The 140,466-nt window shown below is 52.3% G+C and overlaps 4 protein-coding genes across 9 annotated transcripts in view; 2 read left to right on the top strand and 2 right to left on the bottom strand.

Annotated features, from left to right (window-relative positions):
* Positions 1-19,315, top strand: part of WNT9A (Wnt family member 9A) — a 21,215-nt gene extending 1,900 nt beyond the window's left edge. The window contains exons 2-4 of one of the 2 annotated variants that reach the window (XM_036927852.2): positions 13,270-13,526; positions 14,120-14,370; positions 16,417-19,315. In XM_036927852.2, the coding sequence (XP_036783747.1) occupies positions 13,270-13,526; positions 14,120-14,370; positions 16,417-16,896 (988 nt within the window). In that variant the 3' untranslated portion in view covers positions 16,897-19,315. Of the gene's footprint in view, positions 1-13,269; positions 13,527-14,119; positions 14,383-16,416 lie in introns of both variants that reach the window. The other variant, XM_036927851.2, reaches the window with a different exon arrangement.
* Positions 19,316-41,749: 22,434 nt separating this feature from the next.
* PRSS38 (serine protease 38) lies at positions 41,750-58,292 on the bottom strand. Its single transcript, XM_057490592.1, has 4 exons — positions 58,065-58,292; positions 51,217-51,396; positions 42,707-42,846; positions 41,750-42,243 (listed from the first exon to the last, which is right to left on the bottom strand). Exons 2-4 carry the CDS (start codon positions 51,347-51,349, stop codon positions 42,040-42,042), a joined length of 477 nt encoding a protein of 158 aa, XP_057346575.1. The 5' UTR covers positions 51,350-51,396; positions 58,065-58,292; the 3' UTR covers positions 41,750-42,039.
* Positions 58,293-71,239: 12,947 nt separating this feature from the next.
* Positions 71,240-114,043, bottom strand: SNAP47 (synaptosome associated protein 47). 3 transcript variants are annotated; one of them, XM_036927759.2, is made up of 5 exons: positions 113,789-114,041; positions 108,068-108,599; positions 87,731-88,218; positions 83,622-83,746; positions 71,240-72,705 (listed from the first exon to the last, which is right to left on the bottom strand). In XM_036927759.2, the coding sequence occupies exons 2-5, from the start codon at positions 108,559-108,561 to the stop codon at positions 72,559-72,561; spliced, it is 1,254 nt and encodes a 417-aa protein (XP_036783654.1). In that variant the 5' UTR covers positions 108,562-108,599; positions 113,789-114,041; the 3' UTR covers positions 71,240-72,558. The 3 variants fall into 3 exon arrangements, with proteins under 3 accessions (XP_036783654.1, XP_036783655.1, XP_036783658.1); XM_036927760.2 differs by having other exon boundaries at positions 108,068-108,594; XM_036927763.2 differs by lacking the exon at positions 83,622-83,746 and having other exon boundaries at positions 113,789-114,043.
* Positions 114,044-114,159: 116 nt separating this feature from the next.
* On the top strand, positions 114,160-129,191 carry JMJD4 (jumonji domain containing 4). Of its 3 annotated transcripts, XR_008993388.1 has the most exons (8): positions 114,358-114,747; positions 114,921-115,086; positions 116,474-116,599; positions 116,790-117,039; positions 117,489-117,635; positions 117,938-118,500; positions 127,245-127,407; positions 127,802-129,191. XR_008993388.1 is itself a non-coding variant. In XM_057490799.1 (6 exons), the coding sequence occupies exons 1-6, from the start codon at positions 114,483-114,485 to the stop codon at positions 118,235-118,237; spliced, it is 1,254 nt and encodes a 417-aa protein (XP_057346782.1). In that variant the 5' UTR covers positions 114,160-114,482; the 3' UTR covers positions 118,238-123,217. The 3 variants fall into 3 exon arrangements, 2 of the variants coding, with proteins under 2 accessions (XP_057346782.1, XP_036783660.2); XM_057490799.1 differs by lacking the exons at positions 127,245-127,407; positions 127,802-129,191 and having other exon boundaries at positions 114,160-114,747; positions 117,938-123,217; XM_036927765.2 differs by lacking the exons at positions 127,245-127,407; positions 127,802-129,191 and having other exon boundaries at positions 114,357-114,747; positions 117,561-117,635; positions 117,938-123,217.
* Positions 129,192-140,466: the final 11,275 nt, after the last annotated feature.

Below are 140,466 nucleotides of genomic sequence, written 5' to 3'. Positions count from 1 at the left end.
AGATGTCCTGCCCAGGGTACAGCTGGCTATGCCAGGGGTCAGGCGTGAGAGCCAGAGCTCTGCTTGACGGACTGGGGTCCCGGAGGGTTTAGGCCTGGTGCCAGCCGGACAGGCAGGAGGAAGGGGGCAGTGCTGGAAGGGTCCGTGCCCAGCAACGTGCCTCAGGACAGCTTCAGGCACTGAGGTCGGCTGGGCCTGGGAGGAGAGGAAGAGTCGAGGAGGGGGCTGATCTGTGTGGAAGTCTGGCATCTCTGGCCAGCAGGGACTGGCTGGGCCTGGGTCTGGTTCTCTTTCTCCTGGCCCAGGAAGCAGCAGGAGCAGAGCGTGAAGGGGAAGATGGCCCAAGGCAGGCATGGAGTGTCCTGTCTGGCATCCAGAGCTGTAGAGAGGGTTGGGTTGCAGCCGTGGGAGGAGGCAGAGAGGGCTCCTGCTGCCCACGTGACCCCCCAGGCCAGCCTCTCTAGGTTTCTGGGCTGTAACTGGAGCTGCCTCCGTGCCAGGCAGAACTTTCAAGAGGGGGAAGGGAGAGGTGGGCCTGGATCCCGGCTCCCTCCTCCTACTCCTCTGGCTTTACTCTGGTGGGTTGGGAAGCCCCAGTGCACTTTGGCCTGCCCTGGGTCGGGTGGGCTCACCACCTAGCTGCTCTCCTGTCTGTGTGGTCAGGTGAGAAGATGGACCTGAACCTGCCCAGGAAGGGATGCCCCAGACCCGGAGGCCAGGCACCCTCGTGCTGCCCTTCACAAGGAGCCAAGGGCTGCTTCTGGGGCTTATTGGGATCCGTGCCTGGCAGAGCAGGGCCTGGGCTCCCTGGTACCCTGATATCCTTTGCTTAGAGATCCTGTGTGTGTGCCTTGCCTGCCCCAGCAGAACCCCGGAGGGAGCCACTAGACTTGCATGCTGGGGCTGCCTGGGCAGGCAAAAGCCTAAGACCCTTGGTGGTGTCCTCAGCCATCCACATTCCGTAGGAGGCATTTGCAGGCTGGCTTGACATTTGCAGGCTGGCTTGGGGGAGCGGACCCTGCCTCCTGGTCCCTGGAGGCCTGCACGGAGGAGGCACCACCAGGCATGGCACCTAAAGGCTCTCCACACCAGGCATGTGAGGGGTGCCTGGAGTGCGAATGAAAGGCAGTCAGGGTCACATGAATGAGGCCAAGTGGGCGAGAGGCCATTTGCCATAGTTCTGTTACTGAAACAACTCATATCCTATATACTGCTAAGAGCATATAGCTCGGTGGTTTTTTAGCACACCCACAAGGCTGTGCAGTCAGCACTGCTATCTAATTCCAGAACATTTTCATCACTCCCCAAACCTCATATCTCGCCCCCTTCCCCAGCCCCCCAGCACTAATCCACGTTGTGTCTCTCCTGGTTTGCCTGTTCTGGATGTTTCGTACAAGTGGAATCACACAACATGTGGCCTTTCATATCTGGCTTCTCATGAGCATAATGTCCCCAGGGCTTACCCACGCCATGGTGTAGATCAGGGCTTCCTTCCTTTTTGTGGCTGGATGGTATCTGGTTGGATGGACATGCACACAGTGTTGTTGGGATCCGTCCGTCCACTGGTTGTCTCTGCCTTTGGCTGCTGTGAACGTGGGTGTGCAAGCTTTTCACTTTCTCTGGATACATACCCCAAAGGGGAACTGCTGGGTCACGTGGTGCTACATCTGACTTTTTGAGGAACGACCACACTGTTTTCACAGCAGCTGTACCATTTTCCACCCCAAGCTGTGCCCAGTGCTTGTTACTTCCGCTCTTCCATTTTGCCTTTATTCTAGACATCCTGGTGGGCATGAGCTGGTATCTCACTGTGGTTTAATTTGTGTTTCCTTGGTGATGGGTGCTGCCGAGCATCTTTTCATGTGTGTCGGCCACTGGGGACACCTCTGGAGAGACGTCTATTGAGTCCCTTTGCAGAACTTCGGCTGGATTGTGTGCTGTTGAATTGTAAGTGCTCCTGGTGTGTTCTGGCTTTGTGAGCAGAGGAGAGCCTGGTGCTGTCTCTTACCTGCTGCTCCCAAGGGCTGGCTGGCTGTGTGGGGGAACCAGGATCAGGTGGCTGTCTGGGGGCAGGAAGCTGCCCTCTGGAGGTGGCTGTGTGTGGAGCTGGCGAGGGGCTGGCAGAGAGGGAGGTGTCCTGGTAACTCCTGGCTGGAGGCCAGGCTGGAGGGGCAGTGGACTGAGCAGGCAGGGCCTAGGGAGTCAGTCAGGCAACCATGCCCAGACCAGTCCCACAAAACCTTAGGTCCACCATTTGAGGGAGATGCCACAGGGAGCAGAAAGTACTCCAGAGGGTCAGGAGGGGTCAGGCCTGCGCGAGAGTGAGGACCCGGGTAAGGGACCTTGTCCACAGGGTTCGGGCAGCCTCTTGAGGTCCCTTGGAGTAGCCCTGTGGATGAGACTTAATAGCAGTAGGTCCGGGAGGCCACCAGGCAGTGGGCCAACGGGGAGGTCCTGGGGGGGTACGGGTGGTCAGGCCAGGGAGGGAGCTCCAGGGACCAAGAGGGTGGAGAGGTGGCAGGAGGAGGGTCTGGGCTTCCTGCCTGCGAAGGAATGGGGATTCTCCCAGGACCCCTGGCCAAGAGCCTGGGGCGGAGGTTGGCATGAGGAGGCAGGTGGATGGAGCAGAAGGGCCAGCACTGGGCCCCTGGGCTGGTGGTGCCCAGGCCTCACGGTGGGCCTGAGACACCTGGCTCCCTTCAGCTGTGCAAGCACATGTCCCCACACAGCTGGCAGCCGTCTGGACAGAGAACAGCTGCCTAATCTTGCTCCCGTCTATGGCCGTGGGCACCAGAGGGAGCCTCCGAGGGTGGCCCCAGTGCAGGGCACCATGGCAGTGTCAGGACAATGGTGGAGTGTGTGGGCAGCTTTTCTCCTGCTCTCACACAACTCCTGGGGCTGTGTGCCTGGGACAGCAATGAGCTGATATGGGCCTGGCTTAGCTTTCCTGGCTGCTGAAAGTTACAGCTGTCAGCAGGGCTGGCCCAGCCCCCTTAATCCTGGCCCACAGGAGCACTGGCTCCCAGTGTGCATTGTTGGGGGGCAGCAGGGGTGCCCTGTGGTGCCCACCTCTCTCAGCGGGCTGCAGGAGGGTCAGCTGTCTAGAAAACCTAGCTCTGGTCAAGGAGTAGGGCCCCCCATTCCAGGGCTCACCTCTGCTGTGCCTCTTCCAGGAGGAGGCCACAGCCCAGCAGTGTGGCTCTGCACCTGTAGCTGACCTTTGGGGAGGCCAGGAGGGTCCCTGCCTGGCGCACCTGGAGGCCAGCATGGAGTCTGCAGTGTGGCCTCAGCAGGCTGGCCAGCCCCCACCTAGCCCCTGACTTGGCCCTGGCTGCACCACACCTGCTGGCCAGGTGGCATGGAGGCTGACCTGGGACTCTGGACCTGGATGTTGTGTGGCTGCCAGTGGTGTACGCAGCGTGCTGAGGGGCAGCAGGTTGGATGGGTTTGCCAGGCTAAGAAGCCTCCTAGTCTCTAGGGGCTCCTTGTTAGGGCACATCTGTGGGCCGGGCTGGGCAGCAGGTGGCTATGCAGCGGCATCCTTGGGAGGATAGCGCCAACCTGGGTGGCACACTGGCTGCCCGGCTCCATGACCCTCAGGCCAGCCTGCTGTACCCCCTGCCCCTCCCAGAGTGGTTCCCAACTGGCCTGGTTCCTCTGGCCGCAGGAGGAAACCCGGCCGCCCAGCTGGCAGGCCCTACACCTCGAGACCGGCAGCCGGACAAGGGAATGGAAAAAGGCAAGCCTCAAGCTGTGTTTGTTTTTCTTAGCGATACCTGAGGTAGACGCGGCCAGGGAAGTGGTCTGGCCCGAGAGGAGAGGCTGCCAGGGGCTCCCAGCCAGAGCACGTCAGAGCCAGCTCCCCCCTGGGCAGATGGAGCCACAGCAGCCTCCCAGGCCACCCTGGGGTGGGGTGTCCTCAGTGTCCCCAGGTCCCCCATCTGTGGCAGAAAGCTGGCCATGGACGTGGCACTGGTGGCTGAGGGGACGGTCCTGTGGCTCCCTGCGTGCATCCTGCCCTTCCCCCCATGAGCCTGTAGCGTCTGTGAGGCTTGGCTTGCAGTGACCAGGGCACAGAGGCTTGGCTGCTGCCCCACAAAACCACCACTCCCCTCTCTTCCCGTGGCAGACGGCGAATCGGGTCTGTGCAGCTCGGCTGCCCCACGGGGCTCCACATCCTGCTCTGGAAAGGGGCCAAGCAGACCCCAACCCCCAGGGTTGGGGGGCCTGGGGCTCTGCTTGCCCTGGGGACTGCAGGGGTGGATGGGGACATTTTTATTAGGCTCTCAGGCACCAGGCCTGGCAGGCAGCACTGTGGGCCTGGTGCAGGAGTGTACCAGGCATGGCCCAGTCCCAAGTCTGTCAGCTGGCCCCAGGGTGGCTGAGCCTTGGCCAGGGGCTCCCTGGAGCTGTCACTCTGCTCACTGGCCTTGCATGGACACAGCCGGTCGGGGCAGAGTGGGGACCAAACAGAACTTTTCTCACCCCTGAATACTGGGGCAGGAAACTTGGGAGAGGGGACAGCCGTCGTAGACCCAAGGGTTCAGGGAGCCACTGTTGGTATGGGCCTGCCCTCCTGTCCCGCCTGCCCATGGCCTGTGTCCCCTGCCACCTCCTTGGTGTGTCTGGGAGCCCATGGCCCCAGCACCATCTGTGCCCACTGCCCTCTGCCCACCGCCCTCGGCCCTGGAGCCTTGTGTGCTCACCTCCCGTGCCTCACCACCCTTGGGCCCAGAACCATCTGTGCCCACTGCCCTCAGCCCACCACACTTGGTCCCGGTGCCATCTGTGCCCACTGCCCTCAGCCCACTGTCTTTGGCTCTGGTGCCATCTGTGCCCACCACCTTGAGCTTGGTGGGAGACAGGCTGGACTGGGCCAGGCTTCAGGCCGCGGGAGGATGCAAGGCTGATCTCAGAACTGGCTTCTCAGCTGGAATTTGTTTTGAGTTTGATTCACACAGAAATTAAACTCTGTCTGGTGGGGCTGAGGTTTCCTTGGCAGAGCACTGTGGCTTCTGGAACCCCAGCCATCTCCCCCTCCACACAGTCCCGGGCCTCAATTCCCCATTCCCGGAGCTGGGAGTGCTGGCAGGGTGGCCCTTGGGGTGGCGCGGCCTGCCGGCCGGAGGGAGAACCATCAGAATGCTCCCTACTCTGCGTGGGAAGAAGCAAGTGCTTTGGGGCCAGGCCTGGAGGCTAGGCCATCCGGGGAGGGGACCTCCTGGCTCCCAGGCTCCTTACTGAGGGCAAGGACATCTCTGGCCCCAGCCTGGACCACCCCTTCACCCCTTTGTCCAGATGTGCCCATCTGCCCCCTGGCTATCCTCTGGCCGGTGTCCAGCGGGGTGCTCGGGGCAGCCCTGTCCTCAAGCAGCCAGCACAGCAGCCTCAGGTCTGGCCCATGGCCGGGGCTGGGCAACCCCAGTCTTTCTGTTCCAGGTTTTCCACCTGGGCCAGGGTCTGTGCAGACCGGCTGCAGCTGGTCAGGGAATGGGCTTTCAACAGCACAGAGCTAATCCCGGATACCATCTCTGGATGCTTACCTCAGCTACACTGCCAAGATCCTTATTCTTAATAAAGTATGTTCTGAAGTTCTCAGAGGACATGAATTTTGGGGACCTTCATCCTCTGCTTCAAATAATTGCTGCAAATAGTTTCCCAAGTGCAGCAACCAGCATGTGGCTAGATAACTAAGCATGCATGGAAGTGCAGCCAGGGGCCTGCCAAAACTGCTGGCAGCAGCCCAGTGAACGGAACGTCACACGCTGAATAAAACAGCCTTCGTGTGCTTTCAGGGGCCAGATGAGCTTGGGGTATCTGCAGAGAATGAGAAACCAAAACACTGACCCAGCAAGTTCGGGAAAACCAAATGGAACAGGGAAAAATGTAAGTCATAGACTGATTTGGAAGCAGCTTAGAAACAGCTGAAGAGAATTAGAGTGGAAGGGCAGGTCAGGAGGACTCACCCGGGCATGGTGTGGGTCAGCAGAGCCTTGTACATGACCAGAGTGTCAGGGGCTCCAACAGGAAACGCATCTGAGCCAGAACACAATGAAGGGACCACAAGATGCCCAAGACACAGTTGTAAAAGCAGCCTGAGAAAAAATGTGGGTTAGCTCCTTGGGGCATGGGCCAACAGCGGCCCATGGATGGAGGGGTGACATACTCCAGGGGCAGCAGTCGCTGCTGGCCAGCACCAAGCACCCAGCAAAGCTACCTGAGATGAGGCAAGGTCTAGAGGCTTCCGGAAGCAGAGCCCCCGAGGCCAGAGGCATGGACAGTCCTGCTGTCTTTCAGACATGGGAGGAGTGCAGGCCCCACCTGGACCGAGAACATGCCACACCCAGCTCGCGGGGCCATGGCGTGTTCCCGGGACTTGAACCCCGACCCTGGATGTGGATAAGTCAGACTCATGTCGCCTGGATGTGGGCCATGAAAATAAGGGCAAGTGGACATCAGAAGGCAGGGGAACAAATGGAATCATAGGAAGCCACCCAAAAGGAGGCCAGAAAGGACAAGGGGAATGCAGGCCAGGGCAGGGGTGACTAGATAAGACCCAGGGAGGACCTGGCCCAGGGAGAGGGCATATAGGACAGAGGACACACTGGCTCGCAGGCCTATAGGGCAAGGAAGAATGGGGAACAGAGGGATGACCTCAGGGTGACCCAGCTCCGTATGGTGTCCCGGGCTGTGAACTGGCCTGCAACAGTCGCACAGTGGCCTTATCTGTGGCTCTGCTGCCACGATGGCCCTGTCTGTGACCTGGCCCTGATGGTGACCCTATCTGTGACCTGGTCCCATGGTAACCCTATCTGTGGTCCACTCTCACAGTGGCCCTATCTGTGGCCCACCCCCCAGAGCAGCCCTAAGTGTGACCCAGCCTTCATGGTGACCTGAGCCGTGACTGGGGCAATGGCAGTGGCAGCTGTCTGCACATTGTTCAAGTGGAGAGAAGCTCAGAAGCCTCAGCAAGCATCTGTCACAGAAGTGAGGGGCAGAACAGAGCCAAGCCAGAAAGGAGAAAGGGGAAGTAGTACAGAAAATATAAACACGTGCACAGAGATGAGCAGACCCTGTGAAGAAGGACCAGAAGATCTCGGGGGACATGGGGACATCACTGCAGGCCCTGCAGGCAGAGCCAGGGAAGCAGCAAGTAATCCACGCTGAGGGATCTCAAACTCCAGAGGAAATGGGAGAAGCAGCGCTGAGATGCAGAAGCCCTGGCCGGGACTACAGTGAGTAAAGAAGCCGGGCCTCGGGGCACAGACGCTACGGAGAACAGCAGACAGTCTCTCCCCCATGACCCAGCGTTCCCCCGCAGCCCGGACCCAAGGGACGTGGGGACATGTGCGCACACAAACGTGTGCATGACTGTTCGTGGGGCCCGGTGGACAGCTACCAAGGGTCCCTCAGCTGTGGAGTAGTGAGCAGACACTGGCCACATGGGGTACCACTCGGCTGTGAAAAGGCTCAAAACTCTGACACGGCAGTGTGGATGGGCCCTGAACACATGGTGCTTGGTGAGAGGTGCCAGATCCAAGGCCGCAAAGTGTCCAATCCCATTTCTGGGCCATGCCTGGGACGGGCAGGTGTAGGCGGGACATGGGTTCATGGATTCCAGGGGCCTGGGGAGGGGCCAGGGGTGCGTAGCTCGGTGGTATGGGGTTTCTCTTTGAGACGATGAGCACATCCTAAATTGACTGTAGTGGTGTTTGCAAATATCTATAAATTTACTGTAAAACACTGAATCATATACTCTCAGTGGGTGGCCTTTATGGTATGTGAATTATATCCCAGTAAGGACTGTTTGGAAAGAAGGAATAAAAGGAAATGGGGTCTCTTTCCACCGAGAGCAGGTTCATGGCTTCGTGGCAGGCTCTGCGGAGCAGGTAAGGAGACATGACTCTGATCTGACAAGCTCTTCCAGGGAATTTTAAAATGGAGCCCTTGTGCGGCACTGACACCCAACAGCAGAGCATCGGAGAAGAAATCAGACCAAACATCACTGAGTTACAGCGACGCTGCTGGGAAAGGATAGCCCACCACGACCAAGGGGGCTCATTCCGGGGACCCTTGGTGCTAATGCCAGAAAACCGATTGGTAGAACTCCTCACTCTAGTGGATTAGAGCAGAAAAATCATAGTGTTTGATAACATTCAGATACATTTAGGAGCTCCTAGCAAACTGAAGGCAGAGGGCCATCTCTAGCCTGATACAGGGTGTCTGAGGGCGCATGCAGCCAGCCTCATGCTGCATAGCCAAGGGGTGAGGCCTCCCCTTTTGGACTAAGAGGCAGACGGGGTGCTTGCTGTCACCCTGGTCTGATTCAGGGGATACCAGTTGTCAAGCCCTCAAGTGAGAGGGGAGGCATGTCCCATGTTGCAATCCTGCCCTGGTTCTGCAGCATGCCGGTTTGTGGTGTCTGGCCATGTGGCACTCTGCCAGCCTTTAGGGCATCCTCGTCTCCTGCAGGCTGGGTCTGGGTGGCAGATGAGTGGCTTTGGGCTGGGGAGGGGAGATGAGTTGGGGAGAGATTCTCACCACATGGCCTTACCCGCCCGCACGGGTACAGGTCCGCCACTGTGGAACCAGGGGCCACAGTGTGGGGCTGGGTGCTGGAGGGCAGTTGGTTGGCTCTACACGTGATCCTCATTGTGCAGCGAGGCAAGAACCACATAGGATCAGAAAGAAGGAAAGCAGACCTCACTCCCTGCGGACTGCACACACATACACGGAGCATCTGAGAACCATCAGAGGGGAATGGCCCCAGTGAGGTCACCCAGTCCTAGGTCACTGAGGGGTCAGCTGTGCTTTTTGGGTCAGCAGTAGGTGGGAGGCGCACTTTATGAGGGTGTTTTTATTTCTGCACATTATCACTCCTGGAATCCAGACCAGCCCCAACACAGGCCAGACCTTGGGTGGGGGAACCCAAGGCATGAACCCCAAGTAAACAGAGAGACGAGACAGTTCAGGCGCAGCAGCCGCCTGCACACCAGCGCAGCCATTACATGCATGTGCCTGATGAAGAGGTGCTGAAACCGGCCGTGCAAATGCACAGCAACGTGTGCTCATGGCACCCGCTGGTGGGCCGTCCTGATGCAGTCCCCGGAGGGCACGAGGCCTGGATCACTGTGCAGGTCTGGGCCCCAAGTGAGCCCCACGTGAGGCCACAGTGACATCGTGAAGTGAGGAGAGGAGACCCTCAGGGTCCTGGCCCCACTAAACCTGGTACAGAGATGTTGGCACCTGTGGAGAGATGGCGGGATGTCAACATTTAGGAGATTGTCATGACACTAGAGTAGGGGTGGCTTCCCAAAATGAACTAGGAGAGTGGCTGACACAGAAGGTTTTATAATATGAAAAGAACAAAAAGGTAAGCATTCCCAGGGAGCTCCCACTCTGCCCGGCATGGCCCATGCCCAGCATGGTCTGTGCCCTGTGTGTCCCGTACCCAATGTGGTCAGTGCCTGGCATGGCCGCTGTCCAGGGTCATCCATGCCCGACATGGCCACTGCAGGTCCAATAGTGGCCCCACTGACCTTACTAGGCAGGGGACTTGGGAGCTCCATGCCTGGGGCTGTCTCAAGTGAGAGCTGTGTCCCATAGGCTGGCTGCTGCTTCCCTGGGCATCCTCTGTCTTTTGAAAGTATCTGAATGTTGTCAAGTGTCACTTGGGCCTTGTGAGTTCTTTCCGGGAGAGGCCGTCTAGGTGGGATGGGGTGGGGTGGGTCCTGCTGCCTTTCCTGGGCCTCCTGCCTGCCTGCCAAGGGGCTGCCGCCCATGGGCAGCCTGCCCGGCTCTCATTCTCGTGGCCCCCTGGGCAAGCCTGTCCACCTTTCCACCTGCCTGTCCCAGGCCAGACATCTGCAGCAGGAGCTTGCGGGCGCCGTAGCTCTGCTGACCAGTGGCAGGTTCTGTGGCATGGAGTAGGCAGCTGGGTGGGTGGGCCAGGGGCTGTGCTGTGCCGAACAGCCCGGGGCACATTCTGGACCTGAAGGCACAGCCCCTGGAGAGGGGCCACGTGGCTGAGGCTCAGCACCTCAGGTTGGCTTGCAGGGCCAAGGTGGGCCCTGCTGTATGTTGGGTGTGGTTGTTTGGAATAGGTCACCCGTGACGCGCAAGCATCTCCCAGGCCACAGGGAGAGGAAGGTGTTTCTCCCGCCCCAGGCCGTGCCTGTTCTGTTGCCCCGTGCATGCAGGCCCTGTGCAGAGCGTGGGCAGCCTCCGGCGTCAGGCGGGAGCTCTTCGGGTGCCTGCCCATCGTCTCTGGATGACGATCCCATTTATTTGGCATTCTTGTACAGCAGCATTTCACTGGGCAACCTGGAAGTGCTTGTACATTTTAAGATAGTATTTCTGCACACATTATTTCTGGAAAGAGAATCAGTGGTGACCTGTATGGACATGTCCACCCAGGATTCCAGCCGGGCAGGTACATCTCTCCACATGTCCTTGGCAACAGGCTTATCAGACACAGATTGGTGCTCCTCAGATGTGTGGAAGATAGCGTCGGCATGTTTTTATTTTGCGTTTCCGGAGTAGGGAGGGGCCTCTCATGAACCCTAACAGCTGGATGTTTCCTTGCCTTGAACCGTAGGTTCACATCCTGTGTCCACCTGCGGCCAATTCCTTCTGCTATTGAGCTGTAGGAAAAGATGTATGTATACATGTGCACACACACATGCACACATGTGCAGAGGTCTGCCTTGGTCTGGGATGTGAGCAGCAATGCTGCCCCTATGCTCGTCTTCGGTCTCCTGGTTCTTGCTGCCTTCTGCCACACAGAAACCCCTGTATGTCTAGAGAGCCAGGGCATGTGCAGGGGTGCCTCTCTCCCACCTGCCTGCATGCTTACCTCTGCACCCCTGGCTTCCTGGTCTTGGGGAGCTGACCCCACAGGGTGAGGCAGGTGCTGCTCCCTCAAGGACTGGGTCTGGGGCTTGGGCCCACCTGCCAGCCCTCAGAAGAATAGTTGCCCCCCATTCCCAGGCAGAGCCCAGGAGAGACTCCTGGATTCCGAGTCACACTGAGAAAAGCCCTCCCCATCCTGAGTGTTTATCAAGCCTCTCGCTTTTCCTCCAGCTCCTGTGCAGGTTCCTCTCTGTTTGGGTTTCTGCCCTGGGAACCCTGGGCTCTGTCCCTGGGCCTCTTCCACTGAGCTGGGGCCTGCCCAATGCCCACCTCACTCCCTGTACCCCATGTATTATCTGCCCACTCACTCTCACCGCCTGGCACCTCCATGAGGGCTTAGCCTCTGTCAGTGCAGCCCCCAGGCCAGCCTCGCTCTGAGCACACCCCACTGATGAAGGGAGCCTAGGAGCTGCTGCTCAGCTGTTTGCACAATCCAGGGCTGAAAGCCAGCTGCCTGCCAATAGGCTGCTGTTCATGTGTAGGGTGGAGCACCCAGGCTGCTGAGAGATGTGCAGAGCGGATGCAGGCTGGCCTGGGTGTGGGGGCCCCACCCTCAGCCCCGTGGGCAGTATGGATGCAGACCACCCCAGGTGTGGGAACCCTTTCCAAGCCATATGGGGTCCTCCTGACACGAGTGTTTTTTCACCAGCTTGGAGTTCAGTTAATCTTGGAGAATCTGACCTGGGGAACATGCAGGTCGGCGCCTGCTGCCCTCCACTGTGGGGCACACTGTTCTGGACACAGCTGTTGACATTCCTGTATGGGGACAAGTTTGTACCATGTGAGCTGCCTTTGTGTGGGGAGTGTGGCTCTTTCAGCCTCCAGCATGGGGTCCTAAGGCCCCTGCCTGCCCTGGCCTGGCTGGGCAGCTGTCCCTGGGCTCAGAGCTGTCTGAGCTCAGGCAGGAGGCTTGGAGGTCCATAGAGCCACTGATCCTGGGCCCTTAGGCAGGACACTGTAACCTGTTAGCATCATGTACGGGGGGCCCAGTGTGCCTGCTCCCTCACTCCGCTGCCTCTGTAGCAGGTCCTTCCAGGGACCTTTGGGGCTTCTCTTCCAGCCTGCGCCCACTCTGGCCTCCCACCTGTGGCCCTCCTGGCTCAGAGCATCTTGGGCTGTGTGCCCCCAGCCGAGGGAATTGGCCCTGCAGAGACTCTGCTCAGACTCCAGCTGAGGGCGCTGCCATGGGCTCTGCTCACCTGCACCCTCGGTCCCAGGCAGTTGCAAGGGGTTTCCTGGTGCTGTGCCGTCTCTGAACACCATGGGGAGCAGGGCCGAGGCCTGGGGTGGGTCTTATCAGATGCCTGTTGCTGCCTTGTGCACACTGCACCTGCATGTGGAGGGGGTGTACGGGGTTGCCCTTTCCTCTATGTGCCCATCACTGGCCTTGGGCTTGCCTGTGTGCCCTCACCCCAGGGCATGTGCAGGGGTGCCTCTCTCCCACCTGCCTGCATGCTTCCCTCTGCACCCCTGGCCTCCTGGTCTTGGGGAGCTGACCCCACAGGGTGAGGCAGGTGCTGCTCCCTCAAGGGCTGGGTCTGGGGCTTGGGCCCACCTGCCAGCCCTCAGTAGGATAGTTGCCCCCCATTCCCAGGCAGAGCCCAGGAGGGGCCATGTGTGGGGCAGGGGTGGCTTCGAAAGCTGGTACCCTAGGTCATCCCAGAGGAGCCTGGAATTACAGCCTGGCTGCTGGGGTCTGCTGAGGCTGGGACTTTAGGACCCACCTACATCCCTTCCCTTACAGAACACTGCTGCTGTGGAGTCAGCCTAGTGGCTGCTGTGCCCTGAGGGGGCTCTCAAGGGACAGCAGGAGGGAGTGGGGCACGGTGGCACCCCAGGATCCTATGGGTGCGCTGGGTGGGGTCTCATTTCCAGAGATGCTCTTGGCCCCGCTTATGTCCAGGCGGTGCCTCTTCCTCCCAAGGGTTGAGGATCTGGGTGTAGCTGGGCATGGACATGCCTTGGGGACACAGGCCCACGGGTGTGAGTGCAGAGTGAGCAGACGGCTGGATCAAGCAATAAGTGGGGAGCCTGGGAACAGGCAGCTGGCCCTGCAAGGCTGGGCCTTGGCTTCACTCCAGGAGGAGAGCTGCAGGGGGGACCCAAGAGCAGAGCCCCTGGGCTCCAGCTGGGAGGCCCTCTCAGGAGTCGGCCAGAGGGGCCATCTGCACAAGCTGCCGGAGGGCAAGACCCTCTCCAAGTCCTCCCCACCCCCAGCAGGATAAGCAGGCGCAGGAGCGGAAGGCCGGGCAGATGCACCTGGGGGCGTCCTGGGCTCCTGCAGGTCCCGGCAGTGTGCGCCCTTGGCCAGCACCCTGGTCTCTGCCAGTGCACTCACCCTGGCCTCCCTGTGCCCAGGCTGACGGGCAGTGAGCCCCTGACCATCCTCCCGCTGACCCTGGAGCTGGAGGCGGCTGCCCAGGCACACTACAAGGCCTGTGACCGGCTGAAGCTGGAGCGCAAGCAGCGGCGCATGTGCCGCAGGGACCCAGGTGTGGCGGAGACGCTGGTGGAGGCGGTCAGCATGAGTGCGCTCGAGTGCCAGTACCAGTTCCGCTTTGAGCGCTGGAACTGCTCGCTGGAGGGCCGCTACCGGGCCAGCCTGCTCAAGCGAGGTTGGTGCGGGGCGCAGGGCGGGGCAGCGGGAGGGGCCCAGATGGCTGCGCGCCAGGTCAGGCCTCCCTGGGGCTGGAACTCTTGGTGCTCCCCTCCTCCTGGCTGTTGCCCACCTTGTCCTCCTGACCCTCTCCTGTCCCCCCACCTCCTGCCCCGCCTCACCTCACACAGATGCACTCATGGCAGGAGGCATATTTGGATAATTTTGAAGGGCTCCTGCCACATGCAGGGCATAAGGGCAGGGCTCCAGTTGGTGCCCTGGTGCCCAGCACAGAGCCTTCTCTCTCACGTGTCCTTGGAACTCTGATCTGAGCCTCTCAACAGCCTTGTTTAAAACTGGGGACAGCCACACCCCCAGCCCTTGGGGGCTGGGCAAAGCACACTCTGGGCCCCAATGGGGTCTCCAGTAGCCCTGGAAGCTCTGGCCCAACAGGTCCTGTGCTGGACATGCACTAGTGCCTCTACCCTGGGTGCAGGACAGCCCAGGCAGGGGTGCCCCTGACATCAGGAAGGGTGGTCCCCCATGCCTCCTGCTCATGGGCAGGTTCAAACCTTCTGGGCTGCCCTCTCTCATGATGCCATGCCCACCCAGGCTTCAAGGAGACCGCCTTCCTCTACGCCATCTCCTCAGCTGGCCTGACGCATGCACTGGCCAAGGCCTGCAGCGCGGGCCGCATGGAGCGCTGTACTTGCGATGAAGCCCCTGACCTGGAGAACCGTGAGGCTTGGCAGTGGGGCGGCTGCGGGGACAACCTCAAGTACAGCGGCAAGTTCGTCAAGGAGTTCCTGGGCCGGCGGGCGAGCAAGGACCTGAGAGCGCGCGTGGACTTCCACAACAACCTCGTGGGTGTGAAGGCAAGCTGGGTGTGGGGGCAGGGCCTGAGTGCAGGGGTGGGGCCTGGGCGCGGGGTGGCAGGGGACCTGGAGAAGGTGGAGCTGCTGCCTTGGACTCTCTGCTCCAGTCCTGGGGAGCCAGCCAGGGCCCCCCAGACATCCTGCCTCTAAGGCTCTTCCTTCCAGGTGCCCTGGGGTCTCATGGAAGGGTGCCCTGTGGAGGGGTGGCAGGGAATGCCTATTTGCTGCTGGTTATGGAGGAGCCAGGTGGTCCTGGGCTGGTCTGCTATCTGGTCCTGGGTGGTCAAAGCCACCAAGAGGGTCTCCCTGCTGGGCACCATCTAACCAGGAGGACAGCAGGCAGGGCCAAGGGGCAGATGGTCTGTCCCTGGGGACTTAGGTGGACTGCAGTCAGGTCCCAGGGAAGGGCTGGGGGTGTGGCTGGCCCAACTCAGGGACACTGCATCTGCCTTGGGGGAAGGTCTGCGGCTGTAATTCTGTTCTGAGGGAACTGGGCCCCAAGAATTCAAGGTGGAGGCTCTCCAGCCAGGCCTTCTGGGGGCTGCAGGCACGGCTGGGCCTGGTAGGCCTGCCGCCTGGCCATCCTCCATCCTCCCTGCAGCCCCTGGGCTCCTGGCCCACACCACCAGAGGAGGCATCGGTGACATCTCACTGTGAACAGAGCAGCCTGCCTCCTTCGTCCCCACACAACCCGGACCACCAGAAGCCCCCCAGGGCTCAGCTCAGCCGTGGGACAGTCTGGGCTCTGCATGCTTGTCTGGCAGCTCCCAGGATGTGGCGCCCCCTCACTGGGGGAAGGGGAGTGTAATTAGAGCCAGCACTCTGAGCCCCTTTATTGGGGAGCTGAGTTCTGAGTCCTGCACTTATTAAAGAACTAATTTCCCCCTCACCCAGCTCTTGTCCCTTCTTCCGTCCCCAGGGAGGGGGCAGGATGCCTAAATCCCCTAGGCGAGGCTCTTTCTTTCCTGCTGGCCCCCTCCCGGCCCCCTCTGTTACTGGTCCTTTTGTAAACTATTAATGAAAAGTCAGAATATGGAAAGGGCTCCATTAGCTCTGCTGGGCCTGGGTAAGCAGCGTTTTAATTAAATTTGTCCAGGTTTCTCAGCAGAGTGTCATTAAATGTGACTCTTCTGTTGCCTGCCTGGAGGGCAGCTATATTTCTTAATCCCCCTTGAGCCTGCTATCCCTGGGGGTAGCGTGGGAGCTCAAGCCTGGGTCAGACAGGCCCCTGGGGAGCCGCCTTTCCCCCAGCCAGGGACCCTGATGTGGGTAGTCAGGCAAGAGGCCCCCAGGGGCAGCTGGCCTGACTCCACAGCTTTGCAGATGGGACCCAAGTCCTGGGAGGGAGCCAGCCTGGAACACAGGCCATCTTCTCAGATCTGTAGGGGAGCATTGGTGCTGGGCACACCTGCTTCTTCCTGTGTACATGCACACATGCATGTGCGTGCGTACGTGTGCATGTGTGCACATTCACATGTGCAAAGTGTGTACACACGTGTGTGTGCAGTAGTCTCATCCCCTCTTGAGCCAACGTGGAGGTGCTCTTCCTCCCTCCAACTTATCCTGGCTGCTGAGTGCCGGGCTGCAGCTCCTGTTCTGATGCTCAGGCAGGAATGCAGTCAGCTCCCATGTTGATGCCAGTGGTCGGCCTTGCCCGTTTTGTCCTCACCTGTCCTGGCAGAGACTGAACTGCAAGTCCTAGTGGGGTGCTAGTGACTCCAGGGAGTGTACTTATAGCCCTTGCAGAGGGCAGCCCCAAAGGCAGGGACGGCCAGTGGGAGGGGAAGGGAATGTCTGCACTGGGCCATGGGTGGCATTGTGGTGGTTCTGGGGACTATGTGCTGGATGGTCCCTGACTTCGAGGCAGAGGGACAGGCATGAGAGCCCGGAAGCCTGGGTGGTGGGTAGTGGTGATCCTGGGTAAGGCCTGGGTCTGGGGCAGCGGTGGGGTCCCACTCTTTGGGGGTCATCCCCTGGGACTGGTCTCTGGCCTCGCAGCATGGCCCTCACACCCACCTCTGTCCCACCCACCAGGTGATCAAGGCCGGGGTGGAGACCACATGCAAGTGCCACGGTGTGTCGGGCTCCTGCACTGTGCGGACATGCTGGCGGCAGCTGGCGCCCTTCCATGAGGTGGGCAAGCGCCTGAAGCACAAGTACGAGACAGCGCTCAAGGTGGGCAGTACCACCAACGAGGCCACCGGCGAGGCTGGCGCCATTTCGCCACCACGCGGCCGGGCTGTGGGACCAGGCAGTGACCCACTGCCCCGCACGCCAGAGCTTGTGCACCTGGATGACTCGCCCAGCTTCTGCCTGGCCAGCCGCTTCTCCCCGGGCACCGCTGGCCGTAGGTGCCATCGCGAGAAGAACTGTGAGAGCATCTGCTGTGGGCGTGGCCACAACACGCAGAGCCGGGTGGTGACACGGCCCTGCCAGTGCCAGGTGCGCTGGTGCTGCTATGTGGAATGTCGGCAGTGCACCCAGCGGGAGGAGGTTTACACCTGCAAGGGCTGAGCCCCCACACCTGGCCTGGCTGCGGCTGGGTTCAGGCTGTGTGTGCAGGGGGATGTCTACTCAGCTAGGGCTGAGCCCCCAGGCCCGGTGCCCCCAGCACATTTGGGCATAAGGCCAGGCAGGAGCCTGGGGGTCACTGGGTTGGACATCTCTGCCCCTTTGTCTTCCCCTCTCAAGGCCTGGCAGTGGGAGGCGGCCTCTGGCCTCTGCATCCCTCTGCTCATCCCTCCCAACTGGAAAGCGTTGCTTTCCAGGCTCTGTTCCGAAGATACCAGTTCCCGTGGGGGCGCCCCCCAGAACTGGGCACACTTCCTGACCACACAGGGCCGTGCAGGCCGCCTGTGGGCTGCCCTACACCAGCACCAGCACTGGCTTAGCGAGTCAAACCACTAGGAGAGATGGCCGGTCACTCCACTGTGGGTGACATGGCTGTCCCCCTGACACCAAGCACTTCTCTTTGGAGTGATTTATCAGTGCCTTTTAAGTTATTGTTATTTAACTAATATATAATTATTATCTTCTCCGTCCTCACCGTGCCTCAGGCTGTGGCTCCCCCCTCGCTTGACAGAGCTAGGGTAGAGGGGTCCCTTCCTCCCTCCCCTCTATACCCCGTACGCCCCTTGGCCTGACCTGCTTTGTTGTTTGAAACCACTAAATCCAGAGACTTTGCTGTTGCTGTTTTTAAGGAAGAAAAGCAGGCTGTGTGTCGGGAACCGTTCCTGTGGCTCAGGCCTGGATGGTCAGCAGGCCCCGCTCCACCTCGTCCCTGTGGTCCCGGCCTCCCCATGGGCCATCCCAGGAAGTCGCCTGGCCTTACTCTGCCCTGAGCAACATGGCCCAGATTTTGTGGTCGTGGTGGCAGAGGGTGGCCTGCTTTCCCTGCAGGGGTGGACATGGGCAGAAGGGCAAGGCCAGACTCTTGAGGGCTCATTTCAGCTGAAAGACACAGCTTGCTCTGTGTCACTGTGGGGGAGACAGGGTGTGGACGGATGTGGGTGGAGAGTGAGAGACTAGGACCTGGCAAACAGAAGGCTGCTCTCCTTGGCCATGCTGTTGTCTTTGCAGGGTAGGGAAGAGATGGGCTACTCGGACCTGGCTTGTTCTCAGTGTGTGTGCACACATGTGTGTGTATACATGCATGTGTGGGTGGAATGTGCATAAGCATGTTTGACTTGCAGTTGTGTATGAGTATGCACATATGCATGAGTACATGCATGTGTGTGAGGTGTGTGCATGTGCATGCATGCATGAGTGCATGGGTTGGATGTATGGTGTGTGTGCATGAGTATGCATGTGTGTACATGGGTGCTTGCATGTGCATGAACAGGTGTGTGTGGTACGTGAGCATGTGCCTGTGCTCATGTGTGACGTGTGCCTGTGGGTGTAGTCAGTCTCAGCTGGGGCACGTCTCCCTCTGTGCTCTGCCTCACCAGGGTTCTCCTTCCCATGTCTGCATGAACAACAGCCTGTAGCCCTGGGGTGTCCTGCTGGGCTCTGTGGCTGTGCTCTGAGGGTGAGGTGGGGTCTGGGTAGGTGCAGCGCTGGGTGGCAGTGCAGCCACGGGAACTACTGAGTGAGGGGGTTTCTTGGAGCCCCGGGGGCTCCAGGAATCCTGTGGGACTATGCTTAAGAGGAAAGCTATTTTTATCGACCTGGGTCTCTTTGTCCTGTTGTACAGTGTAAATAGTAGAGTTTATTCTCCTGTGGTTCAGAGAACAGCCCCGTGAATAACCGTTTGCACAGGGTGAGCAGCTGGGCCTGACCTTGTCTCCTGCAGGCCCGGCTGGAGAGGGTGCAGGCAGTGCCAGCCACAGGCCCAGGACAAGACCGTAGCTCGGTCACTACTGGTCTGAAGAGGCAGCAAGTCAGAGGAAGAGAGGAAGAATATTTTTTTAATCAAATACCACATTTAGCTCTATGTCATAAATATTAAGAAAAAGTATTTTTTTTAAACAAGGCAGACTGAAAACGTCTGCTGGCTGGTCTGTTGCTATATATACGTATATCAGACTATCTTGCCAGGCGAGGAGGCGCTCCTGCTGTCGGAGTGTCTTATGCATGTGCAGTGCTTCCGTGCAGAAGGGGCCTCTAGGAGAAAGCAACCCGGAGACACAGAGCCCTGGCCAGGCTCTCTGGCAGGTGGGGAGCCACACTGGGGGCCCAGCGGGTCCCAGCCACCTGCTCCTGCCGGGCGGGCACTGTGGCCCCTGGGGCCAGGTTCAGCAGGCCCGATGGTGGGAGGAGAGGGGCCTTCCCACGTGAGGACGCCCACCGTGTGCAGAGCCTTGTGGAGCCGACCGATTTCTCTACCTCATCTGTACAGCCAGTAGGTGTGTACTGGAGTGACTTGGAGAATGTATTTATTTAACGGCTTTGCGTAACAAACAGATGACACTAAATAAATGTATTTTAAATTATAGTCCCTTTTAGTCTGCTGCCTTCAGAGGGGTTTGGGTAGTGGAGGGTCTGAGGGAGGCTTGGGAGAGGGGTCTGAGGTGGGGCTTGGCGGGTGACAAGTCTGGCCAGGCAGGTGTCTGCTGCCCTGTCCCACCGTTTGCCCTGAGATGGGAGTGGGTGCCGTCCCTTTGCCAACACATGGAAGGTCACAGCTTCCTGCGCAGCTGTTGAGGTCCATGGATCCCTCAGGAAGCCAGTGTCTGTGTGCCTGTGCCATCCCCCCCAAGATGTCCCCTAACCCTGCCCTTTGGTAGGTCGTGTGAGCCTGTCTACCTGTCCCTGTTGAGGCCCATGTCTCTGTCCCCAGGGGGTGCGTGGGGCCTGCTGGGGGGTTGTGCCCTGTGTTAGGGGCATTCCTAACAAACCACAGGGGGCCCTTACAGGAGTTTGTTCCTTGCCAGGCCTGGAGGCCAGGTATCCAGTGTGTTGCAGGGCTGGCTTCCTCCGTGGCTTCACGGCACCTCTCCCATCCCTTATGGGGATGCCTGTTGTGGGATGGAGGGCCACCTGGATTTCCAGGACGCTCCCATCTCAAGATCATGAACCACATCTGCAAAGACTCTGTTTCCAAATAAGGTCACATCTTGAGGTTCAGGTGGGTGTGGCCTTTGGGGACACAGCTCTACCCACTGCAGGGTGCCAGGCCAAGGGCCGCCCAGGTGGGAAGCAGTGTGCCCTCTGCTAGGGCAGGGGCAGATGGCAGGGAGGAGCAACCCTCACCAATCAGAAGGGGAGAAGGCAACCTGGCCTGGCGGCCTACGTCCTTTCGGGCAGTGGGAGAGGCCTCCGTGCACTGGCTATCTGCTCAGCTGCCCTCTCCCTGCCCCCAGCATGTGCTCAGAGCCAGCATGGCACTACTCTCACTGGGGGAAGGCAGGCCAGGGTGCACAGATGGCCTGAGGCAAGTCCAGCTAGCACCCAGTAGGGGCTGGCATGGGAGGCAACAGATAGCTGGGGGATTAGGTAAGAAGGTGAGTTAGGTAATGTCTCAGTCTAGGAAGGTACTGAGCTGGATCCCGCGGGCCTTTCAGGCTGACTACAGAGGCTGAGGATGAGGGGGAGAAGCATATGGAAGAATGGGAGGAGGGGGAGGGGGCAGAGGGGAAGGGAGGGAGGGGCAGGGGGAGTGGGGCTGTGGGCTCAGCCCTGGACATCCAGGCTGGTCCCCCTGCTTCTCAGCTCCTCCACCTGCCCGTCCCAGCCCCACAGCCACTACCTTGTGCCGGGCCTGGGCCCACCAGCTCCTTCCCGACCCAGGCTGCCCTGCCTGGCGTCCTGCTCCATCCTCTGAGCCCCAGCCTGCGAACCGCCCTGGGACTCCTCTTCTGTCCCCTCTCAGCCACTGTGCAGCAGGCAGGACCACACGCTGAGCAGAGCAGTCAGCCCATCCCGGCTGCCAGGCAGAGGGACCCCAGTCTGGGGACCTGTGCAGGTCTCATGTGGCCTTGCCTCTGGGCACCTGGGCCTCAGTTTCCCCAGGCACACCTTGAAGGTGGGTCAGCACCCCACCCCGCCCCAACAGTGGGGTTCTGGGCTGGGTCAGACCAGGGGTCAGGTGGGAAGTGTAGCTGGGGCTCAGGGGCTACTTAGTGTCTGCATCCATCCTTGCACAGAGAGGAGGAGGGGTCTAGCAGGTTGCCAGGGAAACAAGGTCCAACAAATAGTCCCCCCCACAGGCCTGCGGGCCTCTGTGGCAATGACCTCATCTGCCCACCAACCTTGTGCTGTGGGGGGTCCTGGGTGTGCAGGGGGGCTGCAGCCCCCGTGTTTGTGCTGGGCCCTCGTCCATGGAAACGGCTGGAGCTGGGTGGAGGGGCAGAGCCTGAGCCTGTGGTTATTAGCTGGGCAGCCCGAGATCCCCTCCCAGAGCAGGGAGAGGAGGGGAGGGGAGAGGTAGTGTTAGGGGAAATTCAGAGGGGCTGGGAGAGGGGAGGGAAGGGGTGAGGGGGAGGGAGGAGGGTCGGTAGTGGAGAGCCTGGGTGGGATGAGGATCCCAGTGGGGAATCCCTGACCCCCTCTGAGAGGCTGGGACTGGGGGTTCCTGGTCACCATCAGGTAACAGACATGATGTGTTGGGGGACAGGAGGCTCAGGGCTGGGGGGCCAGCTGCAGGCCTGAGGACTCATCAGGACGTGGTGTGACGTCCCCTGGGATCGTCCCTGAGACCCATGCACCGGCAGGGGCCGTCATGTCCCTGCACACAGGCTGCTTCCAGACAGGCCACCCGACAGGTCCGGACACCCTGCAGGCTGGTGGCATGCGCAGTTGCCCGTGGCGACCTCAGGCCACCGAATTCCGTTGTGTGGCTGGGTGTGCGTGATCAAGGTGCCCCTGTGCGCCCCTCGGGAGGCGCCGACTGGCGCTGCCCTTCCTCTGCTCTGCGCGCCTGCAGGCCCAGGAACATGCAGCCTCCACAGGGGATTCACACGACACTCAGGGCATCTCGTCTGTGAGGAACGTCCGCGCAGCCTACAGTCTGCTTTCTAACATCGCCAAGGACACCAGGTTCTTTTTCCAACCGGAGGTGCACGATGCCGCGCACTCATTTCTCCCAAATGTGCTGGGCGCACCCTCTGAGCCGCCCTCTGTCCTGGCCTCCTGGATTTCTGGGGTTTCAGACGACGTGGAAGTGTCCACAGAGTCACTCGGGGGGCTCTCGGGAGATTCGCCGAAAAATGACACTGAAAATCGAAACATCATTCCCAGCACAGAAGGAAGTCTAAGGGTCTCGGTACCCTAGGAAAGATGGGGAAAGGGTTATGGGAAGCAGGAAAAGAATCGGTGGAAAGGGAACTATGGAAATAAAAGCGAACCACTGGAAATGAAAATTGGAGGGTGAAAAGAAAAACTTTTTTAATGAAAATTTGAAAGATTAAGCCCAAGAAATCTAGTGAGAAAAAGGAAGGCCAGCCTCTTCCGGCTGGGGTGGTCACGTGACAGCACTAGCCATCCCCGTAAGGAGGGTCCCTTCCCCAGAAAAAGGCAAAGCTGGTGAAGAGAATGACCATCACCTCTACCCATCACCGAACCTGTCCTAATTGGCATACAGGCCTTGATGGAGGATGGCGGTAGACGTCCTGGGGTCCCAAGCACCTGGGCCATGCAGGAAACACAAAGGAGGAAACAGGAAAGGCCAGGCCCCCGGTGTCGCTGGGGAGCTATTGCCCGAACCCCACCCCGTCTTCTGTTCCTGTCCTGAGTGGGTGCTCGCTTGGGCTCCGTTGGCTGCGTTTATTATCTGCTGCCCAGGTCGGTGACCACCTGCACGCGGAACGCCGAGGATCCGTCATGGGCTGGGCCCAATGGAGCCAGGCTGTCCAGGCTTGAGGGCTGGTCTCCTCCTTCCTAGAGTCCAGGCCTGGCCAGGCCTACGAGAACCTCGGAATGAGCCTCTCGGGCAGGTGAGCCCGGAGGTCACGTCTGTCACATGCCCTGCTAGGTACGTTATCTGAGGTGCAAACAGGGAGCAAGGCTCTCGGGTGGGCTGGGTAGGGTCAGGGCTGAGGAGTGCCTCCTCGTCGCTCCCCTCCCTCCCTTCTCCCTCCTCCCTTCACACAATTCAAAGACTTCATCTCACAGGAACACTGTTGATTAAAGCAGTACTGTGATCAGAGGAGAGGTGGTCCTGCCCACATCCCTGGGAAATGCCTGGGTTGACTCACTCCCTGTTAACAGGGTTTACTTCTGAGTGGAGGCCCCCTGGGGGAATGTTTTATTCTCACTGTAGCTTAATTTTGCTTGATTTAAATACATTTGGTGTCTAAAAAGTGGAGGGGGTCTGAGTGTCTCACCCTGGCTCCAGGCTGAGGGGGCGGGGAGGCCTGGCCTGCCCACCCCCCCACTGCACACACCCTTACTGGGCACCTTGTATATGCAGATGCTGAGCTGAGGATGTCAACAGAACTAAGACTCTCCGCTTAAGGCAGGAGGGATGTTTTCAAGACACTGCACCCCACAAGGAACGGCCGACTGCTGGCTTTGATTACAGCTGCGGCCACCACCGCAGGAAGGGGAGAAGACGGCTCCAGTGTCTGCCCACAACTAGCCCCTGCCAGAGGGGAGGATACCCCGCCCACAGGAAGTGGCTAACCACGTGGGGCCTGCAGATGCCAGGCTGTGCCAGGACGCCCTCGTTGTGCTGGCTGCAGGCAGGACTCACACCTGAGAACCGGCCATGGCCCCAGGGCACCTGCCCTGTCTGGGTGCTGGTCCACGTACCCGAAGCAGGTGTGCTCCTGAGACCACGTGAGGGGGTGCACGACAAGTGGCCTGGTCCAAGAGCAGGGCTGCAGGACCCGGACTGTACCTGGGCCAGGGACACCTGGGCTGCAGGACTGCTCAGGTAAACTGAGAACACACGATTGGGCACAGGATGAGCACACCCCCAGAAGCGGCACCCAGAAGCAGACTCGAGGGCAAGGGCAGAATCCTGGGAGCCTGGGCACAGGGCTAGCATGCCTGCAGGGGCAAGGGGGCCAGGGGACCTTAGGCCTTCAGTTGAGGGAGGGCTGGCCCTGGCATCAGGGTGCCCAGGAGGAGAGATTGAAATGGAAGAAGCTGTGAGGGCAGGGTTGGCAGGCGGTGAGAAAGGGGTGGGTGCCTCGGGGCGTGGCCAGGGGCAGGTGTCAGGTGGAGTGGCCAGCAGGGGTGGTGTCTGGGGAGGAGTTCCTCCCAGGGAGGGTGGGTCTGAGAGCCCCATTCTCACCCCCTGGCAGGGTCCTTCTCTGGAGCAAACTCCCCCAGGGCACCCCATTGCCCCCGGCATTTGGAGTGGAGCTGAGTGGGGGCAGTGGGTGCCAGCCCTCCAGCTGAGGGGTGAGGCGAGCGGGGACTCCTCCCAGCCACACTGAGGGTAGGGGTGCTGGTCTAGGAGCCAAGGGTAGTCTGGAAGCGGCGGGTGGAAGGGCGAGCAGGGCAGGGGGACTAATAAGCAGTGCATGTAAGTGTGTGTGCATGGGTGTGTACATGTGGCAGTATGCTTGTGAATGTGCATGTGAGAGCATGTGAATGTGCACGTGTGCACATGTCACATGTGTGCATGAGAGAGGGTGTGAGTGCATGTGAGTGTGTGAGCCGAGATTTCTGGGAGGGCGCTGGGTCCCAGAGGAGCTGGGGGTGCGGTTAAGCCAATTCCCCCTTGTGGGTCACTGAGGTTGTGGGATGCGTGTGTCCTGGGCAGCCGGAGCAGGGCCTGGAAGCTTCTGGTATGTGGAGTTGCTGGCCGTGCTCTGGGTGTCCTAGGGCCGGGCGGTGTGGACTGTTATGGAGACCCAGCCCCGCCAGTTTAGGCCCAGGCATCGGTCCTCATGCAGGCTGGGGTGTCCTTTGGGGCACGTCCCCTTGGTGTTCCCTGTGCGGCTTGATTCTGCATTTGGACTCATGGTCCCAGCTCTGCCCTGTGGGGTGTGGGACTTCCATGGAGCTCATCTCTCAGGAGGCACCCAGAGACGGCAAGAGCTCTCTGGAGGCCACCCTGGAAAGGATGTTGCTCACCATCACCGACGGTGGCCAGTGATGGTGACGTTGCTGGGGGCAGGGGGCAGTTTCCACGCCAAATAGCTCACCAGGGCCACATGATGAGCACATGAAGCTGAGGATGACATGGGGGCTGTAAAGGTTTTATTACCAGCATCTGGGCCTCTGGGCCTCCCCTGGCTGCTGCCTGGGTCTGATTTCTGCCAAGTATGTGACTTGTCATGCTGGGGAATGTCTCCGCGGTGAGGCTGGGCCTGATTCCCATGCCCCACAGGCAAGGGGGGCTTGGGGCACGCCTCCACTCCCCCACCTGCCCGGCAGCTGACATCTTGGGGTACATAGTGGTGCTCAGTGTGAAATAGGCTTGGAGAACACAGGCGGGCCTCACAGAAACCAGCTCTTCTTGAGACGGGGTCCCCTTGGCACTCATGCCAGGGGTCAGCTGTCCGAGTCCCACAGCCCTCTCCCTGTCCTGGAGGGCTGATTGCCACTGGACAGCACCTGGTCCAGGGTCTTGGGGGGGCTTGCGAGGGTCCCCAAGGTACCCAGCTGCTCTGCACGCTTAACGTGGTGAAGTCTGTGGCCGCATCTGTTGGCAGTGACATACCTCCCAGGCTGGTTCTGTGCGGGGCTGGCAGGGACTGTCCCCAAACCCGCCCCTGGGTGACCAGGGTAGCTGCAGGCCTGGTGAGGGCCCCCTGTGCAGGCTTCAGGGTCCCTGTCTCAGCCTCAGGCAGAAGGTTCTTGAACAGCTGGGCTTGGCCTCGACTGGGGACACACTACAGCAGACTTGGGGAATGCAGGGCCTCTCCCTGCCCTGAGGGTGGAAGCCGCCCAGTAGCCACACCAAGGTCACAGCCTGGGAAGGGCAGGGCTCCTGGCTCGGCTGGGTATCTGGACCGCTGGGCCTTCTGATCACACCCAGGGCTGTAGACAGGACCCAGGGCAGGGCTGTGTCCCCAGACCAGACCCAGGGCAGGGCATTGTCCCCTAACGACAGGTTCCAGACTCCCGGGAGCTTTTCTGGTGTCTGCATCTCCCCCAGCTGGGGTCTGAGACCCGGAGGCCTTGGGGAGGTGGAGAGTGGGCTGGGTAAGACAGACCTCCTCTCACCCAATGCCTGGGGCCTCCCCTGGACTGGTGCGGGATGGGGGCCGCCCCTCCTTATTCACGGGGCAGCCCAGGCCCCTCTGGGAAGTCTCAGCCCAGGCAGCGGCAGCGAGGTGGGGTCCAGGACAGCCCGGCTGCCTGATGCCTCTCTACCCCTGGGCCCAGCCTGGTGCCGAGTGCCTGAGAGCCCGGGTGGGGGGGCGCCCTCTGCTCTCTGCACTCCCTCCTGCCCCCGCCCAGTGGCCACGGCTGCCCCGGGCCCTGAGGGCACTCTGGCCTCCCCAGGTGGGGCGGGTCAGCCCACAGCCCCTGTCCCAGCCAGTCCGATGGCCTCCAGGAGGGACAGAGCCCTTTGTCCACCTACCTGGCCTTGGACCTGCAGGAGTGGGGAAACCGAGCCTGAGCCACCTCCCCGCTCAGAGCTCAAGGGCACAGGTCGGCTGCAGACCCTGGGTGAGGGGGTGTCAGCGGAGGCAGCCATGGAGCCGCTTGTCCTCCCTTTCCTGGGGTCAGCCATCTCAGCAGAGGCAGCTGGGCGGCCTCCTCCCCATCCCCGAGGGGCCTGTCCCTGCAGCACCCGCTCCCTGAGCCTCTGCTCACGGTCAGGCTGGTCCCCACAATCTCTCTGCGGTCTGTCTCCTTGCTAAGGCCCCAAGCGCAGAAAGCCCGGGGCTGCCGCATGTCCCTGTGGGTCAGCTCCAGCTGCCCACAGCCTTTGGCCGGCGTCCCCTCCTTTCCTGTGGCCTGCGCCCTTTCAGGCCTTTGAACTGGCTGCCCTGACCCTCTCATCCTATCATGCAAGACCCAGGCTGCTGCCTCCTCCTGCAGGCAGCCCTTCCAGAGTGACTGCGCCAGCCAAAGTGCACCTGTGAGGGAAAACATTTCTGTTCTCAGTGAGAGCGTCTGTCCTGTTCTCAAAGACAGCCAGCCCTGAGGAGAGGGGGCCTTTCTGGGGTCAGGGAGGGCTGGCTGTGGAGAGCCAGTAGCTGGGTCCTTGGCATGATATGTATTGGGGCTTGCACACAGAGGGAGGCCTAACTGGTCCCGTCTGCAGCCTGAGAACCCGCTCCGGAGAGGGCCAGTGGTCTGGGCTGGCTGCCTGGTACCCGGGGGTGGGGGCTGAGCAGCCCGGAGACTACCTCCGCCTTCCTGCACTGCAGGTCCAGGGTCAGAGGAGTATTATGTAAATACTGCTTGAGCTGGGCCTGGGTTCTGGGGGATTAGGTCACCCTCCTCTCTCCGGGGGAGCAGAGCTGGCGTGGAGGGCTGGGGAGGGGCCGGGACTGGACCAGGCCTCCCAGAGGGGTGTTCAGCAGGGCAGCAGAGGCAGACCACAGTGCACTCTGGGTGGAGAGGGAACCCAGGGGGCCGGGCCTCTGCCTGCCCTTTCCCAGCCCCAGCCCCTCCCGCAGGGCCTGGATGCCCAGCCTGCTCCGTTCTTTTCCAAGAGGCTGTGAGCCCTGCAGGGGGGCCTCAGTGCGGTCGCTGCTCCAGAAGTGCACAGAATGAAGAACAAGAGCACCCAGCCTGACTCCCAGAGGGTGGGGGCTGGCGGCTGGTGAGATGTCTGAACACCTAGCCCAGCGAGAGCCTGAAGGAGCTGACAGGCCACGAGCCCTTCAGGAGAGAACGTTCCAGAAGGAGAGACAGTGACCCAAACCCAGTAGCAGAGGAACAAGTGACTCAAGAGAAAGCTGAGAATGGAAAAGCCAGGTGACCTACGGGCACTGTGGGCACTCTGGGAGTATGTCATGGGCACTGTGGGCACCTGTGCATGTCCTGGGGGCACTTGGCACTCCACAGGCACAGGGGTGCCCACGCACAGCACGTGGAGCCCGTATTCGGGCAGGCAGCCTCCCTGCGGGAGCGTCCAAGGGGTGTTGCTGTCCCCACATCCATGGGTCCCCACATCCGCCTCCCCTTGTGGAATTCTGGCCCCCTGGGCTTAGGCTGTGAGGGATGCAGGCTTGCTGCCCCCTGCATCTCCTGGGGATCTGGGCCCTGGAGGTCAGAGCTTCACTGGGGAGCTGCCGGCCTCTACCTCCTGCCCCCAGCCCACAGTTCCTGGCTGGGAGGAGGGTTTGGGGAGGCGGCAGACACAGAGCGAGAGGTCAGATGCCCCTGCCCTGGAGCTGTAACCAGGGGTGGCAGGTGATGGACCTGGTTCTGTCCTGGTGTGGGGAGGGCACACTCTGGGACCATGTGTAGGGCAGGGCGGGGGCGCCCTGTGCGAGAATGGCCTGCTCTCCTGCCCACCTGCAGGGCTGGGCCTGGTGTCCCTGCCAGCAGCCCAGGTGGGGCTAGGCTACTCACCCTGTCATCCATCTGCCCCGGGAGTGGGAGCTGAAGGTGGCGCTTCCCCTGTCCAAACCTCCCTGGTGGGGCTCAGACCCTCGTGTCTGCCACTGCACAGGGTCCTGGTGTCTGGTTGGAGCACCGGAAGCACCATTCAAATCAGCTTGCTAGGCAGCCCTAAGCAGGCTGCAAGCATGCCCATCTGTGCACCTGCAGGCACACGTGTGTGCAGGGGCACCTGCGTGCAAGGCAGACACACCAACCTAGGACCAAAAGCTCTGAGGGGGACCGGTGGGGCACGGAACTGGAACGCAGGCATGTCAGTGCCCCTCGGGCACAAGGAGGAGCCTGTGCCCCACTCATCTGCCCAGCTGCCAAGGAGGCTTGGATGGCTCCCAGGTCCCAGGGCACAGGGACCTCCAGTGCTCCACCTGCCAGTGTCCCTTCTGTCACCCCCAGCTGCCTGTCCTCCAGCCCCTCCAGTCCCCTCTAGGCCCCCCAACCCCTCCGGCCCCCGATCTCACCTCCCACTTAACCTGCCCAGTTGCACAGAAGCTGCGCCTCATCACACAAGTCCATTGCACAGTCCACCTGCCCACCTGCCCGGTGCCCTGGGCCTGGTTCACTGGGCCCCCAGCTGTGGTCAGTGGACTCAGCCACCACAGACAGTGGGTAGTTGTCCTGGGGTCCGAGCTGGCTGGCTCTCCATGGGGGTCAGGAAGTGGCATGGGGGCTGCTCCCAGCCTCCTTGGGCCCACCTCCTCCTACCGAAGGACACCTTCCTCCCTGGGTGGCAGCCCCAGGGTGTCTCCCGCCAGCCTAGGGTCTCCCTCCCTCAGAAGAGAGTCTCCCAGAAGAGGTCCCCCAGAGGCCACCTGTCCTGCAGCAGCAGACATGGGGAACTCTGAACCAGCTCCATCCACTGACCCTGGGGCTGGGGAGCCTGTGGCATGGGTGCCTGCTGTCTCCGCCTCTGGGTGGGTCCCCAGTCTCTACTGTCTGTGGGGGCTGTGGACAGGCTCACACCTTGGGAAGCCCTGTCTTCCAGGCTGTGGGCATAGAGGTTGTGGGGGCTTTATGGGGGCTTGGATTCCAAGATTTAAGGGGCTGGGTCATGAGACCACGGGTCCCAGGCTGCCCCAGAGAGCATGGGGCACACGCTTCTTGGGGCAGCGTCCCAGCCCCACCTTGTATGAGGCCATGGGGCAGCTCTGCCCACGGGGGCAGGACCCCTGGGGTGATCCCATGGGGCTGTGGATGCCCAGGAACCTCGGCAAGTGTGCCCAGAATATAGAAGCTCAGATAGCTGTGTTTACTGCCCTGCTCCCCTACTAGTCACTGTCACCATCTACAGGCCCAGGTCCCACTTTCTACAGGGCAACCAGAGAGTTCTTCCTGGAGGAGGGACCACAGAAATAGCTTACTGCCCAGTAGAGGGCAAGCCCCAGGGAAGGAGTGGCAGAGGGGGTGGGTTGGGTGGGGCTGGAACTGAGGACACCACAAAATCCTGCCCACACCCTGTGGGACTGTGTTAGGTCTGGGCCCTGGGAGCAGCAGAGGACCCCGAGGCCTCTGATGTGTGTGCATGTGAGTGTGCATGCACACGCCTGAGAAAGGATGTGTTCACGGGTGGCTTTGTGATTCCATGTATGGTTTTGTAGTGCTGTGTGTTTGGCTTCATTGGTTCTGTATATAGTTTTTTGTGTATGGTTTCAGGTTCCACGTGTAGCTTTGTGGTATCATGTGTGGCTTTGTGGCTCTCTGTGTAGTTTACTGTGTATGGTTTCACGGTTCTGTGCGAGGCTGCATGGCATGTGTGCACGCATGCTGTGTGTGTGCACCACCCCACTTAGGCCCCACAGTGACCCCAGAGACTATTACTTGGACTCACTTCACAGATTGGGAAACTGAGGTAAGGGGGGGTTTAGGACTCATGAGTTCTCAGGGGTAGGGTTGGTCGGCTGTAGCTTCCTGCCTCCCCCTTCAGAGTTAACAGGCACCCAGGAGCTCCACTCCCTGCTGAGCGGTGTCGTCCTGTCAGTGTCGCCATCCCGACATCTGTGGCACCATGAGCCTGAGGGGGCAGCCAGGCCAGGGCTGCACAGCCTGGAGCTCCCCATGGCTGTTTCTGCCTGAGGCCAAGCCCCCCAACAATGTGCGTAGCAGGCGAAGCCCATGTGGGGCATGGTTCCCCAAGCTCACGGCTGCTCTGGGAGGTTGGAAGCTCACAGTGGGGAGACTGCAGGGGTCTCCATGCGGAGTCAGCTAGACACAGGGTGTTGGGCTAAGCCACACACTGCACCCCACCCATGCATGCCCAGCTGAGGGCCACCCTTCTCCCTTTGCCCTAGCCCCTCACTCCTGAGCCCAGGAAGTGTGGACTTTCCCGCCACACGCACGCGGTTTGGAACCTGTCTAGCTAGCTGGTCCTGACTGGCAGCCTGGGAACATGGCAGGCCTGCTTCTGGGCCGGGCTGGGGAGGCCTGCAGAGGGCTTCCTCCTTGAACCCCAGTGGGGTTGGGGGCCGCAGAGAGCTGTGTTCTGTGCTCTGTGGTGTCCCAGCCTGCAGAGAATGGGTGATCTGTTGGAGACTCCCCAGGGGCTGAGCTCACCCTCCAGGAACCCCTGGTCCCCTATCACTAGGCCTGTTTCCTTCTAGTCCCACCATGAGAAGGAGATTCCTAAAATCAAGCTCTAGTACCTTTTAAAAACAGTTAATGTGGTTCATTTACACTTGAGAGGTGGGGGTTCTGTTCCAGGTGGTAAAATAAACCCAAAGGGAGTAAACGGAGTGAGCCCAAGGCTGGCCCTGCTTGTCCTGGCTTTGAGCAGCATGGGCCCTGGGAGGCTCAGGACCTGAGTGGAAGGGTGTGGATGCCACGCTTTGGGTGGCACTCACCCTGGTCTCGTGAGGTGACTTTCATCCACCCATTTCCCCGGTGAGGACGCTGAGGCTCTGGGTGGTGAGGGAGGCCCTGGCCGGGCTGTGCAGGTGGACTTAGGATTCCCTCTCAAGGGGTGGGGCTCTCTGAGTGGCTGAGAACCCTGAGGCTGCCCCAAAGGCCTAGGGGGAGCACCTGGACCTCTGGTGGTCCAGAGAAAGTCTGCTCCCAAGCAGGGGGCCCCCTCCTCTAGAAGGGGTGATGGGCTGGGACCCCATGTGGGACAGGACCAAGACATTGGGCAGTGTCCCTGTCACCCTTTGGCTGCGATGAGTCCTGGCCCATGTGGGTGGGTGGGGACCACAGCTTTGGAGGAGGAGGGGTTATTTCTAACAGGCTTCAAGGGCAGACCCACCCCTCTCCCCACCCTCAGGGGCTGCCAGGCCCCTCTGACCTTCACCCTGCTCTGCTGATCTCTCTTGGGCTCAGGCTTCTGCCCCGGGACCCCAGCAGCAGCATCTTTCAAGTTTCCACACCACCCAGAGCATCCCTCCTGCTTTGTGAACTCCTATTCCCACTGCAAAGCCCATCTCAAATGCCCCCTCTCCTGGGCTACCTGTCCTGAGTATACTCCCTGGAGGGAGGGCTGGACACTGGTCCCTGGACTCTGTCCTGACCTTCCCCCAGCCCGTGTGGGGTCTGAGCTCCTTTGGTCTGGCCTGGGGTAGAGCGAATAAACCATTCAGTGAATGAACCAACCACAGAGCAGATGGAAGGCAGGACACCCAGATGAGGGAAACTGAGGCTTGGAGAAGCAAGGGAGCCAGTGGAGGCTGCGCAGGGGCCTCCCTGGGCCAACTGCCAGCACACATGATTGTTTCTCTCCCTTGTGCAGCTGCCGGCCTGACTCGGGGGACACAGCTTCGGGGTGGCTTTTCAGTGACACTCCCACCTGGGCGGTGTCCCAGCCCTCTCAACAGGAAGAATACTGCCTTTTGGGCCTGGCCCTTGCATGGAACTTGAGAAATGAGGCCTTTGGGGACCCAGCTGGACCGTGCCTTCCTGACCGGCCACTGCAGAGCTGAGACTGCCCAGCGGCCAGAGGCCAGGTGTCCTGGTAGGCTCTCCCCACAGGGCCTGAGGATGACAGGTGAGGGAGAGGCAGCCGACTGGGGTGCCATGCAGATGCATGCACACCAGTCACCAGCTGGACTCTGGGCCGTGGGGGCTCCAGCGTGGGCAGACATGCCATCCTGGAGAAACCTGGCCACAGCCTCTGCCCTTGCACCCCACTCCTGCAGGGCCTCCTCCCTCCCTGGGGCTCTGCTGTGCACCCTCTCCACCCCCAGCCCCCAAGGTCTTCCTGCCTTCCAGACTGCTGGTGTGGACTCCTGGATGGGTGCACACATCACTTGCACCTCTCTGCATGTGTGTCCAAGAGTGTTCCCCTCCCAGTTTGTGAGCAGAGAGCAGAACCCTATGTGGGCACGAAGGCGCTGACTTGACTCTCTGCAGGAGCAGGTGCATGTGGTGTGTGGGTGCTGTGCATCCTGGGTGGGTTGTGGGCGCCGTGCATCATGGGTGCTCCCTGGGCGCTGGCATGCTCCTAGCCTATGGACACTCCACCCCACTTGTGGGAAAATTCCATTCCCCAAGCCACATTTCAAAGGCGCAGGTTTATTTTTCTAAGGTTCCAGAGAAATATGTCTAAGATGCTCCAGAAGATAAGTCAGTTGCTTCTAGCTTTTGTGTTTTGTGTTTCCACAGTCAGATTGACAACTGGGGGTGGGTGGGTGGAGAGGATGGGGTTCCAGCAGCCCTGAGCTGGAGGACCCCTGGACCATGTCTGGAGGGGCAGGCCAGCCCCTACACAGCCTCTGGTTCCCAGGCTGGCTCAAGCCCCAGGACCCTGCACTGCAGGCTCTCCCTATACCCCCAGTGGCCTCCCCAGCCTGGTGGCCACTTGGGGTTTCCTGCAGGAGGAGATGCTGGCTGGGTCAGCACAATGCCCAAAGGGTTTGAGGAGGTCAGCCCAGGAGAGGGAGCCCCTGGGAGCCCCAAATGCCAGAGAGGTTGCTCAGGGCTCTGTCCCCTGTCCACGCTGCCTTCTTGGGCTGTCCCTGGCTCCCTGGCCAGGTGCCTGCTGCTCCTTGTGGGGATTCCCAGGGCTGAGGTGATGCTTGCTCTGGCCCCACAGATGGGCTTTCATACCAAGCCTGCAGGTGCTCAGAGGCTTTCTGTGGGGACGGTGGTCCAGACCATGGGCCTCTTCACTTCTCCCAGAGCCCTTTGCCCCCGAACTGCTGCCCACTAGCCTGAGGACTGGAGCCCTGGGAGGCAGCCCCTGGCCTGAGGGGTAGGGGGCTGGGGACCCCTCTTCCTTCTGCTCACCCACCTTCCTGCTGTGGCATCCAGCCCAGAGGGGCCGGGGCTCACCTGTGATGGCCATGTGCTGAGTGAGGCCTTGGCCCTGCAGCCACATAGGACTGGCCTGGAGGGGGACCCCCAGCCACCAGCGCTTGGGTCTCAAGGGTCTGGGGATGCACAGCTGCCCAGAAACCACCTCAGAAGCTAGGACCTCAGAGCCAGGCTTGCGGCCCCGAGACCCTGACCTCTGCGGGCCCACCTGTTTTCCTAGGCTTGCCACCCTCCCTGGGCCCAACCACTGGCAGCCCCTGGCCCTGGCTATGAGTCCTGCCAAGGCCTGGCCACAGCTGGCCTCAACCCCCTGGCCCCATGGACTTGCCCCTAGACTGACATCCTCTCTCAGCTTTGCACCTGGATGCTGGCCACCTGACTGATGTCTGAGCCCCTCTCTGCCCTCCCCCAGGCCTGTGCCCCTATGCTCCCTCTCTCCCAGTGGGCCTGGGGGTGCACTTCCCAGAGGACTGGGAAGGGGGTCATGGGCAGGGAACTCCTGCAGGGACAGAACTGTAGTCCTGGGTGGAGCCCTGGGGTGGCAGTGGCCACAGTGGTCAGCAGGACATGGGACACAGGCTTTTGGGGCTAGAGTGGGTGTGGCCATAGCTTGAGGGTGGGCAGCCTTAAGGGGTTAAAGTGGTTTTTCTAGTCATGAACTGACTTCAGAAAAGCTGAAAGAAGTAAGGCCGAGTCCCAGAGAACCCTGCAGGCCCAGCCTGAGCATTCCCGTGGCTTCCCAGCATCCCCGAATTCCTGGAATTCCTTGCCAGTCTCCTTTCTGGCTGGGTGTGATTCCAGCGCTAGCACTTCTTGGTCTGCCCGGTGGCCGCCAGGCTCAGGCCCACTGCCTGGGGGGCAGGGTGGGGACTCAGTGGGGGCAGGAGTTGGTGGGTGGCACCCCTGCCCCATGAGGCTGTGAGGACTGCAGGGCCAGGCTGGGACCTGCAGGCCATCTTACTCCTGGGGTCCTGGGGCAGGGGAGTGAGAGCACAGGAGGTTGGCCTGACTTGGGGGGTCATCCTGAGCCACCTCCACATGTCTAAGAGTCACAAAGCCCTGGCTCTGACAGGAAACCCCGACCCTGGCACCCCTGGATCACGCAGGCCTCCCCATGTACAATGTGGACAAGGCACCTGCTATGTCCCCTAGGCCCCTTTCCCGGTAGGGCCCCAAGATCCTCTGTCCTCTGGGTCACTGGGCACCCTGCTTGGTCACCACCCACCGCCTGCCCACCGCAGCCATGCACTGTGTGGCCACACGTGTCCCTGGTGCGTGTGGCACTCTGTCCTCCAGATGTGGGCCCACCTGGCCCACGGGGGCCCTGGCTGCCAATCCAACCTTTGTCCCAGGCCCCTCACCTTGCAGAGGACCTCGCGGGGCATGGGGCCCCAATGTGGGTAGCAACCCCAGTTCAGGTTCTGCATCTGTCTGGCCAGTGTGGGAGGAGGGGCCGCAGGCCCAGAAGGATGAGGTGTGCATGCAAGCAGGGGGTGTGGGGCCCACCCAGGCATGGAGGGAGAGAGCGGCTCCTGCTGACCCAGGCCCCAGGCCCACCCAGACTCACGGGGACACCCCTTCCTGCCCGTGGGGCGGCCCCGGGTGTGAGCACCCCGGTGTGGCAGGGACAGTTGTCTTAGCTACAGCTCCTGATTACACGCGCACGCTGTCACCGATACCGCCAGACCTCCCTGCTGCAGCCCGAGGCCATCCCAGCACAAGGGCCCTGCCTCTCTGAGGTGAGGCCCCCGGTCCAGCCTGCTTCAGGCTGCCCCTAGAGGCATGGCATGTTCTGAGGGGTGAAGGAGACCCTGGGCAGCCCCTCTGGCAGCTTGCCCTGCCCCCCACTGCCAGGCCACAGGTCCTGTGGGGCTGGGGGCATTCCCAACACCGACCTGGTCCTGCTTCCCAGGGTGGCCTCAGGCCCGGACACAGAGTCCCATGTGCCTGGCTCCCTGAGCTTGGCACAGGCAGCTGCCATGTTATTTCACCTGCTGGATCCTGGCATTTCCAGGGCAGGGCCAGGGAAGGCCATAAAAACGTTGTGGTAACCTATATATTACTTGTATGCTGGTGCTTAACACGTGTGCAGGAGCCCCACCATAAATCAGGCCCCAGGTCCCCTGCACGCACGGGCAGCCCCAGTCTCTCACAGGGGCGTGCTGGCCCAGCCGCTGCCTCCGGGAGCCCAGGCCTCAGGGCTGGCACTGGAGATCCTGCAGCCTGGGTCTGGGGTCCAGCTGCACGTGGCTCCCCTTGCCCCCCACGGAGCTTCCTGGGGTGCCGGAAAGGGGCTAGCGGGGACAGCCTCCCACAGCCTGGGGCCCAGATCTGAGGGAACGCCCTGCTGTGCTGGGCAGCCTTGCCCCCGAGCATGTGTTCCTGCAGCTGAGGTGGGGCCTGACTCCTCAGCCCTACCAGCCTCTCCTCTGTCTGGAATGGGGCCCCAGGGTCGAGGTCATGGACAGCACCCTGAACAGATGGCCCCTCCTAAAGCTCCGGGGCATCTCCTGGCCCCAGGGCCTGAACCAAACCACAAGCCTCATCAGCCCTCTGGGCCTCAGTTTCCCTGTGTTCTCACAGGGCTGGCTGCAGCATTCTGGAGATGCCACAGCCTTGTCAGGGGAGAGCCCCAAGGAGGAGCAGGCTTTCCCCACCATCTGCACATGGAGGGCTGGGGTCCCAGGCCTTCCTCGCCTGACCCCAGCTGTTGACTTTGCAGGCCATCCCCTCACCCCGACCCCTGGCCATCCCCAGAGCAGGCAGCCAGCCTCCAGCACCTGCTCTGGGCTCCCGGGGGATGCGAGTGCATCTTTGGGGGCCTCTGTGCCAGCACTAGTCCTGAGCCTCTGCCTAGGGACAGGACCCCGCCTGCCTTCCTCCCTGCTGGGGAGGCAGCTCTGATCCCCACACCTGCCCTGCACCCCAAGGACCCTCGCCTCACGCCCTGGCATCCACGTACAGGTGGACAGACATCCCTCTGGTCACTCTGGGACCCAGCAGCCAGGCCCAAGGGCCACCCGCCTGCAAGTGAGCTGTGTGGCTTGTGCCAGGCACAGCTCACGGCCTCAGACACCTGGAGTGGCACCTGGAAGGGCTTTAGGGGCGGTGTTCTAGCAGCGTAAGGCACAGCCCACACTGAGTGACTGGCACAGGAAGGAGCTCTCCTTTACTGCCTGCTGCGGGGTCTGGCCTGCCGTTCTGCTGGGTCTACCTCCATCCTCGGCGGCTCACCCATAACTGCCCTGGTGGGTGGGTGGCCAGGGCCTCAGAGTCCAGTGGGTTTGTGCATGGTGTCAGTTGAGTGACACAGCAGTGGGTGTCCCCAGAGCAGGAGGTCCAGGGGCCTTGTGTGTCCAACTCACTTAGGTCCACTTCTTGCATGTCCCCCACCCCAGCTTGTGGAGGAAGAACCCCCGAGTGTGAAGGCCACAGGGAGATGGCTACCTCCCCACAGGGCAGGCAACTGACCATGGGGATGCTGGGCAGGGTCGACAGCTGGGGCCAGGTCAGCTGCTGTCTCCCAGGAAGTCTCCTGTCTTCCCAGTCCTGACCTTGACCTCCGTCTGAGGCCTGACTCCAGGTGGGACAGCTGGGTGGGGGCCTCCTGCCCAGAGTGTGGAAGCCCCAGGCCCCATATTGTGAATAGCCAGCCAGCCCTGGGGGGCCAGCCTTGGGGAGGGGATGTGAATGCTCTGTGTTCCCCCGCCCCAGGGGCCCCACTCCCTGCAGGACCTTCCTCTCCCTCTCCTGAGCGCCGGCCTCCATTCAAACCCAAGGGAGCACAGAGGGGCCTCTGGCTTAGGACGTCCTTGGGGGATTCCTGCCACGAGGCCCTGGCCAGCACCTCTGAGAGAGGCTGAGGGGCTTGGGGGCCTAGGGACCTTGGACCCGCCACCGCCGCAGGATCAGGGTGGGGTCAGAGGTCAGGCAGGGAAATGGACAGAGGAAGGGGGGCAGATGGGAACTGGTCCCCAGTGGGAGGTGCTGAGTGCGGCCCCCACCTTCGCAGGCGGGCAGGGGCCCCCGGGACAGATAAGCTGTCTGTGCCTATCGCCTCGGAGGAGGCCCTTTCAGGGCTGCGGGAAGGATGTGTTGAGGAGATGGGGCAGGCGGCCCCACATGGGCTAACACAGCCCGGGACCCTGGGGTGGAGAGGGGGAGCTGGCCAGCCTGCCACCTGCTGGGCCCTTCTGATCCCTGCCATGTGGCATCCAGGACAGGGCACTGGGTCACTGGGACATGGGCACCCTGGACGTGGGCACTGGGAAGTGGGCCCTGGGCCGTGGACACCTGCCCTGGTCCACCTCATGAGCACCAGCTGGTCCAGGCACCAGCCAGGCTTTGTGGGTGGCGGGTCTCCAGGGCTGAGGCTGATCACATGAGGCTGGCCCAGGATGTCTGTGGGAGGGGTGGCAGGGCAGTGGGGGTCAGCTCTCTAGGAAAAGCATGAAACATCATGGGATACATCAGCGGTAATTCAGAGCAAATGCTCAGTGCTGAGGAAGAGGTGGGGGGCCACCATGATCTGAGGGTGTCACACCAACCCCACCCCATGCCACCCCACCATGGCAGGGAACCCTCACACCCCACACTGTCAGCCCAACAGTGAGGACAGACAGCTGGCCCCTCTCCACCCAGCCATCCCAACAGGACACTGGACTGATCCCTGAGCCCCATGCCAGGGTGTGGCTCTGTGCCCCCAGGCCTCGGGCACCTCATCCAGGTCCCGGGATGTGGGTCTGCCCTGCTCCTGGGTCCCTGGGGCTGCCCTTCAGCTCTGTCTGAGTTGGGCTGCCTCTCCCATCTGGTGGGCTCAGCCCCGTATGTGCAATGTCTGGGGGTGTTCAACGCCAGTGGTGGTCCATCAGGATGCAGAGGTGGGGGAAGCATGCTGGGCCAGGGGCTGGTGCATCTTATAAGAACATGGGAGGTAGTGTCTGCTTCTGCCCCATGCATTTTACAGAAAAGGTAGAGGAAGAGAGACAAACAGTGGCTTCCATCAGGACCGTACATGTGGCATGGCCCCACATCAACAGGGCTCCTGGGAAAGAACAGGGATTACAGCTGCATGCCAGGCTAAGGAATCTAGAAAATCCAAGACAACAGGAAGACAAGAGAAAGGACACTCAGGGGAAGTTCAGATTTTGACATGACAGTTACAGTTGAGCACAGTCCAACTGGTTTCAGATAACCCTAAAGGGGCCCACTTATCTCAGCTTCTCTTAATCCAGACATCATGCTCACCTTCCCAAAAAAAAAATTACGAGACATATTAAGAGGCTAAACACAGTCTTAAAAGACAAAGCAAACATTAGAACAAGACTCAGATATGGTAGAGATTCTGGAATGATAAGACCAGGAATTTAAAGTAATTATAACTGACATACAAAAAACTAATGGAATAGACAGCCATCATGCAAGAACAGATGGGCAATGCAAGCAGAAAGATGGAAACTTTAAGAAAGAATCAGGAGGGCTAGAAGTCAAGCACTGTGACAGAAGACTGCTCTCATGGACATGAAGAGTGAAGTGAGATATTTAAAGTGCTGAAAGAAAAATAACCCCACCAACCTGGAATTCTTTCCAGCAAATTATCCTTTGAAAATGAAGGATAAATAAGGACTTTCTCATTTAAACAATAATGAAGGGAATTTTTTGCCATCACACCTGCCTTCCAAGAAATTTAAAGAAGTTCTTCAGAGAGGGAAAATAATATAGGTCAGAAACTCAGTTCTAGATTTTCAAAAGAAGGAAGAGCCTTAGAGAAGAATTAAATAAAGGCAAAGTATTTTATTTCTCTTGCTCTTAATTGATCTAACAGATAAAGTTTGTTGAAAATAATAACAGTAATAGCAATAATGTATTAGGTGATTATAGCTATGGGTAAGTTAAGGGAAGGACAGAAACCTAATGAGGGATGGGAGGGAGGAACTGAGAAATCCTCTTTTATAAGACCCTGTACTACCTGTGAAGAGGACTGTGTTATCTGAAAGTGGACTTAGGTTGTAGACGTGTATTGCAAACTCTACGGCAACTACTTAAAACTTTGTAAAAGAACTGTATTGATATGGTAAGTGAGGAGAATATATGGAATCACATAAAATGCTCATTTAAAACCAGAGACAAAGAAGAGCAGAGGACAAATATAAAACAAACAAAATGCAAAGAACAGAGCAAAGCATAGAAAACAGCTGCCAATATGGCAGATATTAATCAAACTATATCAGTAATCACTTTAAATGTGAATGGTTCAAGCACACCAACTAAAAGACAGACTGTCAGACTGGATAAGAAAACAAGACCCAACTATAGGCCGTCTACAAGAAGCCCACTTTAAATATAAAGGCACAGGTTGATTAAAAGAAAAAGGGATGGAACAGACCAACTATTAGTAAGGAGATAGAATCAGTGATCAACAATTCCTGACACAGATCCCAGGTCCACACAGCTTCACTGAGGAATTCTACAAACATTTGAAGAAGAATCAATACCAATCCTCAAACTCTTTGAAAATTGACGAGGAAGGAACACTCCCAATTCATTCTATGAGGCCAGTGTCACCCTCATACCAAATCCAAAGATGTTATAAAATAGGAAAATGACAGACCAACATCCCTAATGAACATAGAAGCTAAAATCCTGAACAAAATATCAGCAAATCAAGTTCGACCACATATTAGAAGGATCATAAACCATAATGAAGTTCCAGGGAAGCAAGGATGGTTCAACATCTGCAAATCAATCAACATTATACACCAGAAAAATTTTAAAGATTTCCTCACACTGATTTTCACATTTCTTACTTTTTTCGTTGCTGCTGTAATCAGTGTCTTCTCTTCCATTATATATCTTCTAACTCAACTATGGACTGATTTTGTCCAGTTTCATCTAGTGACTTTACTCAGCATTCTATTTGTGATAGCTTCCTAGTTTTCTCTTGAGTGTGCTGGATATGCTCTAAGTCTCTTTATACAACAGGAAATAGTTTAAACAGCTCATTTCCATTGCCCTGGGTGGTTCTCTTGTGTGGCCGTGGTGGCTAATTTTCCAATATTGATATTAAGGACCAGGAGATAAAAGAGCAACGTTCCATAACCCTAACTTTAGCAGAACCACACTCAGTGTGTCCCCACTAAGGAAAGACTAGCTTTTAGGCTGAGGTACATAATTGTTTACCCATTGATTCCTATCTTTTGTTTCTAAAATGGATTTTGAATTGGTTAAAAGCCTTTTCATGAATATTATTCTCCTCAGCAAAGCAATTAATATGATGAATTATACCTATGGGTTTTCTAATACTTAAACACCCTTGCAGCACTGGGTAAATCCTACTTGATTACAAAGTACTATTTTAAAAAATTAAGTTGGGTTTTCTAAATCATCTCCTGTGTGGTCAGATTTATGTCCTCACATATACATGCTGCCAGGGGGAGTCTAGAAGCCCTTCTCCCTGTCCATGTCCTGCACGGTGTGGGCAGCATGAAGGTGATCCTGCAGCACATACTGTGATTCCCAAGGAAACCATCTCAGCCCAGGGATTTTACTGGGGGAAGTCCCTACTTAATTTTTTTCTATTTCATCTATGGAATTTGGTCTGTTTAAACCTTTTATGTCTACTAAGGCTAGTTTTGATAAATTCATTTTTTTCCCCTAAAAAGTGATACATTTCAGTTTACATAGAATTGTACAATATCTCTTACAATTTCATAAACTTTCTGTGTTTAATGGGGATCCCCCCCACCCCATCACTTCTTGTTTTGTGCACTTTTGGTCTCATATCTTGAATTAGGCTTGTGATTTCTTTTCCTACTTTTTAATTTTTTCAAAAACCAGATTTAAAAAAGACTAGTTTGGGTGTTTTTCTGCTGTCTGGCTTATTAATTTCTGCTTTTATCTTTTTAGTTGCTTCATGTTTTCCAGTTTTCAAATTGGAGTTTTAAATATTTAAAGACTCTGACATTTTTAGGGCTAAGTATGGACAATGGTGATCTTCCTGTGAGCCCAGCCTGGTGCCACCCTGAGTGCTTGATGCGGGCACCAGGGCTGATGCAGCCATCCTTGCCAGAGAAGCTGCAGTTTGCTTCTCCATCTCCTGCCCTGATGCTTCTCATCCCAGCAAGGCTACTGGGTGCCAGGCGATGGACATACTCTGTCCACATGATGGAAAGATATATTCTTTCCCCCAAGGGGAAAAACAGACTTGTGGGACACTTGCTTTGTAAATATTTAATGTCTTACCAAATATCAGGTACCCCAAGTATCCAGCCAAGGCACTGTGCTCTCTGTGGGCACCCCAGCCCTGCCTCCCAGGGCGTGGCCCAGGCTCAGCACCTTCCCAGCCCCACACTTGGGCCTGGATGGTGGCCATCACCTTCCCAGGTGCATGGAGACCCAGAGGTTGAGCTGCTCAGGGGCAGAGGCCTGCAGTAGGAGGGAGCCAGGGTGGCCTTCATAACACTGACAAGACAGGCAGTGTGGTCACCAGGAGGCTGACAGCGGCCCCTAGACTGGAGGAAAGGGCAGGGAGGGGCTGAGGAGGTCGGTGGGGGTGTGTTCCATGTGGTAACTGATCCATTTTGAGAAATAGGAGACTTGGGCATAAACGGCAGGATACGTAGGGTATGCACGACCACGGCCCCAGCTCACTACTCCAATCTGCAACCAGATGTGCTCGAATTCACAGACGAGTGGGCCCCCAGAGTCACCCTGGAAAAAAGGAGGCATTTCCTGTGATTGGGGAGTACAGGGCCTGCCACCTCCCTCATAAGAGCGTCCCAGTGCCAATCCTGCTATGACAGGGCTTGGGCCCTGCCACGCACAGCCCCACCTTGCCAGTGCCAAGGCTCTGCTGCAGGCAAGCTGCATTCACTGCACCATCTTGCAGGCAGAGAGGGGGTGCACAGGGCAATGGCCAGCAGGCATGGCCCCCAGGCAGATGCAGAGCCCAGGGGTCTGACCAGCAGCACTGGGGTCGACTGGGTACTGACCAGGGCCTGTTTCCTGTCAGCACATAAGCCACCCTGGGGTCTCCCACCCAGCTGATGGCCACAGGGTGACATCCCCTGAGCCCCACAGGGCACAGGCCATCTGGGACACCCAAGTGTCCCACTCAAAGCAGGTGAACATCTGAAAGTCCAGGCTCGGGTCCCTGCCCCAGGGTGGGACATACCTCGCACATAGTCTCCACATTCCTGAGATTCCCAGCACACAGCATGTCTGGCTGGATGTATGTGTGTCCATAGAGCAGCTGGCACAGGGCTCCCGGGAGGAGAGACAGCTGTACCTCCTGGAGCCTGTCTGAGGAGCGGCCTGTCGGGAAGGAGTGCAGGCCAGTGAGCGGTCCCGCCACGGGGTCCCCCAGGGCTCAACCCAGCCCAAAGGCCCGGGGGGCTCGCCCCACAGCTCCTTCTCTTGCTCCTGCTGCCCTCTCTGCCCTGAGGGTCAGGCCTGGGCCAATGAGTGGAATATAGATGCCGCATGATGCCGCCTAAAGGGGCCGTAAGAGCCACGACAGTTTCAGCCCACTGCTTCCCACCTACTACAGCTCAGGAGCAAACAGGCCTCCGTCAGCCTGAAACCCCGGGTGAGTGTGAGGGGCCGACGCACAGTGTGTGCAGGAGACCGGTTCCATCAGCTGAGTCCCTGGGTGATGCTGGGGCTGACACAGTGTGTGTAAGAAGACCACACCAAGCACAACACAGCAACGGCCTGCGTGAAGGGACCTGAAGCCTCCGGTGCGCTGGAGGCAGCCAGAGCGACAGGACCTACAGCCCATCTCAAACTCCCGTCAGGCTGACTCAGCCCTACCCTGTCCCACTAATGGCTTGACAGAAGAGGAAGGTCTTGTTTTGGTTATGAAGACTTCATTCTTATTTTCCTATGGTGTCTAGCATTCAACCAAAAGCTATACACACACACGTGGTGGAAATGAAACAACGGACCCACTGTCAGGATAAAACATTGCAGATATAAGCATATATAAGCATATTCCATAAGCAGATATATGGAAACTATAAAAAGAAAGAATCAGTTAGAAATCCTACAAATACAAACAGTATCAGAGGTGAAAAATTCCCTCAGAAGGTTCATCAGCAGGCCAGACACAGCTGAGTAAAGAATCAGTGAGCCTGAAGATCGGTTAATAGAAACTAGTCAAACTGAAATACAAAAGGAAAAAGAATGAGGAATAAAGTAGAGCTGAGCGTTGAACATTTGTGGGACAATAGCAGGCAATGTAATGTATATGGAATTAGTCTCAGAAGAAGTACAGGGTAGAAGAAATATGTGAAGGTATAATGGCCAAGAAATTTCCAAAATTAAAGACAGCAGCCACATATGCACGAAGTTCAGAGGACCCCAAACCACAAGAAAACAAATACACTTAGAAACACAATAGTCAAATGGCTGCAAAACAAAGTTGAGAAACATTTGAAGCAGCCAGGGAGGGATATGTTACCTGCAGAAGACCAAAGATAAGAGTTACAAGAGGTTTCTCATCAAAACCTGTGCCAGCCAGAAGAAAATGAAGCATCCTCTTGAAAACAAAAACAAAGCAATAAAACTGCCCAGAATTCTCTGTCTCACAAAACCATCTCTCAAAATCAAGGTGAAATAAAGACTACTTCAAACACACCTGTAACTCTTACTCATTGCTGGCTGAAGTGTAAAATAGGAGAGCTACTTTGGAAAATCCTTTGCAGTTTCTCAGAACCACATGACCAAGTAAGTTCACTGCTATGTGTATGCCAAGAGGAGTGAAAATGCATGTGTAGGGAGTCAGCAAAGAATGTTCTTAAGATTTTTATTCACAGTAGCTCCAAACTGCAAAAACCCAAATGCAGGTCAACAAAAGAATGGGTAAATGAATGTTGGCATAGTCAAGCAATGAAATAAACTTCAACAATAAATAAAAAGGAACCAATGATGCATGCAAAACACGAATAAAACTTGAAACTATATTGAGCAAGAAATACAAAACACAAACAAGTACACTATTATTGCACTTATATGGAGTCCAAAAATATAAATTAATTGATCAGAATAATAGTTGCCTTAGAAGAAAGAGTTTGGCTGCAAAGCAGTATGGGGCAACTTTTTGGGATGACAAAATGTTCTGTCTTGATGAATGTTTCATGAATATTTGCATAGAAAAAGAAACTGGACAAGTAACATTTGTGGATTTCACAATATGTAAATTATATCTCAAATAAATGCAGAATATAGGCAGCAGACAAAATTAAGGCATTTTCATATGAAGGATGAGAGTTCACTATAAATATTCTGCTAGTGAAACATTTTTAAAACAAGGTGAAATTCACATAAAATTAAGCATATTAAGTTGTACAAAATTCAGTGGCATTTAGTACATTCACTGTGTTGTTCAACAGTCACCACTATCTAGTTCCAAAACATTTTCATCACCCCAAAAGGAAGTCCTGGGCTCTGTCACAAATCTGCTTTCTCTCTCTATGGATTTACCTATTATACATATTTCATAAGTGTACTCACATAATGTAAGGACTTCTGCATGTAGTTGTTTTTGCTGAGCATAGTATTGTCAAGACTCATGAAACTTGTTTTATTCCACCAAGTAATATCCCAATGTATGTATATGCCACAGTTGTGTATCAGTTCTTCTCTGATGGACACTGGGTTGTTTCCACATTTTGGTGACATCCCACCTTGTGAATAATGCTGCTATGAACATGCATGTACATGTACTTGTTTGAATGTCCGTTTTCATTTTTTTCCCCCAAGTCTTGAGGTAAAATTGACAATTAAAAAACTGTATATATTTAAGGTGCACAACTTGATGATTTGATACATTGTGAAATAATCACCACAACAGGCTAATATATCCATCACCTCATATAGTCACCATTTTCTTTTTCTTTTGTGGTGGGAACACTTGGAATATACATTCTCAGTAATGTAAAATATATAATTGAGTATTGTTAACTGGGGTCACATTATGATGTATCAGGTCTATTCTGTTCCATTTGTTTATTTGTCTGTCTTTATGCCAACCCATACTGTTTTGTTTACTGTAGCTTTGTAATACATTTTGAAATCATCTTTGCTCATCTTACTCAAGATAATTTTGGCCATTCAGGGTCTTCTGTGGTCCCACATGAGTTTTAGAATATTTTCTCTGTTTCTGTAAATAATGTCATTGGGATTTTGATAGGGATTGCACTCAGTCTGTAGATCACTTCTGGTAGTATGGACATTTTAATAATATTATTTCTTCTAATTTATGAGCATGCACTGTCTTTCCACTTACCTGTATCTTCTTTAATTTTCTCCATCAATGTTCTATAATTTTGTGTACAAGCCTTTCACCTCTTTGGTTAAGTTTATTCCTAAGTATTTTATTCATTTTGTTGATATTATGAATGGGATTGTTTCCTTAATCCCCTTTTTGAATAGCTCATTGTGTATAGAAACATAACTGATTTTTGTATGTTGATTTTATATGCTGTAACTTTACTGAATTAATTAGTTCTAACACAGTTTTGTTGTTGAATCTTTAAGGTTTTCTATGTACATGATCATGTCATATGCAAACAGAGAAAATTTTACTTCTTTCTTTTCAATCTGGTTGCCTCTTATTTCCCTTTTTTGTCCAATTGTCTGGGTTAGGACTTCTACTACTATGTTGGAAAGATGTGGCAGGAATGGTTATCCTTACCTTGTACTAGATCTTAAAGGGGCAGCTTTCAGTTTTCCCCCATTGACAATGATGTTGTGAGCTTTTCTTATTTGGCTCTTACAATGTTGAGGTAACTTCCTTCTACACGGACTTTATTGAGAGTTTTGATCATGTATCTATGTTGAACTGTGTCAGATGCTTTTCTACATCTATTGAGATGGTTTTTGGGGTTTTTTTTTCTTTTATTTGGTTAATGTGGTATATCCCATTGATTGGTTTGCATATGTTGAACCATGCTTGTATCCTAAAGATAAATCCCACTTAGCCATGGTATATGATGCTTTTAATGTGTGGTTTGCTAGTATTTTATTGAGGATCATTGCATCTATATTCAGTAGGGATACTGGCCTTTAGTTTTCTTTTCTTGTAGTTTTTGTGTGGTTTTGGTATTAGGGTCATGCTGGACTCATGAAATGATTTTGAAAGTGTTTTCCCTTCTGTTTTTTGGAAGAGTTTTAAAAGGATTGATATTACTTTTTCTTTGAATGTTTGATAGAATTGACAAAGAGATTTTTGATCACTGATTCAATCTCCTTATATTGTTGGTCTGTTTGGACTTTCTAATTCATCTTTTTTTATAGGTTGGTAGGTTGTTTCTTGGAATTTATCAGTCTCTTGTAGTTCACCCAATTTGTTGGTGTATAATTGTTCACAATAGACCCTCAAAATCCTTTTGTCTCTGTGAGATGTTTTAATGTCTCCTCTTTCATTTCTGATTTGGGTATTTCTGATATTCTGTATTTGAGTCTTTCTTAATGCATCTAAAAGTTTGTTGATTTTGCTTTTCTTTTAAAAAAAAGCAACTCTCAGTTTTGCTGATTTTTTCTATGTTTATCCTCTATTTAGTTTGTTTCTGCTCTAATCTTTATTTCCTTGATTCTGTGAACTTTAGGCTTAGTCTTTTCTTCTCCTAGTTCCTCAAGCTGTAAAGTTAGGTTGTTTATTATAATCTTTTGTATTTTTAAATGTAGGTATTTATTTCCTCTGCTATAAACTTTCCTCTTAATACTGCTTTTAGTGTGTCTCTTAAGTTTTGATCTGTCATGTTTTCATTTTCATTTGTCTCAAGATACTGTTTAAATTCCATTTTTTTCTCTTTGACCCAATTGCTATTCACGAGTGTGTTCTTCAGTGTCTTCATCCTTCGCAGCTGCTATAACAAAATAGCACAAACTGGGTGGCTTATAAATAATAGAAATGTATTTCTCACAGTTCCGGAGGCAGGAAGCCCAAGATCAACATGCCAGCGTGGTGGCGGTGATGGGGCATTTCTACTGAGAAGTTCGTGACACTGTTGTAAGGCACAGGGCTGGGGGGAGGCGGCAGCCGCTCTGGCCACAAGGCTGTGCTCTTCTCTAGTAAAGTGCAGAGGCGCCACCTTCTTGGGGAGGGGGCACAGCAGCATGGACTCTGGGGCAGCTACGTCAGCCTCAGCAAAGGCTTTAAGGCTCCCCAGTGGTGAATCACGCGGGTGTCCATGGTGGTGGCATAGGTTGCTCGGGTTCCCCTGCTTTCCTTTTCCCCACGGAGTGAGATCACAGCTGACGGGATCCCTCCGGGCAGCAAGATGTGCCAGACTGGGGGATGGGGTGATGCAGGTAAAATGCCACCTACGCCCCCCCCTGCGGCCAGTCTGGTGTCTGCTCCGGTGGGCTGCTGCAGCTCCTTCCCTGCCCTTCTGTCCTCTCCCACAGCTACTGCATTGCTAGGTAGGTGTTGATTTTTTGCCGGGGAGACAGGGATGAGCTTCGACACTGCCTCGTCTGTCTTCTTGCTGATGTCACTCTTGTTTTCAATTTTTTTGACTTTATACCTAGGAGTGGAGTTGTTATACATGATAATTGGGCCATGGGGTAATTCCATGTTTAACTTTTTAAGGAAGTGACCAACTGTTTCCATAGGGACGATACCATTTTACACTCCCACCAGCAATGCATCTGGGTCCTAGCTTCTCCATGCTCTTGCCAACACTTAGCTTTTCCTTTTAAAATTATAACCGTTCTAGTTGGGGTGAAGCGGTCTCTCACTGATTTCCATTTCCCTAATGACTAATGATGTTGAGCATCTTTTCATGTTCTTGTGGGCCATTTGTATGTTATCTTTGGGGAAATATCAATTCAAGTCTTGATTTTTTTAAAATTGGGTCATTTTTCTTTTTGTTGTTGAGTTATATGGATACCTGACCTTATCAGGTAAAGGATTTGCAAATACTTTCTCCCATTCTTTCCACTTTTTTGATACATAAACATTTTTAATTTTTATGAAGTCTATTTCACCAATTTTTACTTTGTTGCATATAGTTTTGTTGTCATTTCTAAGAATCCATTGCTAAATTCCAAGGTCATGATTTCTTGAACTATGTTTTTATATTAGTTTCCTAGGGTTGCCGTTACAAAGTACCACAACTGGGTGGCTTCAAATAACAGAAATCTATTCTTTCATAGTTTTGGAGGCTTGAAGGCTGAAATCAAGGTGTCAGCAGGGTCCTGCTCCCTCCTAATCCCTCTTTGCCTCTTCGTAGCTTCTTGTGGTTGCCAGCATCCCTGGATTTCCTTGGCTTCAGATGCATCAATCCAGTCTCTGCTTCTCCCGTCGCATGGAATTCTCTATGTCTGTCTGTCTCTTCTCTTACAGGGACACCATATTGGAACAGCCCCCCTAAGGTCCTCCTCTTAACTTGATTACATTTGCAAAGACCTTATTTCCAAAAAGGAAATGCTTGCATGCTGGTGGTAACAACTTCAACAACTTCAACATATGTTTTTGGGAGATATAATTTAACCCACAATTGCTTATTTCTAAGAGTTTTATACTTTGAAGTGATATATTTAGGTCTTCAATATATTTGTGGCACTCTTTGTATATGGTATGAAATAGGGGTCCAATTCATTTTTTTGCATGTGAACATTCAGGTGTCCTACCACCATCTGTTTAACAAACTATTCTTTCCCCATTGAGTGGACTTGATGTCCTTGTCAAACTCAGTTGGCCATAGATGTATGGGTTTATTTCTGGGCTTGTGATTCTATTCCATTGGTTTGCCTTTAAGGCAGTACCACACTGTTTTGATTACTGTAGCTTTGTAGTAAGTTTCAAAATCAGGAAGTGTGAGTGCATCCAACTTTGGTCTTTCTTTTTCAAGATCATTTTGGCTATTCCACATTCCTTCCAATTCCACATGAGTGTGAAAATCAGCTTCCATTTTGACAAAAAAGGCACTGGAATTTTGAGAGATTGCATTGAATATGTAGATCACTAGTGTTGACATCTTAATAATATTAAGTATTTCAACCCATGAACATGAGCTGTCTTTACATTTATTTAGGTCTTTTAAAATTTCTTTCAGCAAAGTTTTGTAGTTTTCAGTATATATCTTTTACTATAAATTTATGCATACATAGTATTTATTTTAAATGATGTGGAATTTTAATTCTTTTTCAATTGTTCACTGAAGATAGAAACACAGTGAGTTTCAGTACTTTGTATCTTCCGAGGAAACTTTACATTTCACTTGAGCTATTTTATGGCCATAAAATTATTAGTAAATATCCCTTATTAGCCTTTCAGCACTCACACTGGTGACCCTCTTTATTCCTGATATTGGTAGCTTCTAACAGGCTGTTGTCATGAAGACCACCGCTTCTTTGTATTCTACTTTGCTACATGTTCTCTCAATTTGTGATAATTTCACATTGATCCTTTTTTTGTTACTGGGTTGTAAAGCAGAATATTCTCACTCATATATGGAGGGTAATCTTTACTTAAAGTCCACCAGTTGTAAATGTTAATCACACCTACAAAATGTCTTCACCACGACATTGAGACATCTGCACAGTTGGACCCCGTAGCCTAGACAACCAAGTCGGCATGTCAAATTAACCATGACAGTCCATCCTGGGTCAACTTGCTGCCATACACATCTCCCTAATACATACCTAATCTCAAAATAAAGACAGTAATGAAGTCATACTTGTACCTAACATAATAGTACCATCCTGAATACAACTGAAAATGCCCTAATTCTTTAGGGTTGGCTTGTGTATTTAAATTATCAACAAGTGAACATTTTAAACCACTCTTTCCCAGTTCCTCAAGTTATTTCTCCTATCTGACTGCTGGGCCTATTCATTTCAATACTGGGTTATACAGCAGCTTAGTGGCTTCATGGGGAATGCATCTGGGGTTGTCCCCCCAAAAATGGGGTGATTTGAGGGTGGAGTGTGTGTGTATATGTTCGTTGTGAACTTTATGCATTTATAAACTACTATTTTTAACTGTTTTAGTAAGACATGCATTGTGTGTATAATGTATTTCTGTGGGATGCAGTTTTGGGGGGCATTTCTGCTTTCATCCTCTCCCTGACTCACCCTTTCCAGTTGGGAGGGAGGCCCATGCTGTAGATATAGGACATTTGTGGTGTCATGTAAAGGCTGGTCACACAGAGCCCCTCTTCTCATTTCAAGCTGCATTGCTCGGCTCTCGCGTGGTATCTGGGGTAGGAGCAGAGCCCCGTTCCCGTGTGCCAAGGACTCATGGAGTTCTGGTGCTACAGGTCAAATGCAGGAACCCTCATTTGTAAATTACTAAGGAATCTATCAATATCTCAAATAGTCACCACTCAGTAAAGACTGTTCCCTTTTGCATCCACTTCCTGGGAATCTTGCATCACATCAGTGTGCTTCACGGCCACCTCCCTTCAAGGCTGTCCATGCCCTGCCCTCAGGGGTTCTGACACCCTGAACTCTCTCACTCAATCTGCTCCAGACCCCGGCTGGAGTGTTCATGCTTGTGGATGGCCCTCACCCTTCAGAAAGTCCATGTGGTTGGCAGAAGGCAAAGAGCATTTGGAGAAGCCAGCCCAGCACTTCTGAAAAGGTGGGAAGTGGCCTGGGAAAGAAGGTCTTGGGGAAGGTGGGTGGGCCTCTCACATCACTGTGAAGATGAGTTAGCCACCCGTGTGGACTTACCCACAGTGCCAAGGCCTGCGTGCCCACTGCTCTGGGTGCAAGAGGTGGGTAGTGACAGCTCTTGCAGCGCCATGATGGCCCATCTATGTAGCTGGTGATGCTGATGAAGCATGAAGATAGAGCATGTTTCCATTCACCCCAGAGCACGGGCCAGGTCATCACTCCAGTTTGTACCATTTTCTGGGAAGAAAGAAGGAATTTGCTGTGAGCTGGGGAAGGGGCCGGTATGCCTGTCTCCTGCAGCCACACCTCAGCCCCTGGATTCACAGCCATGTGCCCAGCATGGCTACCTGGGAGGTGACCAGGGTCTGATCTTGCCTGCCTGCATACATATGGCAAGCAGCTCCACTCGCTTCCCTCTAGACGTTCCTGCCCTGGAGATGTGTCTTACCCCTTTCCACCCCCCACTGGGACAGAGTCAAGGGGAGATGGTTCCCTGATACAGAGCTTGCTGGCACTGTCCTGCAGAGCTGGAAGCCCCATAGGACATAGGATTTCTGGTGTGGAGAAAGCCTGGTGCCTTTCTGCAATACCCTCTTCCTTTAGCTGGTAGCCCTGGGCTACTCTCACTGGGGCTGGGGCCTCAGGACTCTGGCACCCCTGCTGGGATAGGGGTCTGCCTTTTCTGCCTGCTCTTCCTTGCTTTAGGTGAGTCCCTACAGGTGCTTTCCTGGCATCCAGACCAGAGTGTGGAGTGCTGTTCCTGGACCTGTGCTTGGCATTCCATGTTTATCAAATGCAAGTGCCTGTTTGGTGAAAGAAACCCCTTAAAAGCTAAAGTACTAGAAGCATGAGCTCACACCTCTCACCTTTGCACTGCTACCGCCCTCCGTGGTGGACCTCATCCACAGGAAATCTTTGTTCTGCCACTGGGCACAGTGTGTGTCATCTTGGACTCTGAAGGTATACAGTCTGCTAAAGTGAGCCCCAGGATACAGGCGAATTCTATCTCCTGCGGAGATGGAATGAATGCCTGCTGGCAGAGGGGCTCAGGGCAAGCAGAAACTTGAGGTGCAACCAGCAGACCCAGAAAGCTCACCATGACAGAGTGGATGTGAGGCATGCTAGGGCAAGTGCTTTCATGTGCCAAGCCTTCCGTGTGCACCTGCTCTTCATGGTGGATACAGCGTGTCTCCATTCTCACTTCTCAAACAGGAGCACAGCAGTTCAGACCCAGCATGGCTGGAGTAGATGGGTCAGTGCCTGGCAGAGCCAGACAAGCTCCCAAACAGTGCCCAGTAGAAGCTGATGGCCAGCATCTTCTCCTAGTCCCGGTTTCAGATGCACGCCCTGAGCTTCTCCCGTCTGTGCTGTCTGCTGCCTGCTGTGTTGTTTTTGGGTATTCTCCATCCACTTAGGTAATTTCCCTTATATTTCCCCTTTACTAATATACACCAACAATGTATCTATGACAACCATTATTAAATACCTTCCTACCCCATTGAAATGAGCTTGTCTCTCTCATATTGTACTGATGTGAATTGTATATATATATATGTAGCAATGTTATCCCATCATTTGCCAAACTTCATCAAAAGTAAAAACTGTGCATCATATGATAGCACAAATAAGTGAAACAATAACACACAAAATGGGAGAAAATGTGTAAATCTCATAGCTGATTATGGATTAATCAGAATACACTAAGAGCTTCTAAAACTCAACAACAAAATACAGATAACCCAGTTCAAAAATGGGCATGTAACTTGAATAGACACTTTTCCAAAGGAGACAAAGGAATGACAACATGCACACAGAAAGGTGCTCAACATCATTAATAATCAGGGAATCACAAATCAAACCCACATGAGATACCTCCTTACCCATTAGGATGGCCAGATAAAAAAGTAGAAGTGACCATAAGTAGTAGTGAGGATTCGAGAACCTAGAGCCCCGTGCATGGCAAGTGGGCGTGGAAAGTGGCGAACAGCTGGGCGGCTCCTCGGGATTGTATCTTGCTGCCAGCACCAACTGCACTAAACCCTGCAGACTCCACTGAGGGGACGTGGCCTTGGACCTTTCTGAACACCAGGCAATGAATGACTGTGATCCCTGAGACAGGAAATAAGTGGATCAGCCCCAGGACCGTCTCATCTTCCAGGCCACAGCACAGGGAGAAGGAACTCCGGTGGGAGCTGGAGCACCTGAGTTGGGGGGCACCCAGGCATTCAAGTTCTCAGGAAAGAGAAGAAGAGTGGTGGTGTGGAAGGAGAACTCTGGAGAGTTTCTGGGGGCCCCCTCAGGGTTCTGCTGAGTACTGATCCACACAGCATGATCTAAAACTGCTCAAGAGTGGGGAAAGCCCCAGTGGCACGAGAAGGAGTGGCATTCCCAGCTCATACAGGGCCGGGGGTGGTGCCTGGTCCCGCCAGCCAGCGGTGCAGAGCTCACGCCTCACAGAGCACAGTGTCAGCGCCCATGCAGGGCTGGTCTCAGCAGTGGGGAACAGCTAGCACTGCGCCGAGCTCGGCACACGCCCACACAACAAGCCCGAAAGGCAAGACCTGAAAGATCTCAATATCCTTATTCCAGTAACTTGAAATCATCCCAGAATGAAGCTTGGGAAGTTGTGTGGGAAGACTAACAAGGTAAAATTCACACTGTCTGGCACACACTCAAAGAAAAGAGTGGCAGGACACAACCCATAGTGAGAATTTTTTAAAAAATGAAAATAACGTGTCTTGGTGAGGATGTAGAGAAACTGGAACCCTTGTGCACTGATGGTAGGAATGTGAAAAGGATGCAGCCACTGTGGAAAGAAGCGTGGCGGTTCCTCAAAACACTACGTGTAGGACTACCACATGAATCGCCCTGTGATCCACCCATTCCGCTTCCACGGTAACAGGCACAGATACACCCGAGTTCATGGCAGGGTCCTTCCCAGCAGCCAGGACGCGGCCTGTGCGTTACAGCATCTTATCTAGCCTTAAAGAGGAAGGTGCTCCCGACAGCGCTGCAGTAGGTATACGCCTTGGAAACACACTAGATGACATGGCACAGATACCATACCATCCCACTTTAAATATTTTGGAAATTAAAAAAATATCCTGTATGGCCAGAAGGTAGGAGCATCTTACCAGGGAGTTTTGCTTTATCATTATGGCCAGTGCATGCACCTCCAGTTAGCACTATATATAGACCCTTCAGTAACCCCCACCAGGAGAGGAGTAAAAGTATGCTATACTAGACATGGACGGGACCCCCTTCCTGTGGATGCATCCCCGGGGTTCCCTGACAAACAGAAGAACCCCCTTCCTGCTGCAGTCCTGTCACAGGACACTCTCTTGCATGCATCCTACCTGATGGACAAGATTTGCCTATGTTGGTGTCATTAAAACATGTGTCTTATCGCCCCTAAGGTCTTTGTGGATTGGGAACCTCCTCTGGCTTGAGAATTACTATAATCTTTGTTCAAAATCTTGTTGTATCCTAATTTTTGCTATTATCTCTAAGTTGTTGTTACCCTCCGTTGCTGTTGTGGAATCTGGTTACAGTGCTCCAGCTTTCTCGGACAGGGACCATTGCGGAAGATTGAGAGCATGTAGATTGTTTACTTTTTTTACTTTGTCTTCTGATAACATAGGCATTTTAAAAGTGCTTTATGTTTTGAAAGACATTCGTTTCTTTTAATCTTGGAGGGGTGGAGTGTGGGGAAGTTGGGCTTCCTGTGGCCAGGATCCTCACTGGACTTAAGCCACGTGATGATGTAACTGGCCTGTTGCTGGGCTGCCGCTTCCACACCTTTAGGCAATAAGCTATTATTGTGCTATATAGAGAGCTCAGCCCAGTGCTCCAGGCGGAGGCAGAGACGCTAGTGTTCAACCTACTGCTGGAGAACAAACCCTTTCACCCCAAGAACATCCTACTGTCATTCCTTTGGTCACACTGAATCCATAGCAAACTTGCCCAGGGCTGAAACCCATTGGCAAGACAGGCCCAGAGGCAGAGACCAGCTTTCTGCACGGAGACTCGCTCTGAGTGGACGGGATTTTAGTGATTGACCTGCCACCATGAGAAAAAAATTGGGTATAACCCTCCACCCCAAGAATGTTCTACTGCCATTTCTTTGGTCACACTGAATCCATGGTGAACTTGCCCGGGGTTGAAACCTATTGGCAAGACACTTGATAAAGGTCCTGTAGTGGGGGGTGGATGGTGGTTGGGCAGGACTGGGGAAGCCTGAACCCTGAACCCTAGGTTAGCACACAAGTTGTGGAAGATCCACTGAAGCTCGGAGGATGGTAGGCCCGGACTGGAGGCTGGAGAGAGCTGGCACCTGGTGTCCCAGGGGTCCATCTGATCTAATGCCCAGCACCTGGACCCAGGGCACTGTGAGGCCCCAGAAAGCAGAGTCTGCAGAGGTTCTAGGGGGCAGGGCTCCTGCAGCCTTGGGTTGGGGCTTAGGAGCACGGGCAGCTGAGTGAGGGCCCAGGGCTGGGGCCTGGGGTCACGGAGGCACAGCTTCAGGCTGCTCACCCCCAGCGCGCCTGCCCCCAGCACCCAGCTGGGCCTCCATCACCCTGCTGGCCCCAGCTGGCAGGGTAACAAGGCCCCTGGTAAAGGAGGGCCCTGAGAGGCCATCCCGCTTGCCCCGACTGTGGGCTGCTCCACAGCGAGTGATCGCTGTCCCGGGGGCACACCGCCACATGGGTGTGCGGGAGGTGGCAAGCAGTGCTGGGCAGCCAGGTGCATGCATGTGAACTGGTCACCTTCCTGGGTTGCAGGGTGGCCAGAGGTCTGGAGAGGCTGTGCCCCACCTCGGAGAAGGCCTGGCCCTGGGAAAGGTCCTGCCTGGCTCTGCGGGCCCACTGCCTGGGGCTGTGAATAAGGCCCACTTAACAGCGGAGTGCCATCCATCCTTTCCCAGGTGCTGACCTCTCCATAGCTCTGAACAGAATCACCAGTTCTGTATACCCAACACTATTTCTGTAGATGGATTATATTTAATGCAGCTGTGGTCAGAAGGCCAGCAGTGAGAGGATGGTGATACTGTCAAATTCTCCTTAAAAAACTGTTTTAGCTTAGACTCTCACAAACACACTGCCAGAGTTTTCTAGAAGAATCTGAGCTGCTTACAGCAATAGCCAGACATGCACAAATTTGCCTGTCTCAAGACAGCATGCTGAGTATTATGTATTATTGTTTTTTACATATTATTATTTCGAAAAGCTTTGCCATTTTATCTCAAAAGTCTGCAAACTGGCTTGCACCTGTTTTTGGATGTCCATCCAGATAAGCATGGTTTTCACCTTAAAATGGTAGGAAAGGAGAGTATTTTCTGACACACAAAAATTGTATTAAACTCAAATATTAGTGTGCATGATGGAAGGCCTGTCCCCTTACCCCAGTGTCCCCTCCTGCAGTATCCCAACTGTCCCCACAGCCTGCCCCTTCACCCCATGTTTCCCATGCACCCCAACTGTCCCCACAGCCTGCCCCTTCACCCCATATCCCCCATGCACCCCAACTGTCCCCACAGCCTGCCCCTTCACCCCATGTCCCCCATGTACCCCAACTGTACCCACAGCCTTCCCCTCACCCTCATGTCCCCTTCTGTACCCTAGTTGTACTCACAACCTACCCTTTCACTTCCTGTCCCTTCCCCAACTGTCCCCATAGCCTGCCTCTTCACCCCATGTCTCATCAGCACCCCAGCTGTCCCCACAGCCTGCCCCTTTACCCTGTGTCCCCTCCTGTACCCCAGCTGTCTCCACCACCTGTCCTTCATGCCCATGTCCCCTCCTGAACCCCAACTGATCCCGTAGCATGCCCCCATACCCCCATGTCCCTCTGTACTCCAACTGTCCTCAAAGCCTGACCCTTTACCCCACATTCCCTCCTGTACCCCAACTGTTCCCACAGCCTGCTCCTCATCTCCATGTCCCTTCCTGAACCCCACTGACCCCACAACCTGCCGTTCACCCCCAAGTGCACTCCTGTACCCCACCTGACCCCAGAGACCTGACCCCTGACCCCCATGGCTCCCCTGCACCCCATCTGTCCCTCATGGGTGTGCCCCTTCACCCCACATCCCCCTTGTACCCCAACTGTCTCCACAGCCTGCCCCTCACCTCATGTCTCACCTGTACCTCCATCTGCCCCCTGCCCTGGGGCCCACCCACACCTTGGGCCCTGCCCTTGGGCACACTACCCAACCTTTATGACTGAGATCACACCTGAGAGCTGCCTGCGGGTCAGTCGTAGGCCACACCTCTGAGGCCCCGAAGGATGGGTATGTCCCTGAGACAGTCCCAGGGCACAACAAGAGTCCAAGCGGTCCTGGGTACTGGGGTCAGCCCCCGGTGTGCTGACTGCTACCCCTCAGTGCCGAATGGGTCTGCAGTGTGTCCCTCCCCGAACCTCATCTGCAGCCCCCTGCCAGGCCCAGTCCAGTCCTCAGCCCTCTCCAGGAGGGCTCAGCCACACTAGAGTCCCCCCAGCCTGTAACCCCATCCCTACCCAGCCTCCCCTCCTCTGCCCCGGCTGGCCACTGTGGCCCTCCAGACACCACGTGGAAACACCACAACGTCCTGCTCCAGCCTGGCCACCGGGGAGGCCAGCAGGATCCTGAGGAATGAGACCAGTATGTTGTGGCGAGTCCCCAAGTTTGGGGAGGGCTTGTCATGCAGCAAGAGCCAGTGGGCACACAGGAAGGGGCAGTACGTGATGCCCACGAGGGCGCCTGGGCCCAGTCTTCCGCTGCCCACACCACAGCTGTGTTCTCCCCAAGAACTGGCCCTCAGCTCCCGCCTGGAGGATTGTTCCCCAAGTGTTCTGTGCCCTGGGAGACTGGCTGGGGAGAAAGGCTCCCTCCCAAGAACCCTCGTCTGAGGGCATGCTGGGGTTACCTTAGCAGGAGGAAGCCAGCCCGGGACTCACATAGGCCTTGTCCTGGGCTCCTGGGCGAGGAAGGCTGGGCCGGAGGCGCTGGGGCCCCAGCTGCAGTCTGCCCGGAGAAGTACTGGGTGCAGGCTGCTTGGGGCCTCAGTTTCCCCACTGGAAAGGGAGGGGCTCACCAGGTTTTCCTGGGAGATGACGTGAGCTGAGTACGTGGCCTGTTCTTCCAGACAACCTCCCCTCCCACAGCTGGTTCCTATTACAGCGCAGCGCCCCTGGTTAAGTGAACTTGTCAGGCAAACGGAAACCCGATCACCCCACATTCCAGCCCCAAGCGGGCAGTAGGCTGGCGGCAGCCTCCTCAGCCAGCCTCTCTGGAGGGCGGGGCTCCGGGGAAGAAAAGCCTGGATGCAGCCCATTCTTTCAGCAGAAACTATGTGGAGAGCCCCTCACGAGGCCAGGCTCTGGGGCCACTGGGCTTTGGTTGGGGCCCTGAGTGGGGCCTGGCAGCAGCCTGTCCTCTCACACAGCAGGGTGATGAGGCTCCGATGGATTCAGGGGGTGGATACCAGCCCATCCCTTTGAAGGCCACCTGACTTGTATCCTCAGGACCTAACCCATGAGGATGCAGCCCCACCCTTCCACCTGCCCTGTTGTCTTCCTCACCCCTTGGCCAGCCTGACCTGGGTAGTTGCCAGCCTGGCTAAGCCCTGGGCAAGGGCTCTTGCCCAGGAGGCCTGAGTTGGACCAGAAACCCTGTCACCTGCCTGCTTCAGGCTGCCTGCCCCTTGACAGGGGTTGCCGCCTCCTGCCCATGCCACCTGGGGGTCCTGGGCTTGTACAGATGAAGGCTACAGGGACAGGTGCCTGGTCCTCAGGGAGGCTGACACAGGCATGTCTCCTGAGCATGTGCCCCTGAGTCTTCAGTCTCCACAATGGGATGTGAGGCTTGCACCTGACCCAGCGCCAGGCCCTGGCCCCCTCGGTGAGGCCTGCTGGGGAGGGGTGGCAAGGGCCAGGGCCCATGTCTCATTCACCTGCTGCCTGGGGGCACATTCCCGGGGGCTTCCTGATATGGGGGCCCTGCTGGGGTGGCTCTGGGCCTGGCTGACAAAGAAGCTGGTGACCACTCCTGGGCCTGGGGACCCTCTGCTACCAGGTTCTGGGGCTCAGGGTTGGTGGGGAGGCCCTGAGGCAGCATAGGTGGGGTGGCTGGTGGCCTGGGGCACCTCAGTCATGGGCCAAGGACGGGTGCCAGAAGAGCTGTGTGGCAGGGCAGCCAGAACCAACAGGGACTTAGAAGGTGTTGTTGGCCTCCACCCACTCTGCCGCTTGCTCAGGGAGCAGGTGGGACCCCCCTGCAATGGGACTTCTCTCCCCAGGTCCAGCTCGGGCCTGGGGCTCTTGGTTCCAGAACACCTGGAACCTGGGGAAGTGTGTCTTGCTCCCAAGGTGAATGTCCTGGGCCTCTCCCCGCTCAGTCGGGCGTCCCTACGCTCAGGGGCTCTGCCCGGAGGTCCACCTCTCTTCGCGGGCCTCCTCTCCATCTGCCCCATCCGCTCTCTGGGCCGGCCCCTCATGGCCTGGGTTGCAGCTCGGCAGCCTCCACCTGATCCTGGCCCACCACCTGACTCCCAGGGGCCTGTCTGCAGTGCAGTTCTGTTCCATCCTCGGAGTCCTGCTGTGGCTGCAGGACACCCACCTCAAGGGTGTTGCGGGAGCTGCTGCCCTTCGTCAGCCATCTGGCTTGTAGATTCACAGACACATAGGCAGGCAGGCAGGAGCCATCCCATACTTGGAAACATGCACACACAGAGGAGCATACATGTGCATTCACATTTGCACTCACACAGTGCAACCACACACATGAACACATATGCATTCAGTGTACTAACAATACACACATGCAGTCACACACATGTGCTCTGGCCACATCAGCTGTGGTCACCTGCACTCACTCAGGCCGTCCTCCCCTTCTCTGGACTTGGAGCTCCTACTGCCTCCTCTATATGGTCAGTTTATGGTCGGCCCCAGGTCCAGCTCACACATGCTCCCTCTGTGCAACACCTGCCCCTTCAGAATCCCATGGCCTGGCAGTGGTCATCTGTCCCCATGTGCTCCCTGGGGCCAGGACTATTCAAAACATCAACCCCCCCAGCAAACCCCAGCAAGCTTCATTGGCCATGATTGCCCTGGGTGCAGCCTTCTGGGACCTCTAGGGTCCTGGGCCCAGGTGGGAGCAGGAAAGATGGTTCAGCCCCACGTGGCACCAGGTCACTCTCCCGGGTGGGTGGCTAGCCAGGTCACACTATAGAAGTGGCTGAGCTGGGATCAGAGCCCAGTGGTGTGAGTGTCAATGCTGGGCCTTCACATGTGCGCACACAGGCTGGCCATCATGTGCTGCATCCCTAGAGCTAGGGCTGCCCCACAGCTCCAGGGCTCTGATGGGGCCACACTCCTGACCAGACTGCCCACGGATGAGGGTGCTGGACCTGTGCTCTGGGTCAGGATCATGCAGCAGGGGCCAAGAGCCAGGGCCCATCAGGAAAGAGCTGGCTGCATGCAAATGGGGGAGGGGAAGTGGGGGAGAACAGCCCCATCTTGCCTTAGGGTTTCAGCCCCAGGAAAGTTCATGATGGGATTCGATGACACCGAGAAATGACAACAGAATGTTCTTGAAGTAAAAGGGTTTATACCGGGCTTTATCCTCCCAGCAGTAGGGCAGCACTAGAATCACCTCTGCATCCAGCAGTCTGCAGGTCAGCAATCCATTTCTGTCTCTGCCTCTGCTCAGAGCACTGGGTGGAGCTCTTTATATAGTGACCCAGTCAATAATAGCTCATTGCCAACGGGTGTGGAAGCAGTAGCCTAGCAGTAGGCCAATTATGTCATCAAGTAGTTTAGGTTCAGGTGAGGATCCTGGCCATAGGCGCTTCCATTTTACCCCATCGGCCCCAAGCTCCACCCATCAGCAGGACACTGCCCAGAATGGACACAGGTAACACAGTGTGGAGATGGGCCAGTGTGGACACTGCAGGGTGGAGGCTTGCAGCTGAGTGGCCTAAGAGTGAATATCTAAGGCCCCGTCCTGCAGAGAGGACAGTGAATCAGAGGTAAACGTGGCTCAGAACCCTGGGAAAGACAGAAGTCCTGGCGAGGCTGAGGCAACAGTGGTGGTTCAAATCTGGGGCAGGCCCTCATGTCCATGGCCAATGGACTTCACTAGGAGTGCCAAGACAAGACGCACCTGAGTGGCCTTTTGAGGGTATGTGAGAACCCCACTATTCAAGGCTTTCAGAAGTCTTTCCTTTTGGGGAAAGCATAGTCTCAACAAACAGTACTGGAACAACTAGATAGCCACATGCAAAAGATGAAGTTGGACCTCAACCCTCAAATTAACCAAAATGGGTCATAGGCTTAAAACTACAAAATCTTAGAAGAGAATATAAGAGGTAAATCTTCATGACCTAGGATTAGGCAATGGATTCTTAGATAGGACATAAAATGCACAAGCAATAAAAGATAAGTAGACAAGTTGGACTTCAACAAAATTAAAACTTTATGCACCTGAGGACATTATTAAGAAGGTAAATAGACAATGTACAGAATGGAAGAACATATTTGCAAATCATATGTCTGAAAAGAGTCTAATATGCAGAATATGTAATTACAACTCAACAGCAAAAAGACAAATAATCCAGTTAAAAATGGGCAAAGGACTTACACAGACATTTCAAAGAAGACATACCAATGGCCAGCAAGCACAAGAACATGCTCACTGTGGCCAGTCATTAGGGACGTGCAAATCAAAAACAACAAAGTACCACTTCACACCTGCTGAGATGGCTAGAATAAAAACTGAACAAAACCAAAACCATGCAAACAAGTGTCAGTGAGGATGTGCAGAGATTGGGGTCCATGTGCACTGCCCGTGGGAATGTAAATTGGGGCATCTGCTGTGGAAAGCAGAATGATGGCTTCTCAAAAGTTAAGCATATATTTGCCATGTGACCAAGTCGCACTCCTAGGGAGGGGCTCACAGCCTACCTTGTGTGGACCTATGAGTCCCAGAGGGACATGAACTAGACCCCCTGCCCTCCCCAACAGCCACCTCTCACCTCCCCCACACCTCTGCATCCCGGGCCCCCACATTACCCCAGAGATGGATAAGGAGCTGGGCCCAGGACCCCTGCTACCAAAGGCAGGTGGCTGTGGGGGTTGGAAAAGCCTGCCTAGGGTGTTGGCTTCCCCCAGCAGACACCAGGCTGCTGCCTGAAGGTGGAGCCTGGGCCCTGACAGCCCCTGTGGGCTGGGTGGGTGGGCCCAGCATCATAGCCCACCCCAGGTCCACCACTGCTTGTGTCGGCCTCAGCCCAGCCCAATGCCATTTCACATCCTGGGCCTGGATGCCTAACCTCCAAGGAGCTTTGTAAGTGGGCTGGAAACATTCAGATTTAGAAATACATGCCTGCACATGTGGATCCAAGTACATATGCACATGTAGGTCCATTCACCCACAGAGACACACAGGTCCATGTACACACACATTAGGTCCATGCACACACACATACACAAATGTAGGTCCACAAACACATAGAGGCATGCACACATGTATAGGTCCATGCACACAATGTAGGTCCATGAACACAGAGACACATAGGTCCATATTCACACACATGTAGGTCCATGCACACACATGTGGGTCCATGCACACTTGTGCAGGTCCATACAGAGACACATGCACACCTATGCTTAGATATCTGCATTTTTCTAGAGGGTCACTCTCCTCCTGAGCTGGAGAAGCCCCAGTGGGGGCACTAAGCAGGCTTACCCTGGAGGAGGAGGGGAGCAGAGGTCCTGACAGTTCGTGCTCATGGAGCCGTTTGAGGGTATGTGAGAACCCCACTATTCAAGACTTTCAGAAACTTTCAGAATAATGCAGAACCAGAGCAGCAGCACCGAGTGAGCCCCTGGACACCGGCCTGCCTCTTTACAGCCCTTCTGAGGGCCTGGGCCCAGGCATCCAGGTGGCTGGGAGGCTCTGTGGGAGGAGTGTCCTGGGGGCTGGGAGTACATGGTGGCCCAGCTGGGGCTGCAGAGCCACCTGAGCGGAAGAGCCAGATGCAGGGTGCCTGGGAGGCTCCAGCACCAGCTGCCCCGGCAAGTTCAGGCCTACCTCCTGCCTGTGTAGCCATAGCACCCATACATTCTATTTAGGAGACTGACCCCTGCCCAGAGGGAGTGCAGCCAGCCTGGGGTGGGGAACAGCACCCTTCTGAGAGCAAGAGGGACCAAACTAAGAATGTAACAGGGGTGTCAGGCCCAGCCAACTCAGGGGTTACCTAAGAACAAGGAAAACTCCAGCTGTAGGGCTGAGGCCTGACTGCTCTGGACAGAGTATATCCCTGGGGTCCAGGACACCCAGCGGCCTGAGGCCAGGGCTGGCTGCAGACCCCCGGCTCTCCTGTGAATGGCCTCTTGTGGCCCAGTAGTCCTGGCCTGCCCTAGGGGACAGGAAAGTGGCTCCATCCTTCCTAGGAGCAGCAGGGCAGCCAAGTTCCACTGACATCATGAAGTCTCTAAATGAGCTTTCAAGGTCCCTCACCTGGGGCAGAGAAGGCCATGAGGGAGAGGCCAGGAGCAGACCCATGCCCTCCTCCTGCCTGAAGCCCAGACGCAGAAGTCCACTCATCCTGGGATACCACACTTGGCCCTGTGGGACCCACCGGAACCCCTCCAGCATCTCAGGTCCTGAGTCTGGACTCTGCCAAGAGGAACCGGGGTTCAGGGCAGCCTCCTGGACCCTAAGCCCTCTTGCTCAGCGAAGCCCTGGCTTGTCCTCCTCCCAAGCCCCTCTGCCACCTGCTAAGTGAGCAGCTCATCATGCCCTGTGGGCATCTGGGGCTCTGTGACACATGAACCACAGCATCTCATGGTCAGCACCAGAGGCCCTCCCTGGTCAGGGGACCCCAGGCCACTTGTCTCACCAGAAGGGCTTTAGAAAGAACTCAGTGTGAGTGTGTGCAGAGCTCCCATTTGCCATAGGCCTCTGTGTAGGGGTGAGCCTCACCCTGCATCCCATTGATCAGGCTGTGGGCCTCAATGTATGGCATGGGATGTGTGTGCATTTGTTCATGAATGTGTGTACATGTGTGCACATGTATGAATGTGTGCACAAGAACGAGTGTGAATATATACACATGTATGTGGTTGTGTACACATTGTGTGAGTGAATGTGATCATGCACAAGTGTGTTCATGAATGTATGTGCATGTGTGCACGAATGTGAGAATGTTCACACATATACAAGCATGCGTGCATGAACAAGTGTGCATGAGTGCACATTACATGTTTAATGCATGTGTGCACATGAATGTGTGCAATGAGTATGTGTGTGCATAAATATGCCCATATATATATGAGTATGTGCACATTAATGTGTGTGTGACTCATGCATTTGTGTACACATGCACAAATGTGCCTGTGTTTGTATGTGTACGCATATGTACATGAGTGGGTGTGTGTATGAATGCATGTGTATACATATGCATCACACATTACACACATACACAGGTATGCATGAATGTGTGAGCATGCATGTGCATGCTTGTGCATGAATATGTATGCATCTGTATGAATGCATGTAAGCATGCACTGTGTGCATGTGTACGTGCATGTACATGCATGCCTGTGATTTGCACGTGTGCACACAGGCATGTGTACATGTGTTGTGTGCATGTGATGAATGTGATTGCGTGTGAGTGCATGTAATTGTATGTTGTACATGCATGCAAGAATGCATGGGTGTGCATCCATGTGTGTAGGCACCCATGTGTGTGTGGCAGGTGTGAGTGAATCCTCCCTGACATCACAGGTAGAATTGTACACAGGACCCTCCAAGCGCATCATGGGTAAATCCCAGGTGTGAGTGAGTGGTGGGGACAGGAGCATGTCTGGTAGGGGAGGTGGCTGAGTGGTGGGTGGGCCATGAGCACAGGGAAGTAGTGGGGGAGCAGTGGGGGAGTGGGCTGTGAGCACCTGAGAGCACTCAAAACGACTGACAAGACCACCAGGATGGGAAGCTCAGATGCAGCCACCTTTGTGATACATGAGCTTCCTGGGGGCAGCGTGTCTGTGTGTCTGCCTGCTCCCACTCTCGGCGGCAGAGCTGAGTGGTTGACAGACCCACGTCAGCAGGATTAGAGGTACCAGGGGCCCATGGAAGGGACAGGAAAGGTTTACACCATCTGCTCCTGTCTTCATTAGAGGACACTGCACGGTTGGACAGAAACAGCTACGTGTACAGCCGAGCATCCACCACTGTCTCCTGGAGGCTGAGGCTTCTGGACTCCAGCATGTGTTGCTCGGAAGTGCCTGCACCCCTCTGGGGATGAGGTCACAGAGCACACGGCAGGCTGTGCACCCTTCTCTCGAAGGTCTCAGTTTTACCCCTGCTCCTACCTACCCAGCTGCTCCCCCTCACCTGGATGCTCCCCTCACCTGGCTGCTCCCCCCTCACCTGGCTGCTCCCCCATCACGGGGCTGCTCCCCCCTCGCCTGGCTGCTCCCCCTCACCTGGCTGCTCCCCCATCACGGAGCTGCTAACCCCTCACCTGGGCTGCTCCCCCTCACCTGGCTGCTCCCCCTCACCTGGCTGCTCCCCCCTCACCTGGCTGCTCCCCCATCACAGGGCTGCTCCCCCTCACCTGGCTGCTCCCCTCACCTGGGCTGCTCCCCCTCACCTGGCTGCTCCCCCTCACCTGGCTGCTCCCCCCTCACCTGGCTGCTCCCCCATCACAGGGCTGCTCCCCCTCACCTGGCTGCTCCCCTCACCTGGGCTGCTCCCCCTCACCTGGCTGCTCCCCCTCACCTGGGCTGCCTCCTTCTTACCCAGGCTTCCAGAGTCCCTTACATGCACCTAAATGGAGCCTCCAACTCATTCACTAAATAATTTTGGATAAAATCCCAGAACTTATGGGTTTTATAGTGCACTTTTGGGTGGTGACAGGCAAGGGTTTACAGAGGACACCTGGGAGGTGCGGGCCCTTAAGGCTGTGCATGGGTCCTCACCAGGCGCCTGCCCCGGGAGGGTCCGGGTCACTGGCTGGGCTCACGTGAGTTTTACTTGTCCCCCGCTGCAGCTTTTCCAGGGTGCAGGTGGCCTCCATTTGAGTCTGAGGTCCCAGCTCTGGTTTCCTTCTTGTGTGAATGCAAATACTGGCCTGGCCAGGAGCACCACACACCCACTTACGAGGGCCCAGGAAGAGCAGGCCCCCTACCTGACCAGAGGCCCAGTCTGGAAAGGCCTGGAGCTGGAGGGAAAATGTGACCACATGGCTCCTCAGCTGGGACCGGCTTTTGACTGCCCCCCTTCCTCCATCCCAGTGAAGGGCAGAGACGGTAACACAAGGTGGTCCAATATGAGTCCCCCTTAAAATTCCTTTACTTATCCCCAAACTGTGCTTGGTCCCGAGAGGACAGCCCCAGTGGCCCAGAGATGGCCCTGGTCCTTGCCAAAGCCAGGAGTTCTCCCAGGGCACGAGGGATGCCTGGCAGGCAGTGGCTGCCCACATCTGAGGCAATGGGTGGCAAGAAGGGACCCTGCTGGGGGCTCTGTGTGCCACACATGACCCCACCGAAGGTGCTGAACAGGAATCGTGCTCACAGGCCCTCCTCTGTGCAATGTGGCAGCCACACCCTGCAGAGCTGTCCCCACTCCCCATGCATCCTTTCCAGGTGTGTTCCGAGCCCCGTGTGATGTTACTTCTCTTCCCGATGTAGCTTATGTATTTTCAGAGGCATTCTACTTATCCTTAGGGTCTGTTCTGAAGACTTCTGGAGCAAGGCACGGTGAGCGCATGCCATGTCCATGGGCTCCGCATGTCCGTGTCCGTGTGCCTCTGTGCATACACACAGTGAGCATAATGAGACTAAGCTGGTGGGAGTGAGAAGCCCCAGGGGACTCCCACACTGCCTCAAGGGAGTGGTGCTCGCCCCAGGAACATGTGCACTGGAAGGCATATGTCCACAGCGTGGCCACTGAGGGTGATGGGAGGTGACCTCCCCCCAGGCCCAGCCCCTTGGGAAGAAGTTTATGCGTCAAGATGTTGAATGTAAAAGAACATCATACGATGTTACAAACACTCCACCATCACAGGAAACCACAGAACTGACCAGTAGTCCCCATGGGCACGGCTGCCAGGGCAAGTGTGGCCGGTAAATTCTCCAGCGGCTCCTGGAACGTGGGCTTCTAGACTCAGTCTCCCCACATCTGCAAGTCAGTTTTGCCTGAAGGTAACTTCCCTCTACTTGTGGAGATGAAGACAGCCGCCTTCCATATGGAGCGCCCTTTCTTCCCCTTGCAGAACATGGCCTGGGGGGCCACCTTTGAGACAGAAAGCAGGTGTCAGCTCTGGAGGGGATGGACCCCCACCCTCCAGGCCCAGGCATTGCAGAAATCAGCATTTCAGTGCTACCCCAGCAGAAAGACAGTGGACCGAGCCATCCAGGGAAGAGAGCTGGATTTCAGATCTGAGTTCAGATCCACGTCTCACAACACATTTACACCCGTGTGTTTAGACTGCCTTCTGAAGGCCGCTTCATGGCGTCAATGTGCTCAATCCAGCTTTGGGTTTCAAGGCTGCCTTGCAATAATAATTAAACTCATGCAGGGCCTTTGGAGAGGAGGCTCATGCGAAGCTCAACAGCTCTCTACTTCCAGTGATAAACAACAAGTCAGCAGGAAGTTTCCAGGTCTCTGCACACATTGGGTTCCTATGTCTGTGGTCGTGGAAGCGCCAGGTGGTTCCAGGCTGCACGGCACAGTGGCATCAGCCCTCCTCCCCGCCTGAGGACCGCACAGCCCTGAGAGGAGAGGGACCCAGGAAGCCCGCCCCTCCCCTTGCCCTGGCTGCAGGGAAAGGCAGTTGTTGACTTCCACGCTTCAATCCCTGGTCTGGCCCTCCTCCTGCAGACGCCCCCCTGGGCCCTGACCAACCAGACTGATGTATGTTCACTACCGCGGTGGGCTCTCTGGACCTGCCGATTCTGTATTTGTGAACTTCTTGGCTTGTTAATTTTTACTTCCTTAGATGTTTTGAAGCTGGTTTTGATCTTCTGGTAGACCTGGAGCCCGAGCAGCGGACTCCTGCCGGATGTGCAGGACCCCGGGGTCGCTCTCCCTCCAGCCTCAGCCTCCCTCCCACCTGTCAGGGTTTGGGGTTTAAGCCAGGGGCCTCTCTTCCCTAAGCAGCATCACTCAAGAAGGAAGAGCTGATGGCCTGGATGGGCTGGGTGGTGGGGAGCGCGAGGTGGACATGAGCTCAGGGTCCTGCTGCCCTGGTAGACCTGGGGGCCACCTGCGGGAGGCTCCTTCCCGGGGTGGATGTTGGGCCTGGGCCTGGCCGGCTTGAGGGCCCTTGTGGGTTTGCAGAGAGGAAGCCTGGGGGCAGGAGGTGAAGCAAGATGGGGAGGAAGCTCCTGTCCTTCCAGAGAAATTTTTTGGAGGGTTTGGTAGGGGTCTGTGTCCCAGGAAGTGTTAGAGGGCAGTGTCCCATGTCCCACCTGACATACCGGCCCTGTGTCCCTGGGTGGTGTCACATGGGGCTACAGGCCCCTCATGCCAGCAGAAGAGGGGGTGTTGTGGGTACTCCACCCTGCATCCTGTTAGCATGGCGGGCACAGGAAGCTGGCGGGGAAGCCCCGGAAGGACACGGGCCCCTGGTCATTTGTAAACAGGAGGAAGTTTTGAGCCACTTTGGCTGATGGACTGCCACGTGGGGCCCTCATTCACAGGAGTCCCTGGGTCCCCGGACTAGGTCAGGCCACCCTGGTGTTTGTGCTGAAGGCATACAACCTGGGCAGCTCCTTGCTGGGAATGACAGGACATGGAAGCCTGGGGGCAGTGGGAGGTCTGTGCAGGCCCCCAGACGGGGGGAGCAGTGCAGTGTTTGGGATGGTGTTCAGAGGGCACCTGGCTTCATGTCCCTGGTGCGGGGCCTGGGGCTCACGCTGCAGCCACCCAGATGGGGGACGCAGCCCACGGATTTGCCACTGGGCTCTGCTGAGAAGGCACTAGCTGGCTTGTGTGTGAGGAGCGACAGCCAGTGTGACTGGGCAGCACCAAAGGGGAGGGCATGGAGCCACTCGGGGGGCCACAGCTGCACCCCTCTTCTTGTGGGGTGAGCAGGGCTGGGTGCACGTCCGCCGAGTCCTGTGTCACCTGCCAAGTGTGGCCCAGAGCAGTGGTGTAGGGGCGGGCACACCGCCTCACCAGCACCCTCGCTCTGGCAGGCCGGCTGCCCCAGGCAGGCTTCCAGGTGGTCTCTTGGGTGAATCCTGGAGCTGAGGCTGAGGACCAGGGAGGGCTGGTGCAGGTCTGGTCAGGAGGCGGGGCTCTCAGTTAGGGCTGGGGGCTCTAGCATTGGCTGCGCCTAGCTGCAGTGGCCTGCATGCAACCACACTGGTCTGGAGGGCCCTGTGGTGAGGGCAGGTACTACAGTCACCGAGGCACGGTGTGCAGATCATCTGTCCAGGCTCCACCCCGATCCCTGCCCTGTTCCCACCACCTGACGTTCGCCAGTCTCCCTCACAGACACTCAGCACCCAACCCTCCAACCTCCCATACATGCTAGGTTCCCCCTGCTAGGATGCCACTGGCCCTGGTGCACCAGAGCCTCCCCTCCCCCAGCTCTGTACTCCCACCCCTCCCCACCTCATCACCCAGCTCTGTACCCCCACCCCTCCCCACCTCATCACCCAGCTCTGCACCTCCCATCCCTCCCTGTCCCCTTCCCCAGCTTGCCCCTCCTCCCCTCCTCGCCCCCTCCTCCAGCTCTGCACCCATCCCTGCTCCCCACATCGCAGCTGCCCACAGCCCCACCCAGGCTGTCTGCCCTGTGCAGGTAGCTCACTCTGCCAAAACCCACTGGCAAATCCGTGGGCAGTGCAAGGCCCAGGCCCAACGGCCAGTCATATGCAAGGCCAGTGGTCTAGACATCTAGACAGCAAGCCAGATACTAACCAGGCTGCTTTTGCCCAGTCTGGGGGCCTCCATGGACCTCTCACTGCTCCCAGGCCACCTGTCCCAGGGCTCACACTGTCCCCCAGGGTGAGAAGGGACAGAGGTGGAGACAGGAGCCGGGGAGTACAGGGGTTCCCTCGGATCTGGCTGGTGTTCGGGACAGCAGCTGGTACAATGGGCAGCCCCACTGCAGCCCCGGGATACCCTCATCCATGCCCACAGAGCACCGCTGGACCCTAGGCCTGCCTGCAGCCCTGCCTCCCCACCGGCATCCGGGCGCTGCACATGGCCCCTACGTGGCCCTCTCAGGGTCTGCGGTGGATGCCTTTCCGCTCCGCCCCCGCAGCTGCTTGTCGGGGAGGGGGCTGTGGGACGAGGCTGGCCAGCCTCCGGGACGCAGCACCAACCTCGCCTTCAGCCCCATGGCTTTTCACTTTCAAGGTGAATCAGGGAAAATGACCTCCTCCACTAGCTCCCTGCTGTTCCCAGTTTGCAGGTGGGAGCCAAACACTGGAAATAGTGGGGTGTAGAAACCCTTTGCAAAAGTGAGCACTGACTGCAACTTGCACGTCTTTCAAGTTTTACTGAAACCAATAGCTAATAATTCAACTAGCAACAGTTGGGGGGGTTCCTCAGGTGAGGCCAGGGTTGATGCTCTGACCAATGTACCTCCAAGAAGGCATTTCACCAGGCCCCACACCAAACCAAAGCCACTGGCTCTGCACCGGACCCCTCCACACCCCAAATGTGGTATTTAAGTATGTCTTGAGATTTTTGTATTTTCTTCTCTCTCACAATTTCTGTGTGTGCTGACCTGGCGTCTCCAGAGATGACTTGTGGACACCCCTACCAGCCATTTGCCATCTTGCTCTGCTCCTCAATTCCAAGCTCTGCCTTCAGAGGAAGGATGTTGAAGCTCCGCAGGGCCTGCAGGCAAAGTGCCTGGCAGCCTGCCCTGCGGGGGGCTCAGCCCACGAGTCTGGGGCTGAGGAGTGCAGGGAACTGCCCTCTGGGACAGATAGCGTGGACCCGGAGGAACACCCCTGGATGGCGGCCGCAGCGCCCTGTCACCTGCTCTCCACGTGCACACTAAGAACCTGTTTGAATTTTCAAATGACCGGAAGAAAATAAAAACATGAATAACATTTTTTGACATGAACTGTGTGACATTCCAATTGCACAGGTAGTTTTATTGGAAATGGCAAGCCCATCGTGCATAAACCTGGACGGCCTTCATGTAAACAGTGGACTTGAGATGTGTGATAGATGCTCACTGGATCAAGGATGGTGTAGGTCTACCTGGTCTTTCAGAAGTATGCCAACCATGCCCTAAACCAACAAAACAATCAGCCATTTTTGGTGAAATGTCAAACAGTTCATTTTAGCTTATTGCTCGTATCACAACTGCCCTATACATGGGTCTTGAGTTTTCCACTTTGAGTGTGAAACAGGCCCAAACCATGCATTTCAGGAAGTACAAACACCTTTCAAGGTGACAAGCTAACATAACCCACCTGCATCAGTCAAAGGCCAAAGGAAACATATTCAGGGGCAGGAATAAAGCCCAAGGGGAGCTTGACCGCACATGGACCAAACACCAATCAGAGGGCAAGCTCCTCGTCACGAAGGTAAACACAGGAGGACGTCCTTAGACCCTGATCTAAACCCGGGGCTGATGATGATGACAATGGCCTTAGATGGCCCCACTGCTCACCAAGGGTTCCACTGACCTGACGGGATCTGCCAAGTTCCAGCAATCACCACTCTCAGGACTGGCACAGCAGGGATGGCACAAGGCTCCCAGCCTGCCTGCCCATCTCCTCCCTTTGGTCCACTCCCTGACATCATTGCCTCCAGCCAGCAAGTCTCGCCTCTGATGTGGATGCAGAGGGGCTGCACTAGCGTGGGGGCCCAGGAAGATGGTCGGTGCCCTGCAGTGGGGCGGTGGGGAGAGTCAGTGTCTGGAGGTGGATGTAGGAGTGAGATTCCCCTTGTGTTTGTGTAGAAAGCACACAATAAAGCACATTGACTCAGCTTATTCAGGGAAGTAAGGTCTATTTCATGTGCAGGTATGTGGGCTGTTAGGAATATATTGGGTGTTTCTGGATATCAGATTGCTGGACTCTTGAGTGATGTTATAAAGTAAGGACACAAGCAGGGGACCCCACATGTCCCCCAGGGGAAATGGGCACGTGAGGCAGTGGGTGTGCTAAGCTACAGAGAACAGGCAGGCTGTGAGTGGGGAGGGTGTGCTGGTCCGCTGGGGTCTGTGCCAGGTGGGCAGTGGAGCAGAGGCCCCCAGAGAGGCAGTGAGAACAGAGAGGGGATGGGGCCTCCCTGGCAGGGACAGGCTGGCCCACACTGGGAGGGTCTGCAGGCAGGGCTCCCGAGGGCAGTAGGCACCACCCTGGGCGTGTGGCCTGGCCCTCGAGCAGCCCTGGGCCCAGCTGGCCTCCTGCCTGGCCGTTGCCGGTGCTGGCGTCCTAGGCCAGCTTCTTCATCCTCCGGTCATGCTTGTGGAGGGTGAGGGTTGTCTGGTCCACGGCCGTGGTGATGCTGTCCAGGGCCTCATTCTGCTTCCCCAGCTCCGCCTCAGTGTCTAAGGCAAGGCCCCTCAGCTTCCTCAGGATCTGCAAGATGCACAAGGGACAGGAGAGGCTGTCTGTCCTCAAACTCTCCAGACCGTAGTTCTTCCCTAATCTTTTCAACCAGGAGGAAGCTGAGTTGGGAGGAGGGAACGTCAGGCTGTGCTGTGCTGGGCTGGGCTGCAGGGTGGGCTGGCCCCTCTCTAGAGGAGTGGCCGCCCCGGGGCACATGCAGCATGGGATGCAGGATGTGCTGGCTGCTTCCTGAGGTCTACAGGCCTGCCAGGACCTCAGTTTCACCTGCCTGAAGCCCATGGCGAGGCCAGACATTGTTTCATGATCTGCCTGCACCAAAGTGCTGAGCGCAGCCTGGAGCTGAAATGAGGCTTATGTATGTTTGAAATACTTCACACAAATGAAGTGCAGAACCAGGTGATGGGGCAGCTGTATGGCACAAGTGGGCCTTCCCAGAACACCGGCTGCCCTAGGCTCTGGCTCTGGACACATGGACGGTGCATGGCAAGAAATGCCATGGGAAGGAGGCAAGCCTGGGGCCTGCAGGCTGGGCGCAGCCCCCACCCTGTTTCTGTGACTCACATGAGGGCCGCAGCTTTGTTACGAGTCTACCAGACTAAGCCTATTGTGAGATGTGCTTTAGGCCTGAGTTCAGACTTCAATTCTTCAGGTTGACAACAAACGGGGGACCTAAGGGAGACCAAGTGTGTGTGCTACGTGCTCCTGCCTCTTTCAGCGACAGCTCAGAGCCCTGGTGAGGTCAGACCGGCATGGGAGCCTCGCCTGCCCACAGGCCAGTCAGAGGCCTCTCTGAATGGGGGTTGAGGGCCAGTGGGGGACAGCCAGGTGATGGGCTCAGGGTCTCACCCACTAGCTGACAGACTGGGAGTGGGTGGCTTCTGCCCCACGCTGGCCCCTGAGGAGGCTGTCAGGGGACTCTGGGTCCCAGTGCCCTGAGCAGTGCTGCTGCCCAGAAAGGTGAGCAAACCAGGCCACGAGTGAAGTTTAGGAGGCAGGGTGATACCGTGCAGCCAGAGGAGCTGCTCCGCCTGCAGAGGGGCCCACGCCTGGCTGGGAGAGCTGTGCCTCTGGTTAGACACAGGGGGTCAGGAGGGCAGTGAGGCCCGCGCGAGCTCACAAACGTGAATAAGCCCTGAAAACTGTAAAGTGTTGTGTGAGATGTGCCAAGTCTCAGAGCCCTGTGATGCGGGGGAAGGGGTGCAGAGCAGGGCAGTGACAGATGCAGCCTGGGCACCGGCAGCCTGGGTCCCAGAGCCTAGGCACTGGGAGGCTGGGCACTGGGAGCTGGGGCAGGAGCAGTGGCTCAGATGCTGAGCTGCAGTCTGTGGAGCCAGTGGAAACTGCAGCTGAGTCACTTGCAAACCTGGATGCAGCTCTGGAAACTATATTGTGGGGTCAGTCAGCTTGGAGGGGGCGGGCGGATGACCTCACTGGAGGCCTTTTCCATCCAGTCCTATGACTTCATGTGGCTGAGGCCCAGAGAGCAGAATGGCCCCCACGCCCTGGAGGCAGGCCATCCCCTGGCCACTCTTCCCTTCTGTCCCCCGAATTGGTGCAACATGGCCGCCTGCCAGGATTGTGCACAGAGCGCCCCCTGGAAGGTAGCCCCACCAGCTGTGTACCTGGCTGCACAGACCCCTGTGTAGCAGCACCCTCATGACCTCATTGGTCAGTCACCTCCAAAAGACCTGTCCTCACGACCACCAGCTCTGGGTGTGGACAGGCACCACATGTGTGCTAGCAGCGGGGAGGCGGCTTTCAGCAAGGTGGTGCTCCTCTCCGGTGACAGGCACATGGACAGGCAGGGGAAAGCCAGGGCCTGCACACAGGCTTCTTGCTTCGGCCACTCTAGGAAGTGGCCTGTCCTGTGCGCTTGTCCCCTGGCCGCTGACAAGAGGATCCTCAGGTCCCAGCTGCTCTCGGCTCAAATGGGGCTGCTGCAAATGGGGCTGAGACGCAGGTGATGTGAGTGAAACCCCAAGCTCCAGGCGCCTCAGGGCAGCCCTGGTGGGGCTGTTGCTTGGAAAGCAGGTGCCACGGCAATGACCTAAGGTCACATCACTGACCCTGAGAGAAACTGAGCATGTCCCCTAGAAAACACTGAAGGCCCGGCAGAGACCAGCAGGGACAGGCACACCCAAAGGAAGCTGGCCCAGGACCTGTGGCACGTGGAACCGAGTGACTTGAAGACATCCAGTGTCAGAGGGCCATGCTTAAGAATTATGTTTTCCAGTACTCACGGTTTTAAGAGTGAATAATGACTGGAGCAATTAATTTTAATAATGTATTTTACGTCGCTCAATCAACCCATGTATCACCTGTCGGTATGCGTCCCATCCTGTGCCAGGCATCTTATTTGGATGGTAAATTAGCTGCCTCTTCCCTAGGCCATGGTGCACACCTGGGTCCCCGAGTCTCTGCTTGAAAAGTGATGACACACGATTGTTTGTGAGCAAGAGCAGTGTTGGGCCTGCCAAAGCCGAGCATTCCCCCAGCACAAAGTCTGAACAGGTCAGTTCCTTGAACCTCCTGGTCTGGGCAGCCTCACAGAGACACTGGCCTTGGAAACGCCCAGTCTGTCAGCTGAGATGGTCCCCTGAGCACTGGGTCTGCAGAGGCACTGAGCTTCCTGGCCTCTGAAGTGCGGGTGGAGTGTCTCTTCCCTTTAAGAGAAAGGGAAGCTGAGCTAACTGGAGGGCATCACCGGCGTCCCTCACACCGCGGGATGGAAAGGACAGGGAATGTGAAGTCTGGCCAAACCTTAAGGCAGCTGCTCCTTCTGTGGCCGGATGACAAGCTGTCTAGTCATCCAAGCACAGCACTGTTCAGAGGCGCCTTCCCTGGGCTCCGAGTCAATGGCAGGCTCAAGTGGAATCTCCCCAAGTCCTGCAAACTGATAAATAAACCCCGTGGCCAGCCGACTCCCAGCCACATCTGCACCTATGTGGGCCTTGCCTCACGGGAGCACCACCTTCGGAGGACTCCATGGAAAACACAGTGTGCACCCACACAGAGAGGATGGATCACCTGGCACCCTGCAGGGCCAGCGCAGGAGGCTCCAGGGAGCGCTGGGCCCACTCACCAGCCTCAGTGGCTGGGCAGGGGTCAGCGAGAGACAGGCAGGCCCAGAGGCTGGTCCCCTCTGGGAGAGGAGGGCCTCCGGCTCTGGCCACACGCTAAGGCAGCCACCATCCTGTGCCACAGGCTTCAGGGCGGTGGCTCTGATGCTGGTCAACATGAGAGCAGATGGGAGATGCTCGCTTTCTGACCATCATTGTATTGGTGAAGTCAGAACATTATGTGCAAAATAGCTCATTCAGTGGAGGAGGCCCACATCTCCAAGCAGATGTACTTCTATGTTGTGTGCCTCACATCAGCCACAGGTGGGACTGGAGATCATGGCCCAGCTCCACCGCAAGCCCAGGGGGCCAGGCGCCTGGCCTGGGCACACGCAGCAGCACAGCACACGGAAACGTGGGCTTGCTGTGTCGGCAGCTGCTGCCACTTGCAGTCTGAGGAAAGGAGGCGTCTGCCACATGACGGACATCGGGACCTAGGGCACTGCTGTGCAGTAGGCATCTGAGGGAGCTTCGTGTTTGCCAGACTGTGTGCCCCGATTCCATTGCCAAGCTGACTCAATGAAAAATCAAATGCAGCAAGAAATCAGTAGCCATTTAAGAACAGAGATGGGTTAAATCAAGCTGTCTGCAATGCCAAATCGTCGGCGCCAGATGGGCTGCGAGTATGCTGCAGAGAGGTAAGCACAGCAGAAGCCCTGTGGCGCCGAGGGCTTTCTAGGCTGATCTGGCTCAGGCTGTCCCCTCTGCTGCATTCCCTGAATGCTGGGCACCATCCACCATCTCCTCTAAGGAGGCCCTGGCACCCCTCTAGTGGAGCAGAAGGTGGAGGGCCTCGCCCAACAGCCAGCACAGCGGCTTCCCCTACACCCGAGGTCCCATGGGAAGGCATCGTGAGCACCCCCAGAACAGATCACGAGCAGCTTCTGGAGATAAGCACGAGGTCTAAAGAATGGCGAATCCCAAATGAGAGAGAGGTGCAAGGCCTTGCGGGCCCCACAGAATGCTCCAAGCTGGTGACTCTGCACGGTGACAGTGTTACGGCTGGTCGGAGATCCGTGGACATTCTGTGGGGCTCCAACTGGCCACAACTTCCCTGACATGGCACAGGCTGCATCCTCGTGACGTTCATCTTGGGCACAGTCCTGTCCTGAAAGTGCAGCCAGAGCATGTCAGGGTGCCATGGGGTATGCAGAGGCCACAAGCTTCAGCAGCCAAGCCAGGCCTACATCACAGATGGGGCCAGAGGATGGGGCCAGCATAAGGAGCCGGAGGATGGAGCCAGTGGATGGGGCTGGTGGACGGGCACTGTCCCAGCCATGATCAGTCCACAGTTAAAGCCACGGAACAATGAGGTCCCAGCAGAACCAGACCATCTGGTATTTGCTGATGATTCATAAAGTTAACAAAAAAGTGTTGGTGGTGAACAAAATACCTAGGAGATCAGTAAGGACATGGAAGATGTGGGCAGCGTCACACGCCAATGCATCAGCACGGCACAAGGGACATTCTCCAGGACAGACCATGGAAGGAAGGCCGCAAAAAAATTCTCAAAGTTGAAAAGATTTAAAGTTACAGCTACCTTCTCTGACCACAGAGGAATAAAGCTAGCAATCTGGAAATCCAGAAAATTCACTAATGTATAGAAACCCAACACTCTTGACAAGCCACTGGGTCAGAGGAAGGAGTTAGTAAATTCTTTGAGACAAATGAAAACAAGAATACAATATACTAAAATAGTAGCTAGTAAATCCAAGTAGAATTTATCCCAGAGGACAGGTATGTATAGTCCATCCTCAGAAAATCAACTGATGCAATACACCCCATTACTGGAACACAGGATCATCTCAATGGATGCAGAAAAGGTGCTGATAAAATCCAATATCCCTTCATGATAAAAGCATCACGATACTTCCCAAGGTGACACACATAGTCAATGTGTCCTTATCAATTGCCAGAACCTTTGTTTCCCTCCAGAAATGGAAAAGCTGATGCTCAGTTTCATTTGCAACTGGAAGGGATCCTGAAAAGCCAAAATGATCTTGAACAAGAAGCATGCAGCTGGAGACATCGCACTTCCCAACTTCAAACCTAACCACAAAGCCATAGTCATCGAATAGTGTGGCCTGGGGTGAGGACTGGTCCATATAAACAGGGACCAGTGGGACAGAGGCAGTGTAGAAAAATGTGTCGATGGCCAGTGGGTTTTGACAAGGGCACCAAGACCCTTCAGTGGGGTGGGGAGAACAGTCTGCTCCACAAATGGTACCGGACAAGCAGACAGTCGCATGCAGAACGCAGCGGGACCACACCTCATGCGGTGCATAAAAATCAACTCAAAATCATGGTCTTGGAAGAAAACACTTCACCCATTTTTAAAAAATGATTTGTTCTAATAAATCCTCAAACCTCAGGGGGCTGCAGAAGTCCTAGAGGTCTAGGGACCTGGCAGGGCTGGTGTCTCAGGAAGGGGCAGTCCTGTTGGGGGACCAGGCCCTTCCGCTTGTGGTGTCTGTGTTGACAGTCACTGCCCGAACTGCACTGGAGTTCCCTAGCTGGGCTAGTGTCAGGACTGCATCAAAGCACCGAGAAGGTCGAAAGGCAGCCTAAGGAATGAGACAAACATTTGCAAACCAGGAACTGACAAGGGAGTGAGATCTAGAATACATAAGAACTCCTACAACTTGACAAGCAAAAGGACTAACACCCAGTTAATGGATGGGAAGAGAACTCTGCTAGACATATCTCCAAAGATGACTGCAAATGGTTAGTATGCTCATGGAAAGATGCTCCTCATCCTTAGCCATCAGGGAAATGCAGGTCAAGCCACCAGAGACACGACGCCACACTACCGGGGGGCCAAGACAATTAAAAACTTCAGAAAGGCAGGTAAGTGCTGGCATGCTATGGAAGAATTGTGACCCTGTGTGTTGCTGGTGGGGACATGAAATGGAGCAGCCACTCTGGAAAAGTCTGGCAGCCCATCAAAACAACACAGAATTATCCCACGACGGAGCAATTCCACTCCCTGGCACATGCCCCAGAGTTAAAAGCAGGACTCAAACAGAAACTATATGAGTGCTGCCAGCTGCCAGGGGGTGGAAGCCCGAGTCTACCCATACAAGGGAGAACACAATGCAGGCTGTGCACACAGAAGGCATATACAGCCTGGAGGGGGTCGTGACTCATGCCACCAGACACAGCCTGGATGTGCCCGGAAAGAAGAGTGGGACGCAAGGACAAACCTGGCCGCACTTGTACAGGCAGGAGGCTGAAAGGGTCCAGTGGGTGGGCGGGGCCTTGCCTTGTAGGGACCCCTCTGCTTTGGGTTGAGTAGCCCCAGGATCAGGTGCATTCTGAGCCACAACCTAAGATGGCAGAAGTGACCAGTTTGTGTCCAGTGATCTGCCACCATACACAGAATGGTGATGTCCGTGGGACACTCCACAAAGCCACCAAGTACTCGACTTTGAGACTCAGGGTTCACGCAAATCCTGACCCACAGGAAAACATCTGGAAAGGAGCCATGCCCAGGCATCCCCTGCTCCCCTGCACAGCCAAGCAGCTGCCCTGGGAGGCGCTCTGGACCCTTGCACCCCATGCACAGTCCCTGTGGGCAGTGGGGAGATGGCACTGGCAGGCATCTGGGCTGCAAGCTTCCAACATGATGTGCCGCATCAGGTCTGTCAGCTGCAGGGGACACGTAGCTGCACACCTGGCAGGCCCTCCCATGTAGAACTACTGTACAGACCAGAACTGTAGCTGGGGTGGCAGCCATGTTGTGAGGTGGGCCAGTGTGCTGAGGGCAGTGCAGGAGGCACAGGAGCCCACAGCAGCCTAGGCCAGGCTGTAAGCTTCCCTCCTGCCTGTCCAAGCAAGGCTCCAGGTTAACCGTCAGAGTGGACAGGAAAATCTCAGTGCACGTCTACCAGGAAGATGTGATGTTTCTCCCTCGGGGTGGCCCCCACAGCAGGCTACTGCTACAAGTCAGTGCCCTCACACTTCAAGGTGGAGGCTGAGGCTAGGGAGGGGCGGCCAGCTGGGCGGGCTGGGACCCCGGTCCGGGCTTGTTCTGAGATGCCATATGTGCACTCATAAGTCCCTCAGCGAAGTCTCTCGGCACCCTTACCACGGAGACGATTTAGAGTGAGGCATCATGAGTGTATATTAGCAACTCACAAGGTGACAGATGCCAAGATGAATAGCCTGGTTCGCTGCTGACATCAGCTGGTATTGGAGCCACCGAAAGCAGCATTCCAAAGCCCCCCAAAGCCAGCACTTTCCTGCCCCCGAGACGAGCAGCCGGGGAAGGGCCCAGAGGGTGGAGCAGATGGCAGGGGCCTGCCAGGTCAGTAGACACATGCGGCTCTCCATGTGTCACCCTGGTGCCCACTCCAGCTGAGGCCTGCACGCTCACCTGGCACCAGCCATGCTCTCCAGGCCTCCCAGCTGAGCTGCCTCACTACCCTCTCACTACCCAAGAAGGGCTTCCTGGGCACAGCGTCTTGGGTTACAGATTCCTGGAGCACACCTTCCCAGACCATGCTTTCTCAGGGCACAGATTGCTGGGGTGCAGTTTCCCAGAGCGTGCCTTCCTGGGTTGTGCCTTCCTCAAGTGCAGATTCCTGGGAGGCGGATCCCTGAGGCATGGATTCCTGAGGCACATATTACTGTTCTGAGCCTTCCCACGGCGTGGATTCCTGGGCTGTGGATTCTCAGGGCACGGATTCCCGGGGTGCACCTTTCCAGGGCATGGTCTGGATACTGCAGCTATTCCCTATTGCATAGCTGTCTGGTGGCTGCCTATGGGAACCCCGACCTGCTGTGCCTGCAGGTGGAGTTGACACAAGGGAAACCAGGCTAACCATCCTGATGGCGGGCTTCTCTGGGACTGAAGAACATCTGTAACAGGACTCACGCACATGGATCAGGGATGTGGGAGATGCCTGAGTTTTTTCCTGACTAGAGGGGGGATAAACGAGCAAGGACAAATTAAAAATGAGGGTATGGAGGACAGGGGAAAGGCCAGGATGGTGAGTTAGCCTGGTTTAGAAGATGAACTGTGTTCTGTTTCTAAAAAAAAAAAGAAAAAAGGACATAGTTTCTATGGTAGTTTCACAGCAAGTAGATTGTTTCGGGAAGGTTTCGGTGAATCTGCCAGCACAGATACATGGGGGGCTTGGCAGAGAGGGTGGGGAGGAGGTGTGGGGGGATATGGGGATGGGGGAATGGGGGACACAGGGACAGGAGGAAGGGGGACATGGGGATGGGATGGGGGACATGGGGACAGAGGACACAGGGAAGGGGACATGGGGATGAGGGATGTGGGGATGCAGAGACAGGGGATGGGCCCTCGCTCCTGTCCCCACCAGTTACTCTCTGGTCGCAGTGGCACCAGCTCTTTGCCAACAGATGGATGGATGTTCAAATGAGCTGAACACCTGAGTCCACACGTGTAGCCCTCAGGATGGGGACAAGGACTGCTCTGGCCATGCCTCATGTGAGGCCACACCAGCTCCTCTCTGTCCCTCCTCAGTGAGGGGGTGGGTGCAGAGATCCCAATATGGGACAAGACTGCCCAGTGGGAGGAGGAGGATGACAGGGTGGTGTGGGGCTCGGACAGAGGTGCAGCAGTGAGGTTGAGGTGGCATGTGGACTCGCCCCAGCATGTCCAGCTCCACTGCAGCCCTGCCTGCCTCCCACAGCTGCACAGGCTCCTGTGCTGGCGCAGAGCAGGCGTGCCACTCCCATCCCAACAACAGAGTAAGTCACAGATGGCCAAGAGCATCTGCGGCAGAAACCCAGTGGGATGGAGTACATCTTATGTTGCTGTTTTCCCCAGAGATTTAACTCATTCCTACCTAGGCATGAGCTTCAACTGCTAAGCTTAGTATTCTCAAGTTCCCTTGGACACGCTCCGTGACATCAGGCTCTCTCAGCAGGAAGGAGGGCGGGCAGCTGCCCCCAGTCTGCCCATGATTGCCCTTCCTTGGCCCTGACACCCGCGTCTGCCCTCAGCCCACAGGCCTGCTGCTACCAGTAAGATGCCCAGCACTCATCCAGAGCTGCTGGCAATGGGCTGACGGTATAGATGTGCCCTCTCATGGGGAGCACCTTTTCACCATGGCTGCAGGGCATGCCTCCTGCCATGTGTTCAGGAAGGACATGTTGCATGCAGCCAAGGGGATGGATGCCCCTCAAAGCACAGACACAATTCCCACACTTCCTCCAGAAGGCTGTAACCCCACTTGAGCCCCAACACAGCAGGACCGGAGCACATCCCAGCCACAGATACCCCTGTGGGAGGGTGGGAGCAGGGTCCCAGATGCCCCACCCCATGCCCGGAGATCCCTGCTCCCTCAGGACCACCAGGCACCTGCCTCCACAGGACCAGGGCTCTCAGCCCACAGCTGACTCCATCATTAGGGTCCCAGACCCAGGGGGCATGTCCAGTAGGTGGTTGGGGGCCTGGGTCAGGGAGCTGGGCTGGCAGCCTGAGGTTGGGTGTCTGCATCAGGGCCTGTGTTGGGGGCTGGGGTCGGGGACCTGGGTTGAGGGCCTGTGGTTGGCCAGATGTGGGGAAAGCAGCCCTCCTGTGTCATTACTAAAAGTGACTAGACTGGACTAGTAAGAGAAAGTGACAAGTTGCGAGTAGTTTAAATGCCCCAGAAAGGACAGGGCTGTGCTTGCAAAAGTCCACATCTATGCAGACATAACAAGAGCCCTTCCTCAAGGACAGGGTTTAAAGACAGTTTTCCTGTACCAGTGGAGGTGCTCCATGCTGCCCACAGCAGGGCCTCTCCAGGCAGAGCCTCTGGAGCTGTAAGCCGAGCCAAAGACCCACCAAAGGACAGGCGGAGAGCAAGCTGCGTGTCATTGGGGAAACCGAGTCAGGAAGCTGCGAAGGTAGAATCTTGACATGACAGGTGGCTCAGTTTCCAATAAATCAACTGCAAGGGTAAAATCAGAGGGCGGAGGTAGGCCGGCTGCTGCAGGCAGCTCACTGAGTGTGTGCACAGCCTCACAAGGGCCTGACCCGAACCAAAGAGCAGCGTGCCTTCTGGGGGAGGAGGCCGGGGTTCCAGCTCACTCTTCACAGGCAAGCACGGCATTTCCGTGTTTGTTTTAACAGTTCTCATCTTTTAAAGATACACATGGCAACATTAATGAATGAAATACTATGCTATCCAGGTATTTGTTTCCAAGCCATTGCCAGTGTATCTCAGGAAGACCAGCTGAAGTGGTCTATTAAATACTGTTCCCATTTCAATCCTGGACAAAGTGGAAGCCTCCTCAAGAATCCAGGTCCAGGCCTTGAGAGAGACGGGACAGCAGCACCCTTAGTGTATGTGCCCCTGTGGAGCATACACACAGCAAACACACACACATGGACACACTCACACACATGTGTACAGAGAACACACACAGTACACACATGTACAGACAGCACACATACGGGCACACACAGAGCACACAGCACACAGATGCACACTGAGCATGTGTACAGAGCACATGCATGGACATGTAGAGCACCCACATCGAGCACGTGTGTACACAGAGCCTGAGTGCATGTGTACATGTAAGCATGCACATAGCACATACATGCCCACCGGTGTGCACGTGTGCAACAGGTGGCTGTGTGCACAGAAGCACTGTGTCCTTGCATGATGTTGAGCACAAGGGACCTGGAGCGGGTGCTGTTCTTCCCTCCACCAGCTACCAGAGCAGAGCTGGTGGGGGACTCCTGGCAGGTCCCTGCAGGTGAGAGGCAGGCATCACCAGTGGGGAGTTGCCTTAAAGAGGAAAAAGTGAGTGGCCTAGGGGGACGTGCCACGTGGCGCACGTTACCTGTCCCAGCTCCTGGGTGTCTCCCTCGGAAATGAATGGCGTGCTGCTCTGCACTGAAGGCAGCCTGCTGTCCGGGCTCCCCGAGGAGGGCTCACAACACCCTGCACGGTCCATTAGCTCAGATGCTGGAAGGGAAAGTCGAATGGCAGTGATGTCTTCTAGTGGGACCAGCACAGACACCCAGACCTTCCAAGGAGGGGTGCTGGGGTTGCCCAGACTCAGTGGGCCCACCACTCTACTGGTCCCCACCCCTGGGCCTGCCAGGGTCTGTTTCTGCCCACCTCCCACCCATCTGGGCTGCCTCCCTCCCCCCCTGGGCAGAGTATGCAGCACTGAATACTCGGCCTTCTCCTCAGCCAGCTCTGGAAGGAAAGCCCCTTTATTGTTACAAAAAGACTACCGACTTGGGGTATAAGCCCTAACACACACCACCGGGCCTCACCTGCAGAGTGCTGCTGGCCCCGGAGCACGGGAATGGCCAGCCAGGGAGTCAGCACTGCCTGGCCAGGCTCCACTGGGGGTTCTGCTCCTGCACCTGTGCTGGTAAATCTTGTGGAGGAGCGGTGAGAGGGAGGACGGCAGGCAGGGTGCATAAAGAGAGGCTCAGCCTCCCACTGCACGCCACCGACCCGGGTATGCGGCACTGCCTCTGGTGGCAACCCTGACACTGCAGGGTCCATGTAAGGGCACCACAGTCTGCTAACCTCTGCTCCAAGTGCAGACCCCATTTACACTTCATACCTACTCAAGGGTGCACGGGGTGGAACAGGGTCTGGAGCCCAGCCCAGCACCTCTGAGCAGCCTTCTCTGCTTCAGCAGAACAGGGCCAGGGGACTGATGGAGAACCCATATCTTCCCCAGGACCCTCGTGGCAGGGAGCAGAGCTGCCAGGACAGTCAACAAATGCACCCAGGAGAGCAGAGGCGAGGAAATCTGCTGATACCACCTGCCCAGCCCTGCTCTGAGGAGACTGCCATCCCCACGCACACAAAATCCCCCCGATTCTACCCGTGACACAACTACAGATTCACCATCCCCAAGAGTATCTAGCAAAGCAGGAAAGGCCAGTGGCTCTCAAGGAATGCGCAGGCAGGAGGGACGGCTCCTTGGTTCCAGAAAAGCAGCTGTGGCCACAGGACCCCACCCCCACTCAGGGTTGCAGGTCCTCAGAGCCCTTTACCCACCCTATGGGTTCACAGGACGGGGCCTGCATATCAGGCCAGGACTCTGCTACCTGAGAAGAGGGTCTCTCGTGAGTGGCTGCCTGGAGCCTGCCCTGCCCTGCCCAGAACTTTTTACAGTCATACGTGGTGTGTGTGGTGCCCTTGGACCCGGCCTGCCCTGGGTGCTGGGGATGTGTGAGGAGAGCAGACCTGGGCTCCATGCTCGTGGCCAGTGTGAGAACAGTGGGCAGAGGCCACATGCATGCCCCACCCTGGGGGGTGCTCAGGGATGGCTTGCCAGAGGGGCAGTCAGTAAATTCTGAGCCATGAGTGGGGAGAATCTTAGTCATGTTCTGCATGGACCTCCCCGTCATGTGTCCCCAAGTCAGCCTCCCTGTGGATCTGAGCCAAGAAGAGACCCGACCCTGGGGAGGGCACTGTGCCAAACCTGGCCCCTCCCTCAGGGCCATCAAACAGGGAGAGGCTCAACTGTCAGGCATGGAGAAGCCCCAGTGTCAGGTGGGGTCCTGGGTGGGGTCCTAGAGATGTAGATCTTAGGGTCGTGGGCCCCAGAGAGAAGCTGTACACCCTTTCCCAGGCACACTGGCCATGTCCGTGTCAGGTGGCAACTGTGGGGATTGGCAGAGGAGACCCAGACACACCACACCCCCACAACTTCTGCAGTCTGACCTTGTCCTGGCTGTAAAGGTCATTTCAAGGGTACACTCCAAACACCAGCCACTGGAAGATATCCCCCACTGAAGCCAGCAGATACTCCTGCACCCCCGGTACTGGTCTGGCCATGCACATGCCACCACATAGGCCCAGGAAGTTCTGGACACTGACCAGCAAACGGGTCCCATCGCTAGATGGTGCCCTCTGGCCATGCTTTTTCCCAGACCAGCTCCTGGGTCCACCTGAGAAGTTGAACTCAAGGTTCTGCTCCACTGCCTGAGGTTTCCAACATGGGCCGAGGCAGCTGCAAGCACGGCAGTGGTGAGGAGGGAGCTCCTGGTGTTGGCCTGCCACTTAGTGCTACGCTGCCACGACCCAGGATGCTCTGGCCCCTGCAAACCCATAGCTGCAGGCACACCACCCACCCGCCCAGGTGGTCTTGCCAGGGTGCACGGCCCTTCCTGCCCAGTCCAGCGCAGACACTGTGGGACCCTGCCCAGAGGCTAGAGTTGGCACTCCTCACCCTGGACATGCTCAGCACACACCACACAGACAATCGCCACTGAGCTGGCTGCCCAGGCATCACCCAGTCCGACCCTGATCTGGGCTATGCTGGGAAGATGAGTATATAGGTGGTGAGCCCAGGGCGCACCAGCTTTAGGGTGGAGACTCCTAGATGGCCTGGTGGCCTGGCTGAAGCATGTGAAGGGCTCCCACGGAGACCTGCATCTAAGGAGGAACACCCTTCCCACTGGCTGGCCTGTGGAGTATACACTTGCTCAGCGGCCAGCTGTCTGACCATGGCACAGAGGCCTGGGGCTGGCCCCCTGCTCTTCTCTGCCCTGTCTGCCCCCAGCCAGCCATCCTACCTCCCACAGTGCCTGTCTCACAGTCTTCCCACGGGCTGGCATCTGTACCACACTTGGCACACTCACATCTGCTACCCTATGATGATCCAACCGAGCAGTCTTGGGGCCACTTGCCTGACATAAAGCCCATAAATGTGCTGGAACCACACAAGAACAAGGACTGTGGGCTTGGCACTGCCCGGGCAAGGGGCTGCCCCACCAGCACCAGTGGACTGATAGCCGACCTGGTGTCTGCCTGCAGCCCTGGCCTGTGCCTCTGCTCCAGAGGCCTCTCCAAGAGTGTGGGGGTGACCCTGCTGGCTTGTGTATCAGAGAGATGCCCAGTCAGGCTTGCACGGGCCCATTCGTAAGGTCCCTCTGGTCAGGGTCTTGCATTGCTGGCACAGCCCACACTTCTGGCTCTTCTATGAGCTGGCTTCTGAGTCCTGTCTTGAGTGAGGAGCCAAAGAAATCCAGAATTGCCAAGAAAGTAAGTTTTACATTAAGTTTTTCATTAACATTCCTAGCATGTTGGCACTGGGGACAAAGCTATTGTAGCGTATTTCTCTTTGAAACGTGAATCCACCTGGAATAACACTGAATGCCAGACAGGAGGCACGGGGTCAGATAACACCAAGTTACCTACACCTGGGGGTGGGGGGTCAGATAACACTGAGTCACCTCCACTGACAGGGGAGGGGGCAGATAACACCGAGGGGGGCAATAATACCAAGTCACCCCCCACCAGGGGGCAGCCAGGATGGGGGACCCTCAGAATGCATGTTCTAAGTGACATAAGTGCATGCCCTGCTGTTCATACCAAACATGGAAGCCAAGCCCATCTACAGCCACCACACCCCACACAGACCTGCCAGGTAACACCATGGTCATGCTGCCAGGAAAGGAAGGGTTTCAAATACACACATTAACTGTGATTCATTTTTCAGATTCCAGTACCTAAACACAGATCTCAAGGGTGTGTGGGAAGATCTGGATTAATGCCCAAGAATCTGGGAAGATGCTGGGTCAGGGGTGAGGGAATGGATGCCTCCAGAGCAGGCAGGCATGGTGCTAGGTAAGACCCTGGGTGCTGGGTCTCCCATCACACAGTGGGAAGAGGTGAAACCCCCTTACTAGGAACTTGCCTTTGTTCTGACAGGGTCACCAAAACCCTCTCTGACCAAATTAGAGATCCACTTGGCTCTCAAGTGTGTTATGAATCTGAGCAATTAAGACTTGCAGATAGCAAATTCTAAGGAAAATGTTGTGAAATTATTTTTATTTATGAGTAAACAGGTGGGAACCAGTGAGCAGAAAAGCCAGCAGCTGCTCTGAGTGATGCATTATGTTAGGTGTGCTCATGGTGCAGCGAGCGTGGCTGCAACGCCAGAGGTCTGTGCGGGTTGTTTCAATGCTCACTCACCTGTGTGCCAGAGTGAGTAGCCCTTCTCTGCTGCGGAGGAGGTTCCAGTGCTTCTGGGCATCAAGGTGCTGTCTAAAAACTCAATCTTCTTGCTGAACTGCACTTCCAAAATGGGGATCACCTCTGGCATCTTGGCAGATATCAATTGGTAAGCTATGTCTGGCTTCCCAATGAACCGCTGGCGGATGCTGATTTCATAAGGTGTGAGAACCTTAATGTCATCTACATCTTCTCTTTCAAATCTGTGCATGAGCAAGGAATCTGCGTCATGGATTTCCAGCCCAGAAACAAGGATGGTGAACCTCCCTGATTTAACATGCGATTCTGTTCCCTGGGAAATGAGAGCAGGAATGTTGATCACTATTCCTTCTTTTCCAAAACCTCTGGAACTAACCACGGAGGTGCCTCCCCTGGGCTTTGTTTCTGATGGCATCTTCCAACTCCTGGAGCTAAAGGGCCACCAAGGAGATTCCAGTTCTGTCAGTAACCTAAAAGAGCCAAGAAAACACAGGACACTGGTCAGCTGAGTTTTAACTGAAAGGCTTATCGGGGATCTCATACTCAGCTTTACAATATTGGCCAATAAAGTAAATTGGACAACTTATGTGAAATACATAAAACATTTGAAAAGCTCACTAAAACTGAGGCAAAAAAAAGGCAAGAATATGAATAGCCTCCCAAAGAAATTGAACCTGTAATTTAAAATCCTGCCACAGAGAAAACTATGGTTCAGACCGCTTCACTGATGAATTCTGCCAAATAAATGAGGAAGAAATAATAAGAGCAGTATACCAACACTTTCAAAGAGTAGAGCAAGAGAGAATGCTTTGCCCATGCAGCTGACAAGCCCACTGTCACTCCTACGCCAAAACCCAATGGGGACATCAGAGGAAGATGAGCCCAGAGCAGCAGCCCTCAGCAGCACACACGTGATTCCTTCCAAGAATGTTGGCAGGTCGAATCTAACACTACATAAAATAAAGAACACTCTATCATGACTAAATGGCATTAATCCCAGGAAACTGAGGCTGGTTTAACACTGGAAAATCAACACAGTTCATCTCATTGGTAGAAAAAGAAGAACTGTATCATCATCACAAAAGTTACAGAAAAAGAATCTGACAAAATTCAACACTCACTCATGTTAAGACTTCCAGCAATAGAAATGGAGGAAATTTCCTCAGTCTGATAAAGGACACCTATAAAAAGTTACAGGCACCAGATGCCTAATGTTGAAAAAGCCAATTCTTTCCTCTAAGGTCAGAAAGTAAAAAAAGTAGGCAGACTTCCAAACTGAATTTTGAAAGCCTCCCCCAAATCACCCACAGACCTAAGGGCAAAGGGCTGGCCTTCTCAGAACAAGGCTGACCACCAACTACACTGACCCTGGGACAAACCCCAGGTACCAAGCCAAGCTTAAAAGTTAAAACATGTAAAAAACAAATAAAAAAGGCTGAGTAGAGATGACAGGTGTTGCACACAGCAGTGGAAATACACGCCACAGTCTGGCCCAGGCAAGTTACTAAAATGAACAAACATACTCCCCCTATAATGTGAGGGGAGAGCTCAGAATCAAGTCACAACAAGATATTAAAATGTCAAATTTCCTAACCAAAAAGTATGAGATACATAAAGAAACAGAAAAATGTGACCCATATAAAGGAGAAAAAACCATAGTAAACAGAATCCATTTCTGAGAACTCAGATACTGGATTTAACAGATAAAGGTTTCAAAGCGCTCACTATGAATGTTCAGGAATTAAAGGAAACCATGTTAAATGGATTAAAGGAAATCGTGCTGGTGATGATTCATCAATGGACTATCAATACAGACAAATTATTAAAAAAAAGAACCAAACGGGATTTCTCAAATAAAAAGACAATAACATAAGTGAAGACTTCACTAAAGAGACCCAAGAGCAGATTTAAAAAGATAAAAGAATCAGTGAATTTGAAGAAAGATTAATAGAAATGATATAATAGATAAAGATTAGGAAAAGAGGAAGAAGGAAAACGAAGACATTCTCAGCGGCCTGCAGGTACACTGACCACGGCACAAGCATACACACAGCATGGCTGCAAGAGGGGAAGAAGGGACAGCCCTGAGGTTCCTCCCTGAGGGAGCTGCCAGGAGCCAATCCACTTGGCCCAACAGCAGTGGCAGACTTTGCTGCCTAACAGGCAGAGGGAGATTCTCCCAGCTTCCTTGGCTCTGTTTAAGTGCAGCCAGGAAGGTGCCTGCAGAAGCCAGCCCCAAGAGCTCCTTCCCCAAACAGGTGTCCAAATCCAGTGCTGTGTGTCCAGCCTGGGTGGAGGTGCACATCAGCCCACCCACCCCATTATCCCTGCAGCCCCACCATTGCTGCAGGCCATGAAGAGGGCAGCCCTGCCCACAGCGAGCTCAACAGAAAATCCTGAACTGATCCCAAAGGCAGAGGCTGAAGCAAACTGCCAGCACAGCCAGAAAGACACCCCACCCACTGCATGTTAACAGCTGGGGCCACCACAAAATAGAACCAGGTGCTATAGAGTAAAGAATCTTGAGCTTCTGGGCACCATAGGATGTCTTCTTCATAAAGCTATTGTTCTATAGGCCAGGAAGCATAGCAGAACCATCTAATAATACAATGGAAGAAACACAAAAACCCTGACAAAATGAGAAGGCAGAGGAATATGATCTAAACAGAACTACAGGACAGAACCCCACAAAGAGGGCTAAATGAATGGAGATCACCAATCATACTGATAAATATTACAAAATAAAAGTCATAAAACATGCTCACAGATTTACAGAAAAGTACTCAAGATCTCAGGGAGGACTTCAACAAAGAGAGAGAAGACCTGAAAAAGAGCCACTCAACTGAAGAATATAGTAACTGAAATGAAATATACAATGGAGGGATTTAGGAGTAGATTGGTGCACATAGAGGAGACAGTGAAAGAGATGGAAACTAGAGAACAGGAAAACAAAGAAGCTGAGGAACAGAGAGAAAAAAGCATCTCTAGGAATGAAAGAATGGTAAGAGAGCTATGTGACCAATCCAAATGAAACAATATTCACATAACAGGGTTACCAGAAGGAGAAGAGAAAGAAAAAGGGATAGAAAGTCTCTTTAAGGAAATAATTGTTGAAGACTTCCCCAGTCAGGGGGAGGAAATAGATATTCAGGTCATGGAAGCACAGAGATCCCCTAACAAAAGGAACCCCAGGGAAACACCACCAAGATACAAAATAATTAAAATGGCAAAGATGAAAGATAAGGATAAGGATCAAGATAAGCAGCCAGAGAGAGAAAAAAGATTACTTACAAAGGATCCCATCAGACTATCAGCAGACTTCTCAACAGAAACTCTACAGGCCAGAAGAGAATGGCATGACATATTTAATATACTGAAACAGAAGGACCCCCAACCAAGAATCCTCTACCTGGCAAGATTGTCATTTAAATTTGAAGTAGAGATTAAACAATTTCCACATAAACAACTGTTGAAGGAATTTGTACCACTAAGCCAGCCTTACAGGATATGTTAAAGGACTGCTGTAAATGGAAATGGCCCTAAGGCTAAATAGCTTTCACCAGTGAAAATAAACCCACAGTAAATGTAGTAGACCAACTGATTACCAAGCAAGTAGAAAATTAAAACAAAAGAACCAAAATCAACTACATACATAATCAGTTAAGGGATACATAAAAAGTGAATACTATGACATTTAATATGAAAACTGTGGAGGAGGAAGAAGGAAAAAAAGTACCTTTAGATTGTGTTTGAAATAGAGTAATCAACAATTTAAGATAGACTATTATATAGTAAGGGAGTTATCCTTGAACCTTTGCTAACCACAAAATGAAAGCCTACAATACACACACAAAATAAACTAATTAAAAAAAGAGAGAAATCCAATTATAAAACTAAAGAAAAGCATCAATAACAAAAGAAGCTTGTAGGAGAGGAAGAAAGGAACAGAGAGGAGCTATAAAAAACAGCCAGAAAACAATTAATGGCAATAAATACACATCTATCAATAATCACCTTAAATGTAAATGGACTGAATGCACCAATCAAAAGACAGAGTGGCAGAATGGATAAGGAAATAAGATCCATTTATATGCTGCCTACAAAAGACTCATTTCGGACCCAAAGACATACACAGACTAAAAGTGAAGGGATGGAAGAAACATTCCACGCAAATAACAGGGGGGAAAAAGGCAGGATTAGCAGCACCAATATTAGACAAAATTGATTTCAAAACAAAGAAAGTAACAAGAGACAAAGGACATTACATAATGATAAAGGGGTCAGTCCAACAAGAGGATATAACCATTATAAATATGCACCCAATATAGGAGCACCTAAATATGTAAAACAAATACTAACAGAATTAAAGGAGGAAATAGATTGCAACACATTCATTGTAGGAGACTTTAACACACCACTCACATCAGTGGACTACCAGACAGAAAATAAATAAGGAAACGGAGGCACTGAACAATACATTAGACCAAATGGGCTTAACAGATACCTACAGAACACTCCACCCAAAAGCAGCAGGATTTTTCTCAAGTGTACATGGAACATTCTCCAGAATAGATCACATACTAGGCTTCAAGAAGACCACCAATAAATCAAAAAAGGCTGAAATTCTATCAAGCAGCTTCTCGGACCACAATGGCATGAAACTAGTAATGAATTACATGAAGAAAACAAAAAAAGCCTATAGACACATGGATGCTAAACAACATGCTTCTAAATAATCAATGGATCAATAAACAAATTAAAACAGAAAACAAGCACTACACGGAGACAAATGAAAACAAAAACACAACAGCTCAAAATCAAGAACCATCCCAAATAAACAGTCTAAAATCACAATTAAAGAAACTAGAAAAAGAACAAATGAGGTGAAAAGTCAGTAGAAGGAGGGACATAATAAAGATCACAGCAGAAATAAATAATACAGAGAAGAATAAAATAGAAAAAAATCAGTGAAACCAGGAGCTGGTTCTCTGAGAAAATAAAATAGATAAATCCCTAGCCAGGTGTATCAAGAAAAAAAGAGAATGTACATACATAAACAGAATCAGAAATGAAGAAGGAATAATCACAATGGATACCACAGAAATACAAAGAATTAGAGAATACTATGAAAAATTACATGTCAGTAAATTGGACAACCTAGAAAAAATGGACAAATTCCTAGAAAAATACAACCTTCCAAGACTGACCAAGGAAGAAACAGAAAATCTGAAGAGACCAATTGCCAGCAATGAAATCAAACTAGTAACCAAAAAACTCCCAACAAACAAAAGTCCATACACAAATGGTTTCACAGCCAAATTCTATCAAACATTTAAAGAAAAGCTAATATCCATCCTTCTTACAGTATTCCAAAAAGTAGAAGATGAGGGAATACTTCCAAATTCATTCTATGAGGCCAGTATCACTCTAATACCAAAACCAGACAGACACCACAAAAAAAGAAAATTACAGACCAATATCCCTGATGAACATAGATACAAAATTCCTCAACAAAATATTAGCAGACCAAATTCAAAAATACAGCAAAAAGATCATTCATCATGACCAAGTGGCATTTATTCCAGAGATGCAAGGATGGTACAATATTTGTAAATCAATCCATATCATATACCACATTAAAAAAAAAGGATAAAAACCACATGACCATCTCAATAGATGCTGAAAAAGCATCTGACATAATTCAACATCCATTCATGATAAAACTCTTAACAAAACGGGTATAGAGGGTATAGAGGGTGTGTATCTCAACATAATAAAGGCCATATACAACAAACCCATAGCCAACATCATGCTTAATAGTAAAAAGGTGAAAGCTTTTCCTCTAATATCAGGAACAAGACCAGGATCTCACCACTTTTATTCAACATAGTACTGGAGGTTCTAGCCATGGCAATCATAAAATAAAAGGCATCCAGATTGGTAAGGAAGAAGTTAAGCTGTCACTATTTGAAGATGACATGATATTATTCATAGACAACCCTAAAGAATCCACCCAAAAACTACTAGAACTAATAAGTGAATTCAGCAAAGTAGCAGGATACAAAATTAATATACAGAAACCCGCTGCATTCCTATATACTAACAATGAACTAGCAGAAAGAGAAATCAGGAAAACAACTTCATCAAAAAGAATAAAATACGTAGGAATAAACCTAACCAAGGAGGTGAAAGACCTATACTCAGAAAACTACAAGACACTCATGAGAGAAATTAAAGAAGATACCCAATAAATGGATATACATCTCATACTCATGGATAAGAAGAATTAATATTGTCAAAATGGCCATCATGCCTACAAGACTGCATCTACAGATTCAATGTAATCCCTATCAAAATATCAACAGCATTCTTCAGTGAACTAGAAGACATAGTTCTAAAATTCATATGGAACCACAAAAGACCCTGAATAGTCAAAGCAATCCTGAGAAAGAAGAACAAAGCTAGGGAGATTATGCTCACTGACTTCAAGTTCTACTACAAAGCTACAGTAATCAAACAATTTGGTACTGGCACAGGAACAGATCCATAGATCAATGGAACAGAATAAAGAGCCCAAATATAAACCCACACATGTACGGTCAGTTAATATATGATAAAGGAGCCATGAATATACAATGGGGAAAAGATAGCCTCTTCAGCAACCAGTGTTGGCAAAACTGACAGCTACATGTAAGATAATGAAACCTGATTATTGTCCAACTCCATGCACTGAAGTAAACTCAAAATGGATTAAAGACCTGAATATGTAAGTCATGAAACCATAAAATTCTTAGAAGAAAACACAGGCAAAAAACATCAGCAAAAATCTCTTGAATATAAGCATGAGCAATTTTTTCCTGGACACATATTCTCAGGCAAGGGAAACAAAATCAATAATGAACAAATGGGACTACATCAAAGTAAAAAGCTTCTGTACAGCAAAGGACACCATCAGCAGAACAAAAAGGCACCCCACAGTATAGGAGAATATATTCGTATGTGACTCATCAGATAAGGGGTTAACATCCAAAACAGATAAAGAACTCATTCACCTCAACACTCAAAAAACAAATAACCCTATACACCTCTATGTTTATCACAGCACTATTTACAATAGCCAAGAAATGGAAGCAACCTAAATGTCTATCAGTAGATGAATGGATAAAGATGTGGTACATATACACAATGGAATATTACTCAGCCATAATAAGAAAACAAATCCTGCCATTTGCAACAACATGGATGGAGCTAGAGGGTATTATGCTCAGTGAAATAAGCCAGGTGGAGAAAGACAAGTACCAATGATTTCACTCATCTGTGGAGCATAAGAACAAAGCAAAAATAGAAGGGGAAGGAGGCAGTGACACGAGAGAGGAACAGGTCTGCAGGTATTTTGTGAGGGGGCCTAACACTGACCCCAGGGCAGCTGATGGAAGCGCCTTCACCACCTCAGATGCTGTGTGAGTCCTGAGCCGCTTCAGCAAGACTGGGTCCCTAAACCCTCGGTCACTGTGAGGAGTGACTATTTCCCCACTAGGCCCTCCTATGGGGGAGAGGAACTGTTTCAATGGCCAACAGAAAGGAACAAAAGCTTTATAAGCTTTTTGCACTTAAGCTAAGTTGGGGCATCTGCTAGCTATAAACTTAAGATAACAATATGTGAGTGGGGATGCCTCCCTCCATGTTATCAGTATGATCCTCAGAAGTGAATTCTGTAACTTTCTTAGACCATTTGTTAATATGGTCCTCTGATAATAAAAATTAAAGTTTTAAGCATGCAAAAAAAAAAAAAAAAAGAACAAAGCAAAAACTAAAGGAACAAAACAGCAGCAGACTCACAGAACCTAAGAATGGACTAACAGTTGCTAAAGGGAAAGGGACTGGGGAGGATGGGTGGGAAGGGAGGGAGAAGGGGAATAAGGGGCATTACGATTAGCACACATAACGTGGTGGAGGGCACGGGGAAGGCAGTATAGCACAGGGAAGACAAGTAGTGATTCTATAGCATCTTACTACACTGATGGACAGTGACTGTAATGGGGTATGTGGTGGGGACTTGATAATGGGGGGAATCTAGTAACCACAATGTTGCTCATGTGATTGTGTATTAATAATACCAAAATAAATAAAAACAAAACAAATAACCTGATCAAAAAAGGGGTGGAGGACCTGAACAGACACTTATTTAAAGAAATACAGATGGCCAATAGGTACATGAAAAGATGCTCCACATCACTAATCATCAGGGAAATTGAAATCAAAACCACAATGAGATATCACCTCATACCAGTTAGAATAGCTATCATCCAGAACAAAGAAACAATAATGCTGGCAAGGATGTGGAGAAACAGAAACTGTCCTAGACCGCTGGTGGGAATGCAAATTGGTGCAACCACTGTGGAAAGCAGTATGGAGGTTCCTCAAAAAACTAAAAACAGAAACACCATTTGACTCAGTATACTAATCCACTCCTAGGAATTTACCTGAAGAAAACAAAATCCCTGATTCGTAAAGATATATGCACCCCTATGTTTATCACTGCACTATCTGCAATAGCCAAGATATGGAAGCAACCTAAGAGTCCATTAATAGATGAATATATAAAGAAGTTGTGGTACATAAACACAATGGAATATTATTCAGCCATTAAAAGAAATCCTGCTATTTGCAACAACATGGATGGATCTAGAGGGTATTGTGCTCAGTGAAATAAGCCAGGCAGAGAAAGACAAATACCTTTGATTTCACTTACTTGTAGAATATAAAAGAAAAGCAAAACAGAAGGAACAAAATAGCAGTAGACTAATAGACACTGAGAAGGGACTAGTTGTTACCAATGGCAAGGGGTTGGGGCAGGTGAGAAGGGGAGCGGGAGGGAGATACAAGGGCACAATAATCCGTAAGCACAATGTAAGCTGATGATGGGGCTGCTGAACCACTGTGATGTACATTTGAAATTATGTAAGATTGTATATTAACAATACTTCAATTTAAAAAATTATAATTAAAAAAACAGAAGTGTCAATTCATTATGAAGAAACAATAATTATGAAATATACACACCTAGCAACAGAGCCCCAAAATACCAAATATAAAAATTGACAGAATTTATAGAGAAACAGAATTCAACAATAAAAGCTGGAGACTTCTATACCCTATTCTCAGTAATAGGCCAAAACAAGGAAGACATAGAACACTTGCATGACTCTATCAACCAATTTCATCTAACTGGCATCTAAACAATATTTTCCCAAGAATGCCGGGATATACATTTTTCTCAAATGCAAATGGAACTTTCTCCACCACAGATGACATGTTAGACCAAGGGTCAGCAAACTTTTCTGTACAGGATCAAACAGTAAATATTCTAGGCTTTGAGGGCCAAACTGATTCTCTTGAAAACATTCAGCTCTGCTGTTGTGATGTGAAGATGACCACAAACACGCAAGCACAGCTGTGTCCCAGGGAAGTTCCACTGCAAAACCAGGACATGGGCTGCATTTAGTCCACAGGCTGCAGTTTGCCAACCCCTTGTGAAACCATAAAACAAGTCTCAATAAATTTGAAAATATTTAACACAAAGTTCTTTGTTCCCTGATCACGATGGAATGAAACAGAAATCAACAAAACAAAATTTCAAAAGACCAGAAATATTTGGGAATTAAACAACATACTTCGAAATAACCATGGGGTTTAGGAAGGAATCCCAAAGACAATTAGAAAATGGCCTGAGCTCTGTAAAGACAAATACTGCATTCCAAAACTTATGGGATGCAGGGAAGCTGTAATCAGAGGGAAATTAATGCTGTAAACACCTGTGTTACATAAGATCTCAAATCAATAACATCAGCTCCTACACTAAGAAACCAGAAAACAGAAGAGAAAGCTAAAGAAGAAAGCAGACCAATGAAATGGAAAGGAGAAACACAAAAGGGAAAAATCAGTGAAACCAAAAGTTAGTTACTTGAAAACACAAACAAAATTCATAAGCTTTTAAGTTAGACTGCACAAGAAATAGAGCACACAAATTACCAAAATTAGGAATGAAAGCAGAACCTAACACGACCTTACAAAAATTAAGAGGATTATAAAGGAAACCATGAGCAACTTTACGTCAGCACATCAGAGTTCAGATGAGATGGGAGGATTCCTGCCACACTAAGCACTGAAGTGACGCAGGAAATCTGATTGTGCCACTTAAGTAGAGACAGCCGGCTGGACTGAAACAGTCCACACAAACGGCAGCTCAAGCCCAGGGCGCTTCCCTGGAAGTTCCACTAGACATTTAAGGCTATACTAGCAGATCCCTCACAAATTCCTCTGGAAATGAAGATGGGGGCAGGCAAAAGTGTCATAGGAAAGACAGCTACAGAGCAATACACCTCATGACTGCCAACACAGAATCCACAAGAGCGCAGACTAGACCGAGAGGACCACGCGCACTAGGGCCACGACGGGTTTATTTCAAGGATGGCATGTTGGTCAGTACCTGGAAAGGAGTTAATGCTCTACACCATTTTGAGAGACTCAGGGACAAACATAAAGGTGAAAACACATTTGACTAAGCTGAAGGTTAGTTCTTGATAAACACTAAACCAACTAGAAGAGAAGGGGACTTTCTCAACCTGGTAGAAACCTACAGCCATGTAGAACAACAGTGGAAGACCATGCTGTGCCCCCCACTGGGAACAGGGGAGGGTGTCTGTGCTCACCCCTTCTGGGAACACTGCCAAGCTCAATCAGGCGAGAGAGAGAGAAGGCATTGAGATTAGGAGCACAGAAGTTAAGAGTCTCTGCTCACAGAAGAAGGATCTGTAGGTAGAAAATCCTATAAGCCACGGAGGAACCACCAGAAATAATGATAAGTTTGGTGAGGTGGCCAGACAGACTCGAGATCAGATGAGACTTTCCATCAACTGTTGGGCCACCAGCCAGTATGAGGGGGAAATGCACTTGCCCTGTGGTTCACACTGGCAGCTGATGAGCAGGCAGGGTGGGGGTCCTCAGGATGAGGGACCCTGAGGAAGGGGTCACTGCTCTCCTTAGTGCACTGACTGGACGCTGAACCTGGACCCCAGGCACCGGGAGGCACTGCAACAGCCCCTAAGGGTGTTAGATCCTCTCCTTAGAGAGGAATCCTGGAGACATGTCACAAACTAACCTGTCCACCTATTTACTTCAGAGGGGCAACAGGACAGGAAAGGAAGCCATTTGACCAAAGCCCAGGAGGGGACAGTCACCAGTACAGGACGTCACACAGTAGGGCTCCACTAGCAAAGCCAGGGAGAGAGTGAATGCCCCACACCCTATAGCAGAGAGACAAAACCCAACACCCTCCCACTCTCCCCAGGCTCCTCCCTAATTGGGGGCATAGGAGGCCAGTGAGGAGCCCTGGCATCCCCCCCCCCACACTGTCCCCAGGGTCTTTCCCTAATGGGGGGTGTAGCAGAAGGTGTGAGGACACAGGGACAAGGGTCCTGTCTCCTTCCAGAGAAGCTGTCAGTTCCTGGAGGCTGATCTCACTGACAAGCCTTTTTCCAGTGACTCTGGTCTTCTTTTCTGTGTCCCCCTTCCCTCTGATGTGTATCATGGGCTTTCCCTGGAATTTGTTTTCAGAACATTCCCCCAACACAGGTATATTTGAAGATGGAGTGTGAGCTGTCCAGGAACCATGATGCGGTAGAATTTGAGGTTTATAGTGATGGATGTTGCTCCCTGTTAAATTACTGCATTGAAAATGTCACAACATGCTGAATATGGGAAGTTTAAGGCCCAATAGAATACTAATTGCAGTGGATTGCAACCCATCAAATTTGTTAAAATTTGTGAATTTTTAAGGATATTAAGAATAATAACTGGACATCTTTTCAGAACAATAGAGAACAAATTCATTACCTTGAGCACTGCTAAGTCCAAAAAGGCAGCAAGTATCTCCGATGTTTGCCCCAGAACTAAATAGTACATGAGGGCAGCTTCGGTTCCTAAACGCCATCAGGTTAGCAACAGCAGGGATGATGGTGGATTGGTAGGTGCAGGAATCTGTCCCTCCAGTCGAAGGCTGCATGGGCACGGACTGTATTTGGGAACTCTGGGTCTAGAATGCTTGCAGCACAGGGTTGGATGCTGATGGAGAGGCCAGTACATTTTTATCAATTTTCACTTTCATGCAGAGGCAGCTGGCAGTGTGGGATGGTACCAAGTGTGCCTGGTGCAGCTGCTGGAGCCAGGGTGGGAGAAAAAGACCTCTCCTCTAGAAACTGGGGTTTTGGGCTGCGACTGCTGATTGCTGCATTTGAGCTGAGAGGCCAGTGCATAGGCTGGCCCCTGCTTCCACCACTATAAAGCCCCTTCCCCAACAGGAGGGAGCTTGGACAGGGTCTATTTCTTTCCCTCCATGGAGCCAGACATTTAAGGAAATCCTTGTCAGGGCACTACACGTATGAGTATATCAGCCAGCTTGGGCTGTCACAACAAATACCACAGCCTGCATGGCTGAAGCAAGACATTTATTTATCATAGTTCTGGAGGCCGGTTAGTCCAAGATCAGGGTGTTGACAAGATTTGATTTTTGGAGACCACTCTTCCTGGCTTGCAGAGAGCTGCCTTCTCTTGCTGCATCCTCACGCAGGAGAGAGTGGTCTCTAGCCTCCTCCTCTCATCCCATCATGGGGCGGCTAAGGAGGACACTGACCCTATCACAGGGGCTCCACCCTCATGACCTCATCTAAACCTTATCACCTCCCGAGGTCCCACTCCTGATACCACCACACTGGGGCTTCAGCTTCAACTTGGGAATTTCAGGGACACAAACATTCAGTCCATAAGAGAGTTACAGTGTAATACTCAGGATGTGCAGTTCTCAAGGGAAAAATAGAAAACACACAAAGAAAAAAGTATGTATCATTTATTAATAGTCAAAGATATTCCACCAACTGTCTTGAGTATGTTCAATGAGCTGAGGAAACTGGACAAAGAGCAGAAAGAAATGAGAAAAACAATGAATAAAACAAGAATATCAAAAGAAAGATGGAAACTATGAAAAGGAATCAAATGAATTCCAGAGCTGAAAAGTGTAACAATGAAATGAAGAGCCCACTGGAGGGGTCCAAAAGCAGATTTGAGCAGGAAGAACGAAGGATCAGCAAATGTGAAATTATCCAGTCTGAGGAGCAGGAAGAACAAAGAAGACAATTGGACAGAGCTGGAAGGACACAGTGAAATGAACCACAAGAGTCCCACATGGATACGAGACAGAAAGGGGCAGAAAATGTATTTGAAGGAACACTGGTTAAAAACTTTCCAGAACTGACAGAAGAAGGAGTATAGAAGCTCGACATCCAAGAAGCTTGACAAACCCTAAGGAGGATAAACTCAAAAATTTCCCCACCAAGACACACTTTGGTCAAATTACGGAAACCCAAAGAGAAAGACAGAATTTTGAAAGCTGCAAAAGAGGAATTACTTGCCACCATCAAGGGATTCACAAAAAAGGACTTGCAAGAAGCTGGCTGAGCAGAGCAGGGCCTACCTGGGGACTCAGCAAGGGTCTTTGCTGCTGGCAGATGGGAACACTGCAGGGGCCATGCCCAGGCTGCCCTTGGTGACTGGAAGTCCACGTTGCTGAAGGCCAGCTCCACCTTTACCTGTGTGCCAGGCCCACTTTGCTCATGGGCCACCTGGGCAGGAATGGGTAGGCTGGGGAGACAGTGGCATCCAGAGAATGGGTAATCCTGTCCACTCCGTTACTACAACCCTCTGCTGGGAAGACCCTTTGGTGAGTGTCCTCATGGGACACACCTTCACCTTTCTGCCCATTCAGAGGAGTCTATCCACGTAATTCTACCCCAGAGCTCTTTGCTGTGAAGCTCTCAGTCATGTTTTTTCCAGTTATTGAACATGCAGCCAAACCGCTCGCCACAGCCACTCAGTATACAGTGGGGTCTCTGGCCATTCCTCCTTCCAAGCAAACGGCCAACCACAGCACTGACCTGCCATCCCTCATGAGTGCAGCCTGCCTTGGCTTACTCTTCCTGGGGAGGCAGGCCTAGTGGCTTCCGTGTGGCCTTTCCAACCAGAACAGCCGCCATTCCACATGTCAGGAACCTACATGGGGATACTGTGGCCTCCGGGAATGTGTCTATTCCACTTGTTACCACAGGATGAGTTCAGAGGCCCAGGCAGCCCATGGTGGCTATGCTGAAGCCCCCCATGCACCCCAATCTTAGGGGCCCTGCCTGATAGGTGGCTGTAGTGACACTGGGGTTCCCTGGGATTGGGCCGGTTCAGAGCCTGTGCAGTGGCCTGAGTGGTCTGGGCACATTCTGGGAGGGAGGTGGCAGTCACTGTGGCGGCTTCAATCTAGAAGCCCTGTCTCGGAAGCAGTTGTTCTCAGAACACAGAGCACAGCTCAGACAGTGTGCCCATGGCCCTTCAGCAGAACCAGACTACAGCCCCAAGCCTGCAGGGGGAAGAGCCTGAGAAGACAGTGGCTTACAAAGACGTAACAGACACATGGGCACTGATGGGGAAGGCACGTCCTCATTATTCCAGGTCTGAAGGCCCCAGGAGGATGTGGCCCAGCCATGCACCATTCTTGGGGAAACATGCTGGCCAGTACAGAGTGTGCAGTGATGATGGGTGGGTGGCTCAGATGGCAGTGAGCAATATGGTCACAGCCTTCCTGAGAGATGCAGGCCTGCAGGGGAATGCAGGAGTGAGGACGGTCATCTGACGGCACTGAGACCTCCACACAGGGTGGAAGGCTGCACCAGATGGCTTCTGAAGCTGAACCTGCATGGAGAGGGCCCAGCATGTCAGCCAAAGTGCATGGTTTAAAATGGAGCAACAGCTCAGCTATCCCACGTGAGTCAGCTATGACCTCTTTTCCCAGGGGAATCAAGAGCAAACAACGGGAACATATGGGTTACACAGCACATTAGGAAGTATGCCTTATCCTAATTCCCTTTAAAATACCCACCTGGAACAGAAAAACGCAGAAACTGGCGATGCTTTGGAAACCACTAGAGACCATGTGCTGGAACTCCATCTCCTGGATGGTAACCAGGCACCTTCCTGAACTACGTCTGTATTCCTCCTGGGAACGCAGAGGCAATGCCCCAAAGACGGCAGGAAAGCAGAACTTCCTGCAAACAGCCTCTGCTCCAGGCTGCAGGCGCAGCTGTCAGCAGAGCCAGTGCTGGCTGCTCCCGGGCCTCCAGCCTGCTGGCCTGCTCTGGAGACTCTGGGCTTGCCAGCCTCAGTCATGTGAGCGATTCCTTAGAGTAAATCTCCCTCCACAGATCCCGTTGGTTCTCTCCGCAGAACTCCTGACAAAGGTAGTGGGAACCTGTGGCCTTTTGAGAGCTCTGCGGCCTTCCAGCTCCCAAAACAGCACCTGGCATGTGCCTAGTCCTCAAAATATTGTTTGTCAAGAAGGATCTTCCCTAGCTTAGTGAGGAGATCCAACGTTAGCCCAGCAAACCCATACGGAGTGTAGAAATGCGCACCAGCCCAACTCTGGTTAGACCCGTGTGGCTAAAGCTGCCGACCCTGGAGTGTTGAGGGACAGTAAGCACTGTACCCACTGAATCTGCTTGGGGGGCCAGTGCTTCTGCCGCCCTCTGCAGTCACAAAAGCTGCAAACGATGCACCTCAGAACTATTTCAAGAAGTAATGATAGAAACTTAAAACAGGACCTTTGGTAATTTTAGCTTGGTGCGCTAACCAATGATATTCAAGGGAAAGCCTCTATGAAAAGTGCTCAGAGGACTGGCTAAAGACATTTGATTCTGACACCAATTCCAATGTGTGGCAAACACTTAACTCGATTCTGACCCTGCCTGCCTGGGAAAGCACGGGGCCCATGGGAATGCCCCCACTGCAGACGCCCAGCCCAAGTCCAGGATGTCACAGTGCTGCTGCCCGACCCACTGAAGATCACGGATTCTCATGACCCCTTCCCGGATTCCATTAATCCAGTAGAGCAGCTCATGGAGCACTTTCCTTACTATATTAATGAGAACACCATTGTTCACTAGATCGCTAGTTCATCATCAAAGGATGGGCCTCAGGAACAGCCACATGGGAGACGTGCATGGGGCACAGCTGTGGGAAGGGGCACGGAGCTATGTGCCCTCTCTGGGGGCACCCCCCTCACACACATACAAACACCCATGTGGTTCCCAGCCTGGAATCTCTACAAACCCCATTCTTCTGGGTTTGTGGAGGCTCCATTACTAGGTCTGATTGATTAAATCACTGACCATTGGCAAATGACTCAACCTCCAGCTCCCTCCCCTCCCCGAAGGTCAGGGGTGGGACTGAAAGTTCCAAGCCTCTAACCCAGTGGTGGGTTCCCTGGCCACCAGCCCCCATCCTTAGGGTGGGTTCCAAGTTCACTGTCTTAACATAAACTCAGGTGTGGTGGATGGGGGCTTGTCATGAATATCAAGACACCTGTGTGGCTCTCATCACAGGAAGTCCCAAGGGTCTTAGGAGCTCTGTGCCAGCGATGGGGACAAAGACCAAATGTTCTGATGATAAATCACAACATCACAGATGGCAAATTGAATATACCCATTTCCCCAAGGACAAAGAGAAGCGATAGCTGCAACAAAATTTTGGAAACTGCAGAACAGATACTTAGCAAATCTGAGAAAGTAAACTATAAGACAGCAGTGGGAGATGCTGAAAAATAACCCAGTTCACAACAGGACCCAAATGTGGAAAAATCCATGGTACTAGGAACCTCTGAAAATCGGGTTTAGCTAGCACTGGAACAGGATAGAGTGAAAGTCCTCTTAAAGCACAGAAATCACTGACATAACCCACGCCTTTGCTGTTGGAACCAGCCTCCCCCAGGGCAGAAGGTCCAGCTACCCTATCCAGACAATATGTGGACAGCAATTCAGGCTTGCGAAAGGACGGAGTAGTGTGCTAGAGCAGAAGGAAGTGAAAGCCTCCACACTGAAAAGGGAGACAGACCTCAGTTCTTCTGGGCATGGCTCTCCAGGACATCCTAGGACAAGGCTCCAGGACTCCTCAGATCAGCTCTCCAGGTCATCCTAAGATTCAGATACAGAATCTAAGAGATGAGCAGATAGGATATGCATGTGGGAACAATAGGCTGCTATGCCAAAGGAAAATTTGGAGATAAAAAAAATCCTCAAAAACTAAAACCATAGCAACAATAGAAGGGCACCAAGATAAAATTCAAGAAATATATAGCAGAACAAAAAGACAAGAAAGAAAAATGAGCATGATATTAGTTGATCAGTCCAGGAAGTCAGTTAACCAAAATATGGAGGTTTGAAGGGACTGTTTTAAAAACCGAGGGAAGGAAATGATCAAAGAAGCAACACAAGGAATGTCCCCAGATTGATGGATCGGCTGGAAGTGCACTGGGGGCCACCACAACAGATCTGAAAAGACCCCCACCAAGGAGCATGAGGAGCCAGGAGACCACCACCCCAGGGACACAAGTCAGCTGTTCTCTGGACATGCGGCCCTGTATGGACCTTCCTGAACAGGTTTGTAATTTTATTCTCTATTTTTCTGTAGTCTATTTTGCATGTTTAAAATATCTGATAAAAGGTGTCTTGCTGTACACATGTGGCATTTATCCAAGCTGACATGTGTGGACTTGATACACAGCAGCTAACATGAAAGAATTAGACTCCTTTGTGGCTACAATATATTTACTGAGGAGCAATGAATACAACCTCCAGTGCTCCAACAAATGCTCATGCCACACTCGCTGTGAGCAATCCAGAGCTTCCCTGGGACATCCCTGAAGTGGATGGGCATCGTCACGGTGGTGGCGGCACACCTTTGGCTCCACAAGCAACTGCCAGTGGCTGAACCATTTTCTGTTTCTAACGGGCCCTTGGCATGCTCACCAGGCCCTGGGCAGCAGCTGGTGTTGCCCCACCTCTGCACTTGTGTACTCACCTTTCCATGACAAGTGGGGGCACTGACCCCTTTGCTGGCCCTGTGGCAGGGACCACCTGTAATCCCTGGCATCCCCTCTCCTCTGTTTCCTTTCCTGGTGGACCCCATGAGGAATCTCCCACAACCCCCAGCTTCTGTTCCTGGGTGTAGCTATGTGACTTAAGTCCTGCCAGTGGAACATGAGCAGAAGTGATGCAACTTTCTTAAGCACAGACTGTGAACCCTGGCCTCCCTGTCCCCACTTTTGCATGGCCAGGGAAGTGACACCAACAGCCTTTGATGTAACCATGAGTACCAAGTGGCAGACAGGAGCCCTTCCAGCCAGCATGGGTCCCCAGGTGATGACCTAAACTAGAGTTTTCTACCTGCCTGGGGCACCTACTATCCTCTAGCTCATTGTATGGGGGGAGTGGAGGGGACAAATTCCTAGCTTATTTAAGCCACGGCACTTTTGGATCTGTTACAGCAGCTTAGCCTCAAGTCCAATCAATGGCCTTTGCACATTTTTCTATTGAGCTGTCTTTCCCTCCTTTTGTCACTTAAGTTCTTTACCTAGTTGGGTATTAATCCTTTGTTGGGAATATGGGTGGGTATTACAAATTTTTTCTCGCAGCTCCAGGTTCATCTTTTTACTTTGTCATTTTTCAAAAGAATATTTGAAAATCACCAGACTGCTCTCCAAAAGGATTATGCTAATTCACAATCCTAATAAGCAGTGCATGAAATGCTCACTTACTATCCTGTAGTTGGTACTGTGCATTTTTACTTTCAGTTTTTATTAATTTGATGATAACAGCCAGATTTCCAGTATTTCAATGTGTAGTTCTTTGATTGGGAGGTGAGTATTCTCCCAGTCTCTGATCTCTATGCTCTGGTATGTATTGAAAGTATTAGGCTGATGCCTCAATTTCCCAGAGGCATGTTGTGCTAGTCTGGGAGGGCTGACTGCTGTGACAAGAACTCCCCACACTTCACAGCCCCAGAAGAGGTTTACTTCTAGTTCATGTCACAGTCCAGATCAGAGCTGGGGTTGGGGCTCTGCTCTGGGATGCCATTTGGGGACCCCAACTTCATCTAGCTAGCATTTCTGTACTTTGCCTGGTGAGGACTCTGCACACTGCTGGCAGGTGAGGGGAGACACAAGGCCTGAAAGTGAGCTTTATCACTCTGCCTACCACTCCATCACACGACCTCCACCGCAGGTTAGGTTACAGCCCCGTCCAGCCATGTCCCCAGCAGAAAAACCCGCCGAGATCTGGTGACCTGCATCTCATTGCCACAAGCACCCACTCTCAAGGACAGGGTGTGGGGCCCTGTTTCCTGCAACTCCACCAACAGGTCTTTGACCACATCAATACTCAGGGAATGAATATCCCAAAATAGCTACAGGAAAGGACTGAGTGGGGTCATTCAGGGGCAAGGATTCTCACCCCCAGCAGCCCCATGGCCCTGTGCTCGAGGCCCACAGCTGAGAAGCTGGCCCCTCACCCTGAGCAGCCCCGGCAGGTGTCGGACAAGGCCACTGCCACTAGACCCTGAGACAAGATGTACCCCACACACCAGAGTCAGCATAGCGCCACCCACAGGGTGGTCTCTGGGACCCTCCGAGGGCCTGGGGGTTAGATGGATTCCATAGCGACTCCACAATACTTCCTGACTGTTTTGCTCTCTCTCACATGAGTGCAGGAGAGTTCCCAGAGGCCATGGGGCACAGGGTGCCCTACAGGGGGACTCAGCAATGGGCCTGAGATACAGCTGCCTCCTGCGCAGTCTGGCTGCAGAGATGTGTGGAAATCCCCAAGGCTGCTCCTCCCACTAGATGTGTTTTGCTTTATGAAAGCTACTAGATCACAGGTTATCAGACATGTCGTCAACGAACAAGTAATTTTTACATTTCTTAGTTTCTAAAATCCAGTGTAAACATGGGTCTACGTAACCCACATAAACACATATCTCTTTGAGGCCCTTGGCTTTTACGATAGTGGAGGGGTCCCGAGTCCTTAGGTGTGACAGTGGCTGGTACAGCAGCTACTGAGGCCGCTTCTGGAGCCGAAACGCTCCTGCTGAAACCTTGCTGCTACACAGCTACCTGAGAACCAGAGCAGCAAGTGTCCTGTCAGCCTCAGTGCCCCACGGGTAAGGTAAACGGAGAACAGCACGCTCTGCTCGGCTTGTCTGGTAAATGGGGCGATCCTCACTGAACACATGCACATCGCACACAGGGTGCCCTCAGGAGGCACCAGTCCTTGTATTTATGTGCCAGAGACCCAGCCCAGCCTAACTGCAAGTGGGGCACCCTCACACTAAACGGGGATGAGGGGAGCACACATCAGCTACCCAAAGCTCAGGCCAGGGTCCCAGGATGACTACCTGTCAGTCGTGTCCAGATCAGACTCCATCCTGTCCAGGCCCCTTGCAATGCCATCGAGCTGCTCACCCTGATGGTGGAGGACCCTGGATGTGTCCTCCAGACGCTTCTGGGAGCAGGCCATCAGAGCAGTCAGCTTCCTCCCCTCGGTCACCGGTGGGGAGGCCGCCTCAGCTGGGGGCCCAGACAACAGCAGCGCTCTCCAGAAGTGCTCGATGGTGCTGAAAGCGGCATTGCGGCTAGGCTGCAAGGCACTGAACCAGTGCTTCAGGCAGTCCTTTTCCAGCACAGTGATAGAGCTGAAGATGAAGTGGGAGGCCTCCTTCTTGATCTCAGTTACACTGGAGAGGGGAAAGCTAACCAGCGTCTCTCCGGTTTTATCGGCCGTAAACTTCAGGGAAAGAGGCATTAACGACAGTTTCCCAGGAACCCATTGCTTCTCAGACTCCAAATAGTAGGAGCACGGCCAGGCATGGATGCAGACATCTCTGTTCATCTGGATCGGCTTGCCCCACTGCCAACGGCCACCCTGCTCTGAAGGAGAGGGAACAAATTAGTGGGTGGTCAGGATAATGCATCATCACACTTGGACTGGTGACACATTCTGACGCTAGGACACCAAGGGTAAACCTGTCTTGAATATTAATGTGGAAAAACTAAAGTTAATGTGTCAGGCTGAGGCAAAACAACTGGATTCCATTGCAGGAAAATGAGTTTACCTTCCACCATCACAATAGCAAGGGCATGCCCACCATGCCCTGATTTGCATGCATGACAATCAGCTCCTCCCACTCAGCCAGGGACCGGTGCCAGTCACCGCTGTGCTAGTCACTAGGACCTAGAATCAGCTGAGCCTGAAAGAGGCTGCTTTGCCGAGCTGAGAACACTGCCATCACCACACAGGAACCTCAGTCGCGACCTGCAAGTACAGAGCACGAGGGCATCAGGCCGCAGGAAGCCCTCCCTTTGCAGATGTGCTACTCTGTGGGGACTCCGGAAGCCCGCTGACAGCTGGGCCCATACCCGCAGAGCACCGGCAGGCCAGTTCTGGGCCAGCAGTCTTAGGATCCAGATGCATCAGTGTGCATGGCCACCCACTCACAAGGAGGGCAGAATGTGGGGTCAGAGGACACAGGATCCAAGAGGCTGTCTTCTTAGCAGCAGGACTATGAGTGCCAGACCAAGGGGGCTCTCTGAACAAACCATCTGCATGCTCTGAACTCATGAGGGCTCCTGGCATTGAAAGAGGCTGAGCATTTCCTTGGGATGTCTGAACAGAAGGTGTGGTCACCCTGGAGGGGGCTGACCTGTATGCTTTGCCCATGGGCTGTGCAGGAGCACATGCCTGAGCAGCAGCTGGGGCCGCCTTCTTGGGGACCACACGTCACGGGGGCAGAGAGGGCCGTAATGCATACATGTCCTCATCAGACTCCTCCCCAGCGAGAACCATGCTAAGCACTCAGAAACGGGCACAGAACATATGTGGAGCTTGGCTGGGGACCTTCAGGATGGGGAAGCTGCTGTGCAGACCCCCAGCCCCTCATGACCATGGTCCTGGGAGCCGTGAGCTCAACCAGCTAATGCTGCTCTGCCATGAGGCTGCTGGGCAACCGCTGGCCTGATCGATAAAGGTCTCTTTGCTCAGTCCACAGATGTAGCCATGATTTCCGGGTTGAGGCGCCCTGGGGCCCTCATTGCAGTGGGTGGCAGCAGGTCTGCCCCAAAGCCAGCCTGACATGGTCCTGGGGCTGGAAGGAGCTGTCTGCCACCAACCCACCTCCAGCCGGCCAGGAGTCGGGGAGGCCCTAATTCTGTCTTCCACTGCCCCACACTTTGACAGCTTGGTCAGCAGATGCGGGGCCTTTGGAAATAATGGCTGGCCCCCCATCATTCCTGAGTGCCCACTGAGCCCATGCTCACTCCACAGCAGTGCAGGGCAGTTCTGGCCTGAGGACCTGGAAGAGGGCCAACCCCTTCAGGGCCTAATTATCCACCATTAAAATAACTGGAAGGCCTGAGCACATCCACTCCAGAATATTCAAAAGGGGGAGAAGGGGAGAGGAAAGGAAAGGGTGGAGGAGTGCTCCCCACTGTCCAACCCTCGAAGCAGGAGGCTGGAAAAGCTGCTCCCAGAGAGCCAAGTGGAGGCGCTGCAGTGAGCACATCAGTCCCAGGTGGCCGGGTGAGCCGAGGATCGTCTGCTGCCCTGTCCCTGGTCCCCACACACTGGCCTCAGGGTGGGGCAGTGCCCCTACTCACTCAAAGGCAGGCTTCCTCCTGTGCCCTGGCCAACACTGCCCAATGCCCACTTCTCTGTGTCCTGCCCCAGGGGCCTGCTTTCTGCCAGGGCCAGACTAAATATTTCAGGTCTGTGGGCCTGTCACACCACTTGGCTCTGCTGCCTGAAGAGGAAGCCTGCAGACACATGGAAATGAGGGCTATGCTGTCCCCAGAAAGCTGGTGTATCACATGTGTGACCGTTCCTGGTGGTCTCCTCAGTGTACCCGCATGCTCTAAGGTCCCCAGCACTGGCATTGCAGCTCCACCCCCTTCCCCAGCCTGGGCTCTCCCAGACTTGGGCAGCCTACCCACCCCTGGCAGCCATGTTCACCTTGGGTGCCCCTCTGCCTATTCCTCCACCTCCAGGAAAGCTCTGCAGGAGAGCTCTGGATGCCCTTCATCCCTCCCAACCATCGGTCTGCATGGCCTGTGGGCTGTGCCTTGCATCTGCCATGGCCCCTGCAGCCACACCGCTATTTAAGGCTGCCACGACCCCCAATGACGGTGCAGCTGGTCCCCTGCTTCACTGCCCAACACCCGTTCTCCATGCAGTAGGCAAGAAGACAGGCAGGACGCAAGAGTAGAAAACATCACCCTTCTGCTGAACGCCCCTGCCCCTGGTCTAGTGAGCACCTCTGAACTGTGGCCTCACCCATGGCCCCTCCTCTCTGTCCCTTCTGGCCTCAGGGACACAGGCTCCCCCCACTCCTGGGACTCTGGATGGACCCTCCTCCTCACCCTACAGGTCGGGGCTCTGTCCTCCTGAACGGACCCTGCACTAACCACCTTGCACCACGACTCCAAAGAGCTTGTGGACAAGCTTGCGTGGGCCAGATTGGCCTACACCTGAAGAAGCAGGGAGCCACGGGTCCCCTAGAGACATGTGCTGAGTGGATCAGCACTCACATGAACAGCGGCTGTGTGCATGGTGTGCAGTGGTCTTTCTTCCACAGTGGCCCTGCCTCCCATCTACCGAACGCTCAGGGTCACCTGGAACACACTTCCCTGCGCAAAGATCTGCAGGCCACTCAGCCCTGATACAGCACCGAACAGAGACAGGCAATGACAGCCAGGCTCCCAGGGGCATCTGAGGCTGACTGGCAGAGTATTGCTCTGCATGGGGGGCGTCATTGTCATGGGGTCTGAGCTCATTGTGCCCTTGGTATAAGGGACCCATTCAGCATTTGCTCCAGACCTGTGCCCTAGACTGAGAGTCTGTACCAAGTACACACCCAATTTTTAGTTAATTTCCAAAGTAACAGGACCAGCAGCGTGTTATACACCTTCCACTAACCGACCATGCAGAGGCCTGGGGTTGGAATAGTGCCACCACAGTATCTTCAGGCACCTCCTGCTCTGCAGGGGTTCCAACATTACCCTGGGAGTTTCAAATGTGGTGTTTGGGGGTATTTCACTGTGACGCCATGGCCTAGTCAGATGGCACCCCTTCCACCTCCCAGAGAGAACCAGGATTCTGTGCTTTTGCTTCTGTGTTTCCTACCTGTGCTGGCTCAAGCTCTGGCTATTTTTCTGACTTTGCAGCTCAGGGTGTCACTGGGCCATGAAGGAACAGAGCAGTACCTGCCCCCAGGCTCTGATGTGCCCAGGTGGGGCCAAGTGTGCATTTCTGGTCTGGGGACCCAGCCCTGCTCTCACAGATGGCATGACACTGCTGACCCAAGTAGCCACCTTGTAGCCTGGTGAAAACAGCACAAGGCCTGGCCCAGAGCAATTGCTCGAGGAAGGACCCCCCTGCCCCCCCACCCCGAGTTACTGGATCAGCTGCCCCAAGCCTCCCCTCCTGAAGGAACAGCTTCAGGAGCTGGAGTCCTGGGGTTCCTCCCAGGCAACACCTATCAGAATTTCCTATTTCCCCCATGAGGTAAACGGAACCACATCTCCCAGTCCTTACACAATTACCAAAACTGCTTCCTGCACTTTCCCACCTGTCTCCATAATTGGCACTCACCACAACTGAAATCAAATACCTAAGAAACATCTAGTCAACATGTGGCAAAAATGTTGACAATATGATGTTAATACCTTAAAAATGGTTTACAAAAGCAGAAGCTTATGTATGTAAACTGCGTGTGTAATGGAGAGAGAGACGGGGTGTGTGTGCCTGAAGGGCAGCTCTGTATCAGGAATGAGAAGGGCCACCTCTGGGTGAGACTGCAGGTGATTTCTCCTCCACCTGAACTGCCCCATGCATTCTTTCTGCAAAGAGAACCACACCCTGGCCACAGACACAGAGAGGCAGCCTGGGCAGGGGCACAGCAGAATCACACTCCACTCACTGCTCCACCACCTGCCCATCTGCGTGTTCTCTGCTTCTCCACTGGACCTGACTCCCAAGCTCATCTCCTGGTCCTCCACTGTCCTTTCTGCACCTCAGCCTCCCTGCTTCCCTGGTTGAGCGTCCTGCCCTTTGGCAAGAGTGCCCCTCAAGCTCCGCCCTGAACCTCCCCACCCAGCCTGCCTGTGAGGGAAAACATGATGACGTCTTCCTCCCCTCGCCTCAGGGCATCCCCTCTGGTCAGGAATGAGGCAGCCCAGCGTCCAGACTGCACAAGGGAGTCGCCACCTGCCAACACAGCGGTAGGCAGCAGGGAGGCAGGAGCCTGCCCAGGAGCAGACCACACAGGCACATCGACTGCTCCCCTGAGTGAGCTCAACTGTTCTGCTTGCTGTGTGAGGGTGTGAAGTTCTGCCCAGCTCTGCACCCCACAGATTCCCCAGATACAAAAAACGTGCCCGCTCACCCAGTAACACATTTTTTCTTTCCCTCCATGTTAATATGGGTGAGTTTGTGCCCGCAAGACGTTTATTTATCAACATACGAAAACCCTGAGCTGTCTCCTCTGTCCGTGTCTCCTCTCATATGTTCACCCATCTCGGGCCTGCTGGTATACACAGCCTCCAATCCCCACCTCTGATCCCCCATGCTCTTCATGCAAGCCCACCATCCCCCGCAGCATCCTCTCCAGGCCCCACCATCCCCTTAGGTCCTCAGCAACCCCCTGGGCCCCACCATCTCCTAGGCGCTCAGCATCCTCTTAGGCCTCCACTATCCCCCCCGGGCCCCACCATCCATCCCTACAGGCCCCCGCATCCCTCAGGCCCCACCACCCGACTAAGCCTCCACCATCGCCCCAGGCCCCCACTATCTTCCTGGCTCCACCATCCTACTAGGTCCCCACTATCCCACTAGGCCCCCGCCATTCCCCCAGGTTCCCACCTTCTCCCTATATCCCTAGCATGCCTACTAGGACCCCAACATTAACCCTTGTACTTCTCTGTCAGCCCGGTCCACATCCTACCACCAGTGCATTGGGAAGAGACAGGGTCCTCACTGAGGCAGCAAAGGCAGACGGGACTGTATTGACGGAAGGTCGAAAGTGCTCGGGGCACAGGCCCAGCCGCAGACTAAGGACGCCGCTTACCTGAGTCACTTAAGAGGCGAGACTGCGGGCGACAGCTGTTTGACAAGCGCAGACGCCGGGCGTACCTGGGCTGGCGCAACAACGCTGGAGCCGTTTCTGCGCCTGCGCCGGGAGAGGGCAGCAGCGGGCTGCGCACTTAGGCCCAGAGCCGGAGCGCCGGTGTTCGGGATCCGGCAGGAACTTCTCCTTTGGGCTTTTGGTTCCGCACAGATGCGCCGGACTCGCGCGGTCTCTGCGTGCCTGCCCTAGTGGTTTCCGCCCCGGCCGGGGCGGAGGCTGTGAATGGCTGGCATACAAAGCACATGCACCGGAAGTAGTTAACAAGTACTTCCGCCTACACCTCTTGGTTTAAAGAGCCTGACGGTGCCGGCTTCCCACTCTTCACTGCGCAGCGGTTGGTAACCTTCTGGGTGTGCGGCGTCCCCTGAGCTGGGCCGTGGCGCTGGCCCCTCTGCCTCCGGCAGCCCCTCTGCCCTGCCCTCCAAACTCCCCCGCCCCCCTTCTTACAGCACACCTCGACTCCCTGAAGCCCCCCACCCTCCGCAGCCCCTCCGCGCTCCCCGGCCCCGCCCCTTGCTCCCGCGCAGGCCCCACCCACCCACTCTCCTGCCACCCTGCCAGCCCTTGCAGACCCCGCCCCAGCCCCCCTGTAGACCCCATCAGCTCCCCGGACGCTGCAGCCCCGCTGGCCCGGATGGACAGGGAGACGCGCTTGTTCGCCGAGAGCCACTTCCGAGGCCTCCGGGGCCGCCTCCCCGGCGGGGTCTGTCCGACCCCGGACTGCGTGGACTTCATCGAAAATCCGGACTCCTTTTCCTACGCCGACTTCTTCAAGGGCTACCTGCTTCCCAACGTGCCCTGTGTTTTCTCCAGCGCCTTCACTGAGACGTGGGGCAGCCGGAGGCACTGGGTGACCCCCAGCGGAAAGCCCAACTTCGACTATCTGCTGCGGAACTACGGTGAGTGCCGACTCCCCAAGTCACCGCGGAGAGCCCGCCAGGCTTCGGGGAGAAAGGGCAGGAGTGGCCCTAGAGGAACTCATTATGAGAGAACAGGCGGAGCTGGAGGGCAGACAGAGCCGGCAGGAGGGTCAGGCTGGAGGACTCAGAAGTCTGTCTGAATCTGGTTTCAGGAGATGTGCTTGTGCCTGTCGCCAACTGCGGGGTCCGTGAATACAACTCGAACCCCAAGGAATACATGCCTCTCAGAGAGTATATCAACTACTGGAAAGAGTACATCCACGGAGATTACTCCTCCCCACGGGGCTGTCTCTACCTCAAAGACTGGCACTTGTGCAGGTAAAGGGGTGCCTGGCTGCCCACCCCAGTCCTGCTCCCCATTGCCAGGCTTGGTGAAGGGCTGTCCCCATAGGGAAAATCGCTGACAGCAGTGCCCGCACATCCAAGAGGCCTCCCTCTGTCCACCTGCCTGCAGAGCTGTAGAAACCCCTCTCTCCTGACATGCCACCCTCCACCCAAGCTGTTGCTCTCCAAGGTCGACCTGGGGTTGGTGTTAGTCTCCCACCAAGGGGCGTGCTTTTCACAAGCAAAGACCATCATAGTCATACTCCCACCAGTTGTCACAGGGCCTGGCACAAAGTACGTGCTCAGCTAAGGTTGGACAAATGAGTGAACAATCGGATTCTTGTCTTGCTGATGTGGAGTCTACCTGGAAAAGTGAAGCAAGACTAGAATTAAGGCCCTTGTGACTCCCAAGACCAAACCCACAGTGCATAAGACACCCCTTGCACCATCATGCTCTTGGTATGCCCTACCCGCAGCTTCTTAGCACAGAGCTGGCCAGGTAGGCAGTGAGTCTGGTGTGAGCAGACCCTGGTCCTGGCCCCCAGGGACTCCTGTTCCAGCAGTGGAGACAGATGCACAGGTCCAGATGCTCATGCACAGGGGGTTGGGCTTCCCATAAGGATCGGGTGTGACTTGCTTTACTTAATGGTGTCTCATACAGTGTGCGTGTCCACAGTCTTTCCTGTGGTGTGCTCATAACGTGCTTGTTCACTGCTTCTTGGGAATTCAGTGTTGACTGCATGTCCTTATTCCCTCTGGCAACCCTGGAACACAAAGGGCAGGGGAAGGCCTGAGTCAGGCAGGTGGGGCAGCTGTAGGGAAGGTGGTATCTGAGCATGGTTTTGCAAAGCTGTGGCAGCATATGGACTGACATGGTGTTTGGTGCTGCTGGGGCCCCCCATCATGGCATGGCCTCTGCTCAGTGACTGTGAATGAGTGCAAGGCCATCTTGCTTGGGCCAGTGGCTTTGCATGTGTGCAGCAGACTTGAGCTCACGAGTCTGGGCAACCGCAGGGCAGGCTCACAAATTTGGGAAACCAGCACGATGCAGGCAGTGCATTTGAAACTGTAGCTGGCCTAGAGGTAAAATCATGAAACTGGTGCCAAAGAACCCTGAACCCTGGGTTTGCTGGCCATGCAGGTTGCTAGGTCAGGATACAGCACCCTGAGGCATCTTCATTTGCTTATGGCTCTGGTTCTGCCACTTGGGCAATGCTCAGCCAAGTCCACTCAGGGCTGTGGTCATCCAAGGTGACCCTGCTCAGCCTGGTGGTGGGCCTGCTCATGTTGTTCCACTGTCTTGGTATTTTGCAAACTCATGGCATGGGTGCGGGAGGTGGGCAAGTGGCCGCCCCTGCCACAGTCCCTGCTATCTCTGCAGGGATTCCTCGGCCGAGGGCGTGTTTACCCTGCCCGTGTACTTCTCATCAGACTGGCTCAATGAGTACTGGGATGCCCTGGGCGTGGACGACTACCGCTTCATCTACATGGGGCCCACCGGCACCTGGTAATGCGAGTCCCACTGCTTTCCCATGGCCGCCACCCCCTCTGCCAGGCCAGGTAGCAGCTAAGCATCTTCTTTGGCTCCGGGTGCCTGGACTGGGGGAGGCATGGCTGCCCAGCTGGCTCCAAGGCCTCTGAGTGCTGCCAGCCTGGGAGGGACTGTGCCTGCAGCATCAACATGAGCTCATGTGCAGGTCCCCATTCCACGCCGACATCTTCCGCTCCTTCAGCTGGTCTGTCAACATCTGTGGGAGGAAAAAGTGGTTCTTCTTCCCGCCCGGGCAGGAGGAAGCCCTGCGGGATGGCCACGGTGGCCTGCCGTACGATGTCACCTCCCCTGGCCTCCTCAACAGCCGCCCCTGTCCCCTGCCGCTGGAGGTCACTCAGGAGGCTGGCGAGATGGTGTTTGTGCCCAGCGGATGGCACCACCAGGTGCACAACCTGGTAGGATGGGCGCCCCCTCCCCCACATACCTGCAGTGGGCTCCCTGGGCTGCTCAACCAACAGGGTGTGCCTCCCCACCTTACTGCCCCTCAGCCTGCCAGGTGGCCCTCCTCTCCGTATCTTCCTAAATGCCATCCCACAGAGAGGGCTGGGCCCACCGCTGCTGACCTCCCAACGGGCAGCTGACCTTCTGGGAGATCCTGGGTGCGGGCCTGGAAGCCCATGGGATGGGCCCCAGTACCTTCCTTCTTCCATGCTGCATCACTTTACTGGGTGCCAGGGGGTCATCTGGCCCTGGAAGCCTCTTGTCTACTGGGGACCCCAGTGGTCCAGCCCCAGCTCCTGCTCCCCTGCTGGCACCTGTTGGGAGATAGGAGTAGCCCTTCCTGGGGCGAGCAGGGGAATGTGCTGTGGGCTCGTGGGGGATACCCATGCCCTGACCCTTGCAGGAAGACACCATCTCCATCAACCACAACTGGGTCAATGGCTGTAACCTGACCAACATGTGGCAATTCCTGCAGCAGGAGCTCTGTGCCGTGCAGCAGGAGGTTGGCCAGTGGAGGGACGCCATGCCTGACTGGCATCACCACTGCCAGGTGGTCTGGGCCCCCAGCCTGGGCAGGAATGGGAGTAGAAGGGGGAGCTCCCCAGGACCAGGCTGTGGTGGGGGAGGGCACAGGTGGCCCCCAGTGGCCGGCCTCAGGAGGTGGTCTGCAAGGCCAGAGTGGTGGTCTCGCCTCATTTGGGCCACGGACACTGACCTGTCCCTCACTGCTATGGCCCTCCTCAAGGGCTGAGCTGTGTCCTGGGTACTTTGCAGTCTAGAGTCGGGTTAGCAGATACCTGCCTGGAGCTGCGAGCAGGCAGCAGCTACTCACTGTTCTCTCCCTTCGGCCAGGTCATCATGAGGTCCTGCTCTGGCATCAACTTCGGAGAATTTTACCACTTCTTGAAGGTCATCGCTGAAAGGAGGCTCCTCATCCTGGCGAAAGGCATGGGCCCTGAGGTGGAGGGTGGTGAGGACTCAGGGCCAGGCCCCCAACAGGCTGCTTTTGATGTCAGCCGGATTGCTGAGGTGTTGGCATCTGTGGTGGCGCACCCCGACTTCCAGAAAGTGGATACCTGTGTGTTCTCCCCACGGCCTGCGGAGCTCCTGCAGCAGCTGGAGGAGGGTGTGGTCGCCACTGCATCTCTGTAGCGCAAGGATCGGGCAGGACACCACTCAACAGGACCTATAAGGTGCACATGAAGGTGGTCACCTGCTCCAGGGTCCCCTCTGGAAATAACACTATCCATCCTCCAGGGGCTGTGGCTTCCCAGGCATGGCTCCTGCTCTGATGGATCTTCTGTCATCCCGGCTGTCCCCAGGACCCTGTGCCTAACTTGGGGTGCCAGCTCCTTGTCTAGATGCCCAGCCAGGATTAGTAGCTTGGCCCTTGTGCAGACAGGCGGGAGGTGTTGGTAAGTTGGACCCATATCATGGAAGCCAAGAGCTTGGAATTGGGTGGGAACAGTGTGTCGCTGCGTCTTCTTGGTCTCCAGACTTCTCAGCAGAGGCCAGCACCAGGCCCATGGGCCTCATCCATGTATGCAGGGCCCGCAGTACAGGGTGCAGACCCAGGCTGCCCATCTGTCCCATGTTGGACCACTTCCAGGAGCACCCTCCTTCCCTCTGGAGCCAGTTGTCCACAGTTGGCACAGCCCTGGTTCACTGCATTGCACAAGTGCCACTTGCTGGCAGTGGGTGAGCCAGCTGAGCGCCAGAGCTTCCTCTCCTACTTCAGCACCACTCTGCCCCTTCCAGGCTGCTACCCGCCTGTGTCTCAGTGAGGGGAGGGCCCTGCACCCCTGGTCTGCACCACCCAGCCCACACTTGCCATCCAAACCCGCTGAGCAAGGCGAGTCTGCCAAAGCCATGCTTTGAGTGAAGTCACAGGTTCTGTTCTCCCAGCATATAAGCCTTGTGCCAGACCAAAGCCAGTCCTCATGGGCCATGGTCTCATTTTCTTTGCACACTCTTCAGCCCTCTCTGGTTTCCGCTGCTCACGCACCTCTATGCCACTCAGCCCTTGGCATTGGGTTCCCCAGAGACATTAGCCAACTGGACACATGGAGAAAGATGGGGGGTCTGGCAAGTGGGGAGTCCGTTGGGTCAGGCCAGGCTGGACCCAGGGGCAAGTGGGTCTGGTCTCAGGTCTGGAGATGAAGCAGGCAGGGTTCCATGCTCCAGTCTGGAGGCAGAGCTGCTTTGGAAACAGTTCTTGCTTACAGCATTCACCTGATCACACGAGGCCCACCCACACCACTGAGTTCAGTGAGAACATCACCTGAAAATGTCTCACAGCAGCGTCCAGCCCAGCACTCAGCGGAGCAGCTGGGCCCAGCCAAGTAGTCACTAAGCCGATCACCCCCAGCAGCCTCCGTGTCCTCTGGCCCTCCGCACTGTCTCGGCACAGGTGGCATGCAGTCCCACCCCTCCCTTTGCACTCCAGTGCTCTCCAGCTGACAGCTGCCCTCACAGTCTTACCATTTGACAGCTGTGCCCCTTACGTTCCCCGAGGTTGTCACTAGTGTGATTGAGCTGCTCTGCACACTCACTGGGTTGTTTGGCCACCACACTGTGCACACTCTCTACTACCAGTTCCCGCTGCACACCCACTCTGCCATGTTCCTTGCAAGCTCATGTCATCCAGAGGCCAGTGTCCACGTTGCACATTTTGCACTCATTATCTGCCATTCAGGGTTACCTTTTGCACACTGGCTGCGTGTGTTTTGTTCCCATCTCCAGTGTGCATTCCTGTGGCACCTCACATTTGCTGCTCCTGGGCTCACTACCACCTGCTGTGAGCTGTGCACTGTGCACCAGCATCTGGGTGCACGCTCACTGTGCTTGGGTCACCAGGCACTCAGGCCTTCTCCACCCTGCTCCTAACCTCCCTTCAGCATGCCCCTGGGCAGCCAGTGCTCTCACACTGAGCAGACAGCCCCCATGCACACTGTCCAGCCAGCTAGGATTCCTTGCACACAAACTGCACTATGGTAACCTGCTAAGCCAGCAGTATTGCTCCTTGCCCACCTGCTTGCAGTTGGCAGTTCTGCACAACCACCAGACCTGGCAGAAGTGGCCCAGCCATCAGGCAGGGGGATAGCCTTGAAGTGCCCCTGGTGGCTCGGGTTCTTGCCTCAGGACTGTGTGTTGGGGATGATGTGGACACTGGCTGGCTGCATACCATGTTGGGGAGCCTAGGGGGCATGTTTTCCTCCGGGTTAGAGGCACTCCAGGATGTGGTGGGCACAGCTGTGCCAGCTGCCTGTGGACTGGCAGTCCTAGTGACAGCTGTCTCCCCTGCTCCTGGGCTGCATCTCCAAACCCTCCCCATGGACAAGGGTCCTACCCCATGATCAGTGAATATTCATCAGGCCCCAGCCAGAGAAGAAAGTATCTGGCAGAGCTGGGTCCAGTGGGGGCATTGCGGGGTGGATGGGTTCACCAGCCTTCAAAGGGGAGCTGGGAGTCCAGTTCACAGGCAGCAGGAATGCTGTGGGACAAGGCTGGCTGCAGCCCTCGGTGCATCAGAAGTGTTCCTCAACAGGAGCCCATCAGAAAGAGGTCAGAGGTGGGGTCCCTGAGGAGCCGGGTCTGGGGGAGGGTTGAAGTGACGAAGCCCTTCCCGTCCTTAGGTCCTTTGCCTCTTGCATTGTATTTTCTTATCTTTTAAAAAATTTTCTGTACTTCAAACTGGTGGGATGCCAGAGTTCGACCTTGAAACTAATTTCCTGGTGGGTGATCAAAAGCTGCCTAAGCAACAGAGGCAGAAAGCGTTTCATCTCCACAGTGCAGAATGGCAGCCACTGTCCTGGGGCAGGAAATGGACCTGGCAGGTGTTGTTTTTAGACACCCAGTTTCAGTGTGGTGGTTGCTTCGCCTTGTGAACTCTGGGTGCTCTGCCCCCACCACCCAGGTCCTTGAAATTGAAATGGACATGTCCTCTGAGGAAGAGGGTGTGGGGTTCTTCCAAAGCCAGGGAGGGGCTGCCCCTCTCCATTCTCTACCTAAAATGAGCTAGTGAACTTCAAGGCATTTTGATGGAGAAGCGCCTGTCTCATCTGAACCCAGGAAATGAACAGAACCAAACGCCCAGGCTATAGTGGAAACGGTGTTGTAGTGTAATACTCAAGTGATTTTTCTGTTGGCTATTTACTGCAAATGGTCCAATGAGTAAACTTGTTTTACCTTTGTACACAAATTCCATCGCCCTCCGACTTCTGAAATCCCCCCTTCCTGCTGCCCTACCTCCTGTGGTCTCAGAAGCCCTGGTGCCTGGTACTCAGGGGAGCTCAGCAGCCCCTCCTCACCTGCTGAAGGGTGATGTGGGAGGGGATCTCTCCTCTCCCTGGGGATAGGGGTCAGGCTCTTGATCCTGATGGGGCCCCACTGGTGGAATCTGAGAAAGACTGGCTTGGGGGAGGCAGGGCTTTGACCCCTGAGAGGGTTGGGGAGGTGCTCCGGGCATGAGGTTGGATGCAGCAGGTGAGTGCTCTGAGGCGCTCTGTGCAGAAGACAGTGCCCGGCAGTGGGCAGGGCTCCTTGGCTACTTCAGTCAGCTGTCTGGGTCCCAGCCAGCAGAAGGCACCCCTGGCACAGGTCCGGAGACTGCAGGCCAGCCTGCCAGGCTCCAGGAGACAGCCCCTCCCTGAGGAGATGGGCCTGGGGCTGGCTGTTGCCTGGGGTTAGAGGTTGGGGGCCCAGGGTCTGGCAGGGTCTGGGGGAAGGGAGTGACTGCTCAGTGGGTCAGGGTTAACGTTTAAGGTGATGAAATGTTTGGAAACTAGCTTGTGGTGATGGTGCACAGAGTGTGAGTGAACCTAATGCTATGAAATCATACAATGTAAAGTGGCCTAAAGGGTGAATTTTATTTCATATGAATCTTAAAATCAAAGTATGTGTAACTGAAAATATGAAAACGTCTGTAACGGGAAGTGAAAGGTGAGAGGACAGCAGGCTCTGGTCATGGAGCCGGGATGGGGGTGGCCCTGGTTCTGGTCTGGAGCTGTTGCAGGAGCTATGGGCTCTTGCTTAGGGCTTGGTGCTGGCTCCAGCTCTGGTAGTACTCTTAGAGACTGTTCTAGATCTGGTGCTGCCATGGAGCTGGAGCTGGCATGAGTCTGTGGTGTATCTGTATCCCTGGAGCTGGTGCCAGAGCTGATGGTGCTGCCCCGACCCTGATCCTGAAGCTGGTTTTGCTTCTGGAATTGGTGGCTGTGTTGGTGCTGGAGCTGGCACTGTAGCAGCTGTAACTCTGAAATGGGCACTGTGTCTGCATCTGATGTGGCCCTGGAACTGCAGCTAGTGCTGTGGTTCTGGTTCTGACCCGCTGCCAGCCCTAGCCCTGGGGCTGCAGGCAGCAGAGTGTTCCCCTCCTGGGCACCTTTCCATGAGACTTTGTAAAAGATAGGGATACCCCACTGCTTTCAAAAGACCCCAAGCCCAAACCGACCACCAGAAGTGTTCTTAGGTCCAGTGGACGAGCAGGGAGGCTGCCCTCCTGTTTATCTGGCCCAGCTCAGCACCTTCCTTGCAGCAGCTACCCACCCTCCTGACCGCTGGCTGTACTTCGGTGGGCCACAGAGCCCTAGTGGGTTGTGGTGGAGCCTGCAGGCTTGAGCCAGTCACCGAAGATGTGTATCTTCAATATCATAATAGGAAAGTGCCAGAGAGGACAAATATTGGGGGAACTGCCCAGCCAGGCATGTACAGTTGAGGGCAAGGTTACGGTCCAGGCTAGGATTAGGGGTTAGGGTCAGGGTAAGGGTTTCATGTTTAGAGCTAGGGGTTAGGTTTAGGGTCAAGGGTTAGATTAGGGGTTAGGGTTAGGGTTAGAGAAAACTACTCTGGGCTTCCATCTCCTGTTTCTCCAAATGTCTGTGACAACCATGACTCTTCATTCACTCTCACTTTTCTGACCTAGCGTAGGAGAGGGTCATAATCTGCTTAAGTGTCTCCTTGTGCCTGGGGTGACAGGGACTTAACTGGAATGCAGGGGGCTGGCTGGAAGGAGTATGGTGAAGTATATGTATAGTTAAAAACAAACAAAAAACTGTAAGCCGGTCTGATCTGCTTGGCTTTACATATTTTTCATTTTCATTAAATTGTGAAAACTGAGTTTTCATACTTACACCAGCTTTTGTTGTGTGCTTTTATACGCTTTCGTATGTTAACTTCCAACTGATGAGTCATTTCATGTCGGAACAGTGTGTTCAGTTAGCTACTCAGGATTTGGAAACACTATATTTTTTGTTTAAGTCTCAAGGCCAGACATCAAAACCTTGTATTACCCAGAATGTGCCAGAGGAAGACTGTTAGCATTCTGTACGTTCTGTTCATGATGCATGTTGTGTGCCTCTGTGCAATTGCATTCTTAATGTGGAGGGTGGGGGGGAGTTGAGATGCCGGAAGCACCACTCCCTTGCTACAGCGGTGAGGTTCTCCCATCATACCTCTGGGCAAAGCTGTTCACTGCAGCATATTCACTGGAATTAAAAATGAGGGGCTGCTAAAATAAAGGTAGAAAACCCATACGTACCGTAGTACAACAGCATACTGTGCTGTGGAGAGAATGAGGTAGGTCTGTGGACTAGCAGAACACTGTCCAGGATGCAGAGACCTGCATACTCAGGTGGGCTTCTCCCCGCCCCCCTGTCCCTGGAGGGACGTACCAGTCAGGTGGCCTCTGGGGAAGGGAACTACTGAGGTACTAACTAGGGAGTCAGAGGCAGCAGAGGCATTTTATTTGCACTGTACTCTCACTGGCACTGTTTACATTGTTTCTTACTACATCCATGTTAACATCGCTTTTTTAAAAATGCCACATTTCCTCAGTCTTTTGTGCTGCTCTGGAAAGTAGGATAGCAGTGCCTGTGAAGGTAGCATTGCTTTGAAGTTCACACAACTTCCCTTGTACCTCTCTTCTCCCATTCCTTAATGTTGCAAAGAGTGACAATGTATTTGGTTTACAGCTTGGGACAATGGTAGAAGGAACACCAGCTTTGCAGTCAGATCAGACCTGTATCTACAGCTTATATGATGTGGGGCAAGTTACTTAACCTTTCAGAATCACAATTTTCTCATTTAGGCTGTGGGAATGATAATATGTATAGGTCAGTCTGTTGTGAAGTTTAATGAAGAAAATATACTTAATAAGCTAGCATAGTGATGAGGTATAAATGACTTTATTCTAATTGGATAACTAAGGAACTTGTTCAGATTTTAAAATCCCTGCTTTCCAACCATACTGAAATTGGAGCATGAATATTTATCTTTCCCTGATGTGCTGCAGTGGAATATACTCAATTTCAAGTGCCTTGTTGGCTCCTAGAGTCTTTTTAAAAGTGAATTAATATATTTCCCCTTTTTAATCCCATAAAATCTTTTAAATAAAAAATGTTTTTTTGTTTTCCTGAATGTAAATGGGAATTGATTATGTTTTATACAATTTTTGTGTGGGGGGTTAATGCATTACTGTATATTATGCGTTGAATATTATAATTTACTTTTTTTTCACAATTTAAAGCTTTATTAACTCCATACTTTTTTTTATTTTGGTATCATTACTCTACAATTACATGAGGAACATTATGTTTACTAGACTCCCCCCATCACCAAGTTCCCCCCACATTCCCCATTGCAGTCATTGTCCATCAGTGTAGTAAGGTGTTCATAATTTACTTTTGCAGATATCTATCGAGCAGGAAAACCATAGTTTTAAGCATGAGTCCACTTGTATAGGTTACCGGTCAAACTTGGTGAGAGTGGTAGTATTATTATTCCTTTTTGTTATAAATATATTATTTAGGTATAGTGTTTTTTTTTAGTAATATCTTTTAATTTTTTTTCTTTTTCAGCTCTTTCAGCCTCATGTGCCAACACAAACAACTTGTATATCCTCACCAGTGACTAATGATGAACAGAGAATGAGTATAACTTTTAAATAGACCCATATTGGACTCCAGATGCCCCTATGATTTCAAAGATGCTCAAAGACCTGACAGACTTTTGTTTGTATTTGAATGTGAATTAAATTGTATGTTGATGCAAGTTAAAAGTCAGTGATGGGATGAGTAATTGTTGAGTGTCCACAGCGTCTCTATTCTACTGGACATGAAGCAGATTAAAACTACTTGCTCTCACAGCATTCGGTAGGAAGGCTGACACTGCTTTTGCTCAGTGTATGCTTGCAGATTTGACGGGTAGAGACCATTCCTTTAATGAGAGAGTGTAGGCGGTTGCCAGTGGCCCTGCCAGAGCCTTCCTGAGTGGGAAATCAGGCCTTAGTGCTTCCAAGGCCCTTCTAAGTGTGCCTGCAGAGGAGGGATGTGTTTAGTTATACACATTGAAATTTATAATTAAAGAGGGAGTACATTTAACTTGGCAAAAGAGATAACTGGTTAATTTTTTTAAAAAAAGGAAATTGTAAATATAAGCATGGGTAATTCAATACAATTAAAAATATACTTTTAGTGCTGTGTCCAATAATCCTTGTTTTTCCCTCTTCCTCTGTGCATACTTAGGTCCCCATGGCTTTGGAAGTGGTAGTTTGACCACCAAACTGCCATCCTTTTAATCTTTTTTCTCTCGTTGGTAGTAATATTCTGTCTTTACCACCTTGTGGACCTTTTGAACTCTTTATCTGCCTGCTAACACATTGCTTTGCTGAACTCCTATCACACTTACTGATACTCTAAGAGTGACTAATCCTTGAGTGGTCATTGAGTAAGCCTCACTTCTTGTGGGCCTTCTTCATTAAATTATGACCATGCCCATATTTTTTAAAACTTCTTTCAGTTCCTTGATATTTAAATCATAGTTAGAGAACCAGGTGGGAGTCTATAGGCCATTTACTTCAACTTCTATCTGATAAACATGTGCTTATCAGATAGAACTCTAACAAGTATTACTCCAATCTTGAACACTTTCATCAGGGAAGCATAGTGTTTCCTCACTCTTTTTTTATAATCATAAACATAACACACACAACTAAAAGGGATTCAGAGAGCACATTTGTTTTCTGTTGCTCCATAGCAAATTGCCACAAATTTAGCTGCTTAAAACCACACCTGTTATTAGCCCTCTATTCTGCAGGGCGTAGTCAGGCTGGTACAGCCAAGCCAGCTCCTCTGTTCGTGGTCTCACACTCAGAATGCTGGTTTATCTGAGGCTCCGCTTCCAGATTGTTTCAGGTTGTTGGCAGAATTCTGTTGCTTGCTAGCTGGTTGCTATCAGCTTCTAGAGATCATTCTTAGGTCCTTGTTTTGTGGTGCTCTCTCATCCTTACAGCAAGGGAGAACTCAAATACTGAATCCCCTTCAAGTTTCAAATCCCCTTCAACTGGAAGTTCTCAATCCCTTTTAAAGGGCTTACCTGACTAGATCAGGCCCTCCCAGGATAAAATCCTTTCCTAAATTTAACTGATTTAGGACCTTAATTTCATCCACAACTCCTTCACAGCAGCACCTAGATTAGTTTTTGATTGAATAACTAGAATGTTGTAGGTACATACTTGGAGCCAGTAATCTTGGGGTTCATCCTAGAATTCTACCCACTATATACAGTAAAAAGCAATTCTTTCTTACCTTTACCTTGAAGACTACTTCCTCAACCTTCAAGCCTACTCCCCAGTGGGCACTACTTTCAAAAGGCTGTCACTACCCTTTGAGACATTTTTATCTATATTCTTTGTACTTGAGAATATATGGCAAAAATTTTTTTTAACCTCAAAAAAAAAAGACAATAAATAAATCCCCGCTTGGATACTTAGTTTTGAGATTTATCATGTTCCATGTCTCAGTAGTTGAGTATCCCATTGTATGGATTAGTACCATTTATTTATGCATTCACAGTTGTTGGACATCTGTTGATTTTCAGTTTTTGACTATTTGGAGTAAAGCTACTATGAACATGCATGCGTAAGTCCTTGTGTGTATGTATGTTTTTATTTATCTTGTGTACCTACAAGTGGGGTTTTGGTTGTATAGTAGTGTGTATTTAACCCTATAAGAAACAACCCACCTGTTTCCCAAACAGAGGGAGATATAATGATCATAAAATCTTTAGTTTCTTTGGTAAATTGTATTTGTCCCTGCAAATGTGCCTATATCCCGTTTTAGTAAGTTTTTAAAATTGTTGCTGTGTTTTTGTTTTCTTTCAGCAGAAAGAAGAAAATACTCATTCTTTAACTGTGTCTGGCCATGTTGGTTTTGAAAGTTTGCCTCATCGGCTGGTGAACAGATCCATTCAGCAGGGCTTCTGTTTTAATCATCTCTGTGGGCAAGGGCCACTCTCCCTTATAGTCCCCCTGCTCACCTCATCTTGTAAGCTGTGTGAGATACCCTCATCATCAATTTGAGATCATGATCACAGATTCTTTTTGTCATTTAAATTCTATCTGTTTTGTTTTTTCTAGTTGTACTGCTTTAAATTTTTTGTTTGTTCTTTGAACATTTCAATGCTTTCTTCAGAGTGCTGAGAAACTTAGCATACTTTTTTTTTTTTAATTTAGAGTAAGGAAGTTCCTTTATTACTAGAATGAGGTTTTTTTAATGCTCTGCTAATGACTCAGTGGGCCAGTCTTAGCATGTATTTCTTCTCTGGACAACCCAGCCTTTGAAATATTTGAAATATTTGGGGTCCTTGAAACCATTGTAAGAGTTCTTTTCCTCATCCATCCTGTGTACCACACTGAAGATGCACCTTTGTTTCTTTCAGGGGAGACCGGAACTGGAAAATCAACATTAATTGACACATCATTTAATACTAATTTTGAAGACCAGAAATCCTCACGTTTTTACCCACGTTAGACTTAAAGCTCAAACATATGAACTCCAGGAAAGTAATGTTCAGTTGAAATTGACCATTGTGAATACAGTGGGATTTAGTGACCAAATAAGCAAAGAAGACAAGTAAGTGTTTTCTTCTTACAAATCTTCCTTATTTTAGGATTTCACCTTCTTTTCCCGTAAGTTATGATTTGATTTTCTACTATGGAAAACGATACCTTTCCTCCCAGACATTTTTAACAAGTTGATGTTTTTCTATCCAGTTGTCTAATTTCTTTAGAATAATTTGATATTAAAATGTGTGTTTCAGCAAAATAGTTTGTTTCCTCATATGCCGATTCATTGTATAGTGAGTGGTTTGTACTGATATTCTGGTAGGACTTCTCTTGTTGAGGAAAAAAATCCAAAGACATACAATGGCAATATAATGGTCAAATCTATGGCACATGAAGTTTTTGTGAAATTCTAACCAAATTAAACAAGTACATTATTAAGCATTGCAGGAAAGATTTGATAATGAAATTGTACTTATATTTACATTATATAATTTCTAATGGTATTTTAAAGATTGATTACAGATTCTATGTGAAACTTAAACTATGAAAGGGGAAGTAGATTGGGGTAAAACAATAACTTTTGGTTCTTTTTCTTTTTTGAAATGTTTATATTCTCATTATTAGATATAATTTCCTAGTTTCCTCAACTTTGCTATAGGGGAAAATATTTTGCATAGTTGATTCTTTTTATGTGACTTATGTGAGCCTTTTTAGCATAGCTGCGTGTTCATTAAATTTCAAGAAATGATACATGTGGGCTTTCTGGAAGAAACTTAGCATCAGAGGCAAAGTCCTGTGACCTGTTGTTTTAAATCTTACTGATTTCTTTATAATTTTCTTTATAGCAATCTTCCACATTTTGGTTAAATTTATTCTTAGAAATTTGGCAATTTTGATATTATAAATGGTATCTTTTAAAAATATTTCATTTTCTATTTGTTGTATAGAAATATAATTAACTTTGCCTATAGCAGGTTTTGTAAATTCTCTAATTCCAACAGTTCAGCTCTAAATTTGTGTAGATTTTCTATGTATGTAATAGTATTACCTACAAATAATGATATTTGTATTTCTTCCTTTCCAGTTCTTTTTTGTCTTTTAAAATAAGTTTTATTAATGTATGATTTACATAGAATAAATAAAGTACACTGACTTTTTAAGTGTACAGTTCCACTAACTTTGACAAGTATAAGTTTTGTAACCACCCCGGGACTGTAATAAAGGAAATGTCTGGTCTTGGGTTACTTTCCTTGCCTGCCTATGCAGATCAGTTCTTCACCAGAGACTAGCAGGGACCCCTCCAGTGCTCTCTACTGCTTTCTGTTGGTGCAACTTCCCCCTCTCCCATCTATGCTAGAAAGCCTAGTTGCTTTGGCCTCTCTGGGCTCCAGCCTCTGTCTCCTCAACTCAGTGATGTGGCCAGGTTATGAGCTCTCCTATCTGGGTCTTGGAAACTTGTTCCCTACTGTCTTCCTCAGGAAACTGGGGAAAGCCTAGAGCCCTTCATTTATTTCCCTTCTCAGCAGTAACAGTTTTATGCTGCCTGTTGTCCAGTATTTGAAAACCTTTTGTCATATATGTTGTCCCAGTTTCTAGTTGTTTAGGGTAGGAGGGTAAATCCCATCCAAGTTGCTCCATCACACCTGAAGACGGTAGTTTTTATTTTTCCTTCTTTCATTTTTAATACCTGACTGCACTGGGTAGGGCTTACACAATTTTGCTGGACAGTCAGTGGTGTTAGTGGGCATCCTTGCCTTTTTCTGGATCCAAAGGGAAAGCTTGATTTTACCATATATTTTGCCTGCTTTCTTTCTTTTTTCATTAAGGTATCATTGATATACACTCTTATGAAGGTTTCACAAGAAAAACAATGTGGTTATTTCATTCACCCTTGTTATCAAGTCCCCCTCCATACCCCATTGCAGTCACTGTCCATGAGTGTAGTAAGATGCCACAGAGTCCCTATTTGTCTTCTCTGAGCTACACTGTCTTCTCCATGCCTCCACACACACCATGTGCAGCAATTATGATACCCCACAATTCCCTTCTCCCTCCCTCCCCACCAGTCCTCCCACACCCCTCCCCTTTGGTAACCACTAGTACCTTCTTGGAGTCTGTGAGTCTTCTGCTATTTTGTTCCTTCAGTTTTGGTTTGATGTTATACTCCACAAATGAGGGCAATCATCTGTTATTTGTCTTTCTCTGCCCGACTTATTTCACTGAGCATAATACCCTCTAGCTCCATCCATGTTGTTACAAATAGTAGGATTTGTTTCTTCTTATGGTTGAATAGTATTCCATTTTGTATATCTACCACATCTTCTTTATCTATTCATCTACTGATGGATACTTAGGTTGCTTCCATATCTTGGCTATTGTAAATAGTGCTGTGATAAACATAGGGGTGTATATGTCTTTTTAAAACTGGGCTCCTGCATTCTTAGGGTAAATTCCTAGGAGTGGGGTTCCTGGGTCAAATGGTATTTCTATGTTTAGTTTTTTGAGGAACGTTCATATTGCTTTCCACAATGGTTGAACTAGTTTATATTGCCACCAGCAGTGTAGGAGGGTTCCCCTTTCTCTGCATACTTGCCAGCGTTTGTTGTTCCTAGACTTTTCTATGTTGGCCATCCTAACTGACGTGAGGTGATATCTCATTGTGGTTTTAATTTGCATTTCCCTGATAATCACTGATGTGGAACATCTTTTCATGTGCTTGTTGGCCATCTGAATATCTTCTTTGGAGAAGTGTCTGCTCATATCCTCTGCCCATTTTTTAATAGGTTATTTGCTTTTTCAGTGCTGAGGTATGTGAGTTCTTTATATATTTTGAGTGTTAACCCCTTGTCGGATATATCACTTACAAATATATTCTCCCATACTGTAGGATGCCTTTTTGTTCTGCTGAGGTGTCCTTTGCTGTACAGAAGCTTTTTAGCATGATGTAGTCCCATTTGTTCATTTTTTAAATTTTGTTTCCCTTGACTGAGAAGATGTGTTCAGGAAAAAGTTGCTCATGTTTATATTCAAGAGATTTTTGCCTATGTTTTCTTCTACGAGTTTTATGGTTTCATGACTTACATTCAGGTCTTTGATTTATTTTGAGTTTACTTTTGTGTATGGGGTTAGACAATAATCCAGTTTCATTCTCTTGCATGTAGCTGTCCAGTTTTGCCAACACCAGTTGTTGAAGAGGCTGTCATTTCTCCATTGTATATCCATGGCTCCTTTATCATATATTAATTGATCATATATGCTTGAGTTTATATCTGGGCTCTCTAGTCTGTTCCATTGGTCTATGGGTCTGCTCTTCTGCCAGTACCAAATTGTCTTGATTACTGTGGCTTTGTAGTAGAGCTTGAAATCGGGGAGCAAAATGCCCCCTGCTTTATTCTTCCTTCTCAGGATTGCTTTAGCTATTCAGGGTCTTTTGTGGTTCCATATGAATTTTAGAACCATTTGTTCCAGTTTGTTGAAGAATACTGTTGCTATTTTGATAGGGATTGCACTGAATCTGTAGATTGCTTTAGGCAGGATGGCCATTTTGACAATATTAATTCTTCCTATGCATGGCACGCAATGTGTTTCCATTTATTGGTATCTTCTTTAATTTCTCTCATGAGTGTCTTGTAGTTCTCAGAGTATAGGTCTTTCACTTCCTTGGTTAGGTTTATTCCTAGGTATTTTATTCTTCTTGATGCAATTGTGAATGGAATTGTTTTCCTGATTTCTCTTTCTGCTAGTTCATTGTTAGTGTATAAGAATGCAACAGATTTTCTGTGTATTGATTTTGTATTCTGCAACTTTGCTGAATTCAGATATTAGATCTAGTAGTTTGGAGTGGATTCTTTAGGGTTTTTTATGTACAATATCATGTCATCTGCAAACAGGGACAGTTTAACTTCTTCCTTGCCAATCTGGATACCTTTTATTTCTTTGTATTGTCTGATTGCCGTGGCTAGGGCCTCTGAACTATGAAGAATTAAAGTGGGGAGAGTGGACATCCTTGTCTTATTCACGATCTTAAAGGAAAAGCTTTCAGCCTCTCGCTGCTCAGTATGATGTTGGCTGTGGGTTTATCATATATGGCCTTTATTGTGTTGAGGTACTTGCCCTCTATTACCCATTTTGTTGAGAGTTTTTGTCATGAATGGATATTGAATTTTGTTGAATGCTTTTTCAGCATCTATGGAGATGATCATGTGGTTTTTGTCCTTCTTTTTGTTGATGTGGTGGATGATGTTGATGGATTTTTCAAATGTTATACCATCCTTGCATCCCTGGAATAAATCCTACCTGATCATGATGGATGATCTTTTTTATGTATTTTTGAATTCTATTTGCTAATATTTTGTTGAGTATTTTTGCATCTATTTTCATCAAGGATATTGATCTGTAATTTTCTTTTTTTGTGGTGTCTTTGCCTGTTTTTGGTATTATAGTGATGGTGGCCTCATAGAATGAGTTTGGGAGTATTCTCTCCTCTTGTGCTTTTTGGAAGACTTTAAGGATTATGATATTAGGCCTTCACTAAATGTTTGATAAAATTCGGTAGTGAAACCATCTGGTCCAGGCGTTTTGTTCCTCAGTAGTTTTTTGATTACCAATTCAATGTCATTGCTGGTAATAGGTCTATTCAGATTTTCTGTTTCTTCCTGGGTAGTCTTTTTTCTAGAAAGTTGTCCATTTCCTCTAGGTTATCCAGTTTGTTAGCATTTAATTTTTCATAGTATTCTCTCATAATTCTTTGTATTTCTGTGGTGTCCATAGTGATTTTTCCTTTCTCATTTCTGATTCTGTTTGTGTGTGTAGACTCTTTTTCTTAATAAGTTGGGCTAGGGGTTTATCTATTTTGTTTATTTTTTCAAAGAACCAGCTCCTGCTTTCATTGATTCTTTCTATTGTTTTATTCTTCTCAATTTTATTTATTTCTGCTCTAATCTTTATTATGTCCCTCCTTCTACTGACTTTGGGTCTCCTTTGTTCTTCTTTTTCTAGTTTCATTAATTGTGAGTTTAGACTGTTCATTTGGGATTGTTCCCTCTTCGCATGACCTTTGCTGTGTACCAGACTTTGAGGTGTTGAATTATTATTGTCATTTGTCTCCATTATTGCTTGATCACTGTTTTTATTTGGTGATTGATCCATTGGTTATTTAGGCGCATGTTGTGAAGCCTCCATGTGTTTGTGGGCTTTTTCGTTTTCTTTGTGTAATTTATTTCTGTTTCATACCTTTGTGATCTGAGAAGCTGGTTAGTACAATTTCAGTCTTTTTGAATTTATTGAGACTCTTTGTGGTCTAGTATATGATCTATTGGAAATGTTCCATGTGCAGTTGAGAAGAATGTGTATCCTGTTGCTTTTGAGTGGAGTGTTCTGTAGATGTCCATTAGGTCCATTTATTCTAATACATTGTTCAGTGGCTCTGTCTCCTTACTTATATTCTGTCTGGTTGATCTGTCCTTTTGAGTGAGTGGTGTGTTGAAGTCTCCTAAAATGAATACATTGCATTCTATTTTCCCCTTTAATTCTGTTAGTATTTGTTTTACATATGTTGGGTACATAGATATTTATAATGGTTATATCCTCGTTTTGACTGACCCCTTTATCATTATGTAATGTCCTTCTTTGTTTCTTGTTACTTTCTTTTTTTTGAAGTCTATTTTGTCTGATACAAGTACTGCAACTCCTGGTTTTTTCTCCCTATTAGTTGCATGAAATATCTTTTTCCATCCCTTTACTTACAGTCTGTGTATGTCTTTGGGTTTGAAGTGAGTCTCTTGTAGGCAGCATATAGATGGGTATTTTTTTATCCATTCAATGACTCTATGTATTTTGATTAGTGCTTTCAGACCATTTACCTTTAGGGTGATTATCAATAGGTATGTACTTGTTGCCATTTCAGGCTTTAGATTCATGTTTACCAAAGGTTCAAGGGTAATTCCCTTACTATCTAACAGTCTAATTTAACTCAATTACTATGCTATTGCAAACACAATCTAAAGATTCTTTTTTCTTTTTTTTTCCTCCTCCATTCTTTATATATTACATATCATACTGTGTATTCTCTATCCCTTGACTGGGGGTAGTTCATTTGATTTTGCATCTGCTTAGTAATTAATTGTTCTACTTTCTTTACTGTGGTTTTATTTCCTTTGGTGACAGCTATTTAGCCTTAGCAGCACTTCCATCTTATACAAGTCCCTCCAAAATATACTGTAGAGATTGTTTATGGGAGGTAAATTGTCTCAAATTTTGCTTATCTGGAAATTGTTTAATCCCTGCTTCAAGTTTAAATCATAGTCTTGCTGGGTAGAGTATTCTTAGTTCAAGGCCCTTCTGTTTCAGTGCATTAAATGTATCATGCCACTCCCTTCTGGCCTGTGATGATAACCTGATGGGTTTTCCTTTTTATGTAATCTTTTTTACCACTCTGGCTGCTTTTAAAAGTCTGTCTTTATCCTTGATCTTTGCCATTTTTATTATTATATGTCTTGGTGTTGTTTTCTTTGAGTTCCTTGTGTTGGGAGACCTAATCACCTCCATGGCCTGAGAGACTATCTCCTTCCCCAGATTGGGGAATTTTTCAGCAATTACCTCCTCAAAGACACTTTCTATCCCTTTTTCTCTATCTTCTTCTTCTGGTCGCACCCTTCTCTTAATATTCTTTCATTTCCAGAGATCCTTTTTTCTCTGTTCCTCAGTTTCTTTATATTCCTGTTGTTTAATTTCTATTTCATTTACCGTCTCCTCTACTTAATCTAATCTTCTTTTAAATCTCTCCATTGTGTTTCATTTCAGATATTATATTTTTCAGTGTTTGTATCTCATTCTTGAATTCCTCCCTGAGGTCTTGAATATTTTTCTGTAGCTCTGTGAGCATGTTTATGATTTTTATTTTGAAATCTCTTTCAGGTAGATTGGTGATTTCAGTTTCACTTGGCCCTCTTTCTGGTGTTTGTAGGATTTTGGTTTGAACTGGATTCCTTTGACATTTCATGTTTAGAGGTAGTGCCCTCTATTGCCCAGAAGCTCTACTCTCTGGAGCTTCTCAGCCTCTGGAGTTGATAACAGGGGTCGCAGGCGAGTGGCAGTGGTGTCTGCCCAGAGAAAAGAACTCTTTCCTGCTTCCTGGCTGCAGTGCCTGCCTCTGCTACCAGGGCCAATGGTCTGAGTCAGCACTCTCTCTTTAAATACCACAATTCTTGTGTCCACATGTGCCTCTACTTTATCTTACCCATAGGCCACTCTCTGAAGACACTGCATCTCTTAACCATGAAGAACCTTGACAGCAAGGTGCGTTTGGATAAGGAGTCAATTCAATATGCTTTAATGTTTATTTTTAACTATTAAACTATCATTTGATGTGTATACATGTAATAACTGTTTTGTTCTGTGCATTTTGAAGGCATTTCATATCTATCTTAGGTTATATTCCAGAGAAATCCTATGTGGAAGATGAGATGCAAAGAAAAATCATTAACATAAAGTTGTAGTCCTTCATTGGTAATTGCTTGCCAGAATATGGGTATTCATTTCTTAAATATAGGTTTTTTTGGACACTAATTTTACTTTGTCACACTACTGAGTGAGAAGAATAGACAGAAATTAAGGTCTAATGTATCATCATGTATTATAGTAAATTATGTCTTTCTTTGAACCAAACTTAGTCATTTTTGACTTTCTGAGGTAACAAGCTATATATAAATTCAGGAAGCTATAAAAATATATAATCTGCAAATTAACTCACTTCAGATTTTTTTATTTAAGAGATGACTAAAAACTGCTATCTTACAGTATAAGATAAGTATACTATAAGATAGTATAAAAAAAATCTCCAGAGTTTTCCTGTAAACTGTGATGGTATGACAGTTGCAACTTTCATTATCCTGGCTAATAATTTTGTAAAATAGGATCCAGAAAAAAAGCACTTTGGCCATTTCTACTTTCTATGTAGAAATCAGCATGGAAAGCATGAAGGCCTGCTAGCGAAGTCTTGGTACATAGATTGATTGACTTTTGACTAGTTGCACAGTCCCCTAGCTTTAGCAAAAACTTGATGAAGTTTATATGGAAGTCTGTTCATCTGACCAGATGTTCTAACCATTTAGTTAGTTATTGTTTTAGTTGAGTCTGATTTTATAGAAATTCATATTTATCGAAGAAGCATAAAAACAAGAGTGCAACTTGTTGCAGCTAGATAGAAGCAACATGATGTAGTTTGTATAAAGGTCATAGAAAATGTCATTGAAGGCTGGTTTTAAATATGGGTTCCATCACCTAATAGCTATATGCTCTTGGGAAAATTTTTTAGCCCTCTGAGCCTCAGTTTTCCCATTGCTAAAATAAAATGTAGGAAGAATACCTGACCTCAAAGAGCAGATGTGAGGATTAATTAAGCTGCTGGCTTGTCTTTTGTTCCTAAAAGCAGAACACTCCGCAGCATGCCATGGAAAGTTACCCTGTCTTATGCATGGAGTGCCAGGTTGCCATCTGTGGGCACAACTGTTACTTTTCCTTCTCTGGTATACAAATCAGCATTATATTTAGCTTTCAGTCTATTTTGTGTCCTCCCAGCCTGTTTGTAGTGATGTTCTTGGCTAGGAATGCCTGAGGAGTACCTCAACTGTATCTACTCATAGCAAGGCCCCCACTCATAGACATCCCCCACTACCACCAGGGCCAATGCCAAGACTGGGCAGGCCCTGTGGTTCTTGTGATCACAGGGTGCACTTGAGCAAGAAGCCATCAGGGAATTCTGGAAAATAAGATTTGTTACTCACGTATCCTGGAGCGTACACAGCACACCCAAGGCGCACACACAAAGTTCAGGAGGAGGGAGAGAGAGGGAGTGTGAACCTGGGCTTGGCCTTTATTAGGGTCTGAGGGTGGGGTGTCTAGGGTTTCTCTGGGTCATGGTTCATTAGCAAGTTTAAGGCATCATGGAGGGAATTAGGGTGAGGGAAGGGAGAAGTGGCTCCTTCTTGGGTCAGTTATCCAACTTATGCAGGCTTTCTAAAAAGGGGACTTGATGGTTGGCAGTGGGCTGGTTCCTTATTTGATGGTTTTGCTAGCATTTGTCTCAGACAGCTGGCAGTATGTTCATTCTGTGTGGATGTCTGAAATGGATGCCTTAGCAATCAAAAAACTTACTGTTGGGCACTTACACTTAGAGCCTGCTTCTGCTATTTATTGTGGAAGCAATTATAAGTTATTAACATGGCATACTTTATTGAATACCTAAGTATTTAATATTGAAACCAAGAACTTGGCATCACATTTTTATGTATTATGACAAACTTTGACATGAAAGCTATTTCCCCATATATTTCATGGATATTTGGAAAAATCACCTTATTTAGACCATATTTAAGAGTAATAAATACAAATATACACAGTATATCAGTGTGAAATTGGGGAAGAGAAAGACATTTCAGAATAGAATAGGAATTATGATTTTTACCTTTCACTCTCACTCTGAAAATTACATTGATACCTCACTCTCTTGGCACATATGACTAGTTAGCCTGAAGTTTTTCACTAAAAAACCAAATAAATAAATAAAACCAAAAAATCTATAGACCTCTAAATTTGGGGAGATATCAATCTTTTTTTGTTTGGTCCTCATGACCCCAAATCCTTTCTGGTCAGTAATAAGACTTCAGTTAATGTTGAGAAAGTTATTCCTTTGAGTCATGAACATTTTTCATTGGTATATAAAATTTCCTTCCTTAGAAAACCAGATGAGAGTCTCTGATGATGGGGCACAGATCAGATGGAGTCATCAGAAAAGTAAGAACTGCTGTGTGAGAGGCTGCAGAGACTTGACATGCCCCAAGTGTTTTTGGGGGATCAATCCCCCATTAGTGCTTAAATTATTAATAAATAAAACATCCTTAGTGGATTAAGCAGGCAATTTCAGTTTATTGACTACATTTACTTACTTTGTGTATGATAGAATTTTAAGAGGTTTGAGAGAAGAAAAATGTGAGATTTCTAAACCTGATCTGAGGAAATCTAAGAACTCCTCTTTAAAAGCAATTATTGTAAGGCTGGCCTCTGCAGGACTGATTATATAGAGGTATCTAGTAAGATAGATAGCCAGTGATTAGGTCAGGAGTTGGTAAGGCTTCACAGACACATGGTCTGGTGTAACTACTCATCTCTGTTATTGTAGCATGAAAGCAGCTGTAGGTAGTGTGTAAATGAATGGGGCTAGCTGTGTTCCAGTAAATGTCTACTTCAGGTGGCCAACTGGACCACAGTTTGCTCATCCCCTGATCCTTGTTAAGAAAGTCTATGAGAGACTGAGTCATTTTGAATGCAGAAACAACAGACTTAAAAAATCCTCAATTAGGAGATTTTGTTTTTTTAAATGCTTACTATATGAACATTATACCAAGTGATTGCCAAAGCAGATGCAATTTCTAATTACAATTACAATTACAATTACAATTACAGAGGTTGAAGATCAAGCTCATGGGTGAATTGGTCTGCAGTGGTGTCACCAGTTCCCAACAGATGATGAAACTATTGATAAAAATCAATGCTGTAATGAGTATGAGCTTCTAATTAAATATTGATTCTGCTTTACATATTGTGGGTAAAACTGCAGTATTTCCAGAATCTCTCCTGGCCTTAGTGAATCTCCATATCAGTAGGTGTTTCCAAGGGGTGGAGAGAAGTAGTCCATCTCCATATCAATAGGTGATTACTAGGGGGAGCAAGGGCATATCTGGACCTGAGAGGTTGGGTGGGGCCCCTTTTTTTGCAGCTGGGTCATGAGAGACATGGGCAGGCAGAAGTGGATGACTGCTTGTAATCAGTCAACAGGTTTCTCCCACTTTTTTTCTCCCTTTCACTGATTTTCGCTTCAAAGGTAATTTGCCCCGGGCTGGGAAAATATTTTCCCCCCAGAGTTACATCTGGTGTAGATGGCAGGACCTCTGAACCTGAAATTTGTCTTCATGGGTATGACCCTTGGGCGGGCTGCCCCTAGAGATGGTGCGGAGCTATCTGGAACCTCCCTGTGGATGGTAGGGAGGCCCCAGGAGGGTGGAGCTTCATCTGGGAGCCCTCCTTCTGTGGGGCTTCCAATTGGGGATCCTCCAGTGGGGAATCAGTCTAGGGTAAAGCACCTTCTAGAGGGGTAGGTCCTTCCCCAGAATTGGGGAAGTGTGGAGACACCAGAAGCTGTGGAGTTAGACCTCTGTGAGACAGAACACTGCTTAGAGGCCATGAGTGGCCATGTAGCAGCCGGTATGGTGGGATGTCTGTTTCTTGAGATAGTGGAAAGGGTTGTCAAGGAGAGAGACACACTTTGGCATCACCTGGAAGAGCTGGGCAATTGCACAAGCACCAGAGCTGTCACATGAGTTCTAAACTTTTAATTATATAGCTTTAGGCAGCAGCTTACGGGCCTGTTTTATTAATATCACAACCAGTTCATGACCAGTTTTTGTACTGTAAAGCCAGTATCTTTAATACTTTAGAGTCAGGGTCAGTTGTGAAGAAAGGCACCCAGTCAGTAACCACTCCAAGAGACCAAAAATCATCAATTGAAGGATAATTATATGGAAGACTGTATAATTCATTGTTTCAATTATTACAGATTTAGAGGGGAAGAAGGCTTATTAATAATTATGCCTGGACAACATATAGGCATAAACCAGGTCTCTCCTGGGCAAATGGGGACATTTTGTCCCCAAGTACTTGGCTGCTGACATTTTAAATATAGTTGTGTCGATAAGGTGCTGGCAGTCACTAATACAAAGATCAGTTCTGATGACCCAAAGCATTATTTAATTCTGTATTTCAGGACCTTGTTACTTAACATACCCTGCCAATATTGTAAAACTACTCTTAATTTATCATATATATATATATATATATATATATATAGAGAGAGAGAGAGAGAGAGAGAGAGAGAGAGAGAATGGTCTTCTTTGGAAAAATATCTGTTCAGGTCCTCTGCCCACTTTTAAAATAAAATTATTTGGCTTTTTGGTGTTGAGTTGTATGATTTCTTTATATATTTTGGATATTAGCCCCTTATCAGATATAGCATTTGCAACTGTTTTCTCCTATTTAGTGAGTTGCTTTGCTTCTCTCCCAAATTTATAGGGAGGCACATATGCTCAGAGAGCCTGATTCTATTTATACCACTGATTTGAATGACAACACTATGAGTCCCACCCTTTAAATACACATACACACACACACATATTTTTATCAAATAGGAACCATTTAAATAAGCAGATGCTAGGGACTGGTCCTTCTCTGAAATGACATCCTCTGGAAGAGAGGAATTTTAGGTAGAAGAGCCTTACTTAATCTTTCCCAACCCTGCCCTGTCTCCGTTTAAATACTTGTCCTGTCAGGTTTCCTGACTCACTGGTTCACCTATATCCATATCAGGAGTATTTAATTTGTGTTAGGATGGAGTTTCTACCCTCAGCCTCTGATTTTTGGCAAAGTATTTCCTCAACTATATACCATCTTTTCTAGAAAACAAGTCCTGCTTTTTGTACGAACGCTA

The sequence above is a fragment of the Manis pentadactyla genome, chromosome 13 (assembly GCF_030020395.1).
Source record: "Manis pentadactyla isolate mManPen7 chromosome 13, mManPen7.hap1, whole genome shotgun sequence".
Classification (NCBI taxonomy): Eukaryota; Metazoa; Chordata; class Mammalia; order Pholidota; family Manidae; genus Manis; species Manis pentadactyla.
This window is presented reverse-complemented; position numbering and strand designations above follow the sequence as displayed.

What these genes read in the sequence shown, in the direction of transcription:
- PRSS38 (XM_057490592.1), bottom strand. Translation starts at nt 51,349, where the DNA reads ATGGAAACATGCTCTATCTTCATGCTTCATCAGCATCACCAGCTACAT. An exon ending in CGCAGGCCTTGGCACTGTGG is followed by an intron (nt 42,847 to 51,216) that starts GTAAGTCCACAC and finishes CCTTCCCGACAG; the next exon opens with GCCGCTCCTCAGACAGGCTC. An exon ending in ATGTGGAGACTATGTGCGAG is followed by an intron (nt 42,244 to 42,706) that starts GTATGTCCCACC and finishes CCTTTTTTCCAG; the next exon opens with GGTGACTCTGGGGGCCCACT.
- SNAP47 (XM_036927759.2), bottom strand. Translation starts at nt 108,561, where the DNA reads ATGAACAGAGATGTCTGCATCCATGCCTGGCCGTGCTCCTACTATTTG. An exon ending in GATCTGGACACGACTGACAG is followed by an intron (nt 88,219 to 108,067) that starts GTAGTCATCCTG and finishes TGGCTCTTTTAG; the next exon opens with GTTACTGACAGAACTGGAAT. An exon ending in CTACTCACTCTGGCACACAG is followed by an intron (nt 83,747 to 87,730) that starts GTGAGTGAGCAT and finishes TTTCCCTTCCAG; the next exon opens with CATCTGAGCTAATGGACCGT.
- JMJD4 (XM_057490799.1), top strand. Translation starts at nt 114,483, where the DNA reads ATGGACAGGGAGACGCGCTTGTTCGCCGAGAGCCACTTCCGAGGCCTC. An exon ending in AAAGACTGGCACTTGTGCAG is followed by an intron (nt 115,087 to 116,473) that starts GTAAAGGGGTGC and finishes CTATCTCTGCAG; the next exon opens with GGATTCCTCGGCCGAGGGCG. An exon ending in ACTGGCATCACCACTGCCAG is followed by an intron (nt 117,636 to 117,937) that starts GTGGTCTGGGCC and finishes CCCTTCGGCCAG; the next exon opens with GTCATCATGAGGTCCTGCTC.